The sequence below is a fragment of the Miscanthus floridulus genome, chromosome 8 (genome assembly GCF_019320115.1).
Source record: "Miscanthus floridulus cultivar M001 chromosome 8, ASM1932011v1, whole genome shotgun sequence".
NCBI classification, from domain to species: Eukaryota; Viridiplantae; Streptophyta; class Magnoliopsida; order Poales; family Poaceae; genus Miscanthus; species Miscanthus floridulus.
In genome coordinates, this window is record NC_089587.1 from 146,680,259 (window position 1) to 146,824,437 (window position 144,179).

At 45.9% G+C, this 144,179-nt stretch overlaps 1 pseudogene; it reads right to left on the bottom strand.

Annotated features, from left to right (window-relative positions):
* Positions 1 to 6,276: 6,276 nt before the first annotated feature.
* On the bottom strand, positions 6,277 to 78,441 carry LOC136469983 (uncharacterized; annotated as a pseudogene).
* Between the last annotated feature and the right edge of the window lie 65,738 nt (positions 78,442 to 144,179).

Here is a 144,179-nt window from a genome sequence, read left to right on the forward strand (position 1 = left end):
CAGAATTAAAAGGACTCAAGCAGAAAGGAGGTGAAAGTCTCAGAAATTACTATTGATGATTTGGCGAACTACGAGCTCAAGTACATGACATCACACAATGAGAAGTAATCGAAGCCTTCGCTCATGGAATCGTGGCTAGGTGGCAATTCCAAGACTTCTGCAAAGAAAACCCAAGAAATAACAAAGAATTTAGAAGAACAGTAGAAAAGATGATTACTGCGGAAGAAAAAACAAAGGAAAGATTCCAGGAAAGGAATAACAGAGACAACCCGAATAGGCAAAATCCTTGAAACAATAGGCATCAGGAGAGAAAGCGAGGTCCAGACAACACGGTAGCAATGGCTGATAAATCAAAGAAATTTACCAAGCCTAGAAGATATGACGACATCGAGAACATGCGTTGCCCTTTGCACCCTAACGGGAGGCACACCATCAGAAATTGCTACACCTTCAACGAAAGGTACACTAGAAAAGATAGCAAGGGAAACAATAAAGAAGATAATCAGAAAAAAGAAGAAGACAACCATGATGACAAGGGATTCCAAAAATCTAAAGGGACAGTAGCAGTAATCTTTGTCGGGATTCCAGACTCCAAAAGCAAACATCAGGAAAAGCTAGCACTACGAACAATTATGGCCGTAGAACCTGCTACTCCAAGATATCTCAACTGGTCAGAATAGCCAATCCAATTCTCAAGAGAAGACCAGTGGACCAGCGTAGGAAATGCAGGCCATTACCTATTGGTTCTAGATCCAACCATTGCCGGCATGACTGTCACGAAAGTAATAATTGACGGAGGAACAGGACTCAACATCATCTTTTCAGAAACTCTAAGGAAGATGGGACTACAACTCGTTGGGATGTTCACACCAACAAGCACACCTTTTTATGGCATAGTACCCGGCAAGGCAGCAATGCCACTTGGACAAATCACTCTACCGATTACCTTTGGGACTCCTTCGAACTACCGCACAGAGTTCATCAAATTTGAAGTCATAGATTTCGATTCCTCATATCATGCAATTCTTGGGCGACCGGCACTAGCAAAATTCATGGCAATACCGTATTATCTGTACCTATTGCTCAAGATGCCAGGGTCTAATGGAGTCCTTTCTCTTCAGAGCGACTTAAAGTGCGCATTTGACTATGATGTACAGGCGATCCAAATTGCAGCAAAGGCACAGGCAAACGATGGGAGAAAAGAAATAACCACTATCGAAGCAGAAACAAGCCAAGAAGAACTAGAGATACCGGCTAAGAGACCAAGCATCCTAGCTCCACCAAAAGAAGCCAGTGTGAAGCAAATCGACCTAGGCACCGGTGATCCCACAAAAACAGCAACCATCAGTGCTCACCTATTGGCAAAATAGGAACTTGCGCTCACCAACTTTCTTCGGGACAACAAAGACATTTTCACTTAGAAGGCGGCCGACATGCCAGGGGTCCCAAGAGAGTTGGCTGAGCACGGAATTGATACCAATGAAGGCTCCAAGCCTGTAAAGCAATGACTACGATGATTCTCTCCCAACAAGAAGGCAGCAATTAAAAAGGAAATTACAAAACTAATGGCAGCTGGATTCATCAGGGAAATCCTCCATCCAGATTGGCTAGCAAATCCAGTTCTGGTATAGAAAAAGAACACAAACGAGTGGTGCATGTGTGTTGACTACACAGATATCAACAAACACTACCCAAAAGATCTGTTTGGGCTACCACGCATAGATCAGATAGTTGATTCAACAGCAGGATTAGCCTTATTATCTTTTCTTGATTGCTATTCTGGGTATCACCAGATCGCATTAAAAGAATAAGACCAAAGCAAGACATCTTTCATCACTCCGTTCGGCGCCTACTGCTACAAGACAATGTCGTTTGGACTCAAGAATGCTGGAGCCACTTACCAAAGAGCCATCCAAACATGCCTCGATGATCAGATTGGTGAAAACGTAGAAGCATACGTAGACGACATGGTCGTAAAAATAAAGAACCCGAATACACTGATTGATGACTTAAAACAAACCTTCGAGAACCTAAAGAGGTGGAGGTGGAAATTAAACCCAAACAAGTGTGTATTCGGAGTTCCCTCAGGACAACTACTCGGTTTCTTGGTCAGTCATCATGGAATCAAAGCAAGCACCAAGCAAATTCAAGCAATAACCGAGATGGCCCCCCTCGAAACATCAAAGAAGTACAAAAACTAACAGGCTGCATGGCGGCACTTAACCGTTTTATATCAAGACTTGGCGAAAAAGGGTTGTCTTTCTTTAAATTACTAAAGAAAACAGACAAGTTCGAGTGGACAGAAGAGGCCAATGAAGCTTTCAAGAAACTTAAGACATACCTCACCTCCTCACCAGTCCTCACGCCTCCAAAGAAAGACAAAGACATGATGCTATACATTGCAGCAACTACTACTATAGTCAGCACGACAATAGTAGTGGAAAGAGAAGAAGAAGGGCGCGTATATAAAGTACAACACCTAGTATACTATATCAGCGAAGTGCTATCAGAATCAAAAATCCAATATCCGCACATGCAAAAACTACTCTACACCCTACTGATTACTTCACGCAAGCTTCGTCACTACTTTGAGAGCCACAAGATTACCGTGGTGACAGATTTCCCACTAGGAGACATCTTACGCAACAAAGACGCAATAGGACGCATATCCAAGTGGGTGGTTGAGCTCGGTGCTCTCCACATCGGTTTCACCCCACATAAAGCAATTAAATCTCAAGCCCTTGCTGATTTTGTTGCCGAATGGACAGAAATCCAACAACCCGTATCAAGCGCTATCCTTGATCATTGGAAGATGTACTTTGATGGATTACTTAAGCTAGGAGGAGCGGGCACAGGTGTCCTCCTAATTTCACTAGACGGAAGACAACTAAAGTATGTCCTTCAGATATTATGGCAAGCCACCAACAACAAAGCAGAGTATGAAGCTCTCATACACGGGCTAAGAGTGGCTATTACACTCGGAATCAAGCGACTACTCATATACGATGATTCAGCAGTAGTCATCAACCAAGTCAACAAAGATTTGGATTGCACCAAAGAGAACATGGGTGCCTACTGTGCTGAAATCCAAAAACTCAAAAAACACTTCCAAGGACTAGAAATTCTACATGTCCTGCGGGACTCCAACATTGCAGTAGATGTTCTTGCCAAGCTTGGATCCGACAGGGCGGAAGTCCCATCCGGCGTATTCATAGAGGAGTTATCAGCTCTTTCTATTAAACAACCCGGTGAGACAACCACAGAACTCATAGCCAAAGGCAACCAAATTCTGGTGCTCAACACATCATGGACACAGGTTTTTATTGATTACATCAAAGAAAATAAGTTGCCAGCGAAAAAATAGCAAGCCACACAAGTCGTCCGCAGAAGCAAGAATTACGTCCTAGTAGGAGACAAGCTATACAGAAGAGCCGTATCATCAGGAGTACTCCTAAAATGCATCTCATTTGAAGAAGACAAACAAATCCTAGACAAAATACACTCAGGCTGCTGTGGAAATCACGCGGCTTCAAGAACACTAGTCGGCAAAGCATTCCGCATGGGTTTCTACTGGCCAACCGCTTTGAAAGACGCAGAAGAACACGTTAGAAGATGCAAAGGTTGTCAGATGTTCGCAAGACAAGCTCATGTGCCAGCCCACAACCTCATATGCATTCCACCTGCTTGGCCTTTCTCCTGCTGGGGGCTAGATCAAGTAGGACCTCTCAAGAAAGCAAAGGGCGGTTTCGAGTACATCTTTGTAGCAATTGACAAGTTCACTAAGTGGATCAAATACAAACCACTCGCAAAATACAGCGCAGCCAAAGCAGTCGAGTTCATCCAAGATATTATGCACCGTTTTGGCATGCCAAATCGAATCATCATAGATTTGGGTTCTCCATTCATAGCTACAGAATTCAAAAGTTGGGCACAGGATTGTGGCTTCAGTATAGATTACGCATCAGTCGCACATCCAGAAGCCAACGGACAGGTAGAAAGGGCCAATGGACTCATACTAGCCGGATTAAAGCCAAGATTATATGAAGAACTAGTAGACTATGGGTCAAAATGGATCGAAGAATTACCCAAAGTTGTATGGGGGCTAAGGACTCAAATAAGCAGAGCCACCGGATACTCACCTTTCTTCCTGGTATACGGATCAGAAGCCGTACTACCCGCAGACTTGATCTGGACATCACCAAGGATAGAACAATACGACAAAAGAGAAGCAGAACACACCCGAAGATTAGAACTCGACAGCACAGAAGAAGTCAGAGTAAATGCTACCCTGCAATCAGCAAAATACCTACAGGGACTAAGGCGCCACTACAACAAGAATACTCGGTCTCGATCATTACTAGTCGGAGACTTAGCACTAAGAAGAATACAAAAAACCAATGGGCGCCACAAACTACTCAGTCCATGGGAAGGTCCTTTTATCGTCGCAAAAGTCATCGAACCAGGCACATACAAGCTCATAACTGAAGACGGAAAAGAAGTCAACAATACATGGCACATCAGTCAGCTACGAAGATTCTACGCATAAAAACAAATTAAGGGAGAATATGTATACAAGACACAAGAGATCAACGTTCATGATCAAAGATATCGCAGTGTACCATTGTAACACATCAATATTCATGATCAATAAAGATGATTATTTCTCGACAAACATATATCCCATGGCTCTATCCGAGTTGTCTCTTAAATGCAAAATGGCTGAAAATACGCCTGAGCATCCTGGCCGAGAGCAAAATAGTTGAAAAGACATTTGAGCCCACCGATGAGGGTAGCTAACAAGCTAACACCCGAAATAAAATACAAAATGGCTGAAAATACACCTAAGCATCCCGACCGAGAGCAAAATAGTTGAAAAGACACTTGAGCCCGCTGATGAGGGTAGCTAACAAGCTAACACCCGAAATAAAATGCAAAATGGCTGAAAATACGCCTGAGCATCCTGGCCGAGAGCAAAATAGTTGAAAAGACACTTGAGCCCGCCGATGAGGGTAGCTAACAAGCTAACACCCAAAATAAAATGCAAAATGGCTGAAAAGACGCCTGAGCATCCCGGTCGAGAGCAAAATAATTGAAAAGACACTTGAGCCCGCCAATGAGGGTAGCTAACAAGCTACCACCCAAAATAAAATGCAAAATGGCTAAAAAGACGTCTGAGCATCCCGGCCAAGAGCAAAATAGTTGAAAAAACACTTAAGCCCGCCGATGAGGGTAGCTAACAAGCTGACACCCGAAATGAAATGCAAAACGGCTGAAAATACGCCTAAGCATCCCGGCCGAGAGAAAAATAATTGAAAAGACACTTGAGCCCGCCAATGAGGGTAGCTAAAAAGCTAGAACCCGAAATAAAATCAAAACAATAGAAACTAAGCCTGGGCATAGACCAGAGCAATATCACGAGCAAGACCTTCCAGCTACTTGTACCAAATAGCAAGAGGCTCGGGGGCTACACTAGAGATACCAAAGAACGCAAGATCTACATATAACGAGTTGTTTACAACTTGACGGATCAAGAAAGGTCGTCAACACGAAGATCTACATACAACGAGTTGTTTACAGTGCACAAGAGAAGACCAAACAAGCACTCGACAGATCAAGAAAGGTCGTCAACACAAGTTGTTTACTCAAATAGAAAAGTACCCGAGTTGTTTACAACTCGACGGATCAAGAAAGGTCGTCAACACAAAGATCTACATACAACGAGTTGTTTACAGTGCACAAGAGAAGACCAAACAAGCACTCGATAGATCAAGAAAGGTCGTCAACACAAGTTGTTTACTCAAACAGAAAAGTACTCGACAAATTATGTGAGGAATAGGCAGGGCATTCAGGCAAAGAAGACATTAGCAAAAAAGACCTTCATTCCAAAAAAAAAAAGAAGTATAATGTCATATTACAAGGCACAGGCATAAAAGTCAAATTCATCAAGCCTCATCATCAGGAGAAGGGAGGACGATATTAAGATTATCTACTATCCTAGTGGCTAAGTCTTCAACTTCAGGCTCCATCCTCTCAACAACATCGATGTATTCTTGACTATCAGATTCCTCTGCTATCTTGGATAAAGAAACCGCTGGAGCAAGAACCCGGACTTGGGCCAGAACATTCTTGGTACACAGTTGAGCGCACCTCTTCACGAACTCTTGGAAACGAGTTGGAATTCGAGGAATCAACTGAGCCCAAGATTGCCCATCATCCACCGGAGTTCGAAGAACGTCGGCCACTGAACGAAAGGATTTCTACAAAGCCATCCAGTTTTCAGTAGCCGTCGTCAACCTGCCAGACAAGTCTTCAATGGTTTTCTGAGCCTGCACAAGATCTCTATGAGTTCCACGCCTGATCAACTTAGCAAGCGCAAGTTCCTCTTCAGCATGAGTAATTACCTTCTCAGCCTTGTTGTGACTTGTACGAACAAGAGTCCTCATTTCTTCAACGCCCTCCGAGAGCTTCCGCTTTTCGACCCGGAGAGCTAGACGAAGTGACAGATAACAAATCAGCAGAAAGAAAAAGTTTGAATACAAAAAGAAACAGAAATAACCCTCAATACCGTTGCACTCTTTCTTCACGGCCTCCAGGCCTTTCACGGCCTCCGAGTTCTTTTGGGCCTCCTGAAGAGTGGCATCCCTCTGCTTCTCGGTCTCAACAACCCGGGCACGAAGGGATTTTTCTTCATCCTGATGCGTTTGACGCTCAGCCTCTAGCTCAGCCCGGAGGAGATCAAGATCAGCTTTCAGGGTGCTCACTTCTGAAGACAACTTTTTCTCGTTTTCAGACGAGAAAAAGAAGCCGGTGTGATCATGAGAGAAGGACTGAGCAAAAAGACACAAAGAAAAACAAAGAATAAGGACCCAAGAAAAGCAAACATCCAAAGAAGGAACGATGAAAAAGCTTACCTGGAGCTTTTCTCTAAAAGAAGTCGCCAGGGATGACAAGTCTCCCAAGGCAGCAGTTAATTCCGATAGCCGATGAGTGGCATCGAACTGCTGCACCACATCATCAGCAAAAGGAGGACCGCTAGAGGCAAGAGAGGGAGAAGGAGAGCTCGACCGAGGTGAAGAAGGAATAACCAGAGCGACCTCCCGGGAAGCCGAGGCCAATCCCTCAGAAGGACCCGACGCAATGGCCATGGTCACCTCCGGGGCGGCCAAGTCTGCAGCAGCGCCATCGCCAGCCACTTCACCAACAGTACGCTACGAATACTGAGGCTCGGTACTCGGTAGCACGGCGGAGGGCTGAGAAGAAGTCGACGAAGAAGCGAGAGAAGGCGGAGGACTAAAAATTGATAAAAGAAATCGTCGATGAGAACCAGGAAAAAGGAGAACAGAAGCAAAAGGATGGAGCCAGAATCTACTCACCCGGCCACCTTCTTCCTCGCGAAGCCAAAAGAAGACCTCATAGGGGGGACCACGACGGCAAAAACGTCCCCGCCACTTGGCGACAAGAGCGGTATAGCCGATACTGGAGCACCGGAAGATTTCCTCATTAAGAAGGGCTAGTGACTGCAATTGGGTGAAACGGTGATTGGTGGAGAAAGAGATCAGAAATGGCGCGTATTATATAGCATTTGGCTAATGTTATGCTTAAATTGGTATTGGCCAATCTGAAATGCATTGTTGGAACTTTTTTGTTATATTCGGTCCAATCGAGTAATTCGGTTAATTGGAGCTGATAAAATAATGACAATAATTTTGATTATCTAGAACTTAAGATCAAGTTTTAATTTATTTAATTTCAGTCTCAATTGGTTTGGTTCAGTTCCCACACCCTGCAGCCCATCCCCATCCTCTGATGTCCACGCACTAGGTCGTCAAGGCATCAAGCACACAAGGCAACGGCAGCCCAGCAATTACAAGTTATTATTCTAGCGTTATTTTGTCACGCTAGGCACGTTGGCATGACAAAAAAAATTATAAATAAAAATAAAGAATAAGTGCCCATCACTACTCTCTTCATCCTAAAATTACAAGTTATATTCTAGCGTTATTTTGTCAAGAGCGTTGGCACGACCAAAAAAGTTAAAATAAACATAAAAAATTAGTGATGCTATTTTTAAAATAATAATTAGAAAAGATTGTATAAAAATGAAAAATATCTTGCAGCAGACAGAAGCAGAGGCAAGGACGCACGCACGCATAGGGCGTGACCAACGGCAGCCCAGCTGGTGGCTGGCGGATCGGACGAGGCCGGTATTGTCGTTGCGTGCCGGCGTCGCCATCGGCACCGGCCGTTTACTCGGAGGCTCGGAGGAGCACGAAGCTCGCCTGCTCTGACCTCCGCGGTTCCACGCGCGGCAAGCGGCCAAGCAGGCTACAGCTACACCCCGGGCCACGGCCGTGCATGTGTACCTGCCCGCCGCGTCGCCAGGCTGGAGCCTCTCGTACAGTCGGACTCGGTAAAACTGCAAGCACCGAACGGGTGGCGCGCGCTAGCTAGCTTCCAATCCATGGGCCGACATCGACGACGACCGCCGCGGCGCGCGATCGCGCCTGGGCGACGAGTGGAGTGTGGGCGGCGCTGCGCAACAAAAATATAGGTGGCTAGCGCTGGCCGTGCGCTATGGTTGAAGCTCTCCGCTGCTGCGAGCGACACGTAGGATGGAGGAGTACTCGCTGATGTTTACGCGCGCGATCGACGCGTGGCGGCGTGGGGACTGCTAGCTTTCCGAGAAGACGATGGCGGGTAGAGGTGGGACTGGGCCGGGTCAGGCTGGCACAGCACGACCATCTCGTGCTTCGTGCCGCTTCGCGTCATATCCTATAGGCACGTGAGGCATGTTGAGCCATGCCGATACGATACGATAAATCTTTTTCTTTTTTTTTTTTGCTCAAGGACAGCCCGTGGCATGCTGGCATGCCTTTAGGTCGTACCCAGGGATGAAAATGGATCGGATACGGACGAATATCATCGATATTACATTTGTTTTCATATTTTTGTTTGGATTCGGATTCGAATACGGATAGTGTCAACTATGTCGGATATGATACGATTGGATATCGACATCATAAATATGCGATTTGAGTATTCGGATACGGATACGGTATCGGATGTTGGATATCCGGACTCGGATATGGACAGATCTCAACCCCTCTAAACGGATTCGGTTTCGAATACAGTCGGAAAATATCCGTACCATTTTTATCCCTACCAGATGAAATATATATATATCTTGTGTGTAGTATTTTCATGAAAGTTTTAATGATTTTTATAATCAATTAAAAAATTAGATGAGAAGTAGTATACTAAATGCTAGGAAATTGCACTGTATAATTGTAAATGTGTCTACGTCCCATTTTGGTGCCGTGTTGGGCGAAGCACGGCCTAAAATGCAGGCCGGGCCAAGTAGCCCGGCGTGCTAAGATTCTAGACGCGACACGACCCTCGTGTTCGTGTCATGCCAGCACGGCTCAAAATATTTCGTGCCGTGCTTGGGACCGTGCCATGACCAGTCTACAGATGGCACGGCCCAAGGCCCATCTTTATGGCGGGGGCGACCTCCGATTTTAGGAACGAAGGTTTTAGTAGACGGGCTAACTCTAGTTGCGACTGGGACGTCGATGAGCGAAACGCGCGTCACCACGGCCTTCCAGTTCTACATGCGAAGGTTCTAGATGGGCAGACATCGATGATACGAATCCTTATCATCGGGGCTACACACTACTCTAACTTCTTCCGTCCTCACAAGTCACCACCTTCGCTATTTTATGAATTTATTTACAGAAATGCTCTCCAGAGGACGCCTGGCCGTCCCACGGCTTCCCACGCCCGTGCAACGGACCGGCCTAACAAGCCCGCGCTTCTCTATCAAAAAAACAACTCCTAGACATCGATTCTCCAAATCCTCGTCGCTTGCCCTTCGCGGCATTCCTCACTCCTGCACCACTCCATCAACCGCCGCGGTAGATTCCACCGTGTTGCCGTCGCTCGCCTTCTCCAGCGTGGGGCCGCTCGCCACGACGTTCTCTAGTGCGGGGTCGCCTCGCCACGGGCACGGTACCAGCCCCGTCACAACCTTCTCCAACAGCGGAGGGCGCCTCACCACAGGAGGCTGCACCCGCCTGACTGCCGCTGCTGCCTGCACCACGGGGCCGCTCGCCGGGGGCACCACCACTCACCGTTGAACCCGCGCCGCCGTGGATTCTAGCGTGGTCCGTGACGACCGCTGCGGCGCGCCCAGGCGCCTACCTGGCGCCATCCTTCCTCTCTCCACTACGTCGATCCGCCCGCCTGCCGTCATCCTTACTCTCCACTACACTCAAGCGCCGTTTGCCGGCTACCCCAGTTCCCCACAAGGTAGGCCATGCCACCGGCGATGCTGTGTTTCGGGTGTTTCTGATGTATGTGTTCAAGTGTTTTATTCGGATGCTTTGTATGTTGCAATGACTATATACGCATGTTGTAAGGTATATTTCATGTTGCAAGCATATGTTTCAGGTGTTTCAAATGTATGTTTTAAGTGTTTCATCTGGATGTTGTAGAAGTATATCTGGATATTGCATAACATGCATGTTGCAAGCATGTGTTTTAAGTATTTTAGGTGTTTCATACGTATGTTGCAAATGTTTCATATAGATGTTGCAAAAGTAGATCTGGATATTGCATATGATTTTGCAATGATTTTTAAGTGTTTTTAGGTATTTCGAACATATGTTGCGAGTGTTTTCATCTAGATGTTACAAAAATAGATCGGGATGTTGCACATGTTGCAATGGGACCCACCTGCTGCAGTCGCGTACCGCTGCTGCTAAGGCGCCGCTGTGGGTCCCCATGTGAGAGCCTGAGGCCGGCAGACACCGCGCGGTGCTTATCCGCAGGCGGGACAGGTGACTGGAACCCACGTGGGTTTCCCGTGTGCAGGCGCGACAGTCATCGGTCGAAATAGAGCGAGCGTGATGGTAACAGCGGGGAACAGCGTGGGGTCCACATGGTGGGACGCGTGAAAACAGACGAGCGCGGGCTCTCTTATGTGGCGGCAAAGTACGGTCGCTAGCGCTTTGCTCTGGTCCCGTGTGCAGGCGCGACAGTCATCGGTCAAAATAGAGCGAGCGTGATGGTAACAGCGGGAAACAGCGTGGGGTCCACATGGTGGGACGCGTGAAAACAGACGAGCGCGGGCTCTCTTATGTGCTAGCAAGTCCGATTTATTTACCATGGCTATACTAGTAGCTATCAGCTGTCGATCGTTTCCTTGGGAGGAAAAGAAACACTTAAAAAATATATAAACACTAGATAAAAAAGACAATATATGTATCTATTGGCCATAATGAGCATGTCCGTCTGCATCGTCCTTCTGTACTTCGATTCCTAGATTCACATTACTCACTGGTAGGGGTGGATTCGGATCGATTCACGTGGAACCAAATTTGAATATCGCTATTTATCACATTTTAATTCAAATCTACATACATATGCGGATATTATCAGATGCAAATATAAACTGAATATTTGGATTCGGATATCGCATTAGGATATCTACTTAGATTTTGAAGACAACAAGTAACTATTTATTTATCGATAGTGCTAGTAGAACATAATCATTATATACGTAGAGATTTAAAGTATATTATTTTTTGCGAGGAAAGATTTAAAATATATGACTACATAGCATCTGTAGATAGCGGCAACTCATATAAATAACATATATATTAATAAATATTAAATATATCAAAACATAATAAACTATATAGATAAATATTTATCAATAAATAGTTTAAAATATATAAAATAGTTTCATCAATACATGAACCATATGATTTTTTATGTTTTAGTGGAGAGAGAGAGAGAGCGAACGAACGTGGGAGAAATTGGTGTTTGTTTCCTGAAGCAACCGTCTCATGTGCAAAAAATTAGAACTATGACACACCTAGTTCACCATCGGATGATTTAATGTTTCAATGCAACTCACACACTTTGATTGCACAAAACGAGGCTAACTGAATTTAAGTCTTAATTATGATTACATGATAATGTATAAAACCATCGATATATAAGATAACACCAATCTACTTGCTCTTATTATTGCCATTATCTAGCGTCCACATTTTGCGCACTTCAGTGCCGTCGTCGTATCAACATGGATAATGCTTGCTACCGTAGAAAATAAAGCTAGTAGCTAGTTTATAGGGAGGAAAAGAAATCACAATGGAACCAACACTACCGTGGCCGCAATGACATTGACTTGTATCCATCCTCTACAGGCAATTAGGTAGTGGTATTACTGCCGATCAACAGGAGTGCACTGCACACCTGATCTGATCAGGGCGATCGATGACCTGATCCTGATCACAAGTTCCATTTGCACTCCATATTATTACCACTGATTTAATTTAATGCGCGCGCTAGTTGAACCATGGATTAATTATTTCGATTCTGACGTACTTTGACTAAAAAAAGGAGTGGATAGCATGATAATTGTACGTGTGGTCGACTCTGCGTCTGTGGTGTAGAGTGCACTTTTGATTGAGGCCGGATCTCAATCTATCCCTGCCTACACTTCTCGGTCCAACCGATTCTTCTTTCTCTCTGTCTCTGTCAAACCTCCCCGCCCCCATGCATGCGCCTCTTGCTATGTGTTAGTGTACGTATCTGGTCTGAGATGCAGAAATTTGACCTGAAAGTACCATCGAAAGCAGCTAAATAAACCCAAGTGCCAACCACGTCGTCACGGCTTAACTTTGTACTAGTACGTACCAACAACCATTATTAGTTGTGTGGAGTGTAGAATACGCTGTAGTCAAAGGGAGTAAGTTTGGAGTTCGCTAATCAGTGGTTAACCACTAAACACTAGTCTAGAAACATTTTTACAGCTGCATTTTCATCAACAATTCATTAAAAACTAACCATATGTGATAAACTGATAATATATCACTAATGGTTCGTGCCACGAGCCATTGGTAAAAATGATTTATATACCCAGTTTATACAAAGCGTTGGTGAAAATTGCCATATATATAAAACACGGTGAACTTCAAACCATAACTCCCATCTCTAGAAATGTTGGACAAATTTTTACCTTGCTTTGACACCACCGTGCCCTTCTGTATTTCAACTTGCAGCACACTCGCCCACCCCCCACCACGCGCTCTCCCACGCTCGCTGGCCCTCCTTCTCCTACCCCCATAGCGGTGCTCCTAGAGCTCGCAGCGGCAGTGGCGGCTCTCTCAAAGCTCGTCGTGTGTGCTGTGGGGGGTTCACGGTGATGGTATCCGTGGTGATGGGGCTCACGGGGCTCTCAATGGTGGGGCACGTGGAACGCTAGAGGGCCCATTGGATACAATGGGCTTGGCTGATGCTTTTTTTTTTATTTTTTGATTATCACCATTAGTTCATGGCTTGAACTGATAGTGATATATCATTGTCATCACCGATTTGGAACAAACGGTGATAACCCTTGTTATCATCGCTAACTTTTTTTTGAGGGGATATCATCATCACCGACTTTAATTTCACTAACAAGGGGTGAAATTGGCTGTGAAAGCAATTTATGAACCTACAGTGATGAGCTCTAGGCAGTAGTGGTCAATTTTATTTCTTTTTTACGCTATTACATTTCCCACATATTTTGTTTTAATTAGGATAGGTCTTACACTCTTCTACATCTATTTTATTGATCCAATATTTGATTAGTCACAGAGTTTCCTGATCCAGCATTTTGAGTTTGATGATTCAATATTTTTAGTGATTCAGCCATTTTCTCCATGAGAATTGTTGGTTCAACAATTTTTACTGGAAATGTTGATTCAAAAATTTTACTCAATATTCTATTTTACAAATTTACTGACCAAGAATTTCAAGTGAAATTCAGCATTTTATAAATAAAAAATGAAGCTATAGTAACTATTCCCTTTTCTGGGTGACCACCACTTGGCCATAGCACCGAACCACAGTACATTTTACAAAATATCTTTAGCCACCTTCTTGTTAGGTACCTTATGATGGAATTTAGCCACCAAGGTTACCCTCCTCAAACTCACCACACAAGTGGCCATGTTTTCTAGCTTGAACTTATTTAGGGAAGAAAAGGCAGCACCTTTTATTCAAGATAGACAACATACCTACGACCCAAGGAAAGGAGCATGTGGTGACTTCATTAATTGCAAGATGTATGTTGAATTCTTCAACAAATGTTCAAGGAGGTAGAACTTGCGTGTGTGGGTTCTTAGAGGTTGGTGTGCAAACATGTGTTTGAGCATCCATATTTTGCTAGATATTTCGAAAAAAGTATCAATAGCAATCAAAATACACATTCTCTTATACAGATATTGTTAAATTATTGTGAAACTATCAGGTGAAGAATGAACTAAAATGCAATAATGAATCAATCAAGGCGTGCTGAGTGGTAGGCATATGTATCGATTGAGCTAGTTAAGGACAATATTTTTGTTGCATTAATCTTGGGCACCTTTTTGAACTTAGCACATGTTATGGATGAGAATGATAAGCTTTATAACATGCTATGACCTAGTTACCCAGTGGATTTGGTGCATGTTGTGGGCTTGTGGTGAGAGGTCGTAGCTAAGGTGAATCCTACTGCTATTGTACATCCTGACTATTCATTGGGCCTATAACCAAATGTGTCATGGAGCCCCCTCAACAACAATTTTTATATATGGATGAAAAAAGGAGAAAAAATAGAGGAAGATGAAGTGAAAAAGAAGAAAGGGGGAGAATAAGAGGAGAAAGAGAAGTAGCAACTAGCAAGCTCCTGCCCCCTCCACCCGTCAGTCATCTAGATCCACCACTGCTTTGTGATTTTGTCCTATGTCAAACATCTCTAACTTTGACAAGGTTATATAAAGTGACATCAACATCTACAATGAAATCAGCTTCATTAAATTCCCTATGAAATAATAGTTGGTTGGGCCCATCAGAGCCCTCCGCGTCGGAGCTGGAGGCCTTTGACAAGATCTTCGACGGCAACCTGACTGCTACTAACGTCGAAGTGTTGGACGCGCTCTTCCCGGACGGTGGAAAGGGCTCGTCTAGACAACCGTGAAGACGCAAGGCCACCTCCTAGATCGCACCGCTACGTCGGTTTTGGTTGTTTTTCATTATGTAATATCGAAACTAGATGTCTTTTTGCTAGGATGGTCCAACTACGACTTTTAGGTCGACCTCTTCTGGCGCTCGATAGAGGCGCGTTGTCTGTATGTTTAAACTCTTCTTCTTAATACAATGATACGCAAATCTTTTGCGTATTCGAGAAAAAAAGAAATAATAGTTGGTTTATTTTAACTTGTATCTATAATAATTTTCTATAAAGTAAGTCAAAATTAGAGAAATTTAACTTAAAATAAAAGATGAGGTGATTTATGATTTGGAACATAGGGAAGTATTGTTCTCTTCTCGATAGCATTAATTATTCTCAGGTAAAACAAAATGAGCCATTGCAGTGTTGCTCTATATTAATCATGCTCCTATTGCTAGAACAAATTGGCATGTGAATACTCAATGTTGATTTTCTAACAACATAGACATGATCCAACATCTTTTATTTGTGTGTCGTTATGCTAGATTTCTCTGTCGAGCACTGCAAAGTGTATTTGGCATTGCAAATTGTTATTCTATAAGTGGAAACCTAAAAGTTCTTTTTGTAGGTTTTGATTTGGAGCGATGTATTGGCTCTGATTCTAGTCTAATTACAGCGCAGTGATGTCACGAACATGCCAATCGCGCCCATGCGTGCTCTACCCACTACCCTGGAGTCGATGGCTATGACGTTCTTTTCTCTTCATGGATGGTCTTCTGTGTTTTAGAATTGCTTGAGTGTTTGAATGTTTTCAATGGAACTCCTCTTATGTATAATAAGTGTGGGCTGATTCCTTTTCGTTGCTAAGATGAAACCGGATCTTTTTCTATTATCTATATAAAGAATCTGGTCACGCTCGTGACATTTTCCTGCTATGCTGCATTCACGCCACAAACGTGAGGAAAAGTTTCATCAGAAACCAGTATGCAGCCCCCCAAATAAAGCTACTAGCTACCACGAAAGGCTCTTACTCCGTATCTCGTTGCATCAGGTCCTTTCCACTGAGGTCCAAAATCTTTGACCCAAGCCAAGGGCCAAGGCAAAGCCTTCGCCGTGGAAATTCCAGCAGCCATTCATACGGGCTGCATCCAGATAGGCAGCGAGCTCCAAGGAAAGAGCGAAGTCAGTTTTTCACACCGCTTTGATTTGGACTTTGTCGGCACGGCACAATATTTCTTCTCTTCTGTTCTGTTCTGTGGAAAACAAAAAAAAATGTGAGATGCAGCTCACCTCAGCTTTGTGACTTTGGAAGTCGTGCGCGTGCCGTGCGGTGACAGGCAACGAAATGGCAGACACGGACGCGCGCACGGCACGGGCGACCGTAAAACATGCCAGCCAGAGACAGTGGAGTAACAACCGGTGTTTGAAATGAAGGGCACACACGTTGCTGTCTTTTTTTTTTGAAACAAACAAACGTTGCTGTCGCAGCCTGAAACTTTTGAATACAATGCATGCACCCAATGCCAGTGGAGCAACAGCCGTTTTTCTGTGTTAGGCACGACTTTTTTTTTTTTTGAAACTCGGAAACAAGTGCTTCCATTAAACATTATCTCCAGACATATCGGCGGAGACAAGTTCTTTTACAAAGTCTGGTGCATGATCAAGAAATATGTGAGAATTGTCAACAACTGAGCTAGCACCATAGGTAGCTAAACAATCTGCTACCCTGTTACATACTCTACCGTAAACCGAGACTTTACAAATTACAAACTCAGAACGCATCAAATCTCGAATTTGCTTGAATAATGACCCTAGGGGACTTCTATCCCAGTTTGGAGAAGACCTGGCATCACCGAGAGATGTAGAATCTGTCTCCAACAGTACATGAGACATATCCCAATGTGTAGCACGTTCCAAACACCGCATTGCCGCCAAAGTTTCAGTGTGTAGAGGAGAAGATAGGTGTTGTAGGCGTCCCACTCCCACCTCCAGAACCTCCCCCTTTGCATTTCTCACAACCATTCCCCAGCCACCCAAGCCCGAATTAATATGAAAGGACGCATCAAAATTAAGCTTGTAAAAGCCAGTTGGTGGTGGTTTCCATTTGAGTTGATGCTTTGACTTTACAGGGAGGGACCGGTCCTGAAGTTTCTCCCATTCCATCAAATGATAGAGCACATAACTGCAAATTTCCGACGTGGTAGCCATTTGTCGGCCTTCATTTGTTTTATTCCTTGCTGACCACCACTTCCACATAAAGATTAGAGTCTTCTCTTGCGCCTTCGGCTCCATGTCAAGGATCAGGCTTATAGTTTCTTTACCAGATTTACAGCCTTCAAGCATAACTCTTATATGTTTAGACTCCAATGCTCGCCAACATTCCTTTACACATTTGCACATGAAAAAAAGATGACCACAATCTTCATCAAGACGACAACACAGTGGGCACAAAGTATCTAATTTAATTCCTCTCCTTGCTAAATTACGGCGTACCGCACTTGAGAAAAATGTTTTTTTCACCTTATTTGGAAGTTTCATGCCAGATTCGATGCCATTTGAAATTCCCTTGCTGTAAGCTTCCTGAACTTGATGATGATGCATCTTTATTCAATTTGCTATCCCTGATTTGCACAGCCAGTTTATATGCAGACTTGACTGAGAAAAGTCCCTTTGAATCATAGTGCCAGGCTGGCCAATCCTCCATTTGTGGATCAGTCGGAATTGCCAGGATAATTTGTAAGTCTTCCGGCCAAAATGTATCCATGACCAGTTGCTCATCCCATGTACCAGAAACAGGATCAATGAGGTCTGAAACTTTTGTTAGCAGCGAGCGTCCCTTCGGCGTGATTGGTCTTCTCGTACTCCCCCTGGGTAACCATGGATCAGACCATATATTAACTGAATTCCCTCCTCCAATTCTCCAAATAATACCATCCCTTAAAAGGTCCAATCCGTGTAGAATACTACGCCATGAGTATGAAACACCAGCCCGCACACTGCAATGCAGAATACTTTTGTTTGGGAAATATTTAGCTTTCAAGACTCGTCCACACAATGTTTTCGGACATGTTAATAACCTCCATGCTTGTCTGGCCAACATTACTTGGTTAAATAAATATAAATCTCTAAACCCCAATCCTTCTTTCTTTTTTGACCTGGTAAGTTTCTCCCAACTTAACCAATGAATTTTGTGTATGTTGTCTTGTTGGCTCCACCAATATCGCCCAATAATAGTGCTTACTTCATCACACAATCCTTTGGTCAAGTCAAAACATGACATGGCATACGTGGGAATGGCCTATGCAACAACCTTTACAAGAATTTCCTTCCTAGCCTTGGAGAGGAGTTTCTCTTGCCAACCTTGAATATGTGCCCATAACTTCCCTTTTATGTACTCAAAAGCTTTCTTGCGAGATTTGCCAATTGACACCGGGAGACCTAGGTATTTCTCATATTTAGCTTCCTATGATATTCTTAGGATTCCCCGAATCTTCCCCTTGACTTGAGTTCCTGAATTTGGACTAAATAGTATTGAGGACTTATCCTTGTTAATAACTTGCCCAGACACCCTCTCATATATTGACAAGATGCGACTTAATTCAAAAGCATCACTGTATCTAGATTGCATTAAGATCAGGGAATCATCTGCGAAGAAAAGGTGATTTACTCTCGGGGCACCACGACAAATGCAGAACCCTTTGATCTTCTCCTCTGCTTCAGCCTTTTGCAGCATGGCCGACAGACCCTCCGCACATAAGATGAATGAATAGGGTGACAAAGGATCACCTTGTCTTAGCCCATGTTGCGGATGAATTCTAGTTGTGTATTCTCCATTGACCTTAATTTGATAAGTCACTGTTGAGACACATCCCATAATCAGCTGGATCCACCGTTCATTGAAACCCATTTTAGACATCATAGTTCGCAAAAAGGACCATTTCAGTCTATCATATGCTTTACTCATGCCTAATTTAATTGCAGCCATGCCTTCCTTTCCCTTTCTCTTAGTATTCAGATAGTGTGTGAACTCATACGTCAAGAGAACATTATCTGTAATTAGATGACCTGGAACAAAGGCACTCTGAGTGGGTGATATAATATCTAGCAGGATCTTCTTAAAGCCTATTTGCTAGCACCTTGGAGATTAGATTGTATAGCACATTGCATAAGCTAATTGGTCATAAATCACCAATCTTCTCCGGATTTTTAACCTTGGGAATCAGCACAATTACCCCTTGGGAATCAGCACAATTACCATATCATTCCATCCTTGTGGCATAACTCCTCCATTTAGGACATTCAACACCTCAGATTTAACATAGTCACCAACAATAGGCCAGAATTTCTTATAAAAAATAGATGGCATCCCGTCTACTCCTGGTGCCTTTAGGTCTCCAATACTCTCAAGTGCAGCCCACACGTCTTCTCTAGTGAAAGGGGAGAGGAGATAATCATTCATATCTTGTGAGATTCATGGCTGCACACAATTTAATATCTCCTCAGCCTGACCACCTACATTAGATAGAAAAAGATTTTGGTAGTGGTTAGCAATAAAATTTCTCAACCTTTCCCCCGCCACCACTCCGCCCCCTTCATCCTTCAAATTTTTAATTATATTCTTCATTTTCCGTTTAGAGGCATAAGCATGAAAGAACTTGGTGTTCTGGCCTCCCTTCAGCAACCAAGCGGTGTGAGCTCTCTGCTTCCAGTGGACATTCAGTTGATCCTGTAAGCGTTCAAGCTTATACCACAACAAATGTTCCTGCTTGTTCTTGTGATATACACCGCCGCCTCCAACTCTCCAAATCTTTCTTCACCTTCTTTATTCTTCTCTCAAGTTCACCTAACACATCCTTATCCCATACCCACAACTCCTCCAGCACCTCCCTTGTATATCCATCACACACGTTTTTCCTTTTTCCATGGCTACTTTCCATGCCTGCTCAACTATTTCAGAACATTTCTCCTCCTCTAACCATGTTGCCTCAAATTTCTTCAACACATTCATCGAACTTCCAGACCTCCTAAAATCTCTATCTCCCACGTCTATGATAACCGGCCTATGATCAGAATGCCGAGGGTCACCATTTATCACTGAAAGCATCTAGGCCCCCAGTTGGGTTTCAGTGATTAATGATGACATGAGATTACTATGACTAACGTGTGTTTTGTAGAGGCAATTTAAGTTAGGTCATGGTAATAGAAATTGATTAGGAAATCATGGTTGTCATGCCCCTATCGATGGAAATCATTTTGGTTTTCAAAGGATGGATGACAAGGTTAAGGACGGACTAGTTCTAAGTGTCGTTTGGTGTTGGACAGACACTTAGAGTAGTTTAAGACTTTGTTTTTTCCTTTGGCCATACTATTAAGGGGGGTATGGACTAGTAGGTTAACCTAGACGAGTCTAATGGATTAGGTGTGGTGCACACTTGTCCAACTTAGCGCTAGGCAGCTCAGGAATAGACCTAAGATCGATAGAAGTCAACTTCATTCACAGAGAATTTTGAATTGGAAGGGAATGAAGAGTCAAATAACTGACTGGACGCTAGTTTGGTTGTGACCGGACACAGCTTGGAGAGTCCAGTCAGTTCATTGGATCGGCAACAGCTATCAGAGTGCGACCGGATGCTAGACACTAGTGCTCACTGGACGCGACGTTAGCCATATCTGTCGCAGCGTGGACAAGCTGTTGACCACGGACCAGACGCTGAACAGAGAAGTGACCGGACTCTGGGTGCTAGCGTCTGGTCAACATTAGTAAGGTTCTAGAGAGGGTTTTTGATGACCAGACACGTCCGGTGGGAGTTGACCGGACGTAGGCCAGAGTCCGGTCAGAGCAAACGACTCTTTCTAACACGCTGACGTATTACACTGACCGATGCATCCGGTCACCTTGATCGGAGCATCCGGTCATCCCGATACTCGCTGAGTTGGACCTCAACCGTTATGTTTTGAATGGGGGGGGGTATAAATACATATCCCACTTGTTCATTTGAGGTCTCTTGCCCATTTGTTCAGCTGAAAATCACCTTTGGAGTGCAAGGGAGAGCAAGAGCCTAGTGGGGTAATTGAGATTTGATAATCCAAGATTAAGGACCTCATTAGTGCATAGAGAGTAGCAAGTGTGCATCCACCTTACTCATTAGGCTTATCTTGATCAAGTGAGAGTTTGTGCTTATTACTCTTGGTGATCGCCATCACCTAGATGGCTCGGTGGTGATTGGGAGCTTGGTGATCATCCGGTGGAGCTTGTGGATGACCCAAGTCACTTTGTGAGCAGTTGTGGGTGATTCACCACGACGGAGTGTCAATGAATCAGCCCATAGAGAGCACTTGATCCTTGCACGGATCAAGGGGGAGCTACACCCTTGCGCGGGTGCTCCAACGAGGACTAGTGGGAAGTGGTGACTCTCCGATACCTCAGCAAAACATCGTCGTGTCCCTTTCCCTCTCTTTACTTTGAGCATTTACATTTGAGCAAATCATTTCATGTCTTTACATTCCTAGAATTGCCATGCTAGAGTAGGGTTGGAACCTAGGGTGCAAAACTTTTGTACAAGAGAACAATAGAAACACATTTTAGACATAAGGGGTGAAATGCGCTAAGTGTAGGGCTTAATTATTGCAAAAATTTAGAATTAACCCAATTCACCCCCTCTTGGGCATCTTGATCCTTTCAATTGGTATCGGAGCCTCGTGCTCCCTAAATTAGGCTTAACCGCCTAGAGCAAGATGTCCCACGGGGATGCACCCCCTCCTATCTTTGAGGGAGATGATTTTCCTTATTGGAAATTTGCATGGAGGCATACCTAGAAGCTTTAGATGTTGAAGTTCTTAGAGCCGCCTCACAAGGCTTCCCAAAACCTAAGGATCCCACAAATCTTCAAGGCGATGAGGTTAACTATGAGAAGTGGAATGCAAAGGCTAGAAACATCCTCTTTAGAGGCCTTTGCAAGGATGTTTTTAACTATGTGCGGAACCACAAAGATGCCCATGCACTATGGTCAGACATTTGTGCGCTCCATAAGGGAACCAAGAGTGAGCGTGAGGAACGCTACCACCTTGTGATGAAAAAGCTTAATTCATTTGAGATGTTTCCTAGAGAAAGTGTCAATGAGATGTATTCATGCTTGAATGTTCTTGTAGAGGAAGTCAATGGGCTTGGACTCACACAAATGCAACCCTCTGATGTTGTGAGAAAGATCTTGAGTGTCCTCCCCATTGACAAATATGGGCATATTATGATGGTGCTTCATCAAGGTGATCTTTCCACTGCTACACCAACTCAAATATTAGGAAAGATCAATGCACATGAGATGTACATGCACATCACTCCACAAGATGGCTCTTCTTCCACCATGAAGAAAGATTTGGTATTCAAGGCTAGTCAAGAGAAGAGGGGCAAAGCAAGAGTTGATCATGATAGCTCAAGTGATGATGAGATTGATGATACAAGTCTCGCTCTCATGGTGAGAAGAACTACGAAGATGCTCAAGAAGCTAAACAAGAATGGTGTCAAGTTTGATGGCAAGAAGAAGAAATTCTTCACTAGTAATAGAAGGAAGCCCATCTCCAAAATGGATTGCTATAATTGTGGAGAACTTGGTCATCTAGCTAATCAATGCCCCAAACCTAAGAAAGACAAGTACAAGAAGAAGTACAAGGGCAAGAAAGATGACTCAAGTGATGAAAATGATGATGAGAAGAAGAAGAACAAGTCATACAAGAAGAAGGATGGCAAGAAGAATGAATTTCACAAAAAGAAGAAGAATGGCAAGGCATACATTATTGGTGATTGGCTCACGGACATTGAATCATCAAGTGGTTCATCCGATGATGAAAGTGAGAATGAGACAGAGAAGGTGGCCGCTCTTGTGATTGATTCTCCACTATCTTCGCCAAAACACCACCGCCGTCATCCTCTACACACCTATGCCTTATGGCCAAGGGTGAACGAAAGGTACAAAATGATGATGATAGTAGTGGTGATGATAATGCTAGCAATGATGAAAGTGGTAGAGATACTGATGAAGAATTTGAATCGCCTTCTTATGATGATCTTGTCAAGTTGCACAACCAATACACTAAAATCATTAGAAAGAAAAGAGCTAAAATGAAAAGCTAGAACCTGAGAAGGACTCACTCTTAGCAAAGTATGACATAGCCAAAAAAGCTAGTGTTGAGCTTAGAGAAGAAAATAAAATTGTGTCATCCAAACTCAAGGAGCTCAAATCCTCTAAAAAGGAGTGTCGACGAAATATGGTCGGCAGTCTACCTAGGGGTATGCCCAAGGTAGTAGATTATTGGCAGGCAGATGCGCAAGCAACAAACAAGATGGTAACGTAAGACAGACATAAGGTTTTATCCAGGTTCGGCCGCCGTAAAGGCGTAATACCTATGTCCTGCGTCTGATTGTGTTGTTGTATGTCAATGAGAGATGTTTTTTAGATGGGTCCCCTGCCCACCTTATATAGTCCGGGGGGCAGGGTTACAGATCTAGAAACTAATCCTAGCTAGTTACAATTGCCATAGGTGGCCGGATAAGGATTCCTATTCTAACTGACCAGGATCTTGCTTGATCTCCAAATCTGCTTTGACTCCTTGCGCGGGACTCCGAACAGGTTGGCCAGGCCGCGCATCGTCTTCTAGTGGACCGGACCTCCTGATCCGGGCCGGCTCAAGCCTAGCCGTAAGGGTTTAGGGGTTAATACCCCCACAGCTAGTCCCCGAGCACCATGTATTATGCTGCGACACGCCGTTCGATCTCCTTCGACTAATGCGATCTGTCTTCATGTCATCTCCAACTGATTGAAACATTGACCAATCAAATGCGCTAGCATTCTGATCAGAACAGAAAGCAGTAGACCACGATTATAGCCGAAGATTCCGGTTGTCCAAAGAATGCATGGTGCTCTTAACGAAAAAAGAAAAAGATTTCTTTCCTTATCAAGTGTGCCCACTTGTATTTCTGATAAGAAATGTAAGTGACCCTTGGATAGTAGTAATCCTGGCAATTAGTCAAAGCATAGGGGTCGATAAAATAAACACATTCACCGCAAGGTGAAGTGTGCCCACTTAGTCCCCGAGCCCGGTAGTAGGTGACGTAGGCACGTGGTGCCAGGGTCTAAAAAGAATTTCCACTAAAGTTAAGAATCCAGTAATCGTTCAATCAATACGAGATGCATCGGCAGGTGCATCGTACCGATGTAGTCCCCGAGCTTGCTGGAAGGCGTAGTATAAGCCTTGTAGCAAGGTCCAAATAAATGCCTCTCGATTGTATGTGAGTACACATCACATGTAGCCTAGGAGAGCAGTCACTGAGCATTGTTTGGAACAGTCCCCAAGCATGGTAGTGGTCGGAGCAGTCCCCGAGCACGGTAGTGGTCTGGACAGTCCCCGAGCACGGTCATGGTCTCGGCAGTCCTCGAGCATGGTAGTGGTCTAGGCAGTCCCCAAGCATGATAGTGGTCTGGGCAGTCCCTGAGCACGATAGTGATCTGGGCAGTCCCCGAGCACAACAGTGGTCTAGACCATCCCTGAGCGCGAGACATGTAGCGAAGAAACAAATGCCACTTGTACTATTATTTGGTGTATTTATTTATCTTCTTAGTCTATCAAGTCTAATCTGACACGTCTGGTAAAAAAAAGTAGACAGGTATAGTACGTCATACTACCTTCTTGTCCTTTCAAGCAAATAGTCGCTTGGCACCTATATGGAGGTGCGTCAGTGTGGGCCCTCTCACACTAGCAATGAAGAGGCGCATACGCTGATAACGAAGAGGCGCATATATTGGCATAGATCTCGAGGTTGTGAAAACAACCGTCTGCGGCGCATGCGCACGTCTCCCAAGAATCTCGGGTAGATGAAACGGCAGAACTCTTGGTTATTTATAATATAGAACTGGTAAGTTACTTTTTACCGATCCCCATTACCATTCGCCGCCGCAGCCTTCTTCTTCTTCTTGCCAACCCTAATACCTCCAAAATCATCACCAATCCCTCCACCGTATCCACCTTCATCAGCCAAGGCAGACTCATGGCGAAGAGTGACGCCCAAAAGAAAGCTGGAGTCATGGCGAAGGAGTGGTGGAAGTCAAGAAGCAACGAGCAGACCATCGAAGACCTCGTCATCATGGGAGTACTCCACAACAAGGGACTCATAGGATGGCGCGTGCCGGAGGGTGAGGGGTACCTCGATCCACAACCAGGTGAGATTGTGGTTTTCGAAGATTTCTTCAAGCGGGGTTTTTCAGTTCCAGTGCACCCTTTCCTTTAGGGGCTCTGTCTATATTACAAGGTTGGGATTTGCAATCTGCATCCCAACTCGATTCTTCTTGTCTCCACCTTCATTCATCTTTGCGAAGCATATGGTGGCTTCCAGCCCCATTTTGACTTCTTTCACCATCTTTTCTGTCTGCAGAAGAAAGGAAGCGGCGGCTCGAAGATAGCCGGAGGTGTGTACCTCAATCTTCGTGATGGGATGAAGGCCTAGTACCTGCACTACCCTTGGAACATGTCACTTGACGATTGGTACAAGAAGTGGTTCTACATCCATGAAGAGCCGAGCACAATCATGCTGTGCAATGTGGGGTTCATTCTGGAGGAGAAGACCAGCTAGTCAGAGAAGCCCGAGCACCTAGAACAGATCCCAGAACTACTTAGGATGATCCCATGGAGGAAACTGGATGGTCCGAGCATGGTCGAGAACTTCATCAGCCGAAGGATCCAGCCCTACCAGAGGAGGGTACATCCCGGCTATGAGTACCAAGGTAGCGCAGACCCAATGAGGACCAGGAAAGAGGCGCTTGACAAGATCGAAGTCAAAGCCAAGATTGGAGAGCTATTCAACTTAGCTAATCCAAATTATGTTAGATTGAGCGACATCGAGCACGCTTTCAAGCTCGCCCGACCTCCCCCAAAGGTAAATCATTCTGCCTTGTACCCGTAGTTTTATGTTGTAACAGAAACTTACTATGTTATCTCCTTTGTGTTTCCTAGATTAATGGTCGTGATAGAGCAATAGTGTTCATATCACCACCCCCTAGTGTAGATTGGCCGCAAGTTGGCGGCCCAACCGCCCAAACCAGCACCAGGACCAAAGACATCGACTGGGCGGTGCTCGGAGTTGGAGAGGAGGCAGCGGCCAAGGCTGCTGGTAAGCGACCGGCGGCCAGCAAGCGTCGGCAGGCGATCTTCACTCTGTTAGATGATGACATAGAGGAGGGAGAGAACGCAGACATCTTCTGACTCGTCCCTCAAAAGAGGAGGAGGCAACTGGAATCGACCGAGCAAGGCGGCTCCTCTGTGCCGGTGGGACCCACATCGCCGGCCACTATGGTACCAAGGACAAGCGGTGGAGGAGTTGAGCACCAAGCCCCAGCATCGGTGCTGGATGTAGAGGGAGACCAAGTGTCACCCGCACAGCACGCGGAGCAAGCATGGGCGAAGAGACGTGCCTTTGCCACATCATTCCGTGCTTCCAATATGTAAGTATTAGTAACTTTGATGTAAGCTTGCAATTTTCATTGATTATGGTTACCTTCTAAACCTTATCTCGGATATACTAGGTCGGCGTCCACTGAAAATTCGGATCAACTAGCTAGGAGCGGCATGACTTCGCTGGCAATTGCAGAGAAGATTGCCCAGCGGCCGGCCATGGAGGAAAACATAGCAGAAGGTCCACCAGAGCCTCAGACCACATGCGGTCAGACAACAGTCCCTGAGCAGGGGGTCGAGGGAAGAGCCAAGCCAAACACAAATGCTCCGAGCACTAACCCTACTGAGGATGACACTTTAGCACCAAGGGTAATAGACCAGACCGAGGAGCAGCAGTCGGAGGTGATAGTGCAGAGCATGTTTGCCGATGCTACAGCCCATGGGAAGGCCATAGTGGTCGCAGAAGCTACAAGCTCCAGACCAGCACCGCTACCCGAAGAAGAGGCCGAAGAGAACGAAGTAGAGGAGGTCCTGGGCCATCCATAGGACAAACAACAACATGTATATGTGTCATGCTGGCGGAACGACCAATGGGTTGTTCATGAGGAAATCCTAGAGGTTGAGACCATGAAAGTTTAACGAGCGGCGAAACGATTGGTGATAGAAGTCCAGGTATGCTTTGCCTGACCACCTAATCTTGCTATCCAGTCAAACTATCTTACTTAGCTTTTTACATGCAGGACTTAATGAAGACCGCAAGGTACCGAAAGAAGTGCTTCGACCAGATTGAGGGGATCACAGCAAGCAATAAAGAACTGGTGGCTGAGGTGGAACGCTTGCGCCACCAACTTGAAGCCGCCAACCATGAGAGGACGGAGCAAGAGGCGTAGAACCAGAACCTGGTCGTCCAGCTCAGTAACAAAGAGCAGGAAAGAACAAGTAAGTTGTCACTTTATCACAACGAGTGCATGACACATGTTGTTGCATTGTTGGTAGTAACAGCTGTAGTGCAGGCTTAGAAGCCGAAGTAGTCCATCTCCAAGAGGAGAATAGCCGTGTGGTCGTGGAGTGTGATCGCCTGAAGGAGGACAACAAGAAACTAGTGCACAACCAGTCACAACTCTGGGACCACACAATCAAGATGAAGGAGGAACTGAAAAGTAAGTGTTCTAGACCACCTTGCTCACTTTTGTTGCCTGCCTTATCTTGTCATGGCATGATGTTTTAATGTCTTGTGCGATTTGCAGTTTTAAAAGTCAATGCCAAGAAGCATCTGGAAGCCATGATAAAAGAACGTGACGGCTGGAAGGCGTAGTGCCAAGAGATCACCAAGGATCGGGACGCATGGAAGAAATGATGCCAGGAAGTGGCAATGGGCGTTTTGCTGGTCCTCAACCTTATCGATCCAGCGCTTACAGAGGACGCGCCAGGGATGCCACAGCTCGGACTGGTTGATAGATACCGAAAGGCATGGGGATGGTTCCAAGAGTTCATGAAGGAGGCAGGTGAGTACACAGGCGCACATGTACTAAGCATGGTGCGTGCTCACTACCCCTTGACCGATCTCAAACGCCTAGAGGCTGGATACCCAAAGGAGATAGATCTAGACAAGGCTGAGGAGCTTCGGATGACCTAGCTAGACTTGTCGGCAAAAATAATCGGCGACATTAACCTGTGTGGAGGCGGGACAGCACCTGTACAGGGCATGCCATCAACAAGTCAGCTAGAAACGCCATCAGTTTTGAGCCAACTGGCAAAGCCTACGGTCTCAACCAGCCAGGCATCGATAGGGCCATCTTCTTTAGCTCGACCAGTACAAGAGTCTCCGAGACTCGAGCAGGATGTCAGGAGCAGCGAGTAGCAGGTGCCACATGCCCCGACCAGCCAATAGGATAGGCTATAGCTGTAGAAGAAGATGTAGTTGTGTTATTGTAAACTTGTACCTTTTCAGGCAAGCTTGTAATAACATAATTGTATATCATCATAAGCTTGTTTGTTTTGTATAAAACACATTTAAGCTTGGAACTCGTGTTGGTGTAACTAAGTGAGAACATGTTAGCGTTCTGTTTAGTTGTACCAGTTTAGTCGACACGTCATCCTAACAGGTTTGTACGGCCCTGGTTTGCCATGTGGTCAGAGTGTGAGGTGCATGACCTGTGCACACGTAGACGTAGACAAGTCAAACCAGAGGGGACCTGCCGATCACCCATAGCGTAGAGAGCAGATCCCATGCACGCGTTGGGAGGAACCAGAGACAGGGCCTGCTCTGAAAACCCAGGAAGGAATGGTGGTCGGTTTTGACTGGTTGAGTTAGAATAACCATAAACTACAAAGTGACACATTAGAGTGGTCGGAGAAATCATAGTAACTTTATTGAATTGAATCAAAAGTACAAGAGGAGTACATATCTTAGTACTTAAGCATAGAAACACCTAAGCTTGTCGATGTGCCATGAATTGGGTATGTCCGTACCATCTAGGTGAGCTAACCTATAAGACGTAGGTCATGTAACTTCCTTGATCATGAAGGGCCCTTCCCATGGAGTTGCGAGTTTGTGGACACCAGCCTGATTTGTCTTCCACTTCAGGACCAGGTCCCCGACCACAAAGAACCGCTCCTTAACGTTCTTGTTGTAGTACCTATGCAAAACAGCAAGGTATTTGGCTATACGTATGCAAGAACCGAGCCGCTTCTCTTCTGCACTATTCACTTCCAGCTCTCGCGCTTCATTGGCCTTGTCCTCATCGAAGTTCTCTACCCATGCTGATCTGAAGGCTATATCTGCTGGAAGCACTGCCTCAGCACCGTAAACCATAAAGTATGGTGATACGCCGGTATTGCGACTGGGCTGGGTTCTGAGGCCCCAGACCATGGCTGGTAACTCTTTAAGCCATCTTCTAGGAGCTTTGTCGTTTTCTCTGTACATCCTCTTCTTAAGTGCGTCCAAGATCATACCGTTTGCCCGCTCGACCTGTCCATTAGCTCTAGGGTGTGCCACTGAGACGTATTTTACCACTATGCTCCTTTCATCGCAGAAGTCCCAAAAAGCGTTCCCGGTAAACTGAGTACCCAGATCAGTGATGATGCTGTTGGGTATGCCGAAGTGGTGGATGACCTGGTCGATGAACGTGATGGCTTTTTCTGAAGATGCCTGTACCAGAGGCATGTACTCTATCCACTTAGAAAATTTGTCGATCAGCACAAAGACACATGTAAATTTCCCAGGAGCCGGCTTAAAGGGCCCGATCATATCCAGTCCCCAGCATGCGAAAGGCCAAGAGGCTGGTATTGTCTGAATCTCATGTGCTGGTATGTGAATTCTCTTGGCGAAGAACTGACAACCCTCATAATGGCGGACTAGCTTCTCTGCATCGGCTACAACTGACGGCCAATAAAACCCTGCTCAGAAAGCCTTGCCAACGAGCATTCTCAAGGCCACGTGGTTGCCGCAGGAGCTAGAGTGGATTTGGTCTAGGAGATGTTTGCCATCCTCCTGGGTTATACACTTCATCAAAATTTCTTCCCTTGCGTTCTTGCGCCACAATTTGCCATCGATGAGCAGATACTGCTTACTATGCCGCATCAGGCGTTCGTTTTCTATCCGATCGGTGTAACCACTACCATCTGTCAGGTACTTGATGAAAGGTACACTCTAGTCAAGCTTCTTAGTGGTCGGAGGTGGTTCGATGGTGTTTGATGCCGGAACCGTAGCCACCAAAAGCTGGTCTGGAGGCTTGTCAACTGTGGGATCTTCCTCTTCGATGGAAGGCATGAGTAGGTCTTGAATGAATACACCATGTGGGACTTTGGCTCGGGATGATCCTAACTTTAACAGCGCATCTGCTGCTTGATTTTTGTCCTAGACCACGTGTGTGTACTCGATGCCGTAGAACTTGCCTTCCAGCTTTCTGATCGATTTGCAGTATGCATCCATCTTTTCGCTGGTCATGTCCTAGTCCTTGTTGAGTTGGTTGATGACCAGAGCCGAGTCTCCGTAGACATAGAGACATTTGACACCAAGCTTGACCGCAATGCGCAAACCATGTAGGCATGCTTCGTACTCGGTGGCGTTATTAGATGCTGGGAAATAAATCCTGAGGACGTACCGGATCTACTCCTTGGATGGTGACACAAAAAGGACTCTTGCTCCTGCACTGTCGATGTTGAGAGAGCCATCAAAGTACATCTTCCAATACTCATCGGGCCCCTAAGAGGCAGGTGTGCTTAAGTCTGTCCACTCGACGATGAAATCGACGAGTGCCTGAGACTTGATTGTAGTACGGCTTGGAAATTCCAAGGAAAAAGGGCATAGCTCCATTGCCCATTTGACGATGCACTCGTTTGCATCCTTGTTGCAAATGATGTCTCCTAGAGGGTACTCAGTCATGACCACCACATGATATCTGTCGAAGTAATGTTTCAACTTTCGGGATGTTATCAGTATGGCATAGATCAGTTTCTGAATCTATGGATACCTGGTCTTGGATTCATTGAGTACCTCACTGATGAAATAGATTGGTCGCTGTACCTTGTAGGCGTGGCCAGGCTCATCGCGCTCAACCACCATGGCAGTGGAGACCACCCGATTAGTTGCTGCAATGTAAAGTAGGAGAGTTTCATCTTCTCTAGGAGCAGTGAGGACCGGAGGTGATGTAAGGTATTGTTTCAGTTGTGTGAAGGCAGCATCTGCTTCCTTCAACCACTCAAAACTCTTGGATGCTTTGAGCAGCTTGAAAAAATGGTAGTCCTTTCTCTCCTAATCTTGATATGAAACGACTGAGAGCAGCCATGCATCCGGTAAGCTTCTAGACATCCTTCACCTTTTTGGGAGGCTTCATGTCTAAGATAGCTTTGACTTTCTCTAGGTTAGGGCATATGCCGTCATGACAGATGATGTTGCCAAGCAATATACCAGAAGGAACACCAAAGATGCACTTCTTTGGGTTTAACTTCCATTGGAATGTATTAAGGGCTGCAAAGGTGCATGCCAGGTCGTCAACAAGGGTATGTGCTTCCTTGGTCTTGACAACTACATCGTCAACATTAGCCTCGATGAGGTCATCTTTTATCTTGTCTTTGAGGTAGGCTTGTATGGTGCGTTGATAGGTAGCCCTAGCGTTCTTGAGCCCAAACGACATGGTCGTGTAACAGTAGGTGCCAAAAGGCGTGATAAAAGATGTCTTGATCTGGTCATCCTTTTTGAGAGTGATCTGGTGATAACCAGAGTAGCAATCAAGAAAGGAAAGCAGCTCGCAATCGGCAGTTGAATCTACGACCTCGTCTATGCGAGGTAAGCCGAAGGGGTCTTTAGGGTAGTGTTTGTTGAGATCGGTGTAATCAACGCACATTCTCCATTTATTATTCTTTTTGCATACAAGAACCAGGTTGGCTAACCACTCTAGATGATACACTTCTTTGATAAATCTGACTGCCAAAAGCCATGTAACTTCTACCCTAATCGCCTCCTTCTTGTCGCGAGCGAACCATTGTAGCTTCTGCTTGATAGGTTTGGCCTTGCCATTGACATTCATGGAGTGCTCGGTCAAATTCCGAGGTACATTGGGCATGTCAGCAGGTTTCCATGCGAACACATCCACGTTGCTCCTCAAGAACCTGACGAGCATGTCTTCCTATTTTGGATCCAGGTTGGCCCCGATACGGGCCGTTTTGCTAGGATCACCGTCGACCAGCTAGATCACCTTGTGCTCCTTGGACTTGATGTTCTTGCGTGGAGCCTTGAGCTCTAGGATTTCCAGGTGGTTGGCTGGGGTCTTCTTGGCATCGAGCATGGTCTCAGCCATGCGAATAGAGAGGTCGTGAGCCTCTGCTATTTTGAAGCTGTCGTCCTCATAGGTATAAGCTGCGTATACATTGCCCTTGAGAGTTAGAACTCCTTTCTCGGTAGGCATCTTGAGCACCAAATACCTGTAATGAGGTATGGCCATGAACTTGGTGAGTGATGGTCGACTAAGGATAGCATGGTAGGTGCCGTCGAAGTTAGCGACCACAAAGTTAACGTAGTCGGTGCGGAAGTGGTCCGGGGTCCCAAATTGCACAGGTAGCGTGATCTGCCCGAGAGGTGTAGAGCTCTGTCCGAGGAGAACACCCCAGAACTATGCCTCATATGGCTTGAGATCCGCCTGGGTTATCTTTAGGGCCGGCAGACTGTTCTTGAATAGTATATCGATGGAGCTGCCGTTGTCAATCAGCACTCTGTCGAACTAAACCTTGTTGATACAAGGATCGAGGACTAGGGGAAAATGTCTTGGTTTAGGTATTGTGGCCCATTGGCCCTTTCTACTGAAGGAGATCTTGTGGTGAGACCAAGGAGGGAGCCGCGGATCGGCGATGAGGTTGTCGGTGTTGGCCACGTTCAAGCAAGCGTGGGCGAGTAGCTTGTGTTCTCGTTTGGTCTCGATGGACACTTTGCCTCCAATGATGGTGTGCACACGAACATTTGGCTTAACATACTTGTGGCGGGGATCTATGTCTTCATCATCGTTGTCCTCGTTGCGCTGTTCTCCTACGTCGTTAGGCTTGTCAGATGTATCCGGAGCCTGTTGACGCGTGTAGATAGACTTGAGAACGTGGCAATTCTCCATGGTATGGTTTGACTTGGGATGAAGCTGGTAGGGCCCTTTCAATGCTTTAGCATAGTCTTCTTCATAGTTACGATGTCCACCACCTTTTTTAATGGTGTTGACCTCGCCGTCGTCTTCCCGAGCACGCTTGCCCCTGTAATCGTCATGGCGGTTACACCGCTGATTATGTTGGCCGCGATGGTTGCGGGAGTCATTGCGCTAGTTGCGGCGGTCAAAATTGTTGTTCCGACCATGGTTGCCGCGATAGTCGTCATAGTGTGGGGGGAGGTCGGAGCGTGGAACCCTTGCTGCTTCTTCGATAATTATCTTTTTAGCGTCGTCGGCATCCGCATATTTTTTGGCAGTGGCTAGGAGCGCTGTGACTGATTCAGGTCTCTTGCGGAGGAGCTTGTCCCATAGGGCATTGTGGAAGTGGAGGCCAGTGATGAAAGCCTCGATTGCCTCATTGTCGGAGATTGACGGAACCTTCATGCGCATCTTCGAGAAACACCGGACGTACTCGCGTAGTGGCTCATCTTTCCAATCTCGAATCCGCTGTAGATCGTATTTGTTATCGGGCTGCTCGCAAGTAGCAATGAAGTTGTCAATGAAGGCTTGCTTGAGCTCTTGCCAAGAATCATAGTAGTTTGCCGGCAAGCTGACCAGCCATTGGTGACCTACATGGCCAACAGCGACTGGGAAGTAGTTAGACATGACGTTCTCGTTAACCATGGCTGATCTGCATGCAGTTTCGTAGAGCATGACCCATAATTCGGGGTTCTCCTTGCTGTCGTACTTCTGAAGTTTTTCAAGCTTGAAGTTCTTAGGCCATATGACTTGGCGAAGGTGCGGAGTAAACTGCTTCAAACCCGGTGGGCCGTGGGCAGTATCATATTCCATACAGCGATAGCTTTCATGGGATGCACGATTGTTGGCTCTTTGGTTGATGCGATCGTGCAGATCACATCCTCCAAGGTAATGGCGGAGATCATTATTGCCATCACGGCGATCTCGGTTGCCATCCTGATTAGCCCTGCGACCGTGGTTATCATGGCGATTATCGCGGTTATCTCAGCAGTTGTCATCCCGAATGTCACGGCGGTTGTCCTCCCGACGGCGGTTGTCATCCCGACCACCATCTGCCTTAATGGTTGTCTAATGGGTTGTTGTTGCATGAGCCATGTTGGTTGGGTGGCTGTGAGCGACTTGAGTACTGGCGGTTGTGGCTTGATTCGACTAAGACGGATGGAGCCTAGGCTTGATTTATGATCTCTACGGTCTGGGCCATAGCAGCCGTTAGGTAAGCTTGTATATCATCGCAAACTGCCTGGGTTTCCAGGGTATTGGGTAGCCGTTGCATTGTCACCATAGCAACGACTACATTGGCGCTTGGAGTCCTAAAGAACTGTTTGTCCCCCACCCTATCGAAGGCATTGTTGAGGTCGCATGGCTGGACCCTTATGCGTCGTGCCTCCTCTTCTGCTTCGGCTTCAATTTGTCGGTGATTAAACCGGTCAATATTGCGTGCTTTGCATGCGAGCCTTTCTTGTTTCATTTCACCAACTGCTGGTGGTTCATCATTACTGACAACATTAATCAAGTCCCCTCGCCTTGGTAGGAAAGACAGGAATTGTGGGAACCCCGGGGCGTGGTCTGGGATATCCAGATCGTATTCAATGCCTTCATCGTCATGATGCTAGAGCTCGGTGCGGATAGAGGCATTAGATGTGATGCTAGACGAGGAGCTAGAGCCACCCTCTTGGACTATGTGGATGGATCCTTCTTGATAATCCTCAATTCAGACCATGTTGATGAAGTTGCGTGGCTTTGGTCGAGGTTGATGTATAAAACACCGATCCGAGCAGCATTGTATATTGTACGCGTAGTTGGAGGCAGTGTTTCATAGGCCGTAGGGCTAGGCCTGGTAGTTCTCCATCAAGGCTTTGTACTCAGAGAGCCAGAGACCCATCACGGAGGCTAGTCGGCGACGAGCGGAGCGCCCTTCAGGAGTAGATGTGACCACGAGATCTGTACCGAGTCGTGCAGGACGACTGGCCCGAGCTAGTCGGGTAGATCTATTGTGGGTTGCGGTTACCTGCTCATTAGGTTGACTTTGAATTGAACTTACCAGAGCTAGGGTTTCAGCAAGTTTGGTGCCGACCCGATCAATGGAGTCGAGCAGGTCGGTGTTGTCGATCTGCTTCCCTTTGTAGCGAGGAAGCGGACGACAGGTTGTCGGCATGGCTGAAGATGATGCGGGCATGGTCAGAGTTAGATCCACCATGGTCAGAGCCAGATCCACTATGGTCGGAGCCAGATCCACCGTGGTCAGAGCCAGATCCACCGTGGTCGGAGCCGTAGCCGATGCAGGTGAAGCAGTGGTCGACGCAGATTGAATCCGTGCCTCCTCTGTGGTCATGGTAATGAAGTCGTCGGAGCCGGTGGTCCAGGTGATCTGGCCGATGATGAACGTAAGGCCGTTCAGTGTAGCCATGGAGCCAGAGATGATGACCATCTTGTTCGCTTGGAGAGCAGTACGCACACCCCCTACCTGGCACACCACTGTCGATGAAATATGGTCGGCAGTCTACCTAGGGGTATGCCCAAGGTAGTAGATTATCGGCAGACAGATGCGCAAGCAACAAACAAGATGGTAACACAAGACAGACATAAGGTTTTATCTAGGTTCGGCCGCCGTAAAGGCATAATACCTACGTCCTACGTCTGATTGTATTGCTGTATGTCAATGAGAGATGTTTTTTAGAGGGGTCCCCTGCCCACCTTATATAGTCCGGGGGGTAGGGTTACAGATCTAGAAACTAATCCTAGCCAGTTACAATTGCCATAGGTGGCCGGATAAGGATTCCTATTCTAACCGACCAGGATCTTGCTTGATCTCCAACTCTGCTTTGACTCCTTGCGCGGGACTTCGAACAGGTTGGCCAGGCTGCACGTCGTCTTCTAGTGGACGGACCCCCTGATCCGGGCTGGCCCAAGCCTAGCCGTAAGGGTATAGGGGTTAATACCCCCATAAGGAGCTTAGAGAAAAACATGATGTTTACACTAAAATTTGGGAGAAGAGCGCGGGAACTCACAGGCTTCCAAGATTGTGCCAATCAAGGAGTCGATTGTGTAAAGGTTGATATCTGTCGGATCAGATGCGACACTAGGATCATTTTTGTTTGAATGACGTCAGTAGATAATGATGGTGAGATATGATTGGCATCGAGAAGATACATATCGAACTCTACAAAAGGGGAAAGATTAGAGTCCAAGTTATCTTAAAATAGGAATGTTTTCTTTGTACCAAAGATTGTACTGAGTTGTACTCGAGTAGGATTCACTTTTAGGTCCTGGGTATAAATATCAAACCCCGACTATTGTAAAGGACACACAATCAATCAAATACCAGTTATTTACTTTTTTCGGCTCTAGCCACCCCTTAGGAGTAGAAGTAGAGTATATCTTGGCGAGTTCTTCAGCAAGTACGGCTGCATCGATCCGGTCGACCTCCACTGCTTGTCTGTAAGTACCATCATGTCTTATATCTCTGTTCATATGGCTGCATCGATCTGGTCGACCTCTAGTACTTGAACTAGATTAAGGTCAAGTTGTCGGCTCTATCTAAGGGTGGAGCTCCTTTGGATAGATTCATTAAGTTACAAATATTGCTTATTGCTTCCATTATTTATTTAATTACAACAATATCACTTCACCCGATTGGGATTGATCTAGATCGACCTTATATCTTTTTAACCCATCGTTTGTTAATCTAAACTGATCTAATCTGTATTTTAAATGATAAGTTATGTTTTATCAGCTGTTTTATATCAATCTTGATTGTGCATAGTGTGCGATTAAGGCGTGTCTGATTTTGAGTAGATCTATTGGCTAGCGAAAACTATTTTATGGCCCGTTATCACGGCCTATGTGATTCTGCCTCACACCCCACTATTAGTACCATGGAGTGGGGATCGTTATTTGGTAGATCAATTCCTAAGAGGGCATGACCTTAACTGTGCGCTATGTCTGAATCGGCTGTTTTAGTCGATATCGAGCGCTTTCATGAATAGTTCGCATCACGAGATCGTTGAAGTAGCGATAGGATGAAAGATGTATTAGCCCCATGATCTTATTATTGTATTATGGCCTACATGATTCTGCCTAATGCCCCACTGATATTAGTAATAAGTTAGGGTCGTCGAGTCTATTGTTGTTTCTACAGCCTGCATGATTCTGCCTCATGTCCCACTGGTCATAGTGATAGATGAGATCTAATATGTTCATTAGATTTATTTCTATTAAATGGTTGAATGATGATGAACTGTTTCTTTCATAAAAAGGGGTTCGGTTACTTGCAGTCATTGGCTTAGCATGAACTAATTACTGTTGATATCCTTTTGTCAGCGTCTAATATTTGTCTAAACAATGATATTCATCCAGAATAATAACTGATTCTTCTTACACAACCCCATGAGCTTTAATCGATTTATTCTTATGAATATGCCAGAATCAACTATTTAGTCGATCTCCTTTCATATCGGCTCTCAGAGCCACACATTTGGGACCATCTGGCAACACAGGCATGTTTCGCCCTTAATTACTGATAAACTTTCTCTCCTTGTCAATTGCAGGGTCAAATTGACTAGCACGTCTTAGGAGGAGTGTGCAGGATCGACCATCCCTGCGCTAAAGCCAGGCGGATCCTCAGCTCCATCGAGCGGACCCTTTTGGCTTGCTCGTGTGTCCTCAGCACGGGACAAAATTCCATGTCGACACACAATAAACTTGAGGGGATACATAATGAGCTCACCACTAGTTACAATTTGCTAAAAGAATAGTACACCAATCTCAAGATTAATCATGACAATCTTGTTCTTTCTCATGAGTTATTACTTGATGAGCCACATGATGCTACTAACAATGTTGTTAAGATTGATATAGCTACATCATGTGATGACTTGATTGTTGAGAGCATTGAGCAAGGTTCTCGTAACAAAGGCAAGAAAGTGGTTGAGTCCGACAACTATGATGATTATGTCAAGCTCAAGAATGACAATGAAAAGCTCAAAAAAGATCTTGAAAAGCTATCAACCACCAACATAATTGTGATAGAGAATCTTGACAATGATTATGATATAGCTCTTGAGAATAAGATGCTTAAAGAAGAGAACAAGAGACTCAAGATGGAGAAAAATCATGATGAACTTAGAGAAGAAAACAAGAAGCTCAAGTTGGAGAAAGAACATCTCAAGACCGGGTTGAGCAAGTTCACAAGAGGCCAATATCTCCAAAGTGAGCTACTCATGAACACTATGATGAAGATGGATAGAAGTGGTATTGGGTACTTGGCAAATCAAGAGAAGAAAGCTCAAGCTCAACATCAACAACAATACAATTCAAAGCCTAAGCCAAAGAGATGTTTTGAGTGTGGACAAGAAGGTCACTTTCTCATGAGTGTCAAACTCCACCACCACAACCTTTGCCCAAGCATGCTAGACCCTTTGCCTTCAATGCTCACTACATGCTTAGAAATGATTCTAGTGGAAAAATGAAAGTCATGTTCTTAGGTCCACCCAACAAGAATAGGCCTAAGCAAATTTGGGTTGCAAAGTCAATAGTTGAGAAAGTATAGGGCCCTCATCAAGTTTGGGTTCCTAAACAACAAGCTTGATCTCTTGTGTGTAGGTGAACTACATGACCGGTGGAAGTCATTGGGTTATTGATAGTGGTTGCACTCAACATATGACCGTTGATCCTCATATGTTCATCTCACGAGATGAAGAAGTAGATGGTCGAAAAAGGATTACATTTTGTGATAATTCAAAGGGCAAAGTTCAAGGATTGGGCAAAGTTGCAATATCAAATGGATGTTAAAAGTGTATTTTTAAATGGTTTCATAAATGAACTAGTCTATGTTGATCAACCTCCCAGGTTTGAAGACCCTAGATATCCTAATCATGTCTATAGGTTGTCCAAGGCGCTATATGGGCTTAAGCAAGCCCTAAGAGCTTGGTATGAGCGCCTTCAGGATTTCCTCATTGAGAAGGGTTTCACCATTGGGAAGGTCAATACCAGACTATTCATCAAGAAGTTTGATGGAGAGATCTTCATTTGTCAAGTATATGTTGATGATATCATTTTTGGCTCATCAAATAAAGACTATTGCAAAGAGTTTGATAAATTGATGTCAAAGGAGTTCGAGATGTCTATGATTGGAGAGCTTACATTCTTTCTTGGTTTTCAAGTCAAGCAAATGAGAGAGGGGATTTTCATCTCTCAAGAAAAATATACCAAGGACCTTCTCAAGAGATTCAAAATGGATGAATGTAAGCCAATCAAGACACCAATGCCATCTAATGGACATCTCAACCTAGATGAGGGAGGTAAATCAGTTGATCAAACTCTCTACCATTCTATAATTGGTAGTTTATTATATTTGACTGCATCTAGGCCTGACATCATGTTTAGTGTGTGTATGTGTGCTAGATTTTAAGCTAATCCTAAGGAGGCTCACATGGTTGTCGTTAAAAGAATCCTTAGGTACCTTAAGCACACACCAAGCATTGGTCTTTGGTATCCCAAAGGAACTAGATTCCAACTAGTTGGCTATTCCGATTCGGATTATGCCGGTTGCAAAATTGATAGAAAAAGCACATCCGGAGGGTGCCATTTGCTTGGTAGATCACTAGTGTCTTAGTCCTCCAAGAAGCAAAATAGTGTGGCATTGTCCACCACCGAAGCGCAGTACATTGTCGTGGGTGCTTGTTGTGCAAAAATTCTTTACATGAAGCAAACTCTTCTAGACTATGGTGTAGTTCTAGAAAAGGTGCATCTCTTGCATGATAATGAGAGCATGGTAAAGCTTGCTAATAATCCGGTTCAACACTCTCGCACCAAGCACATAGATATCTGCCATCATTTTCTTAGAGATCATGTTGCTAAAAATGATATATCACTAGAAGTTGTAAGGACCGAGGATCAATTGGCCGATTTCTTCACTAAACCGCTAGATGAGGCTACATTTTGTCAGTTGAGGAATGAGCTAAATGTGCTTGACTTTAGTAACTTCACTAAAAAATAAGCTTGTGTTGTCCATTGCATTGCATTGTAATATAAAACATGTTTAATTTATAGTAATGCAATTAGGGCTTGTCTAACATGGTTAAGATAACCGCAATAAAGCATGTGAAGAAGCTTCACCTTGGATCAAACTTGACAAGCAACTAGACTTACTTTCAAGTATTGCATTGCATGTGCATGTGTGTTGCTTTGTCGTTTCTTTTGGGGTATCTTTTGAGCACCCGCTGTGTTTATCCACAAATAGGGAGAGCATTTGGAGCTCCTATTGGCCATAAAACCCTCTTGTGTGGTCACATGGTGCTCCTCGCTCCTTTTGTTGCCTATTTTCTTAAAAAGAATTATAGCCGAAGGCAAATTATTTAGAAAAACTTGAGGGTTTGAGAGAGATCTCTCATATCAGTCCCAATTGGTGTTTATTTGGATCTTATTGAAGTTTGGAACTTGATTAGGAGAGAGCATCACGAAGAAAGGAGGAGTATCTGTAGTTGCAGAGGGACCAGACACAGGGACCAAACTCACCTATTGCAGCATCCGGTCAGTACAAAAGGAGGACTGAACTATGAACAATGTTTCTACAACGTTCGGTGTGACGCTGTTTCTGCATCTAGTCAGAGCAGGATGGATCTTAGAGAAGGACCAAACTCTATGCTGCGTCCGGTCAAGGGTCATCGGACACGTTCGGTCATGATTTGAGGGTCTCTAGACCTCTCTGCTATTGACCAGACTTCAAAGGGCTGTGTCCAATCGTCTTTGCAGGTGCGTCCGGTCACTAGAGTGCAAGCGAAATACATTTCTCTTTTCTTTCCTTGTTTGTCATGGGGGGGGCACTATATTACCGTTCGCCCTCGCCGCACCTGCACCCACACCCACTCCTATGCCTACATCTCCACTGCCGCACACGCACCCACACCTGTGCCTACATCGCCACCGCCACGCCATCACCGCGCCCGCGCCCACACCTACATCTTCGCCGTCGTGCCCTCACCACGCCTATGTTAGCCTCTCCACCGCTGTGCCCGCACCTGCCTCTCCATTGTTGTGTAGGTTGTGCACCCGTGCCAGCTACATCGCATCACAGCACCACCAGACGTGTCTCGCCTGCCGCCATGTGCTCGCACTCTAGTCTGCCATCGTGAGCTCGTGCACCACCACGTTGTCGCGTTGCCACATTGCCATCCTCTTGCATCGATGGTTTCCTAGCGCCGTGCCTTCTCAGGTGCCACACTGCTTCATGGCACCAACCTAGCCCTAAGGTGCCATTGTCATTCCCGTGTGGTGTCCCTTTGATCGACAACTTATCCCTTCGCAAGTCTCGAGATTGTTCTAAGGTAGCAAGCCATATTCGCTCATTACTTTCCTACTCCTTGCTTTCCATTAGGTCATTCACTTCCCTAGTATATAAAGTTGCTTATATATATACTTCCTATTCTATCATGTAGTCAGGTTGAGCAGTGAGTCAGCTTAGCTGTTGGGCAGTTGATAGATTTACTCGGGCCCAAGCCTGCGAGTATGGATTGAGGCCAAGCCTCATGAGTGTCATTTGGTAGTTGTTCCTTATTAGCGGTAGTGATTCTTGTCAGCTTTAGAGATGGCTTGTTGCAAGAACGTCAGGGGTGGTCCTGGCAATGAGGATCCAACACCTCCGCCTCGCCTGACTGCTTAGCAAAAAGGAAAGGCAAAAAATACTAAAAGAAGAAGCGCAAGTATGATGATGTTGAGGCAGAGAGCAGTAGCAGTGGTAGCCGCCGTAGAGCAAGCCGAGATAGGTGGACCTGGCAGTGGCATTCTATAACACCCTCGGTGTTTCACTATAAATCATTTGTTGAAACATGTCATGAGCATCATGTTTATGTGTTAATGCATGCAACAAGGTGTGTAGATCTAATTCTATGACTTGAAACGATCGACATAAATGCGAAACGAAAGTTTATTTGATAGTTATGTTGTATTACTTAGGGTTTCAAACAAATTTTTAGTAAGCAAAAGTGCTATAAAACATATATGTGACACCTTAATAAAGTTTGAAGTACACATTTTGTAGAAGATAGTGCAACTTTTGTTTTAACAATATAGTAACATTAGGTAACATTTCAAATAGCTTGGAAATTGAATTTGAAACAAATCCAACCCAAGACTTCGTTAATTTCTGAAGTCTGAAAATAGGTTGACAGAGCTATGTTTGGTAATTTTTGTAGAGGAATTGGGTTAAGGAGTGGTGTTGCATTGTGGCTTGTTTTAGTAGCCACATATGCCCTCTTAGGTATAGCAACGCTGGTTTGGATGTTTGGTCAACCGATTGAGTGAATTGGATGCTTTAAAAAGCATGCATGGCACGTTCTTGGTAGGCTTCCTCGCGTAGGCGCGGTCACCGTGCTCCTGAGTCATCAGCAGCGTGCCGACCATGCGCGCACGTGCCCAGCCTCGCTTGGCTGGCCACTGTGGCCGATAGCCCTGGCGTGCAGCTGTCCCTCCTCACTACCGTGCTGCACGCTGCCACTGGTGCCGCTGCTGGTGCCACTGGGGCCACCCGCGTTTGCTCTGTTGCTTGGCTCTGCTTCACCAGCCGCTGTCGCTGCTTGCGCCGCTGCGCGTACACCACCATGCACATGGGTGCCACGACTGACGCCTGCCTCTCTCTCTGCTCTGGTGGCGCTACGTCAGTATGGGATCGAGGCCATTGTCTTTCGCATGCATGCCTGTCCCTGCTTGCGGTGAATCGTGCCTTGTTGAGGTGGCACGGAGCTCCTACACATGGCACATCATGCCAAGCCACTGCTGGCCTTGCCCTATGGCGCACATGGAGTTGTTGTCCTCTTGCCTTGTTCTTTTCTGTTAAATTGCTACGCGACGCATCGAGCTATCCCTTCTCTGCATCTCTCTTACGCACACTGTTGTGGCCGCCAGGGGACGGGCTGGTAGGACCTAGCCATGCCAAAGCCAAATCTATAGCGCCTGGTCGTTTTCAACGCAATTACTCACACTAGGTGCTAGTACGGGAGTCCTGCTACTGTCCATTCCTCTTGGGCCTTCAATTGAGCCCGGTCGAACTCCAATTGGTTGTTTTCCTCACCGCCGAGCCGTTAAGGCCGCCTTTGGCTGAGGCAGATGATAGGCCTGATCCCAAGTGCCGATTGAGCTAGACAGCTGCACCATTAGCTTTGTATTCCCCTCCAAGTCACCCTACGCACCCCACTAGCACCGCCACTACTTTTTCGACGCCGCTAATGCGGCTGCACCACCACAGTCCATCGCTGGGCTTGTCATGTGCGTGTGGCCAGACATGCCTGGTCCATCCCTAGTCAAGACATCACCATAGGTAGCTACGGGGTGAGTTGCTGATGCCCACCCATTGGTTCTATCACCTCTGTTGTGCCTAGGCTCACTAGAACACGGCTGCCACTGCCATAGGGTGTTCGCCACCATGGAAGGAGCTCCTAGACGTGTCCCTGCTCATCTCTTCACCGCCCATTGATTTGTGTCTGCATCTAAGTGAGCATCAGTCCCTTAGAGGGGACAGGGAGGGGCCTAGATGGCCGGTGTGGCTATCCAGTGCCATCGCCACCGCGCCGATGCGCACGGGTGTGGCCGAAGGACTGGCCTGTTGTAAAGAAGCGAATGGGGAAGGCCTTATTTGAATAGGAGCAGTCTGTAGGAATAGTGTTGTAGACCTTAGGGTGAATTGCCGATAGCCCAAGGGTGTTTTTGCAAAGATGCTGGCGCGCGCGGGCCTCCCTATTGCGGGCCATTTCCATGCGGATGGGTGGCGTCCCACGTGGGCCATGCCTATGGGTCATGCGTGCGCGCGCGTTGCGCACATTTGGGCCACACAGATGGGCTGCGCGAGAATCAGTTTTCTTTTTTTTCAGCGAATTAGAAAATGTTTTTCTAATTTAGTTTTGAGCCGATCTTTGGAAAATTATAGTAAATTCTATAGATGTCCAAAAATAGTGAAACAAAATTTGTTAGGTTCACAAAAATATAATCTATCTGTCGGTGTAGTTAGTTTATAGTTATCTTTGAGAATGTTAGGTTCATTAATTCATTTATGAAAGCTTAAAATTATTTAGATTAATATTTGTAGGAATTTTTGTGGCAAATTGGTAATAGATTTGACCATGAATTTTTTACAGTAGGTTCATTGTATTATTATGTACTCACTATAATTTTTGTAGCCTAGAATATATTGATAAATATGGTAGCTAAGTACTCCTTGTTGTAATATATAGGAAATCGTTAATAAGAGTAAAAATATATTTTAATTGCTAAGTAGCACTTGTAGGCGAAACCCTGCTGGTTGATGTGAATGATGATTAGCTTGGTATCTTAGTTACTCGAGCTAGTTTAGTGGCTTAGTAGATGTATTCTTATTTTAAGAGTTGCTGTTGCCGTATTACTAAGTGTTGCATCATCATTTCATGCATGTAGATAACGAGTTGGTAGAGTTCATGACCGCAGGCGAGTAGGAGTATGAGGAAGTAATTGGAGAGTACGAGGAGGAGATTCTAGTATAGGAGGGAGCCCTAGAGCCACTGGCGACTGACTTTGCTGATACCCCGCCTGCCCAAGGCAAGCCCCGGTGCATAACTCTTATTTTGAATAAGCGCTGAATATATATATCCATGATGTGCATTTACATTATAGGCATTTTATGGAAACTACATGCATTGATATATCAACCTATGAGTCCTACTAGCTTAGGGTGAGTAGCTGCTATGCTTAGGTTTTTTGGTAGCGTGAGTTACCTATCGTTACTCATAATAGGTGATTATTATCATCACTCTCACGACAAAATGGTGAAAGCAAAACTGGAGACCGGGCGGGGATATGGTATGGGTATTGGTGAGTGTAAGAGGTTGTGTCTCGCGGCCAATGGGGCATTGCCTGGTTACACTATTTTCCCTATCCATGTTAGTTAAGGACCGGCCATTGTATTGGGTTCTAGGCAAGTCATAGACTTATTATCCCGAGCACATACTTGTTTATGGGAACAGGGAAGGCTCGTTGCTCTCTTGTCATGGGTTCTGGCTCTTTTCGGACCAACTGATTAGAGGCGGGGATGGTGGAGGTGTAAGCACCACACTAAGTCCGGGACTCATGTGTTGGGGCTTGGAGTCCAAGTTTGGATAGGGACCTAGACCCCTTGATAGGAGAGTGGTGGGCACATTGATTCATGAATCGCTAGGCAATCCGGTATGGCTTGTCTATAGTCTAGCACCGTAGTAAGAACTAGAAGATGAAAGATGGTGAAATAGATCTATTTGTTCAACTCCTGCTTGAAAGTAGAACAAATGCTTACATAGAATGGTTAGATAATGAACTAATTGTGACTACTAATAATAAACATGCATAAGGATTCAGTACTAGCATTGCTTTCCATAAAAAGGAAACCTAGCAAACCATAAAGCTTACCATATCCTTTGGAGTCAGGAAACTATTCCCACTAGTCGGGTAAGTCTTGCGAGTACATTGTGTACTCAGGGTTTATTTACCCCTGTTGCAGGTGTAGTGTAAGGAGCGCTTTTGAGTGGAGGATTCTTCTAATGGGCACAGATGGATCCTTATATCTTATCGCTAGATATTTTTTAATTCCACTGTTTAAAATTTCGCACTCTAAACTTGGTATTGTAATCATGTATTTCTGAGAACTCTTGATGTATGAAATGGACTAAGTATTGTAAGCTCGATCTCGTTATTGGATCCTGGAGGAAAAATATGGATTATTCAAGTTCTCCCTTAGGGTGTGCTCGATGGAATCCGCTCATTGTAGCTTGCTTTTGGGGTGTTTAGTGTCTGGTGGAAGATGAGCGCCTCTGAAGGTGTGCTATTTCGGGCGGTTCTGCCATAGGTGGTATCAGAGCCAGTGATGAGCCTACGAGGTTCACAACACTTTTAAAAACCTAAAATTTGACCAACAAAAGTTTTGTAAAAAGTAGGATGTGATAAAATTATGTAACTAAGTATAAGCCCTAGCAATATGGTCTATCTAGGGTAGTGGCACTGGTTTTATCTAATCAAGTTTCTGCAAATACACTAACTTATGCTGCGTAAGAATTGTTTAGCGTACGGAAAGTGAGGGTGCGATGTGCCAAAAATTTTTATGAATGCCGCTATAATCTGGCTTGAGTGAACAGGTAGGACGATGCATGCATCACGAAAAGAGATTCTTGCTTAACCTAAACTTCCCCCTACACGTATAATATGGATTAGTAAATTGATAGGATAATCTAAAAGAATGCTTTAATAGAGGTCTTATCATTTCTCTAGTCTCTTGCTCCTAATCTAGAGGGTTGTCCTTAATGGTTGCTTCCTATCTATTTACAGTTCAACCTGAGATCAGGTCGCGGGAGCACCGGTGCCAAAGCGGGCCATGGTCCTGGCGAAGGTGAAGGTGAAAGTGGTCGTGGCAATGAGAATGGCAATGGGGAGAGCCATGAGGCCACACTTCTAGCTCCTCCTACCCTGCCACCACTGCCTCCGATGACCTAAGCTGAGATGATGGCGGAGATGCTGGCTGCTCGGCGTGAGTCAGCCCATGCCTTGGAGATGCTAGCCTAGGCGATTGGTGGCTTCGCTCGTGGGGGCCACGGTGGAAATGGTGGGAATGGGGTTGGTGCCCGCAGTCCCGAGGGGCCCTGTTCTTACCAGGACTTCTTGAAGAGCACCCACCCATGTTCATGCCAACCATAGAGCCTCTAGATGTGGAGCATTGCCTTCATATTCTAGAGCAGAAGTTTTAGCTGCTCAACATAACTGATGAGTAGAGAGTGCGCTTCGTAGCACAACAGCTCCTGGGTTTCGCAAGTGGATGGTGGGACACGTTCAATGCCATGGAACTGGTGGACCACCATGTGACATGACAGGAGTTCACTGCCACTTTCAGAGAGTACTACATTCCAGCTGGTGTGCTGAATATGAAGTTGATGGAGTTCCTAGATCTGAAGCAAGGGAGCATGTCGGTGATGGACTATGTAAACAAGTTCAACCATCTATCATAGTATTCTGGGACCCATGTTGACACTAATGAGAAGAAGAGGGACTGTTTCTATTGTGGCCTCTCTTGTAGTCTGTAGAAGGAGCTATACATAGGAAACTACTAGACTTTTGGTGCTTTGATGAATGCTGCTATTGCCATGGAGGGACTGTAGCATGACTCTCAGGCTGAGTGGAAGCGCAAGTGGGTGGCTACTAGGTCTTCTAGTCACCCCAGGCTCAGAAGGTATAGGTTGTCAGGCAAGTGCCCTATCAGTCTTTGGGTGGGCATTCATTCTGTCAGCCTCAGCAGACCTACCAGGCACCTTCCATTCAGTACCATGCACCTACTCAGTAGGTGCAATAGCAGCAATAGCCCTAGGGACAGCCGGTCTTACCTCGTTAGGGACAGAGGAATAAGCCTAGTGCATGTTAATTTCACTGAGTAGGTGGCAAGGAGGGCCACTATGCTCAGTAGGTGCAATAGCAGCAATAGTGGCAAGGAGGGCCACTATGCTTGGGAGTGTCCGTAGAACCAACCTGCACAATTTGCTTAGCCCTCAGCTAACTCCTGTCTGATCAAGTGGACAATTATCAAGAATAAGGTACCCATGAGCCGCTCTGGGCAAGTTAATTTCACTGAGGCCAAGGAAATATTGCAGAATGAAGTGGTGATGGCTGGTATATTTACCATTGATTCCCACCCAGCATACATGTTATTTGATTCTGGTGCGTCACATTCCTTCATGAGCATGGGGTTTGCACACAGACACAATATATCTCTTATGGCTATACCTGTTGCCTATAGAATCAGTACTCTAGGTGTGTAGTTGTGCGTTAATACTCAGACAGACACAGTTGGGTTAGTGCTAGCCACTCACACTTACTGCCTTTGGTTCATGGTGCTGTCTAGGCAAGGCATAGATGCAATTCTAGGCATGAACTGGTTGCGAGTGTATGGGGTAGTCTTGGATCTAAAGCGGAGAGTTGTTGAGTTACGGCTTCCTTCTTCCGAGGATAGAATGTCTCTTCTTATGCCCTCAGATCTAGCCTTACATGTTGCTGCGCATGTTGAAGCTTCTCTTGATCTTACCTCTATTCTTGTGGTCTATGAGTTCCTAGATGTCTTTCCTAAAGATCTACCTGGGTTGCCACCGGATAGGGATGTGGAGTTTTCCATTGAATTAGAACCTGGCACTGCTCCTATTTCTTGGTGCCCATACCGCATGGCCCTAAAGGAATTGGCAAAGATGAAGAAGTAGTTAGAGGAGTTGTTGGAAAAGGGATTCATCCGTCCTAGCTCTTTACCATGGGGTTGTCTAGCCATTTTTGTGAAGAAGAAGGATGGCACTCTTTGAATGTGTGTGGATTACCGCCCTCTCAATGCGGTAACCATTAATAACAAGTATCATTTACCTCATATTGATACTTTGTTCGATCAACTAGCTGGTGCAAAGGTGTTCTCCAAGATTGACCTTCATTCAGGCTATCATCAAATCAAGATCAGACCCCAAGATATAACAAAGATAGCTTTCTCTACTAGGTATGGGCTATATGAGTACCTAGTCATGTCCTTTGGTCTCACCAATGCTCCTGCATTCTTCATGTATCTCATGAATTCAGTCTTCATGTCGGAGTTGGATAAGTTTGTAGTGGTATTTATTGATGATATTTTGATATACTCCAAGAACCAAGAAGAGCATGCACTGTATCTTTGGATAGTATTGACTCGATTAAGGGAACATAAGTTGTATGCCAAATTCAGCAAGTGTGAGTTTTGGTTAGATTGAATGTAGTTTTTGGGACATGTTCTGACACCTAATGGTATCTCTGTAGACCCAAGCAAGGTGCAAGATGTGTTAAATTGGAAATCTCCCAAGTTAGTGCATCAGATTCGTTAGTTCGTTGGTCTTGCTGGATATTATCGACGCTTCATTCCTGACTTCTCCAAAATAGCTTAGCTGATGACCAAGCTGCTCCAGAAAGATATCAAGTTTGTATGGAGTCCAACTTGTGAAGAAGCTTTTCAAGCCCTGAAGAAATTTCTTACCTCTGCTCCTATTCTTGCTCAACCAGATATTGATAGTCCATTTGATGTGTATCGTGATGCCTCAAGGATTAGACTAGGATGTGTGCTTATGTAGGATGGATGTGTGATAGCTTATGCTTCACATCATTTGAAAAAGCATGAGGTGAATTATCCCACCCATGACTTAGAGCTAGTTGCTGTGGTGCACGCTCTAAAAATTTGGAGGCATTATTTGTTGGGAAGTAAAGTACACATTTTTATGGATCACAAGAGTCTCAAATATATTTTCACTCAGTCCAAGTTGAACATGAGGCAATGGAGATGGTTGGAGTTAATCAAGGATTATAATTTGGAGGTTCATTACCATCCCAAAAAAGCTAATGTGGTAGCTGATGCTTTGAGCCGGAAGTCGTATCAGGTTGAAGAAACACCTTTGTCTCTCAACAATGCTGAGGTGCTACCCCATATTGCTCTAGTCTCAGATTTACTTGAGCAAATTATTATAGGACAAAGGCAAGACACTTCAGAAATTCCTCACATCAAGAAGTTAATTGCCGAAGGGCGTGGTCCTCATTTTAGTATTGATGATCAAGGTGTAGTGAGCTTCAAAAATAGATTGGTGGTTCCATCAAGTGAGGAGCTTAGAAGAAAGATTTTGGATAAGGCCCATACTTCCAAGTTGTCCATCCATCCTGGTAGTAACAAGATGTACCATGATTTGAGCCACTTGTATTGGTGGTCCAATATGAAGCAGGATATCACCAAGTACGTTGCGGAGTGCAACACTTGCGGGAGAGTTAAGGCAGACCATATGCGTACCCTGGGATTTTTGCAACCCTTGCCCATCCCTATATGGAAATGGGAGGATATTTCCATGGACTCTGTTGTGGGTTTATCCCTCACGTCTAAGGGGTATGACTCTATTTGGGTCATTGTGGACCATCTCACTAAGTCCGCTCATTTTCCCCTAGTAGATACTAGATATTCAGCTAACAAGTATGCCAAGTTGTATTTTGACCAAATTGTGACCCTGCATGGAGTTCCTCTTACCATCATCTCTGATAGAGGGTCAGTCTTTGTCTCTCATTTCTGGGAGCAACTTCAGCATTGTCTTGTACTATTCTCCTCAGAAGTTCAGCTTATCATCCATAACTGATGGCCAAATAGAAAGGGTAAATCAGGTACTTGAGGATATGTTGAGAGCTTGTGCCATTTCTTTTCCTAAAAAGTGGGATGAATGTTGAACTTAGCTGAGTTTTCTTACAATAATAGCTATCAAGAAAGCATTCGTATGACACCTTTTGAAGCTCTATATGGAAAGAAATATAGGACACCACTTAACTGTGTTGAAGTGGGAGATTGTGAATATTTTGGGCCTGATTTCACCAAAGAAGCTCGAGGGCAAGTCAGTATTCTTCAGAGTCATTTGAAGGTAGCCCAGAGCCAACAGAAAACTTATGCTGACAAGCGTAGAAGGCCTTTGTAGTTTGTAGTTGAGGATCATGTGTACCTCAAGGTGTCTCCTATGAAAGGGGTGCATCGGTTTGGTGTCCGTGGCAAGCTAGCCCCATGATATGTGGGTCCTTACAAGGTTTTGGAGTAGTGTGGCCCAGTTGCTTATCGTCTCTAACTTCTAGATATTCTATCAGCAGTCCACAATGTGTTCCATGTATCTCAGTTGAAGAAATGTTTGCGGGTCCCCAAGGAAGCTGTGGAAATTGAAGGACTTCCCCTCTAGCCTAACTTGACGTATATTGAGTATCCTGTCAAGATCTTGGACAAAAAGGAAAGGGTGACAAGAAATAGTGTGGTAAAGCTCTACAAAGTTTAGTGGCAAAATCACTCAGAGGACGAAGCAATGTGGGAGCAAGAAAGTTATATTTTGAAGCATTATCTCCACCTTCTTTCTAGTTCACCGAGGTAGTTGTTTACATTGAAATGTATTTCTTATCTCTTTCCCACACTAAGCACATGAAATCTCGGCGTGAGATTTTGTTTTAGGGGGGGTAGATTTGTAACACCCTTGGTATTACACTGTAAATCATTTGCTGAAACATGTCATGAGCATCATGTTTATGTGTTAATGCATGCAATAAGATGAGTAGATCTAATTCCATAACTCAAAACGATCGATAGAAATGCAAAACGAAAGTTTATTTGATAGTTATGTTGTATTACGTAGGGTTTCAAACCAATTTTTAGTAAGCAAAAGTGTTATAAAACATATATGTGACACCTTAATAAAGTTTGAAGTACACATTTTGTAGAAGATAGCGCAACTTTTGTTTTAACAATATAGTAACATTAGGTAACATTTCAAATAGCTTGGAAATTGAATTTGACACAAATCCAACCCAAGACTTAGTCAATTTCTTAAGTATGAAAATAGGTTGACAGAGCTATGTTTGGTAATTTTTGTAGAGGAATTGGGTTAAGGAGTGGTGTTACATTATGGCTTGTTTTAGTAGCCACATATGCCCTCTTAGGTATAGCAACGCTGGTTTGGATGTTTGGTCAACCGATTGAGTGAATTGGACGCTTTAAAAAGCATGCATGGCATGTTCTTGGTCGGGTTCCTCGCATAGGAACGGTCACCGTGCTCCTGAGCCATCAGTGGCGCACTGGCCACACGTGCGCATGTGCCTGGCCACGCTCGGCTGGCCACTGTGGCCGATAGCCCTTGTGTACAGCTATCCCTCCTCACTGCTAGGCTGCACACTGCCACTGGTGCCGCTGCTGGTGCCACTAGGGCTGCCTGCTTCGCTCTGTTGCTTGGCTCTGCTCCACTAGCCACTATTGTTGCTTGTGCCGCTGCGCGCACACCGCCATGCACATGGGTGCCACGACCGGCGCCTGCCTCTCTCTCTCTGCTCTGGTGGTTCTACGTCAGTACAGGATCGAGGCCGCTACCTTTTGCACGCGTGCCTGTCCCTGCTTGCGGTCAACCGTGCCCTGTCGAGGTGGCGTGGAGCTCTCATGCATGGCACATCATGCCAAGCCGCTGCTGGCCTCACCCTCCACCACACGTGGAGCTATCGTCCTCTCGCCTTGTTCTTTTCTGTTGAATGGCTACGCGACGCATCGAGCTATCCCTTCTCTGCATCTCTCATGCTCATGCTGTTGTGACCGCCATGGATGGGCAGGCAGGACCGAGCTGTGCCAAAGACAAATCCATAGCGCCTAATCATTTTCAACACAATTACTTGTGCCAGGTGCTAGTACGGGAGTCTTGCTACCACCCAGTCCTCTTCGGCCTTCAATTGAGCCCGGCCAAACTCCAATTGGACGTTTCCCTCGCCGTCGAGCCATTAAGGCCGCCTCTAGCCGAGGCAGATGATAGACCCAACCCAAGTGTCGATTGAGCTAGATAGCCGCACCATTAGCTTCGTATTCCTCTCCAAGTCACCCTGCGCACACCACTTGCACCACCACTGCTTTCCCGACGCTGCTGACATGGCTGCGCCACCATAGTCCGTCGCTGGGCTTACCATGTGCACATGGCTAGACGTGCCTGGTTCGTTCTCGGTCAAGCCACCACCACAGGTAGCTGCGGGGTGAGTTGTTGATGCCCACCTAGTGGTTCTATCACCTCTGTTGTGACTAGGCTCACTAGAACATGACAGTCGCCACCGCAGGGTGTCTGCCGCCATGGAGGGAGCTGCTGGACATGTCCTCGCTCATCTCTTCACCACCCATCGATTCACGTCTACATCTAGGTGAGCATCGGTCCTTTAGAGGGGTCAGGGAGGGGCCCGGATGGCCAACGTGGCTGTCTAGTACCATCGCCGCCACGCCGGTGTGCACGGGGGTGGCCAGAGGACTGGCCCATTGTAAAGAAGCAAATAGGGAAGGGCTTATTTGTATAGGAGCAGTCTGTAGGAATAGTGTTGTGGACCTCGGGGTGAATCGCCGGTAGCTCAAGGGTATTTTGCGAAGATGCCGGTGCACGCGGGCCTCCCCGTCGTGGGCCATTTCCACGCGGATGGGCCGCATCCTACATGGGCCGCACCTATGGGTCATGCGTGTGCGCGTGTTGCGCACGTGTGGGTCGCACGATAATCAGTTTTCTTTTTTTCCAGCGAATTAGCAAAGGTTTTTCTAATTTAGTTTTGAGTCGATCTTTGGAAAATTATAGTAAATTCTGTAGGTGTCCAAAAATTGTTAAACAAAATTTGCTAGGTTCACAAAAAAGTGATCTATCTGTTAGTGTAGTTAGTTTACAGTTATCTATGAGAATGTTAGGTTCATTAATTCATTTAGGAAAGCTTAGCATTATTTAGATTAATATTTGTAGGAATTTTTGTGGCAAATTGGTAATAGCTTTGACCATGAAATTTTTATAGTAGGTTCATTGTATTATTATGTACTCACTATAATTTTTGTAGCCATAGAATATGTTAAGAAATATTGTAGCTAAGTACTCCTTGTTGTAATATATAGGAAATCATTAATAAGAGTAAACATATATTTTAGTTGCTAAGTAGCACTTGTAGGCGAAACCCTGCTGGTTGATGGGAATGATGATTAGCTTGGTATCTTAGTCATTAGAGCTAGTTTAGTGGTTTAGTAGATGTATTCTTATTTTAAGAGTTGTTGTTGTCGTAATACTTAGTGTTGCATTGTTATTTCATGCATGTAGATAACAAGTTGATAGAGTTCATGACCGCGGGCGATCAGGAGTACAAGGAAGTAATTGAACAGTACAAGGAGGAGATTCTAGTACAGGAGGGAGCCTTGGAGCCACCAACGATTGACTTTGCTGACACCCCGCCTGCCTAAGGCAAGCCCTGGTGCATAACCCTTATTTTGAATAAACGCTGAATATATATATATATATATATATATATATATATATATATATATATGTGTGATGTGCATTTATGTTATAGGCATTTTATGGAAACTACATGCATCGATATATCTACCTTTGAATCCTACTAGCTTAGGGTGAGTAGCTGATGTGCTTAGGTTTTTTAGTAGCATGAGTAACCTGCCGTTACTCACAATAGGTGACTATTATCATCACTCTCATGATAAAATGGTGAAAGGAAAAATGGAGATTGGGCAGGGATATGGTATGGGTATTGGTGGGTGTAAGAGGTTATGTCTCGCGGCCAACAGAGCATGGCTTGGTTACACTGTTTTCCCTGTTCGTGTCGGTTAAGGACCGACTGTTGCATTGGGTTCTAGGCAAGTCACAAACTTATTATCCCGAGCACATACTTGTTTATGGGAGCAGGGAAGTCTCATTGCTCTCTTGTTATGGTTCCAACTAATTGGAGGCGGGGATGGTGGAGGTCTAAACACCACACTCAGTCTAGGACTCATGTGTGGTGGCTTAGAGTCCAAGTTTGGATGGGGACCTAGATCCCTTGATAGGAGAGTGGTGGGTTGGTCCTGCTTGTGCCTAGGGTACAAGCGGGGCGTGTTTTTTTGGGGTACCCAGCTAGGCACATTGATTCATGAATCACCGGGCAATCCGGTATGGCTTGTCTATAGTCTAGCACCGTAGTAAGAATTGGAAGATGAAAGATGGTGAAATGGATCTGTTTGTTCAACTCTTGCTTGAAACTAGAACAGGTGCTTACACAAAATGGTTAGATAATGAACTAATCATGACTGCTAACAATAAACATACATAAGGATTCACTACTAGTGTTGCTTTCCGCAAAATGGAAACCCAACAAACCATAAAGCTTACCATATCCGTTGGAGTCAGGAAACTATTTCCACTAGTCAGGTAAGTCTTGCGAGTACATTGTGTACTTAGAGTTTATTTACCCCTGTTGCAGGTGTAGCATAAGGAGGGCTTTTGAGTGGAGGATTCTTCTGATGGGCACAGATGGATCCTTGTATCTTATCGCTAGATGTTTATTTTAATTCCGCTATTTAAAATTTCACACTCTAAACTTGGTATTGTAATCATGTATTTCTGAGAACTCTTGATGTATGAAATGGACTTAGTATTATAAGCTTGATCTCATTATTAGATCCTAGAGAAAAATGTGAATTATTCAAGTTCTCCCTTGGGGTGTGCTCGACGGAATCCACTTGATGTAGCTTGCTTTCAGGGTGTTTAGTGTCTGGTGGAAGACGAGCGCCTCCGAAGGTGTGCTATTTCGGGTGGTTCTGCCACACTTTCATATAGGTGATCAGTTATCACCAGCTCAGAGGGCCACCATCAAGAGGATTGAGGCTAGTCTTGGTAGTCCACCCGAAACCATCATGCTTGAAGGACAGCTTGTCTCTTTAGAGGAAAGTCAGACTCAGGGGTTGACTGAGCAGCAGACATAGTTAGTAGAGAAGACAGAGAATGCTCTACAGGGAGAGCGGGTTGAGGAGATAGAGTAGGCAGCACAGCCACAACTTCAATGCTCCAGTCGCACACGCACTTAGGTGTCACTGAGGCCTCAGATATAGAGTCAGGGCTCTCGTCCACCTCCTAGACCACAGGGTTCACATCCGATGGTTCACCTTGACCTGAGGGCAGCCATAGCCAGATAGGTGTAGTAGCTACGGTTCGTATAGTTTGAGGATTGGTTTACGCCGATGCGGGATGAGCGTGCCTCAGAGCACTTCTACACTATGTTGCAGGAGGACTTCTATAGTGCATATCTCAACAATGATGTTGCTTTTATATCTCAGCGGGTCTACCCCTTAGAGTCTCTAGTTGTAGCTGTAGGCGAGCAGATTTATCCTCACCTCACTTATCTACTAGGCTTGTCAGATCTCCTTGGATGGACTGGTCGGTATGTTCCATCTTGGGTATGTGAGTTCTACTCCTGCTTATGGATTGACTCGAGACATAGGTTTATTCATTTTTCTTTCTGAGGGCATGACTATAGGCTCTAGAGCTTGAGGGTCAGAGAGATATTGTGGATTCTAGAGTCACCTATTTGTCTTCACGAGACATGCTATGGACAGATAGAGCCTCTGAGACGCCTTCATGGTGGACTTGTGTCACCTATAGATCTTGTCAAACCATGCTTCATAGAGCCATTTGGTGAGGAGTCGAGCAGGACACCACATGACCTTACACCTATAGCTCGGCTCCTTGATGTTATTATGAGGAGGACTTTGCTTTTGAGGATGGGCTACTGTGAGGGCCTGACTCGAATTCAGCTGTGGCTAGTGCATTACCTAGTGTCTCAGACTGTCTTTGATATTTGGGATGTAATGCTCTTAGAGATGGAGGACACACTAGCAGAGGGCTTTAGAGGTCACCGTCAACTACTATATGCTCATTGGATCACTTTCTTACTCCAAAAGGTAGTTTCACACAAGTCCCCAAAGACAATGGTAGAGTGGACAGGTGCTACTACTAAGTTTCCATAGTATGACATGAGCCAGATGCTACATCACAGTCATGCAAGGACACCTCGCCAGCCCAATCATCGCCAAGAGGTACCAGAGACAGTAGCTCAGTAGGATAAGATCATTAGGGGCATCATAGAGACAGAGGAGGAGAAGCTTGATGCACAATAGAAAGATGAGGTCGAGAGTGACCCGAGTGATAGCTCTGATGATGACTATCAGCCGATTCTGCATATGACACCTCATCCACACGACAAAGAGGACAGTTGCTCTAGCTCAGCTCCACCATAGCCACTGTAGACAGACCCAGCATTTCTAGCTATACTTGAGCGGATGAGGTAGGACCAGGCACGCTAGGCATAGGAGACCCCAGCTACACTTGCTCAGGTTTAGGCATGATAGGTTGAGTTTTAGCGGTAGCAGCATGGCATGTAGCAACAATAGCTAATGATTTAGCAGCAATTACTCGGCTTCATGCAGCATGTATTCACTGATATCGGAGATCCTCAACAGTCTACATTTTATATAGGTCAGCCTACCAACACCACTCTAGTGACTCCAGCTGTACAGCCTAGTGGGCTTTTGAGTCAAAGATAGCTAGCTCCTTAGTTTGCCTCACCTACATAGTAGGTGTCTCAGTGGTTTTCTTCACTAGGGATAGCTCAGGGTCCACACTTTACTCCTATTGTTATGGGCTTCACTCCAACTCAAACTTCTTTGACGTTAGTGATGGACACCCCAGTCTCTAGGAGTCTTGGCGCTACCTTTAGTTAGCTTACAGGGGAGCCTACACCTCTAGTGTTCTGAGTGTCTAGTCCTACCATTGCTTCTCTAGTTACTAGGACTACCGAGACGATTCCATCGTCTGTTGCATCATCCGAGCCACCTCAGATAGTCACTCCTACACTTGAGGCTTCAGCGATAGTGACAGCAGTAGATGTGGCTCCCCTTCCTATAGTGACACCTATAGAGTCATAGGCCACACTAGTTACTGACTAGACCTAGACCGCTTCACCTTCACTTGTAGCTATAGAGGGTTAGACCCCTCAAAGTTTAGGGTCAGAGGATGATGCAGCTCAGTAACAGGTATCTCACCGCACCTCAGTGACCGATTTGACCACTCCTGTCCCACCGTCTGACCTTTAGGTTTTGGTGCTTGATGCCAAAGAGGGAGAGGGACCGAGTATGTTAGGGACCGAGTTTGTTAGATTAAGCGGGAGCATGTGAGATGGACTTGATTCTTTTGGTCTTTCGTGTGTGATACTTCATGCATTCATGTTTACTTTCATTCATTGTACTATATACATGTGATGGTGAGAGTTATGTGACATGTGTGCTCTCTACATTGTTTTATATATGTCATGTCATTTGGTTATGCTCATTGGTTTTTCTTCCGTGTTTTACTCTGATTCAAATGAGCTTTACTTCATGTACTCATGCTTAATTCATATCTTTTGAGTACACCATGTTGGCTTGAGTCATATAAGCATGCCTAACAACATTGTTCTTATTGTCAAAAGCTTATATGAACCAAGCATGTTGAAAACCTCACTCATATCTTTTACATACTCGAGGTTGTGTTGTCATCAATCACCAAAAAGGGAGAGATTGAAAGCATCTAGGCCCCCAATTGGGTTTCGGTGATTAATGACGACACGGGATTACTATGACTAACATGTGTTTTGTAGAGGCAATTTGAGTTAGGTCATGGTAATGGAAATTGATTGGGCAATCATGGTTATCATGCCCCTATCGATGGAAATCATTTTGGTTTTCAAAGGGTGGATGACAAGGTTAAGGATAGACTAGTTCTAAGTGTCGTTTGGTGTTGGAGAGACACTTAGAGTAGTTTAGGACATTGTTTTTCCTTTGGCCATACTATTAAGGGGGGTATGGACTAGTAGCTTAACCTAGGTGAGTCTAATGGATTAGGTATGGTGCACACTTGTCAAACTTAGCACTAGGTACCTCAGGAATAGAAGTCAACTTCATTCACAAAGAATTTTGAATTGCAAGTGAATGGAGAGTCAAATGACTAACTAGACGCTGATTTGGTTGTGATCGGATGCAGCTTGGAGAGTCCAGCCAATTCATTTGATTGGCAGCAACTATCAGAATGCAACCAGACGCTGGACACCAGTGCTCACCGAACGCGATGCTAGCCGTATCTGTAACAGCGTGGACAAGCTGTTGACCACAGACCAGACGCTGAATAGAGAAGTGACCAAACTCTGGGTGCCAGCGTTCGATCAACATCAGTAAGGTTCTAGAGAGGGTTTTTGATGACTGGACACGTCCGGTGGGTGCTAACCAGACATAGGCTAGAGTCCGGTCTGAGCAAGCAACTATTTCTGACACGCTGACATATTACACTAACTAGTGCGTTTAGTCACCTTGACCGGAGTGTCTGGTCATCCTGATACTTAATGAGTTGGACCTCAACCATTATGTTTTGAATGGGGGGATATAAATACATATCCCACTCATCCGTTTGAGGTCTCTTGCCCATTTGTTTAGCTAAAAATCACCTTTGGATTACAAGGGACAGCAAGAGCCTAGTGGGGTGATTGAGATATGATAATCCAAGATTAAGGACCTCATTAGTGCATAAGGAGTAGCAAGTGTGCATCCACGTTACTCATTAGGCTTGTCTTGGTCAAGTGAGAGTTTGTGCTTGTTACTCTTGGTGATCGCCATCACCTAGATGGCTCGGTGGTGATTGGGAGCTTAGTGATCATCCGGCAAAGCTTGTGGATAACCCAAGTCACTTTGTGAGCGGTTGTGGGTGATTCACCATGATGGAGTGTCAAAGATTTAGCTTGTAGAGAGCACTTAATCCTTGCATGGATCAAGAGGGAGCTACACCCTTGCACGGGTGCTCCAACGAGGACTAGTAGGGAGTGGCGACTCTCCGATACCTCAGGGAAATATCGCCGTGTTCCTTTTCCTCTCTTTACTTTGAGTATTTACATTTGAGCTATTCATTTCATGACGTTACATTCCTAGAATTGCCATGCTAGAGTAGGATTGGAACCAAGGGTGCAAAACTTTTGTACGGGGGGGAGAACAATATGAAAAGATTTTAGACACAAGGGGTGAAATGGGCTAAGTGTAGGGCATAATTATTACAAAAAATAGAATTAGCCCAATTCACCCCCCTCTTGGGCATCTTGATCCTTTTTGTCGGTGCGAAAAGTGACCAACACATAAATATTTATAGTTTTGTCGTACATTGTGATTGGATGTGGCCGAGCACTCAATGATACAGGGTTTATTCTGGTTCAGGCAACGTGCCCTACGTCCAGTTTGAGTCGATCGGTGACTTTATTCCTGAGCCCATGTGCTCAAAGTTTGCTGTGGGGTTACAAATGAGTGGGAATAAGATGGGGGTGTTAGAGGTCCGGTCGGACTCTGGACTAAAGGGCCAAGGGTGATGGGAGCCCCTACGTGCGCTAAGTGTTGGAATGTGTGCTTTATGTAGCTTTAGAGTTCTAGAGCTGTGAAGCTGTTTGAGTGCTCAGAATATCTAAAGCTAGCAGAGAGGGAGTCAAAATGATGCATCTTTTGTTGGGAGAGAGCGCATCCCCTTTTATAGATGAAGGGGATGGCCTTAAAAGTTCAAGAGAGAGAGAGAGAGTGTGTGCCCTAGTCTTGTTGCCCACATCGCTGGGTACAAGACAGTTTGTCGGCGCCCACAATACTGTTGACGCCCAGATGCATGTGGTAGGCTCCATCGTGTTCTTCTAGTATGACAAATGTCGGCGCCTACCATACTATAGGACAAATGTCAGTGCCTACAACACTATTTGTGTTCTAACATGTCTAGAAGCCTGCAAAGTACCCTTCTGGCATGGCCTGACAGTACTATCCTATAGGTGTGTGGGGCACGGTCCTCGGTATCATGGTTGACTTGAGTGCCTTACCTTATCTGCTCCGCCTATTTTCTTGGGTCCTCACCGAGTAGGCGTCCCCGGTCGGTCATTCCTAGTTGTCTCCGACCGCGTCGATCGGAGAAGAGCCATAAGTAGTGGTTCGGTGTATTCCCGGTCGAAGAAGTGGGTCAGTCAGAAGCGAGCGTCATCCCCTCCTTGGCTAGGCCTTCCGGTTAGAGAGGTAGGTCAGAGTCAGAAGCGAGCATCGTTCCCTCCTTGGTCAGGCCTTCTGGTCAGAGAGGCGGGTCAGAGTCGAAAGCGAGCGTCCTCCCCTCTTTGTCTTGGCCTTCTGGTCGGAGAGGCGGGTCAGAGTCGGCAGTGAGCATCGTCCCCTCCTTGGCTAGGCCTTTTGGTCAAAGACTAGATCGCTCTTCTAGCCTGTCGTTAGGTATCTGGGCCAGCCTAGAAGTTGCGCGTCGTTCGTAATGCCATCTACCGAGCCAAGCTTTTGCTAGTAAGCAGACCCATTAGGGACCCTGGGTTTATGAACTCGATAGGAGCCCCCGAGCCCCCGAGCAATTCAGGCAGAATCATCTAGGGGATTTTTTGTTTAGCCAATGGGTGCACATGAGCGCACTCGGTGGGTGTAGCCCCCGAGCCCCCCGGTGATTTGGGTAGAATCATCTAGGGGATTTTTCAACTTGCCAGTGGGTGCGAGCGAGCGCACCTGGTGGGTGTAGCCCCTGAGCCTGCATCTGACTGGTGAGTTAGTTGGAGGCTGAGTATCTTAGTACTCTTTCTTGGGGTCATAGACTCCTGTGTTTTTGCTGTTCGAGGTGTTCACCCGTGTTTGTCCCGCCCGCGACCTACGCACTCGGTTGATTTCTCGAGTCGGTGTTGAGTGCCTTAGCCCCATTGCGTTCGGTAGGGGTTTGTCTAGTTCCATGTGTTACCCCCATCCATGGTTTTCACAACTGGAGGAGCTGAGCTAACGTTGCTTGCCTCGATGGCTTGAGTGCACGCTCGGTGAGCTCACTAACGGGTGCGTTCGAGCAGAATCCGGGTCCGTCATTTGTAATGGGGTTGGCATAGCCCTCATGTGGCATTCCACTACTCCTTAACCTGCCTCCCGGCAAATGCTCGGGTCGTTCCAGAGACTGACTCAGGTGGCCCGCTGGCCTCCCCTCGATGGGGATTCTGTGGGCATGGATCGAGGTTAGGATCAAATGAGAAGGTCGAGATTACCCTATCTACTTCTGAGCATACCAGGTGAGGGCCGCTGGGGCTCATCTGCATTTTCTCCCTTGGCTCTATTTGACGCGAGGTGGCCTTGAGCCCTTCACGGGCCGGCCTTCGAACCCCAGTCTGTCATTGCTCATCTTGAATGAGGCAACTACCACTTCATGCGAAAAGGTGCTACCCAAAGTGATGATGTCGTTTGGTCCCAGCATCTTCAACTTGAGGTAGGTGTAGTTGGGGATTGCCATGAACTTGGTGTAGCATGGCCGCCCCAAGATGGTGTAGTAGGACCCTAGGAAGTCCACCACCTCAAAGGTGATGACCTCTGAGCGAAAGTTGGCTCGGTCGCCAAACATGACAGGCAGGTCAATCTGCCCGATCAGGTATGCCTACGTCCCCGGGATCATGCTGTGGAAGGGAGAGCTCACTAGGTGGAGCTCTGACTGAGGGATGCACATGGGGTCGAGGGTGTCAATGTAGAGGATGTTGAGGCCACTGCCTCCATCCATCAGCACTTTGGTGAGGTGCTTCCTACGGACAGTGGGGTCAACGATGAGCGGGTAGCGACCCGGTCTGGCGATGTGCGAAGGATGGTCCCTTTGATCAAAAGTGATCAGAGATTCTGACCAGCTAAGGAAGGAGGGGACAGTCGTTTTGACGATGCATGCCTCTCTATAGTGCACTTTGTGCTGGCACTTGAAGTAGATGGCATTAGATCCCGCAAAGATCATGAGGCATTCCTTATGATCAGGAAAGTCCTCCCCATCCTTGCCCGCCATGCCTCGTCCCTTGGCCGCTACCTCCTTGCCCTTTCCCTCTTTCAGTCTACCGGCCTATCGTAGAAAGCACTTGAGGAGTTCATAGTCCTTGTAGAGGTGCTTGATGGGGTAGGCATGGTTGGGGCATGGACTCTCCATGAGCTTGTCGAAGTGGTCAGGCTAGCCCTGGTGGGGCTGCTTGCCCGCGCGATCGGTCGCGACAACCAAAGCGGAGTTGGTCGGTCGGCGCCGATCCTTCTTGTTCTTTCTGCCCCTTTGTGTGGAGGGGCCCTCATCTTGGTCCTTGTGCTTGGCCTTGCCCTTATCCTAGCCTCCACTAAAGACCACTCTGACCACCTCCTCGCTGGAGGCATGGTTCGTGGCGACATCGAGCAGGTCGCGGGTGGTACGGGGCTTCAGATAGCCGAGATTGTGGATCAAGGACTCATAGGTTGTTCCAGAGAGGAACATGCTAATGATGTCTGCATCAACGACATTAGGAAGGGAGTTGCATCATTTTGAGAACCTACAGATGTAATCCCAAAGGTACTCATTCAGCTCCTGCTGGTAGCTCTTGAGGTCCTAGGAATTCCTAGGGTGGATAGATGACCCCTGGAAATTCCCGATGAAGATCCTCTTGAGATCCGTCTAGTCACGGATGCTGTTAGGCAGGAGGAATTCGAGCCACACTCGAACATGCTCCCCCACGTAGATGGGGAGGTATTGAATGATGAAATGGTCATCATCCACTCCTCTGGCTCAATAGGTGAGCCAGAAGTCTTTGAGCCATATACTAGGATTTGTTTCCCAAGTGTATTTGGCAATGTTGGAAGGTGGTCGAAAGCGCTGTAGGAACAGCGCTCTCTAGATACAATGGCCAAAGGCCCGTGGTCTCAAGCTGTCTGGGCTAGGACTTTGGTCGTCTAGTTGGTGACCATGCCTAGGGTGTGTTTCCCCACTCCCCTCGATGGTTCGGCTAGGGCCCATGCCGCCTGTTCTCAATGCCCCTTGATGGAAGTCATCATGTTGGGCTTGACGCTGATTATTAATGATGTTGCGAGCGTCTCGGTTCGGCCTGAGCCATTCACGCATAGGTGGTCAGTGTGGAGCAGGCACCAGGTCAGGCTATGGTGTAGTTGTGGCCTCCTGTTCCACACCGGGCGACTATAGTGGTGAATGGATGGAGCGATTCGACTAGTGTGCCCCTATTCCCCTGGTGGGAAGAGAGGCCACGAGTTGGTGTCACGACGCTGAGCTCTATGCCTGTTGAACAATGGAGGTTTCCTCCAGCACTCGGAGGTTTCGGTGGATTGCCTGCTCCTAGGGGTCGGTAGGCTCTGGAAGGCCGCGCAGAAGCATCGCCACAGTGGTGATGTTCTGGCTAGCCCGAGCGAACTATGGGGGATCGTTCCCCTATCAATGATGTTGCGCTAGACCTAGCGGGCGCAACCCTAGGCACCACTTGCTGGGTTACATGTGCATGGCATAGCGTGTTGCGCCGAGCATGCGCGGTGTAGGTGGCAGCTAGCTCTGACACCTTCATTGTAGCTCCTCGCCATGCTCCTGCACACACGTGAGGGCCTCTACATGAGGGTCCAAAGGGGTGTGAGTCTATAGGTACTCTGCTACCACCATTGGCTTTCCTAGAGCATCCACCATAGCACACTCCCAGGACAGAGGGTAGCTAGGTGCCATGACATCGCCAATGTTGGAGTCATCGCTTTCGACCTCATCATCCATGAGGTTGTGGAAAGATACAGGAGCATAGCCCCCCATCCCCATGAATTCGGATGTGAGAGGGGGCAGCATCTGCATCTTTTAGAGCCCTCGTGTGTATGCGTCCACGGGGGACGTGAGGCCATAGGGGAACCAATTGCATGCCGGTTGCAGTGGGGACAATGAGGTCCCTTCGAAGAGTCGGTGGAAGATATTACATAGCGATTAATTAACAATATATACATTACTCATAGTGGGGTTTGAGCCTAGCATGGACTCTGAGTGAAGCGTAGGTGTCTCATCATTGAGGTCGTCGGGTGTCCTAGCACCCGTCGGAGGGACAAGTGCCTCCTCGCAGAGGTGAAGCACGCCAAGCCAGTTAGTGACAAAGTCCAGGCTTCCGAAGAGGAAGGTCTGGGATGGCTCGAAGATGGGAGGAACCCACATCCCAATAGGTGGGAGTGTGGAAAACTATAGCGAGTCGTATTGCTTGAGCCTGCCATGACAAAGATGGCGGAAAGGTGGGCCATCCAATGACCAAAAGTGTGAACATACGACATCTTCCCCATGGATGACGCCAACTGTCGATGCAAAAAGTGACCAACATGTAAATATTTGTAGTTTTGTCATACGTTGTGATCAAATGTGGCCTAGCACTCAATGACACAGGGTTTATACTAGTTTAGGCAACGTGCCCTACGGACGGTGCCAACTGTCGGTGCAAAAAGCAGAGGTTTGGTGTATTCTCGGTCAGAGAAGCGGGTCAGACTCAGAAGCGAGCATCATCCCCTCTATGGCTAGGCCTTTCAGTCAGAGAGGCGGGTTAGAGTCAGAAGCGAGCGTTATTCCCTCCTTGGCCAGGCCTTCTAGTCGGAGAGGCAGGTTGGAGTCAGAAGCGAGAGTCGTCCCCTCCTTGTCTAGGCCTTCTGGTCAGAGAGGTGGGTTAGAGTCGACAATGAGCATCGTCCCCTCCTTGGCCAAGCCTTTCGGTCGGAGACTGGATCGCTCTTTTGGCCTGTCGTTAGGTATTTGGGCCAGCCTAGGAGTTGTGCGTCTTTCGTAATGTCATCTGTCGGACGGAGCTTTTCCTAGGAAGTAGGCCCATTATGGACCCTAGGTTTATGAACTCGATAGGAGCCCCCGATCCCCTAGTCGATTCGGGTAGAATTGTCTAGGGGATTTTTTGTTTTGCTAGTGGGTGCACACGAGCGCACCCGGTGGGTGTAGCCCCCAAACCCCCAGGCGATTTGGGTAGAATCATTTGGGAGATTTTTTGACTTGCTAGTGGGTACGCGTGAGCGCACTCGGTGGGTGTAGGCCCCGAGCCTGCGTCTGACTGGTGAGTGGGTTGGAGGCTGAGTATCTTGGTACTCTTTCCTGGGGTCGTAGACTCCTGTGTTTCTGCCGTTTAGGGTGTTTGCTCGTGTTTGTCCCACCCATGACCTGTGTGGTCAGTTGATTTCCTAAGTTGGTGTTGGGTGACCTGAGCTCCTAAGCCCCATTAGGTTCAGTAGGGGTTGGTCTAGATCCATGCATTACCCCATCTATGGTTTCCACAACCAGAGGAGCTGAGCTAACGTCGGTTGCTTCGAAGGCTCAAGTGACGCACTCGGTGAGGCTCATCTGCTTTTTCTCCCCTGGCTCTATTTGACGTGAGGCGGCCTTGAGCCCTTCATGGGCTGGCCTTCTTACCCTAGTCGGTCATTGCTTATGTTGAATGAGGCAACTATCGCTTCATGACGCAACACAAAGCATTGTGATGCATTAATTCCATATGCAATACTTTGGATGTATGGGATGAATGAATGATTGTATGAATGAATGTGTGAATGCATGTTATGAGAATGGATGAATGAATGATCATGCATCAGAAAATAAAGTAAGAATGTTTGGTAAAGCTACCTTGATGACTTGAGTGATGAGTTTGAGGAGCTCTTCTTGGATATGTCCAAATGGGATCCATGTCTATCATTCATGATGGAGTTGGCGTAGCCCGCATGGGGCATCCCACTGCCCCTTACCTATCTCTCGATAGTTGCCTGAGTCATCTAATCGACTCAGGTAGCCCGTTGGTCTCTCCTCAATGGAAATCCTATAGGTGGGCCCTTCCAAACCCTACCTAGGAAAGTGGAGGGTCGTTTGCATGCGGTTGCGCCTCGTTTCTAGTGCCTAGGTTGTGGTAGTGGTGGGCCAACCCAGTCCACGTCCTGCCTTAATCAGGTGATGTTTCGTTGGGTAGGATGCATCCCATCAGTCAGGACACGGCCCATCGCTTGCCTATTCGCATTTAAATAGGGGAATGGAGAGGGTTTTCGTCCCATTCCTTTGCCATTCTCCATCTGCCACCTCTCCTCCTTCTTCCTTCTCAATAAGTGCATTCATGTGCTACGGCGGTTCCTAGGAGAAAGAGGGTAAAGTGAGGGAGAGGAGAACTCACAGATCCATTCGTGAGTCTGAAGCACAATATCGAACTGGAGGCCATCCAACGTAGATGAGGCGATGCTGGTCGCCTTCACCGAGAAGGGGCTACTTTCGTCAAAGGAGGTGGTGCACTAGAGGGCTCTAGCGCTAGGGGAAGCCGTTCCTTGACCTTGGGCCGATGAGGTTGTCTCCTTCCTCACCTTCCATGAGCACGAGCTAGAATATCCCATGCACTGGTTCTTGCGCGGGCTCCTCAATGAGTGGGGCCTAGAGCTACAGCATCTCAATCCAACTAGGGTGCTGCACATTGCTAGTTTTGTCACCATCTATGAGGCCTTCCTCGGGATGGAGCCACACGTGGATCTATTTCGACGAATCCTCATTGGGCGAGCCCTATTGGAGGGGAAGCGACCTAGGACCACGCTAGTTGGGGGCTTCGCCTTGTAGAAGAAGCCAAGGCTATCGGGCTCCTACCCCACGTACTCCCCCTGTAGCTCCAATCGGGGGTGGATTGGGGAGTGGTTCTACATTAGGAACCCAACAGAGGCGCCATTCCTGCCATTCACCAAAAGAAGGCCGGAGAGGCGGGAGAGTTGATAATGGGGTCCCTCCAGTCAGCAGAACAAGCTAGAGGTCGTCGAGGTGGAGTTCTAGAAGTTGGTGCAACATGGCCTCGATGGGGTGTGGGTGTTTCACACCTTCTTCCGCCATCATGTCACCCCACTGGCGGAGAGGAGGTAGCCGATGTGGAACTACTGTGGCCCAACAGATCCCGACCGTGCATTGCCAAAGGAGCTGGTGAAGGATGAGGTCTGGAACCGACTCGACCAGGTGCGGCAACTAAGGGAAAAGGAGTCCCTTGAAGGAAATCCCGAACCCCTCCACGCCGCAAAGTTGTCCACTCTGGTATGCTCCCCTCTCCTTATTCTATGACCTTTTTTCTCTTGCTCTCCTTTGTTTTGACTTCGAGTTGTCCATTTTGTAGGTACTCACCGGTTACAAGTCCTAGCCGCATCTTCCAAGGGGGCCAGAGTGTGCAGCTTGGCAAGCCGCTCTAAAAGAGGCAGCGGTTGCCAAAAAGAAGAAGAGAGCTAAGAAGGCTCGGAGGAGGCATGAGAAGGAGAAGGAGATCGCCCAGTGGGTGCGGGCCAGTGAAAACTAGAGCAACGTGAGGTGGAGCTCAAGTTAGAGGAGCCCATGGAGATGGGTGGTGACGTGAGCACCTCCGAGGATGATAGAGACAGGGGTGTCATCACAACCTCGGTGGAGCATCGTGCGCCTGCTGCTGCGTCTATCAGCGGCGAACAGGATGCGGAGAGGCATGGTGACATTCCCACATCAAGGAAGCACGTCGCGAGCTCAAACGTCGCCATCGAGCGAGAGGCGAAGCAGGCGCAGGCGCCGCACCCTTCAGAGGCATCGTTGGCTTCGCCCCCCTGTTCTGAGCATGGTGGGGCATGCCGACCAGTTGGAGGAGCATGCTCATACCCCCACATCTTTGGGGTCGGTGTGTGTGCACGACCCACAACGGGGAGATGCCCCGGTAGGTGCCCCATGAGCCGGCGGTCGCAGCAACTCGCGGGCTAATCAGGAACCGGCCAGGTCAGCACCTCCCTCGATTGATGTGGGGGGGCACAGGTCATGACCCATGAGCGGTCCTCGTTCGGTGGGCTCGTTGCCAGTGGGTCAGGGCTTCAGGGCCCTACCGCTTTCATCTAGGTATGCATCTTTGTTCCTTTTTGATCTCACAGTTGAGTTCTTTGAGCGTGACTGACCTATACTTTATTTATAGTGGCCAGGGACTAATGGTACTAGGCATCGCCCCACCTCCCATGTAGAAGGAGTGGAGGCCCAGCCTACAGTGAGTCACGATGAGCAGCAGGGAAAGCAGACTGGCGGGGGTGCAACCTTCCCTTCTGGGGGGTTGTGCCCTCCTGATTGGTCATGAGTATGGCGACGACGGCAGCGGCGATGAGGGCAGCGATCCCCATGGTGATGGCGGAGGTTGGGTCAGAGGTGACCCTTGTGATTGCTCCCCCAGTAGCCATGGTGGAAGGGAGGAGGGAGACTAGGCTCCCTGCCTCACTCGGTGGAGGAACACACGGCTCGCCCTCCTAGTCAAAGCTAGAGGGGTCAGGAGGAGATGTGGCCTGGCTGGAGGCAGAACATCCACCGATAGGCCTTGGAGTCAAGATAGTGGAGATCCCCTGCTCTGGTGAGGTAGGAGCCAGGGTGGAGCCACCGGCCATCCTGTCGTCGCTGGAGCTAGCGATGGTCTGGTCATCGCACGATGTTGCAGTGGTTGGATCTTCCAGTGGGTTGGAGGTGACCCGTAAGCTGGTGTGGCCCTACCCTGGTGACCCAAGGAAGGCTTAGTTCATGCTTCGCAACGAGGAGGAGGTGGCACTCTAGCACTTCCTAGAGGAGAGAGGACTATTGATGGAGTATGACCTCGCCCAAACAAAGGCGAAGCTCAAGGAGGCCTTGGAGCAAGTTGAGCTCGTCAACCAGGTGGTCTTAGTTGACCTGCCATGCATTGCCAAGGTAAGCCTTCTGTGTTTTTAGTGTTCATCCTCAACTCCTTGGTCTTCCACTGGTTGTCTCAGCGTGATTGCTTCTCACTTTAAAGGAGTTAGGGGCGAAGTCGGTCCGCAAGTCCTGTTTACTTTGGGAGGAACACGGTCAAATGGAGAAGGAAGCCGTGATGTCATAGCGAGTCGACGAGCTTGAGCGCTAGCCAGAATCCACTCACCATGAGTCCCAAGACCGGGCGGCCGAGGCAACGCAAGCGCGAGCGACGGAACTGCTTGTGGTGGAATGGGTGACTTCTGCCGAGCGAGATCTCGACACAGTGAAGGTCCACCTGGTGAAGACTGAGGCGGTGCTCCTGAAGTCCTTGGAGACACTAGAAATGGAATGGAAGGCCTGGTCGGAGGCTGATCGAGAAGTGCTTGCGCTCTAAGGGCAGGTGCTTGGGGTGGAGGAGTCGAACGCCTGACTGCTCAAGAAGGTCACCCAGCAAGAGGAAGGGCTCTCCATCCTTGAAGGCACCCACCTCAGTATGTATCTATTCTGCCATTGGTTGATGTCTTGGTTTTTCCTTTCCCTTGCTTCTGAGCTTGTCGTCTTATTTTTTTCAAAACTGGACGAAAAAGTTGGTTCCCTGGAGCGGGAGCTAGAGACAGCTAAGGTGGTGATCGGTCGAAGCGTGGAGGCGCTAGCCAAGTCCCTTGAAGAGCAACATGCTCTTGAGGGGGAGCTCGACCAGATCTGCAACATCACCCAGGTGGTTGTTTCTAAGGTGTTTGGGTCAGCGCTGAGCACCAGCATGCCCACTGTCCAGCTGGTGAAGGTCCTGAACAAGGTTCAGGCGCTCATCTTCGATGAGATGTTCTACGGGACTCGGGGTTGCTAACCTCAGTGGCAACGCACCACCTGGACCTGGACTTCGCCGCCATCTGCAGAGGGTACACCAATGGCTGGAGCACGGATGCCATCCATGCGCTCCAGGAGAGCTTGGTGCCATGCGCATAGATGGTTGCCGAGTAAGTCTCCACGCAGTGGGTGATGGAGGCTCGCTGTTCGAGCGTGGCTGAAGGCATGCCCCAAGAAGACGTCATCCAACCAATGGATGGAGTGGAGACCGGGTCGGGAGCGAGCGTCGTCCCGCCTTCGATCGAGCCGAATGTTGTCCTATCAGAAGGCGAGCAACCCTTATCCTCGTCGACTGAGCCATCAGCCGATGCCGTTGGGTGGCCACAATAGAGTTTAGGGTGGAAACAGTTAGTACATGTAAAGGATAAGTTCATGGGGGAGCCCCTGTGTGAACATTTTTTTTGTATTCATGAATACTTCAGTTTTGTTTTGTGATGGGATCATTTATAAGGGGAAGCATGTCACATCCATTCTTTGTTTTTATCCTAGCATAGCTTTGTTTTTATCCTTTCTTTTTCACACCTGTCCGTTTGACCCATAGGTTACAACCTTAAGAACCCGAGCATGGCCCGTAAGGCTCAGCTGCTCATAACTGTAGGTCATGGTGGGGTGTGATCGGTCGGGAGTTTAAAACAAAGTTACATAGGGTAATTAAAGGAATGGACTACCCTTTCATTCGGGTGAAAAGTATTTACTATATGATAGTAAAAAAGAGAGGTGGTATCGCACCCTCGTGGAGCCCCCGAGCAACCCAGGCCAAGAGTGCTTGGGATGGGGGTGCTTGTAGGAGCAAACGTTGAATGAAGAAAAATGATAAGATCAAGTTTTAGGGGAAGAAATGACGTTACTGTTTGATATTCCAAGTGTTGGTGAGAACATTGCTGTTGTCGTCCTTCAGTCGGTAGGCACCAGGTCGGATCACATCGATCACCATATAGGGACCTTCCTATGGTGGAGAGAGTTTATGTTTCTCCTTGGTTGATTGGGTTCTTCGAAGCACAAGGTCTCCGACCTTGAGGATCCTCCCTCTGATTTTTCTTTCATGGTACCTACAGAGAGTTTGCTAGTAGCGAGCAGAGCGGATGATGGTTGTCTCACGAGCCTCCTTAAGCAGGTCGATCATGTCCTGCTGAGCCTCCGTGGCTTGGTCTTGGTTGAAGGCCTTCACTCTTGGGGCGCCGTGATTGAGGTTAGAGGACAACACTGCTTCAGCTCCGTAGGCCAGGAAGAAGGGTGTGAACCCAGTGGATCGGTTTGGGGTCATTCTCAGGCTCTAGAGGATTGTAGGGACCTCTACAACCCATCGCCTAGCGTACTTATTGAGTCGGTCGAAGATGCATGGCTTGAGTCCTTAGAGGACCATGACATTGGCCCGCTTGACCTAATCATTAGTACGTGGATGTCTGACCGAGGCCCAGTCGATCCTGATACCGTATCCATCATAGAAGTCCAAGAACTTCTTCCCGATGAAGTTAGTTCCATGGTCAATGATGATATAGTTAGAAACACCAAAACAGTAGATGATGTCAAGGAAGAACTTGACCGCCTCTTCTGAGTGAATGTTTGTGATGGGCTTCGCCTCTATCCACTTGGTGAATTTGTCCACTGCTATGAGTAGGTGAGTGAAGCTGCCTGAGCCCTTTTTGAGAGGTCCTACCATGTCAAGGCCCCAGACCACGAATGGCCAGGTGATAGGGATGGTTTGGAGCTCCTGTGCCGACAAATGAGTTTAGCGAGCGTAGAACTAGCATCCCTCACACCTACGGACGACCTTCTCTGCATCTCATAGCGTGGTAGGCTAGTAAAAACCTTAGCGAAAGGCTTTTCCAACCAATGACCTCGGGGCAACGTGATGTTCGCAGATTCTGGCATGGACCTTGAGGAGGAGCTGTTTCCCTTGGTTTGTAGGGATGCACTTCATGAGTATTCCTGATGGACTTTGCTTGTAAAGTTTGTTATCAAATGTGATGAACATCTTGGCTTGTCGAGTGATCCATCGTGCTTCAGTCCTTTTGGGTGGGAGAATCTCCTCGAGGAGCTAGGCAAGTAGCGGAGCTCGCCAGTTGGCTTGATCAAGTGCTACAACAGCAACGACGACGAGCGATGTTGTCATGGAGGCACCAAGGTCGGAGCCCTTGAGTGCTAGGTTGGTGTTGGGTGTGTCTAGATCAGGCCTTCTAGGATGCGAGCGGACGAGAAGGTCATTGATGAAGACCCCATCTAGAGACAGAACCCGCCTGGCAGCTAATTTTGCGAGAAAATCGGCGGCATCGTTGTCCTTTCGGGGGACATGATGTAGTTCGATCCCTTAGAATTTGCTCTCGAGCTTGCGCACCTCCTGGCAGTATGCTGCCATGAGGGGACTTTTGCAAGAGGACTCCTTCATGACTTGGTCAATGACCAACTCCAAGTCGCTGCGGACGTACAGCCATGTAGTGCTGAGCTCAATGGTGATGCGCAATCCATTGATGAGGGCCTCATATTCTGCGGCGTTGTTTGAGGCTGAAAAATAGAAGCAGATCGCGTAGCGGAGCCTGCTCCCATCTGGGGAGATCATAACCACTCTAGCCCCTAAGCCAGGTGCCATTACGGACCCATCAAAGTACATCATCCAATACTAGTGGATGATGGCTGGGGTCAGGAGTTGGACCTCCATCCACTCGGTGACAAAGTCTGCGAGAGCCTGAGACTTAACAGCCGTGTGGAGGATATACCTGATGTCATGGCCCATCAGCTTGAGTGCCCACTTGGAGATTCATCCCACGGTGTCGTGGTTGCGGATGATGTCTCCCAGTGGGTATGAAGTGACGATCAAGACTTCATGGTCGGTGAAGTAGTGTAGGAGCTTTTGGGTCGCCATCAGCACGGCATATAGAAGTTTCTGCACCTAGGGGTATCAAACCTTAGCATCGGTGAGTACCTCCTCGACGAAGTATATGGGTCGTTGGACCTTAAGGTGTTGTCATAGCTCCTCCCTTTTGATGACTAGGGCAGCGCTCACCACATGGTTGCTTGCTGCGACATAGAGGAGGAGGGGTTCTCCCCGTTGATAGGTGGCGCCAGTGTTCTTTAGACCAAAAGGCACCGTTATGTAACAGTACAAACCATATAGGGTGATGAATGAGGTTGCGAGCTGGTCGGACTCTTTCATCGTGATCTAGTGATAGCCTGAGTAGGCATCCAAAAAGGAGAGGATTTCGTATCCTGAGGTAGAGTCAACTATCTAGTCTATGCGTGGCGAAGGAAAATGGTCCTTTGGGCACACCTTGTTGAGACCAGTATAATCAATTCATATTCTCCATTTCTTGGTCTTCTTTTTAACAAGAATAGGATTGGCAAGCTAGTCAGAGTGGTATACCTCCTTGATGAATCTAGCTGCTAGGAGTTTGGCGACCTCCTCGCTTATGGCCCTGCGCCTCTCATCGTCAAAGCAATGCAGGCATTGCTTGGTGGGCTTTGAGCCCGAGACGAGGCGTAATGCATGCTCGGCGACCTCCCATGGTATGCCTGACATGTCCGAAGGTTTCCATGCGAAGACATCACAATTAGTGCATAGTAAGTCAGTGAGCTCGCATTCCTATTTGGCTAGGAGCTGGGTCCTGATCCACACTGTCTTGGTTGGGTCGGTGTTGTCGATCCCCATCGCCTTAGTTTCCTCAAGTGGGCGGAAGGCAGTCGAGGAGGTTGACTTGTTGTAGTCCAGGACTACTGGGGTTGATGATTCTCTGAGCTAAGGGAGCTCACCTAAGTTGATGATGGCAGTAGCGAGCTCATAATGCTCATGGTCACACATGTAGCCATGCGAAAAGGTGCTACCCACAGTGATGATGCTGTTCGGTCCCGACATCTTCAACATGAGGTAGGTGTAGTTGGGGATCACCATGAACTTGGTGTAGCATGGCCGCCCCAAGATGACATGGTAGGACCCTAGAAAGTCCACCGCCTCGAAGGTGAGGACCTCCGAGCAGAAGTTGGCTCAGTCGCCAAATGTGATGGGCAGGTCAATCTGCCTGATCGGGTATGCCTATGTCCCTAGAATCATGCCGTGGAAGGGAGAGCTCACTGGGCAGAGCTCCGACTAGGGGATGTGCATGGCATCGAGGGTTTCGACATAGAGGATGTTGAGGCTGTTGCCTCTGTCCATCAGCACCTTGGTGAGGCGCTTCTTATAGACAATGGGGTCGATGATGAGCGGGTAGCGACCTAGTTTGGTGACGTGGGAAGGATGGTCCCTCTGATCAAAAGTGATAAGAGATTCTGACTAGTTAAGGAAGGAGGGGATGACCGTTTTGGCGACGCATGCCTCTCTATAGTGCACTTTGTGCTGGCGCTTGGAGTAGATGGCATCAGATCCCCTAAAGATCATGAGGCATTCCTCAAGATGAGGAAAGTCATCCCTATCCTTGCCTGCCATGCCTCCTATCTTGGCCGTTGCCTCCTTGTCCTTTCCCACTTTCAGTCCACCGGCCTGTCGTAGAAAGCGCTTGAGGAGTTTGCAGTCCTTGTAGAGGTGCTTGATGGGGTAGGCATGGTTGGTGCATGGACTCTCCATGAGCTTGTCGAAGTGGTCAGGCTGGCCCTGCTGGGGCTGCTTGCCCACGCAATCGGCCTCGACGACTAAAGCGGAGTTGGCCGGTCGGCACTGATCCTTGGTCTTTTTGCCCCTTTGTGTGGAGGGGCCCTCGTCTTGGTCCTCACGCTTGGCCTTGTCCTTGTCCTGGCCTCCACTAAAGACCGCTTCGACCGCCTCCTCGCTAGAGGCATGGTTCATGGTGACATCAAGTGGGTCACGGGTGGCATGGGGCTTTAGACAGCCGAGATTGTGGATCAAGGACTCACAAGTTGTCCCAGAGAGGAACACGCCAATGATGTCCACATCAACGGCATCAGGAAGAGAGTTGCATCATTTTGAGAACCTACAGATGTAATTCTGTAGGGACTCATTGAGCTCCTGCTGGCAGCTCTTGAGGTCCCAGGAATTCCCAAGGCAGACATACGTCCCCTGGAAATTCCCGATGAAGATCTTCTTAGGATCCACCCAGTCGTGGATGCTGTCAGGTGGGAGGAATTCGAGCCATGCTCGAACATGCTCCCCCACATAGATGGGGAGGTATTGAATGATGAAGTGGTCATCATCCACTCCTCTGGCTCGGCAGGCGAGCCAGAAGTCTTCGAGCCATATACTGGGATTTGTTTTCCTCGGTGTATTTGGCGATGTTGGAAAGTGGTCGGAAGCACTGTGGGAACGGCGCTCTTTGGATGCGATGGCCAAAGGCCTATGATCCCGAGCCATCTGGGTTGGGACTCTGATCGTCTGGTCGGCGACCATGCCTGGGGCGCGTTTCCCCGCTCCCCTCGATGGTCCGGCCAGGGCCCATGCCACCTGTTCTCACCACCCCTTGCTGGACGTCATCATCACATCGAGCTTGATGTCAATTGTTGATGATGCTGCGAGTGTCTCAGTTTGGCCCGAGCCATTCGCGCATAGATGGTTGGTGTGGAGCAGGAGCCAGGTCAGGCTATGGTGCAGCTGTGGCCTCCTGTTCCATGCCCGATGACTGTAGTGGTGAGCGAATGGAGCGATTCGACTGGTGTGCCCCCATTCCCCAGGTGGGGAGAGAGGCCATGAGTCGGTGTCGCGACGTGGAGCTCTCCTCCTGTTGAACAGAGGAGGTTTCCACTAGCGCCTGGAGGTTTCGGTGGATCGCCTGCTCCTAGGGGTCGGCAGGCTCTAGAAGGCCGCGTAGAAGCATTGCTGCATCAGCGATGTTCTAGCCAGCCTGAGCAAACAGTGGAGGATTGTTCCCCCTATCAATGATGTTGCGCTAGACCTGGCGGGCGCGACCCTGAGCATCGCTCGCTGGGTTATGTGCGCGTGGCGCAGCGTGCTGTGCTGAGCGCGATGGCGTTGGTGGAAGCTAGCTCTACCACCTCTGTCGTAGCTCCTCGCTGTCCTCCTATGCACGCGCGAGGGCCTCCGCATGAGGGTCTAGAGGTGTGTGAGTCTATAGGGACTCTACTACCACCGTTGGCTATCCTGAAGCGTCCGCCATAGCGCATTCCTAGGACAGAGGGTGGCTAGGTGCCACAATGTCATCGATGTTAGAGCTGTCACTTTCTACCTCATCATCCATGAGGTCATGGAAACAAGCAAGAGCATAGCCCGCCATCCCCACGAATTCAGATGTGAGAGGGGGCGGCGTCCGCATCTTTCAGAGCCCCCGTGCATACGCGTCCACGGGGGATGCGAGGCCATAGGGGAACTGGTTGCATGGCGGTTGCGGTGGGGACAACGGGGTTCCTCCGGAGAGTTAGCGGAAGATATTAAATAGCGAGTAATGAACAATATGTACGTTACTCACAGTGGGGTTTGAGACCAGTGTGGGCTCAGAGCGAAGTGCAGGTGTCTCGTCGTTGAGGTCACCGGGTGTCCCAGCGCCCGTCGAAGGGACAAGTGCCTCCTCACGGAGGTGAAGCATGCCAAGCCGGTCGGTGATGAAGTCTAGGTTTTCAAAGAGGAAGGTCTAGGATGGCTCAAAGACGAGAGGAACCCACATCCCAACAGGTGGGAGTGTGGAAAACTCTAGTGAGCCGAAGGAGGTCGTATCGCTTGAGCCCGCCATGACAAAGATGGCCGAAAGGTGGGCCATCCGATGACCAAAAGCGTGAACATACGGCGTCTTCCCCACGAACAGCGCCAACTGTCGGTGCGAAAAGTGACCAACACATAAATATTTGTAGTTTTGCTATATGTTGTGATCGGATATGGCCTAGCACTCAATGACACAGGGTTTATACTGGTTTAGGCAATGTGCCCTACGTCCAGTTTGAGTTGGTCGATGACTTTATTCCTGAGCCTAGGTGCTCAAAGTTTGTTGTGGGGTTACAAACGAGTGGGAATAAGATGGGGGTGTTAGAGGTTCGGTCGGACTCTGGACTGAAGGGCCGAGAGTGATGGGAGCCCCTACGTGCGCTGAGTGTTGGAACATGTGCTCTGTGTAGCTTTAGAGTTCTAGAGCTGTGAAGATGTTCGAGTGCTCAGAATATCTAAAGCTAGCAGAGAGGGACTCGGAATGATGCGTCTTTTGTTGGGAGAGAGCGCATCCCCTTTTATAGATAAAGGGAACGGCCTTACAAGTTCAAAAGAGAGTGTGTGTGTGTGTGTGTGCCCTAGTCTTGTTGCCCACGCCGTTGGGTACAAGATAGTTTGTCGGCGCCCACAATATTGTTGACGCCTAGATGCATATGGCAGGCTCCATCGTGTTCTTTTGGTATGGTAAATGTCGATGCCTACCATACTATAGGACAAATGTTGGCGCCTACAACACTGTTTGTGTTCTGACATGTCTGGAAGGCTGTAAAGTACCCTTCTGGCATGGACTGATAGTACTGTCCTGTAGGTGTGCAGGGTACGGTCCTCGGTATTGCGGTTGACTTGAGTGCCTTACCTTATTTGCTCCGCCTGATTTCTTGGGTCCTCACCGAGCGGGCGTCCCCGGCTGGTCGTTCCCAGTTGTCTCTGACCGCGCCAGTTGAAGCAGAGCCGTAAGCAGAGGTTCGGTGTATTCCCGGTCGGAGAAGCGGGTCGAAGTCAAAAGCGAGCGTCGTCCCCTCCTTGGCCAAGCCTTCTGGTTGGAGAGGTGGGTCGGAGTCGAAAGCGAGCGTCGTTCCCTCCTTGGCCAGGCCTTCCGGTTGAAGAGGCGGGTCGGAGTCGGAAGCGAGTGTCGTCCCCTCCTTGTCTAGGCCTTCCGGTCGGAGAGGTGGGTCAGAGTCGGCAGCGAGCGTCGTCCCCTCCTTGGCCAGGCCTTCTAGTCGGAGACTGGATCGCTCTTCCGGACTATCGTTAGGTATATAGGCCGGCCCAGGAGTTGCGCGTCATTCGTGATGCCGTCTACCGGGCCGAGCTTTTGCTGGGAAGCGGGCCCATTAGAGACTCCAGGTCTATGAACCCAACACTTTCAATCACCTTAACCAAGGGAAAATTATTACGCCAAGCACTGATAGCCACCACCCGGTCCAATCTTTCCCTTTTGTAACTTGCTGCTACATGGCGGTTGTTTCTCCAAGTAAACGGATCTCCCATAAATCCCAAATCATGGAGGTCACAGTCTTCTAGTGCCTTACGAAAATCCTCCATACATCTTTCACCCTTGGGGGCCCTCCCTCCTCATAATTGAACAAAATCTCGTTAAAATCACCACAACACAACCATGGTAAGTTATTTTCCTTCTTCAACAGTCGTAGTAGTCCCCATGTATTTTCCTTCTCTTCATTTCTTGATTCTCCATATATGCCTGTAAATCTCTATTTCCATCCGTCCTCTTTGATCACCACATCAATATGATACTTTGACATACTCTTTACTGTAACATCAGTATCCCTCCTCCAAAAAAGAGCCAAGCCTCCACTTGCACCGTTGCTACTTTTTGCCACCATATTTGGCTTCTCCAACTTCCAACGAAACCATTCCATCCATTTCCTGTCATGTTTTGTCTCTGACAAAAAAAATGATATCTAGGGCCTCCCTCTTCTGGACATCCAGAAGTCCACGAACTGCTGGGCCATTCCCCAATCCCCGGCAGTTCCAACTTATCAGCCTCATTTTTCTTGGCGGGATTGGCAAAGCAATCCCACCTTTATGTCAGATGGCATCTCTGTTACCTCTCCTAGACTCAGCCTAACCTTCCTGTGTACCTCCAATTCCTCGTCCAACAACTGCTCTAATCCTCTTTTGCCACCAGAAGGTATTTGCATTTCTTGTGCCACGTGGAAGTCTTCTCAATGTCCCTCTTGAATTCTTTTCTCCTGTAGGAAATAGTACGTTGATTTGTTACCATTATTACCAAGGGAAAGTCATGTCTTTTTCTTTTTGATTGAGAGGGGGAGTGAAAACTCTGCTGAACTTAATTGCTCAATGCTCATCAGCTCGGCCGTGACGAAGAAGAACGATGGGATAAATGGGCCACATCCAGACTTTGGATCTACTGGTGAGCTGGGCTCGCCAAGCATGGTCGGGGCCGCCATTGAGGCCTAGCGCTGTTGCAGCTGCTCGGCCTGCAATGGGCACCAGAAACATAAAAGCCCAGAATCCGGCCCACTACTAATAAACTGTAAACACTGCCACATGTACATACATTGACAAACGACCCTTGCTTTTTTTCTACATTCTAGAAGATGGAGGTGCACATCAAATTTATGTTTTAAAATGTGGGTACCAACTACCAAGAAATGCATTCGCGACGAACTAGTAATAACTGATTCTATTCACCGAAGAAAAAAGAGCTGCTAATTAAGCCTCCCTAAAAATCGACGAAATGCAGTGTAGCATGCGAGTCCTGCCCTGCCTTAGGCCAACGTCGTCTGAATCTCACGTCAGTCTGCACAACCCCTTTTACAGTCTGGGAACTGATATGCTCCGTAGTACTCGTGCGTGGTCTAATGCTGGAGATGAGGTAGCAGTGCTAGATAGATTGGGCTCAGAGCTCTCCGGGTCTGACTGCATGAAGCCAGCAGCAAACAACAACCCATCAACCTACGTACTGTAAGGCTGTCCGCACCGCAGACCGCTAAAGCGGCCGGTACGCTAGCAGTGACGTACCACGTGCCCGCACGTCTACAACGCGCGCGGTAGCGTACCGGCCGCACAGGAAAGCGTCACAGACAGCGCAGGGGGGAGAGCCACGCTAAACACTGTAGCAGCACTGTAGCGTGGAGAGAGAAAGAGAGTTGGTGGGAGAGAAAGGGGGAAAGAGGAGAATAAAATATGGAATAGTGAGTATAGAGTATATGATAGAGATAATATGGTGCGGAAAAATAGATATAGAGTAGAGAATCTCGATGACTAGGATAGAATATTCCTTTTTAGAAATAGAAATAGAAGTGAACGAGTGCGGATAGCCTAACCCCTCTAGCCTGGGCCTTGTTGCTTACTCCTCTGAAAGCAATGTAGCTAAAGGTTGTAGCGATGAGGGCACGGCTACTCTCCTTCCAATGTGACCTCATCGATCAGCTTCCCGTGCAGCAGCTAAACCCTGCTGCTTTCCTACTAACGTAATTAGTGCTGCAGTAGCAGCCTAGCAGGGCAATGAAAACGACTCCAAATACCTTTAATATATACTTTGCTAGCATCTACTACACATGCTGATCGGCACCTACATATCCGTCCAAGTCACAGCCTGTGCTGCACGTACATGCAGGAACAAGATTATATATCTGAAGCAAACAAGCATTGCTACCTAGGGAGTGATGATTGATGATTGATCGATTAGCATATGTTAATACAAGTGTCACATCCCAACTGACCTGGGGTTAACCTAGCTAGCTAGGCATGTTGTAGATAGGCAGAGGTAGATTTAGTTGAGGCGTAGGTCATCTTTTTCGCCCACCCAATAGGCCAATACCCATATTCCTCAGTTGTGCCACGGACGTGCCTGCACTGCATGGTTGGCTGCTAGCTTCCATGCACTGAATCACCGATGCATGCTTGCTGCCATGTGCTTGCCTTGCCTCCATTATGCATTGCTTCCTCCTGGTTTCAGGGGCCAGTTGTCTGTTACTCCTAATTAACTGAACCTGCTCCCCGCTTCTTCCCGATTGCTTCTTGTTTGCACCTCAATAGTTTAATTTTATATAGTTCAAGCATGCAGTTTATAGTTGTGCGGATTCCCCGTCCCAAAATAAATATACTTCTAGAGTTTAAAGTTTATCGAAAATAAATGCACTTTTAATATAGGAAAAACCAACTCTAGTTGTCTTCTTCTACTTTCTCTTTTTTTGAGATGCATTGATTACATTTTTATTGGGGTATAAATATAATTTCTCACTAGCATTGATCTTTGCACCAAACTCTAGAGGGTTTTGCTACGGTACATCTATTACCTCTTAGAGGTAAGAGTTTGAATAAATCACAACCGTTGAATTTTAGAACATATTAGACAATTAAATAACCAAATAGTAAGGAAAAAATGTTGGCTATATCTGTGCACTGATTTCCTTGCCATATCTGATATAGGAGCATGCACGATAGTTATGGCACGTATGTACAAGATTCATATGTGTATCTGTATGATTATCTCGCGTACGTAATACTACATGCTTCTGGGTATGTGCAACTAATCACTATGTAGCGAAAATAGTTAGACTTCTTGTCACGTGTCATTAACTCACACTACTAGAAAACAGACTTTTCACCCATTTTGATTTTAGCCTTTAGTCTCGATATTTTTTGCGTTCGGGACTAAAGGACTTTTAGTCCCGGTTCGTAATACCAACTGGGACTAAAAGTCATCTTTAGTCCCGGTTGGTGTCACCAACCCGGAGTAAAAGTTCACCAACTTTTAGTCCCGGTTGGTAACACCAACCGGGACTAAAGGTCTTTTACCCGGGACTAAAGGTCTCCCACGAGTCTATTCAAAAGAAGAGCGCACATGACTCTGTCACAAGTGGTGTGCAGTTGAGTTGGTAATGTACCTACGCGCGAGGAGAGAGGTGCTGGGTTCGAATCTCACGTAGAGCAAGCGAGGCCTCGAGGATTTCCTTTATTTTTTTCCGTGGGTGACCTTTAGTCCCGGTTCGACTAAAGAGCCTTCCCAACCGGGACTAAAACCCGTTTCTCTAGTAGTGTCATTATAGTATATTATATATAATGCAACTATATGACGTATATTTTTATATATAGACGGTTGTGATACATATACACCTGTCACGCTACAACATTTTTATATATAAATAAATAATGATAGGTCTTAGAAAGTAATAGATGATATCAACCATCCGATCGTTACTTAGGGATACCAGAGCAAGATCCAACTGTAGAAGTGCATTTAATTTGGGACGGAGTGAGTACTCCGCTGCATCTGGTAAAGCTGAACTGAACACTTGCACTCTTTTGCAGTCACAGGCCGGAGTGGACTCTGAAGTCTGGACTGCTTGCCCGCTTTACGTCCAGTAGGAGTAGTATCTGCTGGCTTTGCAGCTCTGCACGTCTCAGTGCAAAAGAGCTCTTTATCTTCTGTAGAGAACATGTCTGCACCCAGCAGGCCAGCACCCAGGAACAAGCCAACAAGCTAGGCATGGTCATGGATCATGGATGGGAATCATGAGACGTGAGTGCCGATTAGAGTCCAATCGGCAACGAGGCTGAGGGAGACTACGGCGGGTGTGCTAGTGATCTAGGGAAGACGTAACCACGCAACGTACATATATTCAGCTAGCAGTTTTGAGTTGGTTTCAGAGCACAAGATGGAGATGGTGTTGCAGGCAGAACGCTGCCATCGGGTTCAGCAGCAGATTGCTCAAACTCTGGGGGCGTGTGGTTCGCTTGTACTACTACAGTGCAGTACGAGTACATGGCTAGCAGACAGGTGGTAGTCGGACCGGCCGGACGGGACAGGGAGACAGCGGCGGGGCCCCTCTGCTCCTTTCGTTAGCAAAGGCCAAAAGCCCATCCGGGAGACGGTCGGCCATGATTTCGGCCACGTACAACTACAACAGTGTAACACCCTAAAATTTACAATATTTTAAAATAGGTAAATATGATTTAATGATGCCTTTTGTGAGCATTTGAATTTAGAAAAATAATCATTTTTAATAAAACTAAAAGTCAAATATAAAATCAAACATGAATGTGCATACATGCCACTGCATACTATTTTGAATTTGCTTGGTTTGAAATTGGATTTCGAGTTGAGTTGGAATTTCATTTTAAAACTTGCTATGAAGAAAAATTCAGAAAAAAAGAATAACATTCTTCTCCATGCTCAGTCTCGGCCTGTGGGCCTGTTTTTCTTTTCCCGTCCGCTGGCCGTTTGGTTTTTTTTCCCGACGCTGAGGCCCGCTCGGCTTTGCCCAGTTTCCCCAGCCCAGCTCGCGCAGCCAGCGTCGTCGGCCCACGCCGCAAGCTAAGGCCCAGTTTCCCCAGCCCAGTCGCGCGCCAGCCGCTCCCGTGGGCTCACGCAAACGCCTTCCTTCACAGCTGACTGGCCGGGCCCGCGAGTCAGACTCATCTCCTTCCCCTTGTTCGTGTTCCAGGCGGACACTGTGCCGTCGCCGATCGAGTCCACCTCGGCCACGCTCTCCTTGACGTCGCGCTCAAGTTTTCCGCGCCCCATAAATAGCGGCCGTGCCCCTCCTCTCTCCCCTATCTCATCCGGCGATCGTTTTTCTTCGCCAAGCAGCCATAGCCGCTTCTCGCTCGAGCGCCGCCGCCGATCTCCGCTGCCAGCTCGCGTCGGGTCGCCTCTACTGCCTCTCGTCCTCGGTGCTCGGGTCCGGTGAGTTCGCCGATCCGTCCTCTCTTCCCCTGTGTTTTTGTTTCGTCGATTGGTGCACTGGAGGTCGAGGTTGGAGAGCTCCAGCACGCCGGCCATGGAGCCGCCGTAGCTCAAGCCGCCGGAGCACTGTTCCGGTGCTCTTTTTTTTTTTTACCAGATCGATTCTCATCCGTCGGTTTCTAATCCGACGGTTCATAAAAGAAGATACCCCTTCGCTGCCTATTTTTCAAATACGCCCTTATAACTATTCCAGATTCAACCCGCGGTCCTTTGCGCGTTTCACAGTTTGCGTTTCTTTCTTTCGAAAGCGTATTTTGGTTCGGTTTTAGTGAAATACGTTTTCAGTTATTCACAGTTTTGCCATCCAACTTGTTTTAGCCGTAAAATCTCCGTTTTAACTCCGATTAGATCCGTTCAAGTTGCGTTGGGTTCGTAAATAAGTAATCTACACGTTTATGCTACTGTACAGTAGGTTTCCAACTTTTATAATTTGAGCTTAGATCTAATCTATTATTTGTCTATAGGAAATCTTGTTTAAACCATAACTTTTCCGTTTTAGATCCGATTTTTGTGATCTTCGCGTCTGCGTGTTCATAGCGAGACGTGGATTCGTTTTCCAAACTTTTCATCTTGATTCTTTGTTGTTGGTGTACTGTTCTAATCTGTAGCCTTGTTTGCTTTGCATGATTGCTCCTAGATGCTTGTATGTTGCTGTGGTTATCGAGTATAGACGGTGAGCAGTTCTCGGGGGATCAAGGGTACGACTTTGACGAGCAGGACCAGCAGGTGTACACTGCTCAAGGCAAGTATAGCATGGGATCATCCTTGTTTTCTATTCACTTTAATTCATTAAATTCATATTGCATGTGTCGCCTTGATAGGGATTTCCTAGAATTGAACTATTACCTTGTCACCTATGGGTTATGCATGTGGGTAGCTCTGCTAGAGCTCAATTGAACCATGATCTTGTAACTTGACTAATGGTATATGCAATAAACGCTAAAATATGACTTTTAGCAACATGGAAACAGGGGGCTGGAGTGTTTAGCTACTTTCTAAATGCTTCAGATTCCTCTCCCTAAGGACTTATCTGTAAGTGATCATCCGGGACTTACAGTACAGCTGGAAGAGCTACATGGCTCTGGCTTTAGCTCAGTATGAGAACCTTTTCTAGCTTGTTAGTGGTTACCTTTATTGGCGTAAGAATGGCTTGACGAATCGGGTATAGAGCGGCCTCTGGCCTTATGTGTATAGGCTGCGTGTCAATGTGCCATCAGGAAGGGGGGCTCTATATCTGTTTGCCGAGTGAATCTAATGGCCCTAACTTGTTAGACGAACCTTTGAAAGGCTTCATAGTGACCCCTGCCTGCTCACCTTGGAAGTGTTTTGGGAGTTATAAACCCGGGCATATGGGAATCACGACTCACAGTGAAAGTGTACAACCTCTGCAGAGTGTAAAACTGGTATATCAGCCGTGCTCACGGTCACGAGCGGCCTTGGAACCCTTATGGAATAGATGAACACTAAGTAACATTTGTTTATGCTATTCATTATTCATGTTTACATTTGATCATGTGTTTGGCAATGGGAATTGAAACAACTTGATGCTACTCATAAGCTAAAATTGTGACAACTAAAAGCTGACCGCTGTTAAGCCTGTGTCTAGCCTTTGAGCCTCATGAACCCCGTGATACACTTGTTGAGTACGACATGTACTTACGCTTGTTTATTTTCATTACTTGGATAAAAATCCCGGATGGGTAACAGATGACCTTGAGGATGATGATTTCCCTGAGGACTACTAGACTTGTGGTCAACCAGTCGACATCCCTGTGAATTGGAGCTTCCGCGAGAGATCTTTTTATTATTCCCGCTATATTTATGTGATAACTCTGTCTTATTCGTGATGTAATAAACATTTGTGATGATACCATTCATAATTTGTCGGCTTATGTGTGTGACTGATCTCTGGGCACACATAAGGTTATGCACCCCATTTTATCCTTAAAATTGGGTGTGACGCCATGGAATTCCTTGTTGCATTGCGCCGCGTTTAGTTACAAACTCAAATTCCCAAAAAGTCGAATCTTGCGATACGTGTATGGAGCATTAAATGTACACGAAAAAAACTAATTGCACAGTTTGGTTGGAAATCACGAGACGAACGTTTTGAGCCTAATTAGTCCATGATTGAACACTAATTGTCAAATAAAAACGAAAGTGTTACAGTAGCCTAAATTCTAAAATAACTAAACACGGGCTTGGTTGCAGATGAATGAATTCTGAATTTCTGACTCTCTTGTTAAGCATACCACCACGCACCTCGTGTGCATAAATAAATTGCACTTGGAGATCGGTTAGGTACCTAGGTAGGCAGGCAGGCTAGTATGACAGTGATCGATCGACGAGTGATTGACGTGGCTCAATGGGCGACGAACGGTTCCTGGCCTGGATGCAGCAGGGCTGCAGCAGCCAAGCTGGGGTTTCTAGCTTCTACCCAAAACTTTTGGCCATCCGTGCACGCAGTGGCAAGTGGCAAGGATCAAACATGTCTGCACGAACCAAATTTCTGCCCTACCGCCACCGGTTTGGCCATGGGCAGGGCAACCAGCTTGACGACATGCACCGAATCGCATGACACGCTCGTCGGTCGCGGCCATCACCGACCAGCGCGGCGTACGTGCGTGCGTACTGGTGCGCCGCCCATGCTCGCGTGTCTGGCTGGGCACAGCGTGGGCCTGTTCGGCTAGCTAGAAAAACAACTAATACTGATTTATTGTGAATTATTTTACTGAAACAGTATGGCTGATAGGGCCGTGGACCACGGACGCATGTGCCGCTGCCGCGTGGTGCCAACACGAGCGGCGGAGCGGCAAGCAGAGACAAGAGAAGCCCCGGGTCCGGCCTGTGCATTTGTGCGCTCTCCGGCCGGCAGAAACGCTACGATTTCTTGGAAATTGCTGGTTGCTTCGCTGGGCCGAGAAACAGAGCGCTCGTTTGCGTTGGCCATTGGCCGCCTTGTACTTGCGGCATGCGGTATGCCCTCCCTTCTTTTTTCTCTGGTCCACGCTTGCAGACTGTATCCAACATGACATGCCACCACCGCCATTACTCCGGCCGGCGGCGCTACCTCAACATACACGACTCGAGCACAGCAGCGCCTACATGATGTACGTAGGCCATCCCAGAAACACACAAGGACAGGTACATGTAGATGTAGATGAGATAGGTTGACTACACTGTTGCAAAAACCTACAAATCTACACCAAGCCCTGACGATGAGATTTCGCAGATTTAAAACCGGATCTTCATCGAGTTTTCTTCGTCGTCACATCTTGTTCCGGTTGCAATAATTGGGCCGCACGGGACGGCAACAGGTAGCATGCCACCCACAAAACAAGGGCAATCTGTTCTTGAGCTCTTCTTCTAACAGACTGACACTGTGTGTGGGGGGCAGAGTTGCCCGGTTTCAAACTAGCAATAACAGTACACCCTTGATTTTGTATTTTTCCCACGCGCGCGTTTCTCCCAGAATCCGTGCTTTATGTTTTTCTAATAAAACACTGTTAACCTATATAGCCTTGTCATACTTTGGCCAATCTATTTCAAGCTTTACATAATTTTATTTTTTTTTAAACCTTTGTTTCTATACCCAGCAAACCCTAATAATTATTTGTTGTCCTTGCCACAGAACGCACCTCCAAAATCTCTGAAAACCAATTGCTAAATCATTGGCTACAAATTGAGTATTTTTTTTTGTCTTTCCCCAATAGTTTGCAATATTTATATTTAGTTGCTAAAAAATATCAAACTAGCCGCGGTTGCACGGTGGAGCGTCGGCAATGGCGGCTAGAGGAAAGAAAACTATGTGGGAGGGAGAGAAAAAAAAGGGAGGGGGTGAGGGAGGGAGACGTCGTTGGATGCTGGATGCACCTGCATGGAATGCATGCACATACCCTTAGAGAGGAGATTTATCAAAGATTTATCTTAACAGAGTTTGGATACAAAACTGTTAGTTCGTTTTTACCAAAAAAACAAGGGAAAATTTGCAATGAGAGAGTTGTTTTAAGGAGCTCTTATAAACACTCTAATGGTACTTAACTATGCTTTATGAGAGTGACATAACAAAGGTTTCACAATCGGTAATGCTGGGATTCCGGGAAGCATATGTCCGTTCGCCCGGATGCCCCTATTGGTGGGCCCCAACGTCTAGAAGGCTATCCTATCCACTCCTCTCTAGTCACCGTAGTTTAAAAAAAAAACTCACGCATCATCGTGACTGCGCTCCGCGATCGCGCTCCACCGCACCTCCGGCACGCCTTCCTCTCCATCGCGGCTCCCATCGGCCTTCCTCCCCACCGCCACAGCGCCCGCACCACCACGTTTGCTCCCCCACGACCGCTGAAAGCTCTAGTTTGGTCTTGGTAAATTGATGCAACCATAAATGCTAACCTAGTTTATTAAAGTGATTATGAAATAGGTGGCACATTCTAAGTGGTGAAGCAAATGAAGATCATGACATGATGATGATGGTGATGATCATATGCTTGGACTTGAAAAAGAGGAAAGAAAAACAAAAAGCTCAAGACAAAGGTGAAATTGATAGGAGCTTTTCGGTTTAGTGATCGAGACACTTAGAGAGTGTGATCACATTTAGGACCGATAGCCATACTATTAAGAGGGGTGAAACTCGTATTGAAATGCGGTTATCAAAGTGCCACTAGATGCTCTAACTCATTGCATATGCATTTAGGATCTAGTGGAGTGCTAACACCCTTGAAAATATTTGTGAAAATATGCTAACACACATGCACAAAGGTGATACACATTATGTTTAGCACTTGAGAGTAAGGGTAAGGAACTTCACCAGCGGAGTGTTCGCCCGTAGAGTACGGACAGTCCGACGGTGCCACCGGCGTCTTGTACAGAAAAGACAGGGTTCCACAGAGTGCACCGGATGCTGGCCTCAACTGGACCGGAGCATCCGGTCAGTAGAAGCAACGAAGACGCTGACGTCGGTCTTCGACCGGATGCTGGGTCACTCTGTGATCGGACGCTGACGGGGTGCGTCCGGTCATGCTGATGTGGCGGCACACAGAAGAGATGGTGAGTGACCGGACGCTGGGCGCGTCCGGTCGGGCGTGACCGGACGTGTCCGGTCGCAAGTGGAACCTTACTGAAAACGACTGGATGCTGGGGTCCTGCATCCGGTCACTTTGAGTAGTGCATCCGGTCATGACTTAAATGTACTGATGACCGTTGAGATCGGGCGATCAGCGTTTGAAGCAGGAGCCACGTGGCATGCATCGCACGATCGGACGCTGGGGTCCTGCGTCTGGTCGATATGACCGATGCGTTCGGTCGCCCTGACTTTTCAGAGAACAGAGAGCCAACGGCTCTATTTTGTGGGGGCTTCTATTTAAGCCCCATGGCTAGCTCAAGCTCACTCTCTTTGCCATTTGCATTGACATAGCAACCTTGTGAGCTTAGCCAAAGTCCTCCCACTCATCTTTATCATTGATTCATCATCTTTGTGAGATTGGGAGAGAATCCAAGTGCATTGCTTGAGTGATTGCATCTAGAGGCACTTGGTGTTCGTGTTTTGCTGCCGGATTCGCTTGTTGCTCTTGGTGGTTGCCACCACCTAGACGGCTTGGAGCAGCGGAGGAGGATTGGCATGAGTTGGTGATTGTTCGTGGCCATCTCCGATGATTGTGAGAGGATTTGTACCTTCTCCGGCAGAGCACCGAAAGGTAACCCTAGTGGATTGCTCATGTCATTGAGTTACCTCACTTGTGGGTAGGTTCTTACGGTGTCTAATTATGTGGACGAGGTTCATGCAACACATCTTAGCAGCGCGAACCACCAAGTGTTGGTTGACACAACGGGGACGTAGCATGTTGGCAAGCACATGAACCTCAGGAGAAAATTAGTTGTCTCTTGTCCTTTGGTATTCTCCCAGTGATTGATTTAGTATTCATCTTATGATTGGTTCTGTCGGTATTTTGGACCGGGGGTCCTCAACCAACGAGTGAATTTGTGCTGCGTGCTCCCGATTCCGGATGGTGATGCAAAGAGACACAAGGTTTATACTGGTTCAGGCAATGGATACCCTACGTCCAGTCTGAGAAAGTGTTCTTGTATTCCTCGCACCGGGGTGCTTGTAGTAGGGGGTTACAAGTTAGGCGAGAGAGGGAGTTCGTCCCAGGTCTCTGTGAGGGGAAATCTAAATTACAGAATGAGGTGCGTTACTTGTGTGGGCGTTTGTGAGCCGATCTGATCTATCCTCCTCCCCCTCCCCTCGAAACGGTACTGGCTACCTCCTTTTATAGCCGCAAGGGGGAAGCCAGCGTACATGAGAGAGCTATACGTAGAGCTTTTAAAGGACTATTTGATGACATACTCTACCCCTGGGGCAGTGTGCCGTCGTGGGAGTTCCCGTAGAAGTCTAGTCAGTATGGTCAGGCAGGTGACATGCTACGCTCCTGTGGATTTGTTGACTTATGAAGTGCCGAGGCTTGACGACTGCTATAGCTGGTCGCGCCGAGGCCCGCTGTGCAGAGGCCTTTAGAAGCGACAATGCGGGGGTCTCGGCGACCATCTCGTAATTGATTTAGGCGGAACAGTGCGGGACGTGCGTCTACAGGGTATGGTACCTGTATTGTCAGCAAGGGATGGTAAAAAGGGGATTTGACCGTTGTCTCATCGCTCCTGTAGTAGTGCACTGCCGATCGTGGCTTATGTAGTGGGTGCAGCTGGGCGCATTAATTGGATGCGACAACTTGCCAGAGCGACGTTTGAGGCAGAGACGGCGAGGTTGCGGGAGGAGCCCGGCCTCGGGCGAGGTGGAGCACGAACAGTTTGTCTGAGGCCCCTCTGGAGGGTCTCGGGCAAGACGGAGCGGGATCAGTGAGTCCGAGGCCTTGTCGAGGGGTCTCGGGCGAGATGGAGCGGTTGGTGCGCTGATTCCAAGGTTACAGGAACCCAGCCATGACTCCCCACGTCGCGTTATCCTTGGTGCAGGAGTTAGGCAGCACAGTGATCGGTAACCCCTGCTTCGTCCCGTCGCAGATGGCAGGGTGTTGACGCGACTGACGTATAGTCGGCCACTTCGCTGTACCGTGCCGTCGTGCGGTTGTCGGAGTAGTTGAGCGCTTTGATTGGGCGTGATGTTCAGCTAGAGCAGTTTGGTCAAAGCGGCAGTCGCGGGCTGGTGCCGAGCCGGCCTCGGGCGAATCGGAGAATCGGTACTTCTTCTAAGGCCTCGGCGAGGGGGCCTCGGGCGAATCGGAGATTCGTTGCTTCCTCTGAGGCCTCGGCGAGGGGGCCTCGGGCGAATCGGAGATTCGTTGCTTCCTCTGAGGCCTCGGTGAGGGGGCCTCGGCGAGGGGGCCTCGGGCGAATCGGAGATTTTGGCCGAGACCTTGTTTGTTCTATTGGTTCTTGTTTTTTAGGGTCTAAGCAGTTTTTTCGGTCTTTGCTTGGGGTACCCCTTTTTCTGGTACCCGATAGGTTCACTCCTCTACACGGAGGTATAATCTTACTACTAACTCATTTATATTCTCACAAACAAGTTGTAGCAAGCTCTTTAGTGTAGCTAGAATTGAGAGGTTGCTTTATAGTTTAAGTTCATCTAGTGGAGCTCTTTAGTGTAGCAAGTGTGAGAGTTCTTAGTGAGTAGTGACATAGCAAATTGTGTATCTAATGATCGTAGCAACTAGAATTGTTGGATAGGTGGCCTGCAACCCTTGTAGAGCTAGAGCAAGTTAGCATTTCGCTATTTGTTATACTAATCAAATTGATCTAATTGGTTTGTAGATTTTTAAATTCACCCCTCCCTCTAGCCATATTAGGACCTTTCAACCGCACAGTCGTCGCCGTCTCGCCACACAAGGCAGCAGCAGCCGGCCCCGCTGTTGCTGCCGCCTCCACCGCGGGCACCGCTCGCCAGGGCCACTACAGCGCCCTATCGTTGGCGGCAGGGCAGCCGCTCACCGGGGGACCGCGCAGCTACCCGCCCGCTACCATCCTCCTCCACGATGACCACACAGCCGCCTTCCGCTGTGCAGTGCTCTGCCCCACCCGCCCGCCTGCTATGTTTTGTTGAACGCGCATGTTTTTAAGTGTTTCAGATGTTTCCGAGGTATGTTGCAAGTCTTTCATATGTATGTTGCAAAAGTAGATCGGGATGTTGCATATGTTGCAATGGCTATAAACATATGTTGCAAGCATTTGTTCCAAATGCTTCATCTGTTTTTTCAGACATGTGTTGCAAGTGTATTTATCTGGATGTTGCATATGTTTCACACATATGTTACAAGTGTTTTATCCGAATATTGCATATGTTTTGCAATGGCTTTCATGTGTTTTTAGATATTTTTTTGCAAATGTTTCATATTTATGTTGCAAGTGTTTCAGCTATTATGTTGAATGCGTTTTCATCTAATGCTGCAAAAGTAGATCTCATGTCGCACATGTTACAATGAGACCCACCTAGTGCAGCTATTGGGGCGCCACTGAGCGTGCGCAGATATTCCCGCGTGCATGCGTGTCGGAAGCGGAGGGGGCACGAGCGGTCCCGTGCGCGATCTGGCGGCACGGGCGAAACACAGAAGCGGGAAGCAGACTACCGACACGGGCGGGCGACGTCTGGGCGGCACGGGCCCCGTGTTGGCGCGCGAAATGGCGTGAAAAATGGGCTGCAGGCGCAGACGTCCGGACGCTAGCACTAGTATATGACGCTTCGGCCATGGTTCCCCAGCCATGGATCCACCTGCCTGCTTATGCATGTTCAGTTAAAAACCTTAAAAGCACGACTTCAGCAACGTATGCATGTTCTCTTCTGAAAATAAAAGAAAAATAACAAAGCACCATACATATCCGAAGCTTATCCGATGAGAATGTTGATGTTTCAGCAACCAAAAAGGCACCTTACAGTACATATATATGTGGACTATTTCTTTCAGAAAAAGAAAAGCATCGAACCATGACAAATAAACAAACTCCAAATTCTGAAGAACAATTTAAGAAGAATATATACTAAACAAACCACTAGTATTTTCAACAATCTATGTAGCCTATTTCTTCTTCTATGCTGGGATTTGTATGGGATCATCCCAGCCCCTGTCTCCTATCCAGTCTATAGTGGTTGAGGTCAATAATGGATAAGAGAGATCAGTGGGAGTCGGTGTTTTTGCCTAGGTAACGTGCATGGATCGGTCCGTGTCCTACATGGTAAAGCAAACTTCAGAAATGTATGGTTATTATTCTCCTCTCAGAAAAGGAAACACCATAGAAACGTGGGATACTCAAGAATGCTGATGTTTTAGCAACCGAATGAGTTTTACATTTTCTCAGGAAATACAGCACAGAAGATCGAACGTACCACCACGGTCTTCATATAACATGCTCCAAGTTGTAAAGTAAAAAGTAACAGCTAGACATATTAAAACCAGTTGCTTTGTAATAAGCAACCTTTTAGGTTAATTAACTACAGAAAAAAAGTTGAAAACACGGTCAGGAGTTTTAATTATCATAAGAATTCTTTTTCTCGTTTCTCAAGTTCTGAAAAAAGAGAGATATACTGGGCTTATATATATATCCATAATAATAGCTGTTATAATTTATAAATAAATCTTTGAAATGAGGATATAGACCAATCGTCAACAAAAAACAGCTAGATACTTCCAAGGAACATCAGGACATACGGGCACCATTTTTCAACGGGGTACATCTTCCTGGTCCCTGTTGGAAAAAAAAAATGTTGGATAGATCGACATCCTCACCTACTTTATTTCTTCCTTCCCCTGGACATGACATGAAGTTTGAACAACTCCATCCATCGTCCACACCATGCTAAAACGCAACTGGTATAAAATTTAAATCCAACAACGACCCCTCTTTGGCTTTGTCACAGCGTCTGCTGCGTCTCATCATCCCCAGGACTTCCATGCCATACCCCACCCTCCCTAACGTACCCATATATCACCACCTCCATTCCCACTTCCTCGCCATTTGCTCACCACACAGCTAGCTCTGAGCTCTCCTTCCTTCACCACCAAGCTTGCTAGTCCATTGACGCCTTAAGGTTAGCGACGGACGAGAGAACTCCGCCTAGCGCCTAGCTCCCCGGCCGGGTGCTGTTTTCTCTCTGTCCATGGCCGCCGCCGCCGGCTGTTTCCAAGCAGGAGGAGTAGGCTGCAGTAGAAGCAGCAGCCGGATGACGACGCGGCGGGGGCGGCCATTATTAGCGCGGCAGCCGTCGTGGCGGCTGGTGCTGGCGTTCCTGCTCCTCCTGCTGCTGCTGCTGCTGGCGCCGAGCTGCTGCCAGGCGACGCGAGGCATGCAGCCGTTCAGGAGCAAGCCGCTGGAGGCAGGCACCGCCAACCATTTCCTGGGGTTCTTGCCGCGGGGCACCGTGCCGCCGTCGGGCCCCTCGCGGCAGCACGACTCCATCGGAGCGGAGGACCAAAGCCATCCCTGACGACGACCGACCGGCCGATGCATGGAAGAAGCCGGCAGACGGCCGGCCGTCGTGGAGAAAGATATTGTAGAGTAAGATCTGGAAGAGAGTTCGCATCATCATCATCATCATCATGGATTAATTAGATTCATGGTTCGCTGTCAATTGTAGCTAAGCAAGGTCGTAGCAGTATTGATTAGTTAGTACGTAGCAGTAGCAACAATATATGTATACTTGGAGGGAACGAAGACGAACAAGTTAGGAGGCACGTTTTTTCTCCGTAGGACGTACGCTGTACATGAGGCTATTGTTTTTGTTTTGGAGAAGAAGAAGAAGATGGGTGGTGTCGATGTTTCCGTCTCATTTCATCGGTGGTGGTGGTGCTTCGTGGTTGTTCTTGTTCGCTTTCTGTTATCTTCCCTGCCGCTGCTTTTCTGAGCAGGGCGAGCTGGATTGATGCTTCTGCTCGCTGCAGCTGCTGCCATCACGCACTGCTTTACTATGTTTTTTCTTCTAGTATCTCTTTTGCTTTGCTGATAAAGCTGGGTACCTACGTAGCCGGCCAGCAGAGTACGAGTGTACAACAACCACTGCCTAAGTGGCCTGTACGAGTTGCAATCAACGCTGCCTCCCTCCATCTCTGCTTTCTGATGAGCATCATCATGGTTCATGGATGATATGGATCGAGCAGAGCTGTCGATCCGTTTGATGGTGTGCAGTTGCGTGCGTGCTGTGATTGCTCCAGCATGCGCGGAATCGATGCAGGGAAGGGGCACGTACAGGAGAGCAGAGGAGGAGAGGGCGCGAGAGGGAGGCAGGAGAGGCGTACACGCACCGGTGTGGTAATGACCTCGCAGCTAGCAACTGGCCCGGCCGACGGTCGTCGATCGCGGTTGGTGCAGGCCCAAGTTGACGATTTGTCGGGGCCGGCTGAATTTGGTTTGGAAGAAAAACGAGCGCCCAACCATATGAATCTACCTTTTTGTTTTTGACCGCCACCCTCTCCTTTCCTTTCTCTTTATTTTTTATTTCATCTTGCAGTAGTAAGTCTGTAAGTGCTTTCATGCCGTTATTTTTGTCATCCCAAAAAAAACAATTTAACTTTTTTTACTGCTATACTAATATATTCGCCGTTTGACACTTTGACTATCGGAGTTGCTAGGAAAGACGCATGCATCAGCAGAGAAAACCGTGATATAAGGCGTTGACTGATTGTACCGGCACGCACGGCATCATCAGAACGTAATGTCGCGTCGGATCGGATGGATCCGAGCTGCCTACTCCTCGAATCGGCCGGCCCTGTTATTCGATGTCAGCTCAGCACAGCACCTTTCGGTTTCTTTTGGGGGCCGGCCGGCCAGTAATGGCGATTAGCAAGCGAACGGTGCAAGCTGCCGACTGCCGTTGTTGTACATGCACGTACTGCTCCTTGCCTGCTTCGGTCAGCCTTTGACAACGTGCAAAGATGTACAGTGTCATACGAGACGACACATCCTACTGCTAGTGCTAGGCTGCCATGGAAAGGCGAAAAAATGAGGGGAAAATCTCATGTCAGGTCTCAGCGCGCGGCAGGAGGACCCTTTTGCTTTCTGGGATGGGGAGCGGATCACATCAGACAGCTCCTCATCTTTGCAGTTACGGCAACACTCACTCCAACAGTACTACAAGGTGAAACCCTTTACGCTCCAACAGTGCATGCGATCGGTACTACAAGGTGAAACCCTTTACGCTCCAACAGTGCATGCGATCGAGCTGTGTAAGGTTTTGTTTGGCTTCACACAGATCCACCCTAATCCCTATGGTTTGGGAGGAATTGAGGTGGAACCCAACCCACGTGGATTATGGTGGATTTGTGTGCAGCTAAACAAGCCCTAAACGATGTCTTAAGGATTTGAGACTTAGGGGTAAGATTGTCTCTAACAACCACGATCTAAAATATAAGACATATTTGTTCTTTGGGTAACGCTACAGACAAATGGTTAAATATTTTTTTTTCTTCTCTAACAAAAAAGACTTAAAAGACAACCCTTTCTATAAATGTATGTCCAGGAGAGAGGATACTCATATTTGGCCTATGCCTCTCCTGTATCCAAAATAAATCTTTTATATAGATACTCTATTACAGTATCGTAAGCTATAGGTATTATGCCCTTGTTTAGTTTGAGAAAATTGGATTTTGGGGCTACTGTAGCACGTTCGTTTTTATTTGGCAAATAGTGTTCAAACATGGACTAATTAGGTTCAAAACGTTCGTCTTGTAATTTCCCACCAAACTGTGCAATTAGTTTTTCTTTTCGTCTACATTTAATGCTCCATGCATGAGCCGCAAACATTCGATGTAACAGGTACTGTAGCAACTTTTTGAAAATTAGGGTGGAACTAAACAAGGGCTATATTGTGGATCATTTTAGAAACAGACTAAGCTAGCAGGCATTGGCTTGCTTGGATTCAGTGGTTGCTTGCCTTGTACTCTAGGACACGCGCGAGCGGTCGCAGCAGCCAGCAGGATCGGAGGAGGATCTGATGTGATGTGACAGGACACAAGAGGCGCGGAACGGCAGGCGGAGGACGAGACGACTCTCGCTCGCCTCGCCGTCCCCATGGAATGGATGGAATTAACTCCGGAGGCCGCTGTCCCTATCGGCACTCCGCACAGCAGACGACTTGTTGGCAACCGCAGCTGCTGTCTGGCTAAAGTTGTCCCCGTCACATATCGAACGGTCGGATATTAATTAAAAAAACTAAATATGAATTAATTATAAACTAATTATACAAATAGAGACTAATTTAAGAGATGAATCTATTAAGCCTAATTAATCTATTATTAGTATATATTTACTGTAGCACCATATTATTAAATCGTAGACTAATTAGGTTTAATAGATTCGTCTCGTCTCAATATATAGTTAGTTTTATAATTAATCTATATTTAATAGTTGACAGTATCAAACATTTGATGTGATGTGACGAACAAACACACTGCTAGTAGGCCAGTAGTCGCGTGTAGCGATACAGGGCGACGCGACATGCCCCGCTGACTTTGCTCACGCCAACGCCTGCCAACAATTCCGCGGACTTCTTCCATCGAGTATATACACCTTGCACTCGAATGATTCCATCGATCAGCGTCGTCGTTTTGGCACAAAATTTCCTCGGAAACCAAGGCCTTGTTTACATGCAAAAAATTTTGCAAAGTGAGTACTGTAGCGTTTTTGTTGTTATTTGGTAAATAGTGTCCAATCATAGTCTAATTAGGCTTAAAAGATTCGTCTCGTGGATTTCGTCTAAACTGTGTAATTAGTTTTATTTTTTATTTATATTTAATGCTTCATACATGCGTCCAAAGATTCGATATGACAGGGAATGTGAAAAATTTTATAAATTTTTTTGCAAATTAAACTGGACCCAAACAGCTGCGACCCTGCTCATGCATGGTCCTCTTGTGTTTCGACGGAGGCCAACAAAAAGTCTTCGGGGGCGCGCGCCACGTAAAAAAACGATTTTTTAGTAATGAGTTAAATTTTTTTTTAGGGGCGGCTGATGATGAAGCCATCCCTATAATAACATGCTCGAGTGCCCAAACACTAGCCATCTCTATAAATGGAACAGCAGGGGCGGCTGGTGATACGAGCCGCCCCTACAAATGAGGTGAGGTCTGATTTATAGGGGCGGCTCAATCACCAGCTGCTCCTGGAATTTCTATTTGTAGGGGCGGGCAGTGATTAAGCCGCCCCTACAAATGCCTACGTATATATAGCTCGGATTTGTAGGGGCGGCTCAATCACCAGTCGCCCCTACAAATGACCCACATATAAAAACGCTACAGAACCTTCTTTCTCCTCAGGTCACTCACTCCAACCCGTGAAAGAAAGGTAGGAAAGCCCTGGGCACCTCCCAAAAATTGCTCTACTAAGGGGAAGGTTTTGGTCTCAAATCCTTTGGTGGAGAGGTTGTAGAAGGTAAGAAAATGATATTCCACACTTTTTTTGAAGTTTTAATGATTGGTTAATGAGTAATTAGAGTTTTGTTTTTCTCTCTCTTCTATGGTGCTTGAGCTACTTTTGAAGCAAATTAGACCTAAGTTTTGAATGTAGTAGGGTAAATTAGGTAGGGAAACAAGATCATACCCTTATTTAGTCCATATTTCTTAATTTTAGTGAATAATTAGTTAGTTTTATGGATGTTTTATGTGCATATAGATCTAGATCTAGATCTAGGGTTTGGTTTTTTATTAATTTCATTTTTATAAATTTATGTTTGATGAAATTGGACTAGGGTTTGTATGAAAGATATTAGGTAAAGTATAATTGTTGCTAATTGTTGTCTTTGAAATTGTTTATTGTAATCAATAAATATGTATTTTAATTATTTATTGATAAATAGGTCATTAATTAATTTTCCTCTACCATGGTGTGTTTGTATGCTTCATGTAATTATATTAGATTTATATTCATATATATCTGAAGTATACACAATTATTCTCAAGTAATTATTACTTTGATTCATTTTTATATATATCTGAATAAGTAGTCCTTTAATGCTTGTTTTGTTGTTGTTGTAAAAGATGGAGTACAGGAACTCTTGGATGTATGGTTCGTTAAGGTTCAAGGCAGGTTTCTGTAAAGAGGTGGATAAATTTATTGAAACCGCAAAGAAGCATGCAACGACATTGAAAGAGAATAAGGATACAATTATTTGCCCCTGTAAAGATTGCAAGAACCGTATGGTATGGACAGATGTGACTATCATTAGATCACATTTAATTATGCGAGGATTTATTGAGGACTACACAGTGTGGATTTATCATGGTGAAACGGTTATCGTTAACGATGAGGATGAGGAGGAATACGACGACGAAACCATAGAATCCATGTCCCAATATTCAGCAGAGCTTGATGCACGAATGGATTTCGAGTTTGGTAATAAACAAGGTGGTGATGCTGGTAGTTGGGATGGTAACGACGAAGGTGATGCCAATAATGATGGTGGAGCACGTGTCGGGGATGAAGATGATTTGGAGGACATGATTCGAGCCCTTAGACTAGAGATTTTACTAAATAGCACGAAAGGTCTAGAAAATTTAGAAATGGTGACAAAAGCATCGAAGAAGACTGTGTATGGTGTTGGAGAGGGTGACAAACGCGGATGTCGGCTGTTGTATGTATATAAACATATCCTGTTGTTTGGTGTACTACGTAAAACTCCGTATTTAGATCGCGACGTACGGCACAGATTATTAACATTAATTAGTTGTGTGTACATTTCTCTCTGTCCCTCACTCTCAAGTCGCGTTTCTCCTCCCGAATTTTATATTTTTAGCTCTTTTTGAAAAAATTTCACAAATATGTCTCTAGAGAAAAGATATCAAAATATGAACCCTTAGCTCGGTGCCATCGTTGCTGGCGCCGAGCTTACACGTCTCGGCTGGTGCCGAGCTCTTGGGCTCGACACAAACTTGACGGTGACATGGCAGAAAGCTCGACGCCAGTCACCCTGGCGCCGAGCCTGTATTACGTATGGGCCCCAGTCCTTTCTCTCTTCCTCTCTCTCTTTCTCTCTCGCTTTTCCCTCGCCCGAGCAGCGAACCGCCGTCACCATCCGCGCCCGCACGCCCTCTACCTTGCCGCACCCCACGCTCGGCTGCCCGCGCCGGCCTTCCTCGCCGCCCCACGCCCGTGCCGGCCTTCCTCGTCGCGCCGCACCCTCGGTGGACCGCCGCGCCCCGCGGCCTCGTCGGAACCCGCAGCCACGTCGGTCCCCGTGCCCTCGCCTCGCCCGATGGGCCACCCACGCCCGTGGCCGCCTTGGCTGCGCCCCGCCGCGCTGGTGCCATGACCTTGATCATGCCGCTCGCCACCGTCGGCCTCGGCCGCGCCTGCCGTCCCGCCCGAGCCCATCGAGCCGGCCTCGCCGCGTGGAGCGTCGGGCATCCCGCGCCCGCCGCGCGTCACCACCATCATCGGACACGCCCTCGCCGGCCTCAACACCTGCAGCGCCCAGCCATGGCACCGCTGGCCCAGCTCGTCGGCCTGACCCACGACCGGCGTCTGCAGCGACTCGGTCGACTTCCGCGACTCCGCCATCGGATAGGTAAAAATTATGAATTTATAATGTGCGTACTTAGTTAGCTTTAATTGTAGTGTAGTAGTTTTGGCATTTGTTATTTACTAGTTAATGTGATGATTCAGGTAGTTTTGGCATTTGTTATTTACTTAGTTAGCTTTGATCTAGTTGATTTAGTTAATGTAAAAACATAGATACATAGATATAGTTGGATAGGTAGTTACATATTTAGTTAACTAAATAGGACATAGCTATTTAATTAGTACACTGTATCTATGTATGTAGTTATTATCTTATTTACTTAGTTTGTAGTTAGAAAGTACTTGTTAGGTACTATCTATCATCTAATTTGGACTAAAGGACATGTGTTTCGTTATGTGTTTAAACTAGATGGACAACCTAGTGACCATATATCATGGAGGCACCGTTGAATACGATCGCTATGGATATGTTGAGTTTATTGACATGCAAAGCGTGCCTATGCTATTCAATGATAGGCCTTCATTTAGTAAGATGGTTGCAAGGGCTCGGGAGGAGCTATATTGCCTTGGAGATGATGGCATTGCAGTTGAGGGTGTACTGCACCTAGGTTCTCCTCCCAATATCCTCTGGCGAATGATCCCAATTGGGTGTGCAGATCTATGGGAGAACTATGTGAGATTAGCTATGAAGAGCCAACTACAATGTTTGGATGTGGTTGTGCGTCGAGTGTTAGTTGATCCCATCCCTCATGGATTTTCCCCACCAATGGGGCAGTAGGCACACATCGACCCTCCCATCCCAGAACCTGATATGGATGTGGAGGTTGCACCTATGGTTCCCGATGCTCAATCTGCCCCCAACGCGGTAGTTGGAGATGCTTGTTAGACTCATGTTGTTGTGGTAGATCCTCCTCATGAGATCCCTTTGACATAGAATCATCCGAGTAAGTATCTTAACCGCATAGTTATTGGGAGCTTACCCCCTTCCTTACATCCATTTCTTTCATTTTTTTTCTCATTTCTCTACTTATGTTGCAGGAGACATTCCTGAGAATGTGGATGTGCCCCCTATTGCTGCGCAAGTGCACTATGGAGATGGATTCTATGGCTCCAATAGTGTTGAAATTATGAATGATTCGGAGCCATATGAGATGGCAAGGGCTCTTGATTCTAATGATGATCGTGCTATTGGAGAGCTGACAGAGAGTGATGTTGAGATGCTGAGGCGTATCTTTCCTGGCCGCCATGACCCAAGAGTTCACGAGTTCAGCGATCTTGCTCATTCTGATCAGGCATGTATAGAAGGATGTGATGATGAGCTCCTAGAAGCTCCTAAGGCCGGCCCTAACATGGTAATTGAGAGTGGGAGGGTGTTCAAGGACCTCCCTGCATTGAAGAGGTGGTTGCAGGCATTTACAGTGATACGAAAGAGACCTTACAAGGTCTTGCATTCATATACGGAGCGCCATTACATAGTTGTGTGTGACAAGGAACGCTGCCCATGGAGGGTTTGTGCAAGGAAGAAAAAGGTCACCGGAAAGTGAAGAACACAAAAGTTGTCGGGCCACACAATTATGCTGACCATGAGCTGACACTGAGGCATCGGCAGTTGACATCTACCCTCATTACCAAGCGGTTGATGGGAATATTATAGGGAGAACCCAATATGAAGATGAGGACAATTATCAGGACCGTTGAGGCATTGTATGAAGGTTATGTGATAACTTATGGTAATGCTTGGAGGGCTAAGCAGCGAGCGTGGAAGATGATATATGGGGACTAGGAGGATGGATATGAGCAGCTGCTAGTACTTTTCAATGCAATCAAAGTGATGAATCTAGGCATGCATTATGAGTACATCCCAAAACCAAATGCATGGAAGGATGTGAGGCAGATATTCTTCCATGCTTTCTGGTGCTTCCCTTAGTGTGTCAAGGCCTTTAGGCTCTGTTGTCCCGTCTTCTCCATTGATGGTACATTCTTGATTTACAAATACTAGGGCACACTTCTTATAGCCATATCATGTGACACGAACAACAAGTTGGTTCCTTTGGCATTTAATTTGGTTGAGAAGGAGAACAATGACAGTTGGGGATGGTTCTTGAGGCTAGTCTGGATACACGTGGGTTGGCCTGGCAGGGAGGTTGGTGTTATATCTAATAGGTACCAGGGCATACTTAATGCCATGCGAGAGCAGATAGAGGGGTATGCACCTTTGCACCATCGTTGGTGTACTCGGCACCTTGCCGAGAATCTACTCCGGAAGGATGGTGTAAAGGGTAACTTTGATCTATTCGAGGAGGCTGCTCAATAGCTTGAGGACAAATACTTTCAGAAAAAGTTGGAGCATGTCAGAACCGTATCAAATGCAGAAGGTAGACAATGGCTCATAGGTTTGATGAGGGATTTGGAGAAATGGATGAGAGCTCATGACACCGGTGGATGGAGGTACGAGTTTCAGTGCAGCAACATGGCGGAGTCATTCAATAAGTTGCTATTAGGGATACGTGGTATGCCTGAGAATGCAATTGTTCAATTCACCTTCTATAAGCTTGTTGCCTAGTTCAACGATAGACACACCCATGCATTGAAGTTACGGAGTGATGGAGAGATATGGGCTCCAAAATCAAAGGCACACCTAGAGAAGACAAATGAAAGGGCTGGCACACATGAGGTTACATCTTTGACCATGCCACAGGGACTTATTAGGTCGAGCATAGGGGTGGTACAACGTCTGACGGTGAGGTTCGAGAGTCGAGGATGCATGTGGCTGTCCTCTAAGATTTCAAATGCACTTGCGGTAAACCAAGGCAGTACCACTTTTTATGTTCCCATTTGGTGGCAGTAGCTAGGCATCACAACTATAATATCGAGAGCAAGATACCTCACGAGTTCAGTGTCGACATGCTTGTGCACACATGGAGCCCCTGCTTCGTGCCTTTCTAGGACCCTGGAGAGTAGCCTCTATATGATGGGCCGAAGTACATTGCGGATCCAGCTTACCGTTGGAACAAGCGTGGATCAAGGAAGAGGACAAGGCATAGGATGGTTATGGATCAGATACCCAGAAGAACAAGGCATGGGAGAGGAACCCCATTTGTTACTGACCCCGAGCAGTACGAGTGTGGCAAGTGTGGTAGACTTGGCCACAATTCATGAAGTTGCCATTGGTAGATTAGTGAGGTGCGACTATTGGTTGATTTTATTATTTCATATTTATCGTAATCATTTAATTAATTATGCATGTCTCAATTTATGCTTGTAATTATGTCAATTACTTATACATTTCTAAGTTCATGTTTCATTGTATATTGAATTTCTAATACATTGACTTTTTTTGTAGGATGGCGCAATTCTACCTACTCGACCCGACGTATGAGACAACCCACCGAGGACGTCTCGTAGCGCAGGGGCAGGTAATAATCTATACGTTTTGTTCAAATTTTGGTGAGCGTACATGTGTTCGTGAAATAACAGGAGACTATGATTTATTCCATGCAGGACCTTCTGCTCCTTCGTCCTAGAACCCACAATGGGTTCTTGGACATGCGGTACGATGATAGGTACACTCCTTTCCCGCAAAGAGCTAGCCTGAATGTCATCTCTTTTTAGGTTCATCATGGGTTGTCCAAGTTCAACTCAGCGGCCATAACTGTGTTGGTTGACAGGTATTATATTCAATCATTACCTCCTACAGGGCGTGGATCCTACACCTATTTGTCTACGTTCTCTTCCCTGATGCCACGGGTGACACTTCATCCTAGATGTGGGTCCACTGCCTCAATGACTGAGACCAGGTGACTCACTACAGCTGGGGCTCTGTAGTCTTGGGTTTTCTATACTGGTAGCTGTGCGAGGGGTGTCGTCGAACTTTGTCCACAGCATCATTTGGTGGATGCATGTACCTGCTCCTACTGTGGATGTGGGCTCGTCTTTCAGTTGGCTGTCTAGAGGTTCTGGCTCATCGTGAGTGGTTCCAAGGTTAGCCTCTAAGTCGGTAGCCGACATGAGCGTACCTTTGGGACCAGGTCAAGGTTCTATACGCGAGGTTAGAGTGGGCGTATATTGAGTTCACGAACGAGCTAGACATGCTGACGGCGTCTAGTGTAAGTAAATTTTATTTCCCATGCTGGTTTGAAATAGATTAGTATACCATCTAACATCTTATTTGGACATGTTGTAGGTGGAGTGGGAGCCATACGATGGTGAGGGGGCACTTCCTTTTTAGTTGAGCAACGTTTGTGGGTTCGACGATGACTTCTATAGGATGAGGTGCCCTCTAATATGTTTCTATGTTATCGAGTTCCACCTGCCAGATAGAGTTGCACTTCAATTTGGAGTGAGACAGCTTTGGCCTATGGCTCTGTTCTCGACTGGCATTGACTTACACAAGTAAATGTTTTGCTATTTTAAATGTCTCGTGATGGTCCATTTCTATTAATATGGTGACATGTACATGAATTCAAGTAATGATGACAAACGTGTAGGTTGGATCGTTAGAAGAACAGAAAGATTTTTGACTGGGAGAAGCACCACTAGTTCTACATTGAGCAATGGGAGGAGATGCACGACAACATGGACGAGAACAATGAGCCACACACAAACCGTGAGTTTAGGCGGTACCAAGCTTGGTACCAGCATGCGACACATTGCAGGCTAAGGGTATAGTGGACAGAAGATGACTACGCCGATATTGAGTCCTCCAATGATGAAGACACTGTGTACGACCAATCTACTCGTGCAGGAAGGCAGGTGGAGGCAGGACCGATCTTGGACAGAGTGGTAAGTCAATTGCCTTATTTTTCTACGTTAAGTTTCATACCAATACATTAGGCATTAGAGTTATCTATTTTAGTTAGTGCCACCTTTGAGCCATATCATCCTTATAATACGTTAGATTCTTGTACAAAAGAAAACAAAACCTATTGCTATCTGTTTAGAAGTATTATTACTAAGAACTTTGTTGCAGGGCAATACACTCAAATGCTCCGTTGAAGACATTGGGCGCATTCGGCCGAGAGTCAGGGACGACTACATGCGTAGCTTCCTAGGCGTAAGATTCAAAATATTCTTTCAAACATATTATTAATATGTTAGATTCTTTCAGTTAACATAATTTTGTACAATAGAGGCTATCACGTCGGCTACATCGTGCGACTGCTCATTGTGGTTGCAAGACAGACATGACGTAAGACATGTACGTTCCTTCCATAGGCAGAGGAGGCTTAGGTTCCTCTAGCCAAGCAGCTATAGGGGATGGGGAAAGGATAAGGACGACGACAAGGACGATGTGGACTAGAGGCATGAGGAGCTTGGCCCCTCTCAGCTCCATGACGCTCCCTTGACTCAGCCTACATAGCCTCTAGGCACTAGGCGACGCCATCCACCTGACCCTTACACTCTAGGTACGAGCGCTCTTGGCCACAAGGGTAAGGGTAAGAGTAGGAGGCTGTGAGGGTTGTGGTAGATGTTAGTATGCACTATTATGGATTTTGTATTTACTTTCCTGTAACTATTTGGGACTGTATGGACATTGTGGACTATTTGGACTATGCAGGACATGTTATGTTGATTGTGGTATTCGTTGTGGTTGCATTATGCTCTTTGGATGATTAAATGTTTGGATTATATAATGACGTCTCTATTTGTAACTGTGGATGCTCCTAAAACAAGGGAAACTCTTGCGATTTTTTCCGTGAATGATTAATCATACTACACTGTTAAAAAGGCACAAATATAGTACACAGATTAAATGTGAATTCATTCAAACATGTATAGTCCAATCATATCATACAGACGCTTTGTAGATGAATCTAGGCTTTTCAAGTAACAGTGAATGAATAAAGGCTTTTCAGACAATGAAAATAGACTTTTCAGTTACAAGGATAGCAGTGATTTAGCATTTCACTGACATAGTACTGGCATGTATGGAAGCATAACTCCACTCCATCTCCACCATCTATCTTATGACTATTTGATTCAAGGGCTGAGGTGAAGAGGCACATGGATGGCTGACATGGCACATTGAGAGGCCTCCATTCCTCATCTCAACCTATAAATAACCTCTCACTCTCTCTTATTCACACACACAATAAGGAAGAAGAGCACTCCTCAGCATTTTCTTTCATTGCAGTACCAATGTCTGGAGAGTCGTCCAGAGGGAGAGGAAAGGGGAAGGGAACAACCATTAGGTGGGAGGGTCCTCTTGATCCTGATTTCTTTGAGGAAGCTCTTTATGAGACGTTTCCAGTTGAGGGCAAAAGTGATTTCACCAAAGAGGCACCACTGAGAGGATACGATGAATGTAAAGAAGAGTGGCCAAAATGCATGCATGGTGAGGACTGCCTAGTGCAGATGTTCACCGAGCGAATAGATGGAGATCGTCGTTTCTTCAAATGCCCGCGAGCATGGGTAATTGCTTGTGGGGGTATGGCCCCCGGTATCCATAAGACAAGACATGGGCCACACCATCAGAGGTGGCCCAGCCCACAAGATCAAGGCATGCACGGCGCTGCTCGCCGTGCACCGCAAGCTATTGTATAGTATCAAATATGATACTTTCCTTGTAACCCTGCCCCTCTAGACTATATAAGGAGAGGCAGGGGTCCCCTAGCAGACAGGCTACATCAAGATACATACATATGTGGACACGCAATATCATACGATAGCTAATACAAACCAACACACCACAGGAGTATAGTATTACGTCATACTGATGGCCTGAACCTATCTAACTCGTGTGTCTCTGTTGCCTTCTTGTTCTTGATCTCACGCTCCCCTACCGATCAATCTATCTTCGTGGAATACCCCTCGGAGGACTGCCAACGATATTCTGTCGACAGTTGGCACGCCAGGTAGGGGAGTGTGTGCTATTTCCTTGTTGAACAAGATGACTTTTTCTATAGGCTCTTCGTCCCTTCCGCAACCCGGCTAGATCTTCATGGTCGGATCCATCTCGTGGGTCATCAACGCTGATGGAGTCGGAGAGCTCCTCGAGCCGGCACAAATCAGTTCTGCACCGACCACCCCTACACCTACAACTACAGATCCGATCTTGGAACCACTTCTAAGGTCGCCTTCATCAACGACTCGCCGCCCGCTTCCTCGCTACCAGAGGGGGCATATCAACAATGACGATCTGATTGAATCCATCGATCGGGTCAGTCTAAAGCTCATTGATTGCCTCTCCATCACCACATCGACCCTAGATACTTTGGTTCAGCACCGACCACCCTCCGATCCAGATCTATCAGAGGCTGCTCGAAAAACTCTAGGAGTTGCGGCTCTACCCTTTGGGTTCACCAACGCCACCGCCGCTTACCAACATGCCCTGAGGGGCAGATTCATCGACCAGGTTAAAGACATCCATCCTCTCGCCGACCAGATAGCGCCATACGTCGCCGACCAGACATTCTATCTAAAGCTAAGGCACGCTTTAATATTCTTTTAAATATTCTCCAGTTTCCATATATTGCCACAATGTTTCTCTGAACTGTTTTTTCCATGTTTGCTCTCCAAACGATTTTCCGAACCCCCGAACAGTCCTGTTGATGCTCAAACGCCTCCAGAGACGGCCCTATCTCTGGCTCCTCCCTACACATGAACGAGCGTCTTCCCTCTATGTTATGGGTGGTCGGCAGTGGCTCCTTAGCGACGCTTGTTTCTCCCACACGTGTACGGGCTCCGTGCTCCGCATTATGATTAATAGGCTAGCTAGGGCTAGAGACTCAGCTACACACTAACTGTTTAGGTGGTTTATATTAAATACATCTTCGCTCCAACTGATCGCCAAGCTACATATGCTATTTTTTCTCCGGAGTTCATATATCTTTACATCATGTACTACCCGTTCTACATGCTTGTATTGCAGAATCATCGTCTAGGTGATCGGATCACCTGGTGCTCGAGCTTCTCCACCGATCAATTGGTCGGACCGCTCGGTTCATGGACTCCATCGCCAACCAGTTGATCAGACTATTCGTCGGTCGCTTCTACTCAATGCTCACTTCACCGCCGACCAGTTGACTAGACTGTTCGTCGCTCGTGCTTCATCGTCAGCTACGCCGAGGACTCCTCAGCACACGGTTTCTTCGTGCTCGAGGAGGAAGTGGGAACACTTCACCGCACGGACGTCGCCAGCTATGCCGGGGACTCCTCAGTGCTTGGACCTCACCAGCTTCGCCTGGGACTCCTCGATGCTCAAACATCGCCGCCTACGTGGGGGACTCCTCGGTGCTCAATCATCGCCAACACGCCAGGGACTCCTCACTCCTTGGTGCTTGGACCTCGCCAGCTTCGCCTAGGACTCCTCGGTGCTCTAACATCGCTGCCTACACCGGGGACTCCTCGGTGCTCGGTCATCGCTAGCGCACCGAGGACTCCTCGCTCCTCGGCGCTCGAACATCACCAGCTTCACCGGGGACTCCTTGGTGCTTGGACATCGCCGCCTACGCCAGGGACTCCTCGGTGCTCGGTCATCGCCAGCAACACTAGGGACTCCTTGCTCCTTGGTGCTCGGACATCACCAGTGACACCGAGGACTCCTCGCTCCTCGGTGCTCGGTCATCGCTAGTGATGCCAGGGACTCCTCGCTCCTTGGTGCTCGGACATCACTAGTGACGCCGGGGACTCCTAGCTCCTCGGTGCTTGGTCATCGCCAGCGATGCCAGAGACTCCTTGCTCCTCGGTGCTCAGACATCACCACCTACGCCGAGGACTCCTCGCTCCTCGGTGCTCGGTCATCGCCAGCGATGCCGGGGACTCCTCGCTCCTCGATGCTCGGTCATCGCCAGTGACACCGGGGACTCCTCACTCCTTGGTGCTCGGACATCACCAGCGACGCCAGGGACTCCTTGCTCCTCGGTGCTCAGTCATTGCCAGCGACACCGAGGACTCCTTGCTCCTCGATTCTCGGACATCACCAGGGACACCGGGGTCTCCTCGCTCCTCGGTGCTTGGTCATCGCCAGTGATGCCAGGGACTCCTCTCTCCTCGATGCTCGGACATCGCTGCCTATGCCAGGGACTCCTCGCTCCTCGGTGCTCGATCATCACCAACGACACTGGGGACACCTCGCTCCTCGGTGCTCGGTCATTGCCAGTGATGTCGGGGACTCCTCGCTCCTCGGTGCTCGGACGTCACTAGCGACGCTGGGGATTCCTCGCTCCTCGGTGCTCGATCATCGCCAGTGACATCGGGGACTCCTTGCTCCTTGGTGCTCGAACATCACCACCTACGCTGGGGACTCCTCGGTGCTCGGTCATCGCCAGTGACGCCGGGGACTCCTTGCTCCTTGGTGCTCAGACATCACCAGCAACGTTGGGGACTCCTCGCTCCTTAGTGCTCGGTCATCGCCTGTGATGTCAGGGACTCCTCGGTGCTCGGTCATCGCTAGTGACACCGGGGACTCCTCGGTGCTCCCTTGGTGGTCGAATCTTGCTACGTCTTGTCGGTGTGCTATCAAGCTACTCCACGCTGTTCGGATCAAGGTGCTGATCTTGGGCAGCTTGTCTAGGGTCTTGATACGCACATATCAGACGACGTCAGCAAGCTTTTAGACTTTTTTTTCTTTGACCTTGCTACAAGATTCATTCTTCATCTTCCAGCAGGCTCAGGGACTAAGTGGGCACACTTCACCTTGCGGTGAATGTGCTTGTTCTTATCTCGAGGCTATGCCCAGGGACTGGCTACCTGCTCGGCTGGTCTTCTACTTTCTGACCCTGGCACCATGTGACTATGTCACCTACTATTAGGCTTGGGGACTAGCTGTGGGGGTATGGCCCTCGGTATCCACAAGACAAAACATGGGCCACACCATCAGAGGTGGCCCAGCCCACAAGATCAAGGCGTGCATGGCGCTGCTTGGCGTGCACCGTAAGCTATTGTATAGTACCAAATAGGATACTTTCCTTATAACCCTGCCCCTCTAGACTATATAAGGAGAGGTAGGGGTCCCCTAGCAGATAGGCTACATCAAGATACATACATATGTGGACACGCAATATCATACGATAGCTAATACAAACCAACAGACCACAAGAGTAGGGTATTATGTTATACTGACGGCCTGAACCTGTCTAACTCATGTGTCTTTGTTGCCTTCTTGTTCTTAATCTCACGCTCCCCTGCCGATCAATCTACCTTCGTGGGATACCCCTCGGAGGACTGTTGACGATATTCTATCGACATTGCTATTAGTATTTGTTTCTTCAATATGTTCCTCTTCAATACAACTTACATGACATACTTATTGCAGTCTTCTTTGGCCAAAGAAAACTATGGGTTCACTAGGTGGGTCGATCCTTGACCTATTTATCCGCATATGGAGTACATCTACTACCTGCAGGACCGTATCTTCGATCTAGAAAGGGAAGTTAGCAGTGGTTACAAGTACGACGAACAGGAAGACGCCAACAATGGTGCTAGTTCATAGGAGACACTCTGCAATGATCCATATTGCACTTGCCCTAATCCTAGGAACAAGGGTCCACCGCCGCCGCCACCACCATCAACAATGGGAGGCTACTTTGGAGAAGGTGCAACACAATTTGCTATGTGGCCACACTACTAGGACAACTTTATCTTATTCACATGCCACATCTGTGTTTGTTGTTTGGTTTAATTACCTAAGGCATGTTAGGTTTAGTCGAAGGAATTATGTACCCTAGTTTGGTACATGTTCTCACATGCCATTTCATGTGTTTTATGTGTTGAATTATATAATGCCTTACTTCGTTATGTTTTATTTGTAGCACGTGATCACATTTCAATAAGTCCATAATATTAAGCTGAATATTATGACCACAAATAATGAAAACAACCACATAATGAAAAGTCCAATGCTATGCCACATTAAACAACATAATAATACTAGAAGTACGTGCCGACAGTAGACATAGGGGGCAAATGCACTTTCAAATCCTCAGTCTGAAACATACTAAGTAACTCATCATCCGAGTACTAGTCCTCTACTATAACCCTGTTGCTATGGCTAGGCTCACCTATATTGCTCTGACCTACCTGTCGCCTATAGTAAGCGGCCTCCACTTCATCTATGGCCTCTGCGGCCTGAGTGAAGAATATGTCATCATCCTCCTCCGCCTGCAAGCCCGCCTCTGCTAGAGCGATGAGCTTGCTCAGTCTACCAGTGTCATCATCAGCCTCCTCCACCTGTAAGCCTACCTCTGCTAGAGCGATGAGCTCACTCAGTCTGCCTGTGTTGTCCTCAGCCTCCTCCACCTACAAGCCCACCTCTACTAGAGCGATGAGCTGACTTAGTCTGCCAGTGTCATCCTCATCCTCGTCCCCCTCATTAGACAACACAATCGGTGATTAAACGATGTGACTAGCTCATGATCTATGCTCATCTAACTTCTTTTCCTCATACCTTGCACGAGCCACCTCTGTGGCATGTTCCTCGCTGCATCCAATCCCTTCATGTATAAAATGCAATCAGTTAGCAACACGATTATATTACATTTAAAATCAGGCAATGAAAAAAGGCTTTCAAGCACTCACTGGCACATAATGCAACAACATGCTCGTTCAAGACCTACATCTGTACTCTTGTCTCCTCCCTTGCCTCCTTCCTTGCCCTCTTCTCCTCTAACATCATTCGTCTCTCCAATCCCCATTTGTCAAGCCTAACATCGATTAGGGTACAAATACCACGCTGTCTAGCAAACTCACTCATCTTTTCTTTGTGATGTTTAACAAATAGGTTGACGTTGTCAGGTCCATATCCCCTCTTTCGTGCAATTACTTGCCTCCCCTTTGAAAGGTCCTTATGTGGTTTTGGTAATTGAGTGACAACCCTAGGTGGACTAATTGTGTTTATGTGAGATACACAGGTGATTAGTCCACAAGTACATGTGTGTGAGCAACATATGACGTGAAGGTGAAAATGGTTTAGAGATGTTGCAAAGCTCACACATGTGATGATGAAGGAGCTTATTACAAATGAGACATGACATTGAGTCATGTGATCAAGGTGGAGAAGATCAAGACAAGACTTAGCTTGATGGACCGGTTGCAATCGTGAAGGGCAAGTCAAAGGCTTTGGAGCGATGGACCGTGTGGCGGTGAAGCTTGAGCAAGACTTGATGCTAATGGACGAAGGCAATGGTGAAAAGAAAGTGAAGTCAAGATCGATGAACCAATATGATCATATGATGATATGAAGTGGATCATATCATTGTTGATCATGTTGGTGCATGTGATGCATCGACATTGGAGGAGATGGAATGAAATGCGCATGGCCTAGGTATAACCTAGGGCATTTCATTTCACCGATCATATGTGTGTAGAGAAGTTGATGACCGGGTTTAGGATAGATGGCCGTACTATCAAGAGGGGCAAACTTGTTTGCATATCGGTCATCTAGTGCCACTCGAGTGATCTAACTTTGCAACATCACTAGGATCGAGTGGCGTGGCAAGTTGAGTGGCTAATCCTTTGAAAAATGCTTGTGAAAATCCAACACACATACACATGGTGGTGCACACTTGGTGGTGTTGGCACATTTGCAAAGGAGAAGAAGTTAGACTTGTTGTGAATCAACTTAGAGAAGAGAAAAGGGGTTTTTGGTGTACTCTGAACTATAGGATGGTCCTCGGATTGGAATACTATTTTGATCCATTGTTATTTGGATCAAGTATGCATGTGGAATGTGTAGCCCTCTGAGTAAGCTCTCCAAAATATCCAAGATCATCGAAATCAGAGTTCAGAGCTAAGAGTTATAGCCGTTTTAGCGCTGAAAGGTCTGTGATCGGATGCTTGCGTGAAAAACGACCGGACGCTAGGGTCCAACGTCTGGTCAGCACCTGCGAGTCTGGTCACAGCGTCCGGTCAGTGTTTTTAGCGTGTCAGAAGCGACCAGATGCTGGGAGAGTCTGGTCAGTGATGACTGGACGCGTCCGGTCACTAAAAAACATCGCTGGAACCTCTCTGTAAGTGACCGAACGCTGGGTTTCAGCGTCCGATCGTTATGACCTGCGCATCCGATCAGTACGCGCTTTGCCCAGTGAAGGGGCAACGACTATTTTAGCCCTTGAGGCTATAAAAGGAGTGTGTGGCCAGCCTTGGGCTGGTTGCTTAGCACCCTCACACCTATGTGGCTTGTGTAGGAGTGCTTGGATGCCCTCTAACTAACTTGTGCTTGCAAGAGTGTGAATCAATTGCGAGTGAGTGTGATTCTAGTGCGTTGCATTGTGAGATTGCATTAAGTGGCACTAGGTGATCGAGTTACAAGCCAGTGGTGCTTGTTACTCTTAGAGGTTGCCACCTCCTAGATAGCTTGGTGGTGGTCTCCGTCGAAGCCCATAAGAAGCTTGTGTGGTGCTACAGAGAAGAGCTTTGTGAGGGGCATTGTGCTCACCCCATGGGACCCACGAAGAGCAACTCTAGTTGAGCATGTCATTGAGCTACCCTTACTTTCGGGGTAGGTTCTTGCGGTGCCCAACGTGCGGGCTTGGTGGGTGATGCCAATTAGCCACCAAACCACCAAGTGAGCATTCAACACAATAGGGATGTAGCGTGTTGGCAAGCACATGAACCTCGGGAGAAAATCACTATGTCAACCTTGTTCTTCCCGTTGGTTTGCAATCCCCTTACACAAGCTTGTGATTACTTTTATATACATTGTGCTTGTGTAGTTGCTCTTGTAATTAGTTAGCTTGTGTAGCTCACTAGTTACCTTCTTGCTTGTGTAGCAAAGAAGTAGCTCCCTTGCGTGGCTAATTTGGTTTGTGTAACCTTGTTAGTCACTTTGCTTAGTTTGTGTAGCTAAGTATTTACGCTCTCTAATTTGGCATTGGTTGCCTTGTTATTGAGCATTGCTAGTGAGTTTAGTTGGATTTGTGCTTTTGCTTACTAGCATGTGTAGGAGCTCCCTCATTGCTTGAAATACTAGTGGCATAGGTTTGTGTGACCTTATTCCTAGAATTGGTTAGGTGAGCTCTAGTTAGCCCGGCACCTTTGTTGCTTAATTAGGATCTTTGCAAGGTGCTAGAGAACATAGATAGAGGGGTGTAGTCTTGGCTAGACCGATAGTTTTAATTCCACACTTGTTTTGGTTAGCTGATGCAATTAAGTTTTAGAAACAACTATTCACCCCCCTCTAGTTGTCATCTCGACCCTTCAAGTGGTATCGGAGCGAGGTCTCTCATTTGTGGTCTTTACTGACCTGTGAGGATGGTGAACTTTGGGCTAGAAGTTGTTTGTGACTCACATATTTTTGATGGCACACACTATGTACGGTGGCAATGTCATATGCTTGATCATTTTCGTGAATTGGGTCCCAAGGCATGGTGGATCATTATTGTTGGTTTTTCTCATGATGCTTTGGATAAGGACAACCTAACCCAAGCGCAAGAGGATTGTTTACAACTTGATCATCGTGCTCTTTATTATCTAATGTGTGCTTTACATGATGATGTTTTTAGACGTGTGTGGGACTTGGAAAGTGCTCATAATATGTGGATGGCACTCCAAGCCTTCTATGGTGACTCCTCCATAAGTGATGATGGGAAATTCAAGGAGGATGATCACAAGGTGGAGGCACATGAGTGTGTTGAGCATAATCATAATTTGGTGATTGTGGAAGATTGCTCCACCTCATGGTCAAGTGATGATGACGATGATCGATCCACTACAAGTTCACTTGACAAGGTTGATGATGATGCCACAAGTGTTGCACATAAAGATTCTACCTCAAGCACACTTGGTGGTGATCTTGACGATGATGGTTCATGCTCGGGCCATGATTGTGATGCTACTACAAGCTCTTCTACATCACCACATTATTTCATGTCACAAGGTGACACCAAGGTATCAAATGATAATGTGGTTGATCATGTTGATTCATATAATGAGCTTGTGAGTAGACTTGCTAGCATGACCATGTCTTTAGAAAATGAGAAAGCTAAAACAATGAAATTGGAAAATGAAAACTCATTTCTAAAGAACTCTTGTGAAGAACATAAGAAATTACTTGATGCTTTTAAATCTTCACATGATGAGCTAAAATTGAATCATGAGACACTACTTGCATCTCATGATGAATTATTAGAACAACATACTTCTCTCATTAAAGTGTTTACAAAGAAACTTAAAAATAATGAGAGCTCATCACATGGATCAAATGATAAATTGTAAAATGTTGCTAACCCTTGTGATGTAGGCAAGAAGCATGTATCCACCTCTTATGATGATTTATTAGATATGCCATGCCCTTCACATATAGATGCTTGTTCTACTTCTATGTCTTATGAGACTAACATTTTGAAGGAGAACATTGAGCTCAAAAGTGAAGTGAAGAAATTGAGCAACAAGTTAGAGAGGTGCTACAACTCAAAAGTCACCTTTGAGCACATGTTGAAGACTCAAAGAAACCATGGTGACAAGTGTGGCCTTGGCTTCAAGAAGAAGATGACAAAGGGTGAAAGAAAGATGAAGAAGCTACAACAAAGAAAGCTCTCTCATACCATGTGCTACCGGTGTCATAAAGCGGGACACCTTGCAAATGGTTGCCTTAACATTGAGAAGCTCAAGAAGATAAAAGAAGAAGAGAGGCTCAAGCATGTGAAGTACTTCAAGTGCCACACTTGGAGTCATCTTACCTCAATGTGCCCACCAAGCAATTGGTGAAGCAACTAGAAGAGCCTCAACTAAAGCCACAAGTTGAGCAAGAGAAGACACCCCAAGAGCAAATCAAGATAAACCATGAAAATGGTGGTGATTTGATGATAAAGAAGAAGAAAACTAGAAGGGGTGGAAAAGAAAGAGAAAGAGCAATGCGTCCAAGGATGAATCAAGATGCAAAGCAAATGAGCAAGAACAAAGAAGAGAAAATGGAGAAGATTGCTCACATGAGATGCTATAGTTGTGACATATTGGGCCACCTAGCTTCGGGTTGTCCAAACAAGCTTGAGAAGAAGGCTCAAGCAAATAAGGACAAACAAGGCAATGAGAAGCACAACATGAGCAAAGAAGAAAAGGCTCAAGCAAAGAGAAAGTGCTACTCATGCCGGAAAAGGGGACACATGGCACATTCATATCCCCTAGGTAACACTCCTAAGATTATTTCAATTGATAATGATTCTATGCTTAGGAAGGATGGTAATGGTACCTCTATGGTTGCTATTGCAAAACATTCTGCTACTCATACTAAGGCTATGCCTAAGTATGTTGCTCCTAACTTGAGAGGACCCAAAATTGTTTGGGTACCATCAAAAAGTGGATGATTGATTGTAGGTACCATTGGCATTAGAGACTTGATTCAATTGAATTCATATTGATCATCATATATTGAGTCAAGATATGAAGCCTAGTGCACATCCAAACCCAATGACAAGTGAAAATTGAGTGAAGTCCAAGTGCTATCAACATACAAGTGTCATATTCAAGTTTGGATTGATTTGTGTTGGATAAATTCACGAGATGACATTTAGTAAGTGGATTGAATGGATTTATGTCTTGTGAAAGTATTCAAACAAGTTGGTTTCAAGTTTGATTCATACTTGATGAAGTATAGCTCAAGTGATTGAAATCTGTCCTATATTGAAAATCTGAGCTAGCTGTAATCTTAGCTATGTTTGAATGATCAAAATTTATTGGATTGGCAAGAAAATTGGTTTACATGCTCTAGACTTATGTTACGAGATGCTGTAGAAATTTCATGAGAATTGGATAAGAAATGCCTCAGTTTTGGAGTGAAACTTGTCAGCTATAGTGCAGCAGTTTTCAGCATATAGCAGTGGTGGAATAATTGAAATATGGTAGCAATCTAGAAGTCAAATGAATCTCAAAATTTTACAGCTGCTAGATAACTAAGTGAAGCACATATCCACCAAATTTCTTGGTATTTAGATTTGTACTTTGGGAGATATGCTTATTTCTTTGAAGGGTACAGAATCTGCCAGAAAAGTGACAAATGTTGGATTGATCTAGAGTCACTTTGATTGAAAGGTCCTCAAATTGAAAACATGTTTAAGAGTAATTGAGGTACGTAAGTTGGTTTTGAGATGATCTAAAAGGATGACAAGATATGAGTACAAGGCTATTTGATTGTGGAGTGTACTTTGCACACTTTGGGTACTCAAGATGAAAATCAAGATCAAACTCGAGTTGAAGATGAAGTTTAAGTTCAAGTGATGATTGGAGATCATTTAGTAGAAAGAGAAGGACTTAAACAAGTAGAAAGAAAAGGACTTAAAGAAGGAATCAAGGTTACTCATCAAGTTAAGTCTATCACTTGGATCAATCAATCAAGTTATTTCAAGTGAGTGTCAAGAATGGTTCTTGGAGAGAGGCCACTTCTCCCTAGTGTAGGGGCTTACCGCCTATGTGTAGGTGAACCAAGTGTGTTACTTGGAAGGCTAACATGGAAGTGGTAATCCGAGGAACGTTTGAGATGCTTAGTTGAAGCAATCAAAAGGGTTGATCAAGAAAAGCAAGCAACACCCAAAAGAGAGCTAATCATGATATTTCAAGTAGTATTCTCAAATTGATGCTCTCACGCAAGTAAAGATGAAAAGAAGAAGCAAGCCAACCACAACAAGAAAGTGTACTTGATCATAAGTGGTATTCATTTCATATGGGTGAAGAATGAAATTCAAAATGGTGTCTATTGGTCTTCACCAAGCTTATAATTGGACTTCACATTGCTATTGGAGTAATGAATTGGAATCTATATGACTATCCTCTACTCCAACATAGCAAAGGTATCATTGTAATGTGCATGATCATTTCATCCCTTACTAGTATACGGTTAGTGCATATAGTAAATGCTTCATAGGATCATGCATAACAAATGAAATGTTTAAATTCATAGCCTACCACTATTGCTTGAATGATAAATTGATCTAGCGGTTAGTATATGAATTTGTTCATGAGCTAGTAAAACCAATTACTTGACTTAATTTGGATTACTAACAAGTGACAAGTACAACATTGGTAAGATAACCCTTGCAAGAGGTGTGAAGAAGCTTGTCATTGGTTCAAACCGGACTTGGAAGCTTAAGCAAATCAATTTAGTTCAAGTCAACCATAGAAGCTCATGATAGTGATAAGAGTACAAGCACAAGACAACAATGCAAATGGATATCTAGTTTGTTTATTACAAGTGGTATCTAGACTCAAGTATTTCATCAAGAATCTACAAGTGATGTCTAGATCACCTCACAAGTGATATCCTATAAGTGGTACTCATGAAGATAGCACATGTTCAAGAAATAGTTTTTATTGATAAATCCAACAAGTGGTTCCATACTAGAAGATTCTTTCAAGTGGTATCACATCTACACATGGCATCAATCATGCAAGACGATGGTTCCACAAGTGATCCTCAACTTTAAGTGATCATCAAATGAAGAATGCATCCCTCACCTACAAGAGCTCAAGTGTCTCAAATAGATGACCCATGCTATCACATAGGGGGAGGTGTCACACAAATTGATATCAAGATCAAATATCCTATGTGTGGTATCTCAAGAAGCCCTACACAAGATACAAGTGGTACAAGTTACAAGTGGTGTCTACAAGTGGTGTCATTCCAATAATCAAGTGATGTCCATAAAAAATGCAAGATTCAAGCCTCAACCATCTACCCCAAATGCATACCTTTGCATCAATGAGAAGCACACCTTTTATGGAAATTGATGACAAAGGGGGAAAGATTGTACAAAGATATGAAAGCTTTAAGATTGAGATTGTAGATATAAAAGCTTTGGGAGAAATTGAAACAAAGAAGTAGAGGTTGGACATGGACATGGACAAAGAGGGAGCAACATTGAAGAAAAGAGATGGATCATAATTCTTGGATAAGAGAAGCACACAAATAGGGGGAGCAAGCTCATGAACTTTGATTGATTGCATTTGATATGTGCATATTCATGTGCTTGCTTGCATTGCATAAGTTCTTAAATTCAATATGCATGCTTGTGTGAAGTATGCTAGTTGTAGAATTTGATTGATAAAATGAAAACTAGCATGCATAGGATGATAGCTAGACACTTGGTATGCTTTTCAAGTAATGCTAGTACCTTGGTTTTAATGTTGATCTCATGAGGTATCTAGTGATTTTATTTCCAAGTGATATCTATCTAACCTTGGTGCTAAGGATGAACTTAAAGGTGCAACTCCGATTGGTATCATGCTTCAAAGGTTTACTCTATACACCTTAGCATCATTTTGTAGTAATTACTCTCCCATAATTTCAATCTATGCATATGTGTCAGCTTCAAAACAAACACTCTAGCACATATATAGGGGGAGCTAATACTACCATTTCGGATTTGTGGTACTTGTCCAAATTCATTTACACATGGTAAAATTGTTTGGGCAAGCAACATGAATCCAAAAAAGCTTAATTTCCATATCTTTGTAGAGTTGTCATCAATAACCAAAAAGAGGGAGATTGAAAGGTCCTTGTGTGGTTTTGGTAACTGAGTGACAACCCTAGGTGGACTAATTGTGTTTATATGAGATACACAGGTGATTAGTCCACAAGTACATGTGTGTGAGCAACATATGCCGTGAAGGTGAAAATGGTTTGGAGATGTTGCAAAGCTCACACATGTGATGATGAAGGAGCTTATTGCACATGAGACATGACATTGAGTCATGTGATCAAGGTGGAGAAGATCAAGACAAGACTTGGTTTGATAGACTGGTTGCAAGCGTGAAGGGCAAGTCGGAGGCTTTGGAGCGATAGACTGTGTGGCGGTGAAGCTTGAGCAAGACTTGGCGCCAATGGACGAAGACAACGGTGAAAAGCAAGTGAAGTCAAGATCGATGAATCAATATGATCACGTGATGATATGAAGTGGATCATATCATTGTTGATCATGTTGGTGCATGTGTTGCATCGATATTGGAGGAGATGGAATGAAATGCGCAAGACAAAGGTATAACCTAGGGCATTTCATTTCACCGGTCATAGGTGTGTAGAGAAGTTGATGACCAGGTTTAGGATAGATGGCCGTACTATCAAGAGGGGCAAACTTATTTGCATATCAGTCATCTAGTGCCACTCGAGTGATCTAACTTTGTATCATCACTAGGATCGAGTGGCATGGCAAGTTGAGTGGCTAATCCTTTGAAAAATATTTGTGAAAAGCTAACACACATACACATGGTGGTGCACACTTGGTGGTGTTGGCACATTTGCAAAGGAGAAGAAGTTAGACTTGTCGTGAATCAACTTAGAGAAGAGAAAAAGGTTTTTCGGTGTACTCCAAACTATAGGATGGTCCTTGGATTAGAATACTGTTTTGATCCATTGTGATTTGGATCAAGTATGCATGTGGGATGTGTAGCCCTCTGAGTAAGCTTTCCAAAATATCCAAGATCATCAAAATCGGAGTTCGGAGCTAAGAGTTATAGCCGTTTTAGCGCTGAAAGGTCTGTGACTAGACGCTGGCGCGAAAAACGACCGGACGTTGGGGTCCAGCGTTCGGTCACAGCGTCCGGTTAGTGTTTTAGCATGTCCATAAGCAACTGGACGCTGGGAGAGTCCGGTCAGTGATGACCGGACATGTTCGGTCACTGAAAAACATCGTTGAAACCTCTCTGTAAGTGATCGGACGCTGGATTTCAGCGTCCGGTCAGTATGCGCTTTGCCCAGTGAAGGGGTAACGTCTATTTTAGCCCTTGGGGCTATAAAAGAAGTGTGTAGCCGGCCTTGGGCTGGTTGCTTAACACCCTCATGCCTATGTGGCTTGTGTAGGAGTGCTTGGATGCTCTCTAACTCACTTGTGCTTGCAAGAGTGCGAATCGATTGCGAGTGAGTGTGATTCTAGTGCGTTGCATTGTGAGATTGCATCGAGTGACACTAGGTGATTGAGTTGCAAGCCGGTGGTGCTTGTTACTCTTGGAGGTTGCCACCTCCTAGATGGCTTGGTGGTGGTCTCCGTCGAAGCCCGCAAGAAGTTTGTGTGGTGCTCTGGAGAAGAGCTTTGTGAGGGGCATTATGCTCGCCCCGTGGGAGCCGCAAACAGCAACTCTAGTTGAGCGTGTCATTGAGCTACCCTCACTTTCGGGGTAGGTTCTTACGGTGCCCGACGTGCAAACTTGGCGGATGATGCCAATTAGCCATCGAACCACCAAGTGAGCGGTCGACACAATGGGGACGTAGCGTGTTGACAAGCACGTGAACCTCGGAAGAAAATCATCGTGTCAACCTTATTTTTCCTGTTGGTTTGTAATCCCCTTACACAAGCTTGTGATTACTTTTATATACATTGTGCTTGTGTAGTTGCTCTTGTAATTAGTTAGCTTATGTAGCTCACTAGTTACCTTCTTGCTTGTGTAGCATAGAAGTAGCTCCCTTGCGTGGCTAATTTAGTTTGTGTAAACTTGTTAGTCACTTTGCTTAGTTTGTGTAGCTAAGTATTTACGCTCTCTAATTTGACATTGGTTGCCTTGTTATTAAGCATTGCTAGTGAGCTTAGTTGGATTTGTGCTTTTGCTTACTAGCATGTGTAGGAGCTCCCTCATTGCTTGAAATACTAGTGGCATAGGTTTGTGTGACCTTACTCATAGAATTGGTTAGGTGAGCTCTAGTTAGCCCGACACATTTGTTGCTTAATTAGGATCTTTACAATGTGCTAGAGAACATAGATAGAGGGTGTAGTCTTGGCTAGACCGATAGTTTTAATTCCGCCCTTGTTTTGGTTAGCCGACATGATTAAGTTTTAGAAACGACTATTCACCCCCCCCTCTAGTCACCATCTCGACCCTTCACCCTTCAGTTCATCCAAGAACTTAGCTTGACCATCATAACATTCCCACCTGCATGTCCTAGTGCTCTGTTCAAACAAAAAATTATATCATATATGTCTTAGCAAAATAAATAAAATACGATTTCATGTTTACCACAAAAATAACCAACCTTATCATAGTTAACCATATGGTCGCAATAATGGCCTATTCCAAGCTCCGAAGGGACTAGGCCATAGTTGGATTTAACACCATATTCGCACATGACAGGAGGTGCTTTGTAAATTACCTTTCTTTCTTCTTTTCCTTAACCTTTCGTGGTTCTTCCGGCCATTTATTCTTAGGACCATACAACCACTCCTTGAAACGACACTTCGCCATTGAAAACACCTAAATAAGGTGACATTAGTACATGCAAACATATAGCTCAACATTTCAATACATACACTTTGCACTTACTTCATGCTTGTTTGGACACCCAAACTCCAACGTATTATCAGGGTTTATCATAGCTCGATCTCCGCAAATTGCATAGAGGAGGTTTCTCGATTCATCTAACTGCGGCTAGGTGCTTCTCCTTATCCATCATTGGCGGAGGGTTAGGGGGTGGAACCCACCGCTTCAAGTGCTCACGTGGATGTCTTCCTCTAAACCAATCGTCGAAAAGGAAATACCTAGGATCAAACTTGTCTGCACCATCGATCCACTGAAAGAAAAAGCACCTCTCATGGTCCTACACAACGAGATTTCAATAAAATATTAGTAGCATACTTACACAAATAAAGAAAAAAAGATAGTGGAAATGATTTCTTACATTAAAACGACTGCATGTGTAGAAGCACCGCGCCGCTGTATCCGAATGTTTCGATTGAAAAACATGAGCCGGGAAACCACAGTCACAGTTAGGGACAGGGAGGTCGGGATGGACGAGGGCATCTTTGCTGGACGCATCGGGGTATAATTCTCGAGGACGACCCTGTTTTCGCCAAAACTCCTCCCGATAAATTTCTTGCATCTAACAAAATGGATGTAATTTAACAAACAAAAATCAAAACATCACAAATAAATGTCAATGAAAACCATAACTATAATACAACCAATTTCATTCTAAGAACAAAAAACAATTAACATTAAACCCTAAACCTAGGGTTTCTCATTTGATGCACAACAATGAACACATAACATAACTACATGCGCTGCGGTTACCTAGGTTTGCTAGCTTTTTTCATGCCTTGGCATCATCCTATGGTTGTATAATACAAATATTGAGGGATAGAATGAAACCCTAAGTAATGACGATTCTTAGGTTGAAAAATCCGACTAATATATACCGAATCGATGCGAAAAAAACTAGGAGAGGAGCGAGAATATCTTGCTCTCGAAGATCTACGGATCAAATCAAAGTTTTCAAGGTCCAATATGTCGATTCGTGAGGTAGGGCGAAGTGGGGAGAGAAAAAACCCGAGAGGGAGAAGAAAAAAGAAGAAAAAGACTCGGGCAGGAAGGTTGGGGCCGGAATAAAAACACAAGCTCGGTGTCAGTCACCCTGGCGCCGAGCTCGGCGCCAGGATCTATGGCGCCAAGCTTGGCACCAGGGTGACCGGCGCCGAGCTTCTTGCCATGTCACCTCCACGTCTGCTTTGAGCCTAAGAGCTCGGCCAAGACGTGTAAGCTCAGCGCCAGCAACGATGGCGCCGAGCTAAGGATCTATATTTTGAAATCTTTCCTCCACAAGTATATTTGTGAAATTTTTTCAAAAAAAAGCTAAAAAATAAAAAATTCGGTTTCTCCTCTCGACAAGCAACAATGCATGATCAGTTGCTTCTGTTGACTAAGGTACCGTTTAGTTGGCAAAATTTTTGGCGAAATGCCACTGTAATACTTTCGTTGTTATTTGACAATTAGTGTTCAATCATAGTCTGACAGCGTGATACTATGTAGACAGGCTGCACCTCTCCGATAGCACAGGCTATATTTTAATTTTTATGGATGCGATTTGATGCGAAAGCCGATAAAAGTTGATAAGTAACTGCTGACAGAGTGAGGAACTATTCATTTTTTTTTAGGGCGGACACCTGTGTGAAGCAAAAGCAGCGGTGGTATGTAGACATCGTTGCTGTCATTTCGTTCGTATGACTAGTCGTTTTTTGTCTTAAAAAAGTATTTGTGTAATGTACATAAATGAACAAACACATCACAAAGGCACGCTGAACTAACTTTTGATGGCCTACCTATCTATACTATTTTCACATAATCTCTATATACAATGGATTCTGAGTTTGTCTGGGTCAAATTGTTATAAATTTGACCATTTAAAGAACAATAATACCTAAGATACCAATGATATCATTACATTACATTATGAAATATTTTATTTATAGTATATCTCTTTAATGCAGTATATGTCAATACTCCTCCTCTCTATAGATTTAGTAGTCGAGATTAAGTAAAGTCAGAATCTCTGGATCAAAATTTGAGAGAAAAAAAATGTATTTCCAAATATTTAGAGGGCCGGAGAGAGAGCCGTGCGCATCCATCAAATAAAGCATAGTACACGATCTGCAAACATACAATGGGCCTGTTGTCATCACTGTGTCCAATCCCGTCAAAAGAAGATGGACGATCCTCTCAAAAAAGAAAAAAAGAAGAAGATCGATGATGCATGACCAGTCACGGTATACGGCCGGCGAGTGTGTGTACTGCTGGGTAGTCTGGGCTACAGCTTGTTGGAAGAATACTGAGCGGAGAGCGTGCGTAGAAGCTGTTGCATGGACGGACCGTTCGGTGCGGCATCCTTGTCGTTGATCCGTCGCCCGCACAGGCGAAGGCAGCGCTGCAGACAGCAGGCTGCAGCGACGAGTCGGAGTACGGAGCACGTACTCGTATAATATAGAGTTTTTCTCTCATAACAAATAAATCAACATAGGCCTTGTTTAGTTGACGAAAATTTTTAGAAAATGATACCACTTTCGTTGTTATTTGACAATTAGTGTTCAATCATAGTCTAATTAGGCTTAAAAGATTCGTCTCGTGAATTTCATCTAAACTGGGTAATTAGTTTTATTTTTTATTTATATTTAATGCTTCATGCATGCGTCCCAAGATTCGATGTGACGAAGAATCTTAAAAAAATTTACAAAATTTTAGAACTAAACAGGCACATAAGCCAAATTTTGACGGCTACTGGGAACCGGTCGAGACGCCGCGCGCTGATGACGACCGTACGGCCAGACACGTACGCATGCTTTGCACGCACTGTCGGCACACACACTGTGTCGTCGCTGGTCGGTCCCGACTCCCGTGCATGGGTGCATGCTACGCAAGTCCGTTGAAACTTGCACCGTCCACAATAGTCGTTAACGCTAGCTGCCTCGACACACAACAGTCACAAAAAGCATGTACAACACTGTACATTGGACGGTGGCCTTGTCAAAGGAAAGCACACGGATGGGATCTGCTGCTGGCCGTATCCGGCAAGCATTCGCACACAGTCAGCAAAATCTACCTAGGGCTCTGTTTCTCCATGCAATGCACGCAATCGATTCCTTCCTCCTGCCAAAACAAAGGCGATGAAAAGATCCGGGAAGACTAACAATGGCCATCACCATCAGAGCATATACGTATAGTCTATCTACAGGGAAATTATTCGTGGAAACTATATGGTTTTGTTTGGAAACCTCCTAGCAGCGTTAACCATGCAAACAAGAGTCCGACTTATATAATTGGCTCAGGGAACTGAACGTGCCACGCACACCCTTCGGCATGAAAGAGGACATCGTCACATCGAAACCCAATGGTTGCCATTTTTAGCAGTTAACTATAGCCTCTATTACTACTAAATGGAGGAGGTCTCTATTGAGTATTTTAAGTTTTATAGACATGCTAAATAATAAATCCTATAAATTCTCACAAAATTTTTAAAAAATATGTCCCTAATTCTAATATACTCAGCTCCATCCGTCCCAAAATAAGTGCACACCCCACTTATGAGGAGTCAAGTTTTTTTAGGTTTGACTAAGTATATAGAAAATAATATCAACCAGTATTTATATCTCCAAATAAGTTTATTATAAAAGTACATTTCATAATCAATCTAATGATACTTAACATATCTCTATCTACAACTTTTTTTGAGCAAAATATCTCTATCTTATCTTATTACAACTAAAACATATGGACTGATTCTGTCCACCGCCATCGTGCACTCACTCCTAGCGCGATGTCCACACGGCATTGTGCAATCCCGCCCCCCCCCCCCCCCCCCCAATGGCCCACTTGGCACTATTTCTCTAAAAATGGCACTTCACACGGGACCCACGTGATCACTCGTTGTCATATGTTACCTGGATTGAAACAGAGCCCCCCCCCCTCCATGATCCTGGAGCCGTCGTAGGGTCAAGATGACGGATTAAAATAGGATAAATAGTCTTTTTTAAAATTAGTCGTGCCAAACTAACCGAAACGAGAGCGGAAATCTATCGGTGGACTCCACACCGCCCGTCCTCCCGTACTGACGGACGAAACGGAAAAGGACGCATGGACGCATGGCCGAACTGAGCAGTGAGATAGAACAAATCAGCAGGACGCATGGCCGAACGGAAAAGGAGGCCGACGGACGGACTGCCGTGCCGTGCGATGCCACTGCCATAGCCCATAGGCCGTCATCTTTGCTTAAAGCGAAAGCTCTCACGTCCGATCACACAATCACACGCCTCCTTCAGCTCACCGGCGGGCAACATGATTCCCGTGCTATCTATCGCAGTCGCAGCGCGGCAGACGTACGGACCAAATCATTTGCGCCCAGGTAGCCGTGTCAGCTTTGCCGTAGCTTCCTTTGAGATCGTGTACCGTACTGCACTAGCAGACTGGCTACCAGCAGTCAGTCAGGATGGTCTCGATCGTGCTCCTCTCCCTTTCCAACCCGCAAGCATCATGAGGCTGAGGCCGGCTGCTGCTGCTTGTGAATCAGCACGGCATGTGCAGTGAATTCGATGCTGATGGTGCACAGTGCAGAGGCCTTGAAAACGCACTGGACATTTGGACTGCTGGGCAAGAAGATGTTCTTAACAAAAGTTTTTTTTTTTTGATAAAACTTGAGGGGGCCTAAGCCCCAACAGAAGATTTATTAAAAGACAGAAGTTCGAGAAATACAAGAATTACACAAAAGATTTTGTTCCTCTGTCAGTAGGATACTACTCCCACGCACCAGATTGGCTCACACACGAGACACAAGAGTAGTGTGCTAGCTACCGGCTACCGTAATCTGTGGACCGTTTTATCCAGAGCAGCTTTAACAATCACAGGTAATAATGTCCCTAGCAAGCTCACAATGACAGATCCAAAACATTTCTTTTTCTAGCTAGAATCATTGAAAGGTGCTAGTACTAGGCTCTTTGTTGCCTACACAACAAGTTCCAGAAAAGAACAAGCAGACAGTACATGATTGTATCTACGGTAATGCAGGAAGACCATGTGCACATGTTGACCTCTGGTCTTGTTCTACCCTTTAGGCCTCGTTCGTTTGGTGCGGATTGAGGTCCGGAAATAATCCAGCTGATCATTACTGCTATAAATAAACTTGTCATTCCATCCGGAACTGTTCCAGGCCTCCGTTCCCCGGTAAACGAACGGGTCCTTAGTATTAGCACATCCCGCATCATCCGAAAAAGTGAGCTGAAATGGTCTGGATGAACCTCAAGCAAATCTCCCATCTCTTTCAGTAAAGAATGGACAAAAGGTCGATACTCCCTGTTGCAAACTTAATGTGGGGTGTTTTTTTTTTCTCCTTGATAGTATCATGGAAGTAGCAGGAAACATATTCGCAGAACAGAATCCGTTAGTCTGAACAAAATCCGTTACTAAAATACCATTGTCATGGAAGTACCATGACATGAGCGCAGGAGCTGAAGTCATTTGTACACTCATATGGAAGTCATTTGTATATTCGGAAAAAAAGAAGAAGTCCTTGAATAAAATCCATAAAGAAGGCCGAGCAAACTGGCAAATTAAAGCCCACTAGACACTAGGCCGTTATTGGATGTCTCCTTCTGGATTTGCACCAGCCAATATACAGTTCGGTGAGTTGTTCAGTTCAGTGCACAAAGGGAAAAATTATGGGAAGCGTCCCAAACGATTTAGGGCTCGTTCGGTTAGTAGTGAATCCTGCCCTGGATTCATTTCTGTCTGGATTGGTTATCAAATTTATATAAGTTTTCAGCAGTTGGAATTGAAATAATTCCTTGTGCATTCCTGATCAACCGAACGGACCCTTAGACGTATTCAACTCGACGAAAGGCCTGGTTGGGGGCCTGCAGTGCAGTTCGGGCCTCTTCGTACAACTGAAACCATCGCACGAAGAAGGGTTGGGCTATGCATCATGGGCCTGTTGCAACTTTTTTCCTTCTGAGTAACCTTTATGATTGTTGGGTTGGGTGCTTGGCTACGACGAGCTCTGAACATTTTATTCTTGGACAGTCCTTTTTTAAGGGAGGGCGTGGTCGCCCTTTTGGCATTGATCGCGCCAAGAACTTCTCAGGATCAGAGTTAATGGAACGGTAATGCTTTCGTGCGGGCATCGGGGACGGACAGATGTGGCTTCCCCACTACCTTATCTGTCCGCTCGCTCCCGTTAGCACCTCTTCATAAAAAAAACACTCTACGCCCTCGGCCTCCACCGTCGCGGTCTTATCCACCGCTCCATGGGACCTCTACGCCCGACTCCGCCGCGCCGCCCTCCTTTCCCACTCAGCGCTCCACCACGCCGCTCGCCTCCACCACGGCATCCGCACCACCGCGGCCGCCTCCACCGCGGCCGCCTCCGCTGCCCGCTTTAGCCACCGAGCACGTGCTCGCCAAGTGTGCATTGGCCCAGGCCGCTGAGCAGGTGCTCGCGTAGATGCTCGCCCAAGGTGCTCGCGTGCCTCGCACAGGTGGTCACCTAGGCCGCCGAGCAACACCTCGCCCAGGGGCGCCGGCAAGCTCCATGCGCCCTTGTCGACCTCCGCGCCGGAATCGAACTCCACGGTTCGTCCAAGCAACAAGGAGACATTGCGCGCTGAAAACGCATGTTGCAAGAGTATGTTTCAAGTGTTTAAGATATTTCTAGTGTTTTCATGTGGATGTTGCAAAAGTAGATCAGGATGTTGCATATGTTGCAATGGTTATATACGTATGTTGCAAGCTCTTGTTCCCAATGTTTCAGCTAGTTTTCCAGACGTATATTGCGAGTGTGTTTATTTGGATGTTGCATATTTTTCACACATATGTTGCAAGTGTTTTATCTGGACATTGTGTATGTTTTATATTTTTTTCATCAAGTGTTTTTAAAAGTGTTTTAGATGCAAGTTTCAAGTGTTTCATCTGCCTTCAGACGTATATTGCAAGTGTTGCATCTGGATGTTTCAAAAGTAGATTGGGTGTTGCATCTCGCTCCCTCCTCGCCTTTGACTACCTCGCCTCGGTGTCTCCACCTTCTCTCGGTGCCAGCTGGGCATCTGAACTAGAGGCATAGGCGGGTGCCGCCCCCTCCACTTCTTCTCAATGCTAGTGGCGTGGCGGGGGACGGATCGCCGCGAGTGGCGTAGGCAGGCACTCCTTCTATTCCGTGGTTCCGTTACACGGGCGGGTGGACACTCCTTCTGTTACGCTATTCCGTGGTTTCATAGGCTGAGATTGGACGGCTCCTGTGGCAAGTATTGGACAGGTCTTAGCTGCGCGTCCGGACGGGTCATAGGGCCGGACGTCCAGACGCTAGTCGTCCCGTTAACAGAAAGCTCTGAGAGCACTCTCAATAGAATACTAGTTACTAGCTTTACGATAACTCGTTCAGTACTATTAACTTCTAACAAACTCTCCGTCTCACAGTGACTGCAATCCAAGAAAAACTGAATAGCACTACTAACCTCATTTGCTTTTATAGTATGTGCATAACAGTAACTCTTAATTAAGAGATAATTTTTTATCTCTTCTATCAAAATATGAAATATATGCTTTAGAGCTACTACATCATAAGTCATCAATTTATAATTGAAGGTGCATCAACAGTCAAACAAACAAAGCCCCCACATGCTGTTTATACTAGTAGCATTTAACAGCAACCCTGGAACTCTTTCCAGCCTAGCTTTATCAGCGGGTGAATCGAATTGGCTTTACTCTCTCTAGCCAGAAAAAAAATCCTAGAATGTGCAGATAACGAGGAGAGCTCGCTCGTGAATCAAATACCCTTTTACCTCTCATTTCTAGCTAAGCGGGCGCAAGCCGAGTGCGCCCTACTACTCCATAGATACACATCTTGATGCAATTGACCTTTTCGTAGACAAATATACACCCATATGGTTTTAGGGTATGTTGTGGTACTCACAAATAACTACGAGCGGTTCGGATGGTTAAGAACTTAAGATCACATATTACATCCTAAGAGGTAATATGGATGAAATATCTATTTATTTGATAAATCAGAATAAATAAGGAAAGTTTTAAATATAAAAATATTTTTCTAGATCTAATTGGTGAATGCTTGATCTATTTGATATGGAAATCTTCTTATCTTGGTACATATGACATAATTTTGATTAGTATAACTGCCATGACAGCTAACGTATGTGACATAATTTAATTAGCATGTAAATTTTTTTCTTCCCTTAAACGTGATAGCTACACCTTGTAGCACGTTTTGTTTCCAACGTCCATTAGTTCACACTAGTAGAGTGTATGTGCTAACGCTACGTCAACATTCGGTGTGCAAATTAGAACCACCGAATGATATCACAAACTGATACTCTCTTCTAATTACATTCCAATGTTTTCCTTTATGAATAGTTACATTGCAACTCCACTAATTACCACACAACCACATATATCATGGGAAATATATATAGTAACCTCTAAAATTATTTTGACTAAATTGATCTGTAGGTTTCTTGAAACACTAAAACGATGTCAACCACCATATACCCCTCTAGCCATCGTCACCTCGTGGAGCCTCCATCTTCAATGTCCTTAGCTGAACCTCAATATGCAGTCGGTTCCACCTTGACCAGTTAGGGTCAATGCTCATTTGAAACAAGGGACTAATCCAATTATCAAAAGGACTTAATACCGAATATATTGAGAAATAGAGTAGATTTACATGCATAACCCACATAAATCAAATAAAGATTGTTACGAGCTTCATATTGATTTAGTTAGTTGATGAATGCAGGATACAAGCATGTGACATAACCAAATGTTGGATCAAGAAAACGAAGAAAAATTATACAAGATGCATCATTATAATATACTCCCTCTGTCCATAAAAGAATGCAATTATGGGATCTGTGCCGGTCAAAGTAGACCAAATTTGACCAGATTTATAGCAAATAGTATTAGCATTTATGTCTCCAAATAATTTATTATGAAAATATATTCTATAACTAATTTAATGGTACATATTTGGTATAAAAAATGTTAGTACTTTTTATATAAATTCAGTTAAAGTTTAAACTGTTTGACTTATCGAAAAACGAGAATTACATTCTTCTGTGGACGAGTGCTTAGAGCTATCAATTGATGGCATGATTTTTCTGTTCTTCTTCTTGCGACAATTTATCTTTAGTCTAGTATGTTTCGTGAAAATTAACACAGCATGTTTCACGCGAATTAATATGAATATGAATGCTCCGTTAGAGGACTTCTAATTAGAAATAGTAGGATCGTACTACGTACTAGAATTTAGTCGAAGTTACACCTTTGAGATCAGATTGTTATCCAAGGTGTACAGAACTTCGCTTTATCTGACCGAGCAGAGCCACGCGACTCGCCCCTTTATGTTATCTGACCGAGCAAAGCCACACGACTCGCCCCTTTATGTTATCTGACCGAGCAGAGCCACGCGACTCGCCCCTTTAGGACTCCCGCCCTAGGGCCACCGCCGCCGCCCCCGCCTCCACTGCTGGTCCCCTCCTTTCCCCCTCCGGCATCTCTCCTTAGGTCGGAGGGAGTGGGGATCCATCGTTTTTATAAGTTTTTCACTAGATCGAGTCATTCAGTGTTAAGGTCTCCCGGGCGATGGCGATGGAAGGTTGGATTCGTTTTCTCCATATCGGCTCTGTTGAAGATGAGGGCGACAATGGCGTTAGCAACTTCCTCGACTTAATGATATGGAGACTTGGCTTTCCAGACGGCGACATCAAGGCGGAGATGTGTTGATATACTTAGGATTAAACATAGGATCTAATCGCCTAGCTCCATAGTAGAACACCTAGTCTTAGGAGATTAGGGATTTGGCTGTGCTTAGTTCGTACCTTTGGATCGGGAAGTGCCCATGGGGCCGTTGACGTCCCGTGCCTACTTGGAGTAGCAGGCATTCATCACCATCGTAGAGGAGGAAGAGAGAGACGTCGACACGGGGTGGCCGGCGGCTGGATCCGGGTCTTCAGGACCACTCCCGAGCTCACCTTGATCGGAAGGTCTTAGGTTAATTAGGACTGATTACCGTCACTCTAATCACATAGATGACTCCTTATAGCTCGGTGTGGCCTAGGACTAGGCCCATTAGTCGGTTATTAGGGTGGGCCCCCGATCAGACATAGTTAACGGACTGTTAGTCCCTAATGACTCGGTCAGTCTTTTGACTAAGCCGAAATCAATCCAATATTCTCCCCCTTGATTGAATGGCTTAGTATTAGTCCTATTCTCAATAGAATAGTATACTAAGATGATAAATCATAACAGGCAATTAAGCACCATTGGATCTAGCATCTATAGTAGACCACTCTACATTAAACGGAACAATCACTTATACTTATGGGAGATAAAGCTATGTATTTTAAACCACTCTTTCAATAGAACAATGCACCAAGATAAAATGATTGCAACAGCCAATTAAGTACTGATGAATCCCGTCACTATAGCGTACCATTCATATCTGAGAATAGTTCATTCTTAGTCTTATGATGGCCTCTTTATGGTCCTATTGTGCAGTTTGTTTTCACTTATATCTTTGTGCACATACAGAGAATTATTTATACTTCCAGAATCACAATTTTGAGATCTCAATCTTATCCCATATGGTAGGCTACCAATAACTTAATGCCGACAACTTAAGGTAGGCCTATGGTGGGAAAACTTAAATTGAATATGGTGCTCAACACTTAAACTTAAACACTTAAAGCTTTAAACTTACTTAGTGAGCACCAACATCTTAAACTTTCATAATTAACTTTGATTCTGGGTTGATCTTTCACACTATCTTTGGTTTGGCAAAGACCACTTGACATGTTACTCGAACCGAAAGAAAACTGCACTTCTTATATATAATATATTCCGGTATGAATATCTTATGCTAAAAAATAACTTATAAGGATAACTTTATTCTTAATAAACTAAGATAAACTTAACTTAAATTAATTAAACATGCTATAACTTAGTTTTACATTAGAACTTATACTTTAAAGATAGGTTGAAACCATTCCACAGTATGGCTCCCCCCGACAAGAGTGTTGATAAATACTTATGTGAAATTCTTAATATCAACACATCTTGCAAAATAAGATTAATGTCATAGTAACCCATAACTTAGTGGTTACTAGACTTCTTAGCCATGAGCATGTAATACTTAATATGCATAAGGCAAGTACTTTTAAATCTTTCCAGGGGCCCATTCCTGGACTATGTTTGCCAAGAATCCCGGTCACAAGCTACAAGGGCGTGTAATAACTTAGTCATAAAACTTATAGCTTACTTATAATACTTATGACTTAATTATAATACTTATATGTAATGCCTATGTCAACATATTTGTAAAAAAAACTTATCGCCCTTAGATTGGAGTACGACTAATCTTTCAACTTATGAGATAATTTCAAATACTCCATTTTATGGACCCATCTTGGTGAATCTTAGTATTTAAACTAGTAGAAAGCGTGTGCCCTCGCGAGCGTACGCAAGTGTGTCGTTGTTAAGCTCGCAATGGTTTAATTTAAGAGACAGCCTAGCTACATAAAAAAAACTACACATTTCACAAGCACAAGATGAACTATGAGTAGATTACATGTCTTATATAGATGTGGCAGCTAACGCAATATACATTATAGGTGAAGACTCTATAAGTATGGAGTGTATAATGTGTACATCTTGCTCTTGAGTGGCTGTCACCTGTATCTGCTTGTGCAACCTCTGTCTCAAAAGAAAATAACCTGGTTGTTAGTAATGGAAAGAAGAGGTCGCTAAAGCAAAAGTTAGAAAAAAACAGCAAGAGACATCATCCTGACCCGATAGTGCATTAATCTATTCGAGATTGAGAAGCATCACATACCGAATCATCAGTTCATAGTAGATGCACTTCAGTTGTAGGAGGGGATATTGTCACCCTCCTTTGGTTTTTTTGCTTTGATGGATGTGCGTCAAATAATGTAGTACTGATCTTCATTGATAAAATTTGTGCCCAGACATGACCTTGATGATGTAGGAATAGGCAGACCTGTGACGGCGATAATGGTAGGCTTTCTATGAATCAACATCTGAGTAAGAATACGAAGTATTAACATAAGAGCCAAATGTCTGTGCCTGATAAATAGGTTGTTAGTCCATTGTGTTCTAAATCATAGCGACAATGGCCTATAATAAACAGAAGTGATAGTAATATAAGTGCATAGCTAGTGAACAAAACAGTAGAAAGTGGCATAGTCCATGTTCCTGTCTATGTGATTATCAATTTATATTATAAGGAGACAAATAGACACAGATTAGCTGTGATTTTGCAATGATTAGTGCTTTGGTAAGCGAGTGTGATGGCAACGATATCACAAAAAAAGCTACAGACCAATTGCTGGAGGCTGAGTATTCTTTAGAGATCGAAGAACTAAAGCCAGCCTCAGCATGGTACTGTACACTACAATTTGTCTCTAGTTTCAGAACAAATCCGAGAACTTATTGCACAATTTTGTTCTGGCATGGCACAATGAATTACAAAAATATTAGAACCTGCCACACCACGTTTGAGCATTAGGGGCACAATTGAATCACACAATGGAAGTGCCACAGTTGAGTACTGTCTCACCATTTATCCGTTTGGGCGTAGCTGGTTGTCGTCCCTCAACAATCCCTTGATGACCGCAATAAATCTACATGCCTATAAAGCAAAAGGAAAAAGATATTTAAATGCGAGGAATATTCATGGTTGTAAAATTTTTGTGCTAGAAGATATCACTTGATGGACTATAAGACAATGTTCCAGAATTTAGTATTACAAAAACCAACAAAGTAGCAACACATGTCTTAACACACCTAGCGCACTGTGAATGATAGATAGGAACTACTACTAATGTGATAGATTAGATTTTGTAGCTAGATTATGTCATCGACAAACAATACCTATGCCCAAAGGGGAAAACCCCATACCTTGCTATCTGACCTGTATCGGAGCGTTGCTCCCATACCTTGCTGTCGGCCTGCATTTGGGTTGCTGGTCCTTGGTTGCCTGTATCCCCTGCATGCACGCATGTCTGTCTCCATTGTTTCACGGAGGGGGAGGGGATAGCCGCCAGCGGGCAGCAGCGGCAACCGCCAGGACCTGCCCAGGCAGCCGCGCCGGGGTGCGCCCGTGCAAGTGCCGCCGTGCCGGAGCTACCGTAGCCGGGCGGCGTAGGTGCCGGGGCTGCCGGCAATCAAGTCACGTAACAAGCCTAGATGCCCTCAGGGAGCTCAAACACCAAAGTTGTCATCAATGTGCTTTCGCTAGGAAGTGGCCATAGATCCGAAGCATTATACTATGCAACAACTGTGCTAAAGCAACATGCTTAGGGAATTAATTTCATAGGTCAAGAAACATTGGATTACAACATATGTACATTTAAAATATTTTTCACCATTAGGTCTTACTACTTATATCAAAGAGCACCATATTCTTAGTAATGATGAGGACTGTGAACCGGATTATATGAGAGAACTATGAAACAACAAATCTTGCAGAAAAAAAGAGGAACTATCAAAATAATCAGAACCCATGTTTCTGGGTCTATGCTGATTAGACTAATCAGGAAGCCAATTACTAACAATGGCCATCTTATTCAAAATAGTGGCATAACTATTCAAAATTAGTGTTAAGACCAAATATGATCAGATAGAAATAGAAGGAACAGCATGGCCAACTCCATTCCGAAATAAAAAGAGAGCTCGGTTCATTGAAAAATCAGAGTAGTCATACCCAGAAACATCATAGAGTCATAATGACTGGACGAAATGTTGGTCAACACCGATCATTTCAGAGTAGTCAGACCCAGAAACATCATAGTCGTAATGACTGGACGGAATATTGGTGAACACTGATCATAAACTTAGATTGGATGGTGTAAGTATTTTTTCATGCAAGTGTCGACCTTTTGGCCGAACCCCAAGGCTTGCAGCTCTTTCACCAATGTACTGCTTAATGTGATATATCAGATTTCTTAGCAAAAAACAAAGAAGCCAAATAGCCAATGTAAAAAACTATTTCAGGTTTGGACAGTACATGAGCAATGCTGTAAAGTTTCTTTTTTTTTCTTTATGCCAACCAAACCGTCAACCCTGAGTATTAATGTTTTTTTTCTCTAAAGTTGTATACGAATTAGAAGTAAGGAAATGACATTTACCTTATTTGCGTATTCGTGTCTTCCTAGCCTGCACCCATGTGAAAGGACTATATTTTTGACTGTCAATGGAAGAGTTGTGAAGGCAGTAGCTCACCATGGCAGGGTACTCCTAGTTTTCTTCAGAAGCCTATAACTGCAAGCACTAACACACTAAGAAGCAGTTGTGGTATTGATATATATTTGAAAATTAGGCAAAGACAAAGCAACAAGAGATGCAAGAAAGGAATGGTGCCAATACCTTCAGTTCAATTGTAATTTGTAAATTTATCTTTATAGCCTGTAGATCCATACATTCAGTTCAATAGAGGAAGAAAATACATCTAGTTATTAGCTCCCACCTTGCAAAATTAAAACAAAGAACGATAGGCAAATATATATAGATTAAACATAATATAGGTTTCATCCTCAAAGAACGCATGTTTAATTTATAGGTTGAAAAATAATTAAGAATAGCACACGATCTGAAATGGCAGAAAAAGTAACAGTACAAGATGTAAGATTCATACAGCCATTGTCTATGTTTGATATTTTTTAAATACTATCAGGAATTGTGGGTTCCTCTTAAGCCACAGATTATCTCAACAAATCTGCAGCTTATCTTTCATGTATACTTAAAAAAAACTCGACCAGGGGGTGGGGGGTGGGGTTAAGACTGCCCCCCGCAGCATTACAAATAAGAAGAAGGACCTTCTCACCAGGCCGAGAAAACCCCCGAACCCCCACCCCCACCCTTACACGGTGGCTTTCCGTCGCCCAAGTGAGATTGGGCCGGTGCCCCCCCTACTTTGGTTATGGGGACGGACGAGGGGATTTTTTTAACCTCAGCCTGAAATTCGCTCCCACGGAGAGTCAAACCCAGGACCTGAGGAGTGCCGCTGGGTCACCTAACCGTTTGAGCTAGGCACCCTTTGGCTCTTTCATGTATACTTGTTTGTTAGGTGAAGTGATCGGACAAAGAAAGTATTAAGGAAATAGATTAAAAGACCTACAACTGTAGGATTTGGGATTAAGAATTCTGCTAATCAGGTTTTTGGCTCCAGCTGAAAACCAAGAGGGGCAGCTAAATCGAGCTGCTGAAATCTGTGATTGCAAAGGGAGCATTAAAAGATGATAAACAACCGCAAAATAATGTTTATTTTCTCTCTAGGCTTCTGGAGAAATCATTTGAACTACTATGGATGTAAAAAATGTCAGTGTTTGTAGCTATGGCAACAGTTGGCAATTAATAAAACAATGTTTTAGAGACATACAAGCTGAAAGTTGGTTGGAAATTTTAGAATCAGTACCATAAGCGCTCAATTGAAGGAACAATAAATTGAGAGTGAAGTAGTAACACTAGGTTTGTGGAGCAAGAAATTAAGAATGCTACGAACACTTCCTGTTTTACTTTTCATAGTAAGGAAGCAAGCAGCAGCACATGACGTATAATTTGTAACTCGTTTGAGCAAGCCGATTAACATATTGCAATTCCTTGTAAATGTGATTTCGTGTAGAGCCTTATCTCTGGATCCATTAACACCTCAACTATCATCCTACATCAGCCATCTCAATATCACAAATCAATGAAGCAAATACACAGTCAGTGCCAATTGGTACATGGTTAGTATTTACTAACAAAAATTCAGTGTTGCCTATAACTTAGAATAGGGTCTAAATTGCAGATGATCAGAATAGCATGCAATTGATGGATTCAGATAGTAACTCAGTGAAACTATTAGCCAAAATCACTGCAGGGAGAGGGAGAGGGAGAAAGAGAGGAAGAGACAGGCACCTAGGGTTTCATGGAGCATAGAAGAAGACGCGCCTGGCGAGATGATGCCGCATCAGGGGGGAGCCACGCTGGGGAGCACCGGTAGGTCCCTCCCGGTGGCGTCGTACCCGGGGACCACCACCGTGGGGGCTCGTCGTGGCCGAGGACGGCGAACCGCTGCACCGGTGCAGCACCCAAGGAGGGCCGCCGTCACCCCACCCTTGCGACGCGAGGAGGAAGGGGCGTGGAGGAGAATGAGGGTGGCTGCCGTGACAGGGGAGGGAGGAGGGGAGGGGGAAGGGGGGTGCCGTCGCGGCCGCCTGCATCACGGGAGAGAGGGAGAGGGAGAGAGAAGAGGATAAGGATCCAGAAGCAGAAGCATGGGGAAGAGAAGCAGAAGTCATCATATATATTTCTTTCTCTGGATTTGGATGAGAAGCTGGAGATGCAGCGGAGTAGCCGGAGAATCACACAAGAAGTTTGAGAAGCCGCTCCCACCAGAACCGGCTTCACGAGATCTTGGCCGTCGATTGGAAGATCAGATGGAGGATGGAAATGGCAGTAACATGGACGGTGGTTCTCTGGAGGAGCCCTACGAGCTATCTAGGAGAGAATAGGTATAAGAAACGTCACCAAGATAAACTTATATAATATCTCTATTGCTTTACTTATAGTCAACAAAATAAAATAAAATGATTAACTTTGTACCTCTATTTATCTTATTGTAATCATGAAATGAAAAGGCAAACAAAAACCACTTATGAACTGCTTAGTTTATTATGGAGATTTTATTATCATTTCCCTTTAGAGTCACGTTTAGGTTATGTGGAGCCATAACAGCCCACTGTTTTGACTCCATCAGGACTTTGTACTATCTTCAAAATAGATGAATGCTTAAAAGAATTTTAACTTATGAGTGCTTAAAAGAGCTTAACTTATTATTAACTTATTGACTTAAACTTAAAAGATGATCTAAAAAAGTGGATTAATTTAAAACTATAATTCTCACCCTCGAAATGTGAACCAAACAACCGTGTCACATTTCGAAGGCTTATATTAAATCCACTTCATCAGGTTATTTTATCTTTTAGCATGCACATTTCTTTTAAGCTTAATCTTGATACTTTAAACTTAAAGCAATTGATCAAAGGAATTGCTCCCCCTGATCCTTACCATTATGAAACCTTTTATAATGAGAACTTAAATTTTTCTAATAAGGGCTTAAATATGTGCGTAATCTTTGTACACAACCTTAAGACAACAAACTTACTTTATACTTTGTTAGGGTACATATAAAACAACTCAAACTTATGGTCGCGCTTAACAATAGAGATACATAATCTTAAATATAAAAGAACTTCAAACTAAATTAAGAGTTTAACATGTTATTAATCCTACGCTGATCAGATCAATAACATGTCAACAATACAATTAAAAGAAAAATGTACTTAAAATAGATGGCACATGAATACAGTCAATGTTGGTCAAAAGTATCTCTATGCCAAATCTTAACAATATGAACAATAGAAACTATACTTAAGAGAGATGACACGTGAATACAATCACCGTTGGGCAGAAAGTATCTTTGCGCCAAGTCTCATGTCTCCAACCAGGATTTCTCATTGGTTCCATCTTAATTAGAGACATCTGCTCTCTAACCAAAACTTCCTGTTGGTTCCATTTTGATTAAAGAGAAGCAACTTAGTGACCATTAAGGCAAATGCTTGAGAGTGCAACTTAAGATTAATTGAATCACAAGTGACTATAAATAAAGTTGGTCATAGTACAGCCACAAGCCACAAAACCAATCATATAACTTATTAGGTCTCTAGCAAGTAATAACTTATCGTAGTAAATGGTCAACATATACTTAAAGCATAAAAAATAGTTTAATTTAATAATGGTGCTATTAAATTTAGTCTTAGATTTATCCCAAGAGGGCCTTAAATATTTCTTATAGCCTTTCTTAGGAATGTCCAAAAGCTTTAAGTTATGCCCAAGAAAAGGCCTTATGGAAATAGCTTAGGACAATGTAAACAAAATATTAGTGGGCAATAAAATCGTGACAATCAATAGTTGTAAATAACTTTGGTTAGAATACAACTATGAAAGCCACTAAAATAAAGCCCAAACTTAATTATAAACATTTTGCTTAAGAAGGCTGAAACTTATCACTTAAAGAATAAATGAATAGTTAGAATTAGGGAAAGAAACAATACTTATACATTTTCTTAATAACTTAAATAGCCCATTATTCAGACTTAGTTTAAATGTGCCCACACTTAATATGAACTTTAGTTTCTCCAACTAAATTTTCTCGTTTGTTCCAATTTAATTGGAGAAAAGAAACTTAGACTTACGATGGGAATATTTATTATACTTAGAAAATAAAACTTATTTATATATACTTCTGAAAAATGCTTAAATAAAACCACTTAATAATTAAACTTAGTCTTAGCTTTATATATTAATTAAAACTTAACCACTGACATACTTAAATAAACATTCATAGATTAAATTTTTCCGTTGATTCCAATTTAATCAGAGAATGTATCTTAATTTACCAGGGAATTAACTTATAAACTTTTACTAATACCTATAGTTAGACAGTTCAGCTAAAATAAAAGAAAAGACTTATTGAAATGCACTGGAAAAGAATAAACATATTTGGCCCATCTTAGCTTTTGGCCCGCGACAGCACAGTGCGCAGCCGGACAGGCCGACAGGGCCCTAACCTAGGCCTGGGCCAGGAAAGCCCCTATGGGCCGCTTCTCCCCCGCCGCCCCTGGCCGTTGGATCGAATCGGATGGCTAAGCTTCTTTTGCGGGAGAACAAAATCCAATACCAGCCGGCTGCCCCCAAAACCCTAGCTTATTCTTTTCTTTGTCCCCTTGTCTTCCACGCGCAGCAGCACACCGCCGAGGCTTGGAGCTGACGCCGACGACCAGCGAGTACACGACGGGAGGAGATGGTGGTGCCACTGCCGCACCCCTCGCCGGCGCATGCGCGCAGCCGAAGCTGCACGTGGCCCCATCGAGCGGCACCGGCCGCGCGTGCGCACACGAGGAGCCTCACGGCAGTGGTAGTGCTTTCTGATGCCGCGCAGTGCCGCTGGAAGGCAGCCCACCGGCGCTCTTAGGTGAGTACTGTGTCTTTTCTTTTGCTTTCTATGGTTCTGATTTGGGGAAATCTTTCTATGGTTCTGATTTGGGGATTTTTGAGTTAGGGTTTCAGATTTTGGGATGTACAAGTCTTAGAGATCGAAACTGATTTGATTCCCCTTCTTTTATGTGCTTAACCGAAACCCTAGAGAACTAATTGTGACTTAATTACTTCGAAAAGGAGAATCTGAGACTTAATCTAGGGTTCTAAGAGAGCTAGGATGGCGGCTCCGATACTAATTGTTAGATATACTTAGGATTAAACACAGGATCTAATTGCCTAGCTCCACAGTAGAACACCTAGTCTTAGGAGATTAGGGATTTGGCTGTGCTTAGTTCGTACCTTTGGATCGGGAAGTGCCCATGGGGCCGCTGACGTCCCATGCATGCTCAGGGTAGCAGGCATTCATCACCATCGTAGAGGAGGAAGAGAGAGACGTCGGCACGGGGTGGCCGGTGGCTGGATCCGGGTCTTCAGGACCACTCCCGAGCTCACCTTGATCGGAAAGGTCTTAGGTTAATTAGGACTGATTACCATCACTGTAATCATAGAGATGACTCCTTATAGCTCGGTGTGGCCTGGACCAGGCCCATTAGTTGGTTATTAGGGTGGGCCCCTGATCAGGGCACAGTTAATAGACTGTTAGTCCCTAATGACTCGGTCAGTCCTTTGACTAAGCCAAGATCAATCCAACAAGATGATGTCGCTGCCATGGAATAATTTTCTCCGATCTCTTCTCCGTTTTGTTGTGGTTAAATCTGGGCATGATGAAGGACTAGGGAGAATAAGTTTCAAATCAGTCTTCCTTATTCTTTGGTGGCAGAAAGAAGAAGAAGAAAGACATAAGAAACAAGAAGTTTCTCCGCTTCGCTTGTAGAAATATTGGCCGTCGTTAGTTGGACATCTGTTCTCGGACCTTTTGCCGAGTGTTTGCATGTGTGGTCATCCATACGAATCATCATATAGGTTTGGAGTTGAGATTTGGGGCTATATAAAGCGTGGGTACAATTTAGATGATCAATTTCTTGATATACATAGTGTATTTCAGGGTGCTTGTACTCGACTATGATCTAGCATAATTCTTCTTTCGTCTAGAAAAAATTGCTTTCCTGTGCCTCGCACTCTCTGGCGGCTTTCTTCCAATGGCATCACAAGGCGACAAGCTCAGGCAACCATATGACTGCTGACCTTTATACCCCTTGTCTCCCTTTGACAGCGCCCCAAAACAATATTTTATCCTCCCCTGGCAAAGCATGTCACCAATGTCTCAACACCACTGCCACGGAAGGACCAGCACTAGTAGGAACCATCTCCTACCTCTGCAAGTTCTTCTCCCCTGACTACACAATCGGACAATCCGATCCAAGTGCCAAAGGCTAAAGGCGGCCTTCTGCTAGCAATGGCTTCTTTTTGGACAGACTGCCGGGAGCCATTAACCCATGACGTGACAGGTACTCTCTGTGTTTGAGATCAGGCCGCTTCCTTTTTGTAGCTCCAGCCTCCGACCGTATAGGGTTTAGGCGTGTCCCCTGGATTCGCAGACCGTGCTTCTCTTCTCCGAAGCTTTTCATCCTTTGGACTTGGCACAGAGTTTGTCTGGTTGGTAGGAGTAGGAGTACTCGCAATGCAGTTCTATCTTGTTTCTTGTGTGCAATTCCGATCCACGTGTGACCGTGTGAGGCGCGCTCGTGCGGCCGAAGAATTGAAATTCTGGAATAGTAATCGATATGAAAAAGGTACTAGATGATAACGTTTTGAAAATATAAATGATGAACTGTAAAAATGAGAGAAATTACATGTATTGCAAGTGCGTTTGTGAAGTGAACTTAACCTTTTGGATACAGAGATGGTGTGGCAAAAGCGCGCAGTCTTAGGCCTAATTTGGAAACTTCAATCCCTCCGGGATCCCGAACTTTTTCCTGGGTGGGTAATCCATAGGGATATCATTCTAATTGTCATTCTAGTTCTTAGTCAGGGGTTTTTCATCCGTGAGTTTTGCTCCCCCTTGCTTCCAAAAGAGCCCTTAACGTACTCGTGATTGGTGATAGCCTAGTTTGAATGTTTTGCAATTAACGGAGAAAAAGTGTTGTGCTGTGGAGGAACAGTGAAGTCTGCAAAACAAAGAACATTGCAGGAATACCAAAAGTTTTTTGCCCTGATGCAGATTGGAGATTTTAGTTTTTTTTAGCAGAAGTCGGATATTTTAGCTAAACAGGTGTGGTATCAAAAGTGACATTACCTAGAAATTTTGGCCTTTGATTTGGGCGCCAGGGCGCAGATTGGGCTGCCACCACGCTTGGATCCGCCCTACCGTGGTAGATTTAGGGGCCATGACACAGATCCTACTACCGCTGTGATCAGGCCACCGGTGTTGGGAGAGAGAGAGAGAGAGAGAGAGAGAGAGAGAGAGAGAGAGAGAGAGAGAGAGAGAGAGAGAGAGAGAGAGAGAGAGAGAGAGGTGATGTTTGTGCAGACGAGGGCTGACATGAAGGGGGGAGGGCTGTTGGCGAGAAGTGATTTCGTTTCTAAATAGATTTGGAATGGATCGAATTATATTGAGTCTGACCCTCATTTCTCTTTAGCAAAGAATGACCTTGGTTATCAAAGGATTAAACAACCGAGATCCATTTACTTATAATACCTAGTTGACATTGCTAACAAGGATCTAATGAATTATGAGTTTAATAGATCCGCTTTAGCAGAAAGACATATGTTCCTTGCTCATTATCAGACAATCACTTATTCCTAAACCTTGTGTGGGGCTAATCATTTTCATTTACCATCTCATGGAAAACCCTTTTCGTTCCGCTTAGCCCTATCGGGTATTTTAGTGATAGGTTCTATAGGAACTGGACGATCCTATTTGATCAAATACCTAACAAAAAATTCCTATTTTCCTTTCATTAAGGTACGAGGGTCTCTGTTAATAGATTTTAGGAGGCAGTAGTTTGCTATGTTTTCTCTCTAAGTGCAATGACCACCTCTAAAAATAAATAGGTATTTTTAGAGAGCAGGGCGCTTTTAACCTTTCTCTATAAATAAAAAGAGTTGTCTCCTAAAATCTTTTTCCGGAAGAACATGTTGACTTGTATCAGTATAATAAGTACTATAATACTTACTATGTTGGGGTCGTTTGGTATGACTCTAGTAGCTGCTCTGGTTCCAACTTGTACGAGTTATACCAAATGGCAATGTAAAAAAACAGCATTAGCCATGAAGTTATAGAGGACAAAAGCCGTTTTATATTAGGGAAGGAAAATTCTGGATTTATGGCTTCTTAAGAGGAGCCAAAACTAGAGCTGTTTTTTTTAATGAAGTAGAGCGTACG